The following is a 144179-nucleotide window of genomic DNA, read 5'->3' on the forward strand; positions in this document are numbered from 1 at the left end:
TGGAGGAAGCTATCTTAGAAATTTCAAGAGAGAAATTGCTAGAGAAACTGGTAACAAAGGTTTAACACATCTCACTGAGTTTTGCGACCGAAGTAGGTTGTGTTGGAAGGAAGGAGATAAACTGACCTCCAAGTTCAACCTCAATAGAAACCAAATTCAACTAGTCAAAGGATTGGTTGAGATTCTGAGATGTTTTCTAGCACCTATTTGTGAGGAATAATTTAAATGGAATGTATGGCACTGACCTACAAACACGAACTTTGCTCTACCAAAACCTAGAGAAACATACAACAAACTCATCTACAAAGCAAACTAGTTCTCCCTGCTCTAGATATTGGTGTGGCTTGAGTCAAAATAGGTGGTAGCTGTAGGATATATATGGGATCCTCTATTGTCTAGCATAATGAATATAAGGGGCATTTACAAGATAAAATCCAAAGGGATAAACAGTTGTTTGTGATGCAAAGCAGCTATTGAAGACACTCTTCATCTTTTCAAAGAGTTCCCAACCACAAATGGTCTTGTTAGTAAAGTTTTCAAATGGGTATAGAAGACACGGAATGTTATTTCAAGAAAACCTAGAAGGCAAGAAACATTCGAATCTAAGAAACCTTGCGATGGCTAAGATCAAATACATCATTCAGAAAAGCAAGGAATGGATCCTTCTTATAGGAAAAAACAAGGTCTTTGATAAGGGGAAGCAAAACATCCTTGTTCTCAAAAACTTTTACTATGGGATTCCAACTACAAGGAAAAATGTATCCCAAATGGCAATTGTCTAAATATATATTTAAAGCCTTAGACCTATACCTTGGGTATCTTTTGGCTTCTCAAGGCATGGATTATTCTTGAGGTTTTCTATACATTTTTTTGAGATAATATAACTCTTTCACTCGCAATTGTGAGTGTGGCCAAAAAAAAAAAAAAAAAAAAAAGTCAAGCATGTCCCAAAGATTGTATTCTCTCTTGCAAATATGGGTTAAAAAGGCATAGAGAGGAAACACAAGGAAATGTTGTTTTTGCGAATGTTTGCATGAATTCCCCATTATTTCATAGATGAAGGGCATTTTTAGGTGCATATTTAGAGCAAGCTTCATGAGAAAGAGTCAAAAAACTAAACTCATAAATGATATGATGTAGTCGCCTGCCAATTCATGTGCATGGAAACACAAAGAAGAGGCTAGCATTCAAGGAAGAGCCGTTTTACTTCCATCCTATGGGAGATACCCCTCCCAAGGGTCTATGCAAGAATTATACAATTCATAATTCTATATGATTTCAATGTACCTCACAATTTTGGAAGCGATAACATACGGGAGGATTTTTTTAGCATCGAACCTAGCATGGAGTTTAAGCCATGAGCCGAGGATTGCATCTAGCAGTACCTAGAAAATAGTGCTACCTGTCAATGTGTATGAATGAAAGCATACTCAAGAAAAATACCAAGTGGAGGGTGAACATATTTGTACACCACTTTGCAAGGAGAGAGAGAGAGAGAGAGAGAGAGAGAGAAAGAGAAGTGGAGGGTGAAACATAGACGACACAAGAGAATGACAAAAGAGATCCATAAATGGCTAAGTAGAAGCACCAAACCTTGTGTGGGAGTAAAAAGGTCCACCCATCCACATCCGTTCCTACTAGAAAAGACAGAATTTTGCTTCATTGGGAGCAAGCCAAAACACCTCCAACTTTCCTGAGCTAGAAATAATCTAGCTTAGCCTCCCTCCACGAACCCAAGATTTGAAAGGATTCCAAATACCAATTGGTGATAGGAATTCAACACCAACAATACCAGTTTAGGCACCACGCCTCTTTGGTGCCACACCAAGTGTTTAGGCAAATCCAAAACAAGATCCTAGAAATGTTAGTTGTGTAGATCATTCAACCTCCGGCACATTAACCGTGTAGATGAACCTATCAAAAAAGAAGAAGATCTAAGCTCCACAACCTCATCATCCAGCAAAGCCCGAAGTCATCAACCCTTTTTTCTAAGGCTAAGCAATGTAGATGGACTAATATTATATTGACACTACCATGAGAAACATAACACATAAGTTCAATCAAAGTAGCATCTTGCATATGCACAAACAATCCTTTCCAAGGCAATCAGGTTGTATAAGGTATCTACCCTTACATGTCTGACATAATCCATCAAAACCACTTCATAAATCAATTCAAAAACCATAAAACCAAAATCCAATCCTCATCACATGGGTGAGAGATCCACCCTACTTTGGGTGATGCACATCCATCATGTAAAACCACTTTAGTTACCTAACATGGCTGCAAAAAAATTGGCAGCACGGCCATCACAAATAAAAATCGAAGAGCCACACTGGCTACCACAACCAGAAATCACATATAAAACCATAAGATTTTCTCATCCCTTGACCGTGAATTATATTCCTCATACTAAAGTGACTCCCACACTTGGAGTTTTGACTATACAAACGCTGCGATCAACCAAACCAACAGGCATGGCCTTTAAGGATTAATTTTTATGCATTCAAAGAATTCTAAAAAACAACTAAACATGATCTCAAAACACCATGGTAGAAGTGTTTAACCATACATAAATGATGTGCCATGATCGCACCTCACCCCCCTTGCACATAGAGACAGTTTTGACCTAGAAGGATGGAAAGCAGTACACACATGTAGATGAGGCATCCACATGTATCCTTGAGGTTCCGTATATCATACAACACCACTACATCAGTCCAATCATGATGCAAAATATCCCCACCACTTTGACCAACCATATCCATAACTTCACATGTAGTGCAAAATAATTTTTTCCTGTTTTTGGATGCGTACACGACATGCAAAAGAGAGTGTTTAACCTCATATTTGTCACATCACTTCACCCATATGAGACTCATGCTAACAATTGTGACACAAAAACAAAGTTTTTTTATGTAAAACTACCCATACAATTTGGGTTGGCTAACCATACATACATACATAAGTTTATGGATGTAAAACACATGAAATAAACTCACAAAAACAAACCATGAAACATACATGAACCTCTCATCAAACCGCACAACTCTATATGGTACCCCTTTGTGGTAGCATTTCTACATGTATAGATACTCTAGTACAAAGAACGATTAATATTGTGAACTCATGAAGTGATCATGGTGATATAAATACATTTATCATCATGTCTTATCAAGGCTTTGATTTGGCTATGGATTTTTTTGTTTGACAAGTGGCTCTCCAAGGAGCCCAAGGTCTAAAATATTGAATAGTTCAATGGACAACAAGCTATATTTTGAATATGACTCCTCACACGAGCAGAATTTTTACATGACACATAGAAAAGAAAATGCTCTAAAACATACATGAACCTCTCATCAAACGCACAACTCTATATGGTACTCCTTTGTGGTAGCACCTCTACATATATAGAAATCTAGTACAAAGAACGATTAATAATGTGCACTGATAAAGTGATCATGGTGACATAAATACATTTATCATCATCTATCATCAAGACTTTGATTTGGCTATGGATTTTTTCATTCGACAAGTCTACATAGTGGATCTCCAAGGAGCCCGGGGTCTAAAATATTGAATAGTTCAATGGAAAACAAGCTGTATTTGTAATATCACTCCTCACACGAGCGGAATTCTTACATGACACACAAAAACGAAGATGCTCTAAATGATGTGAGATTCACCCAGATTCATAATGGTTTAGGAGATACATCTAAAACAATGTATCTATCGCCTATGAGACGTGAAATCAAAGAGTGCTTTTTATGCATTTACATGATAATAAACACATTGTATGCATATATCAGCACAATAAACACGATGAAACAAACATGGAGCATCCTTGGACACTTTTAAAAAACCCATACATACCTATGTATATAGAAAAGAAATCGATGAGAGTGTAGTTTTCCAGAAATGAAAGTAGAGAGAGAGAAAGAGATAATGGCTATGAAGTTTAATGCTTCTTGCCATGAGAACAAGAAGTGATAATCAGTGATCAAAAGGCTTCTTGATTTTTTTGCAAGGAGCAATGATGAGATCTAGGTAGAGGATTCCACCACGAGGTTGATGTAGAAAGCATACACCGTCGTGAAATGAGAAGAGAATATAGCAAGAGAGTAGAGAGAGATGGTTCTTATTCTTCTTCCTTCTACGAACGAGAGAGAGATTCTTATGGAAATGGTAATGGAGAGCTTGCACCACCTTCATATAATACATACATAGAGCTTCATTGTATTCTATACAATCATCAACACTCAAAACTAAGCACTAATGCTTCTTATATTGCTCAACCATAATCCAATTCTTGTCACATGGGTGAGCGCTCCACCCTACTCTAGGTGATGCACATCCATCTTGTAAAACCATTTTAGTACATAGCATGGTTGCAAAAAATTTAGCAGCACAACCATAACCAAAAATAATAATTCAAGAGCCACACCGGCTTCCACATTAAGGGATCCTCAATCCTTTACCATAAATCATATTCCTCATTGAACCGACCCCCACACTTGGAGTTTTGACTATCCACACTCTCCAGTCAATTGAGCCAACACACGTGGTCTTTAGAGGACGAATTTTTTTGCCTACAAATAAGTCTAACTAGTAACTAAACATAATTTCATAACACCATTTTGAAAGTTTGTAATATGGCATTGCATTTATCAAAAATTTATTTTCAAATCCTTATCGCATATCATCATTGAGTGCCATGAGACTTAAAACCTAGCATTCATTACAAGGAGAAACACAGCTTTATCCTCATACAACCCGATTGTCTAGACAATTACTTCTAAGAAACAAAGCGCAAACTAGTCTGACAATAGAAATAATAAAGAGAGGTTTGAGAGATCCTAAATGACAAATCATGGCTTGTGGAAGAGCATGTCCTAAGAGAAGTAGGCCTTAGATACGTCTTCTTGCTCTATCAAAATTTTCTCAACCACCTCAAACTCTTGGAGAAACTATGTTGGCACTATCAAACGTGATATGCCTCAAAGGTTTGAAAAAGCACCTCTAACGGCTCCCATTCCAAAATGTTCAAGACAAATATTACTAAAAAGAAAGAAAAATAATATTAGTGGAAAACAACCATCCATGAATATCCCTAAGTACATGAAGAATAAACTCACAATCCAAAGGGAAATGTCGCTAGTCATTAGCAAAACCTTTGTTGTGTAGCATTGTACGCATGTTGCAACCACATTTTTTGTTTCATTCATCCTTTGTTTTAGCTCTATGCATCATTTCTATATGTAGCTTTGCAAGCAAATGTCCCATCGAGGGACCTTGTGAGCACCTCTTGTATTGGGGTGCATTGTCACTCGTCGACTTTTTTGTACAAAATATTATTTGAATGGCCATCTTCTTCTTGGCCATTGCTGCTACTAAACTAGAAGATCTTTCAAACCCTAATCCTATAGTGTGCTATCATAGGCTGCATCTTAGGTGCAAATCCTTCTATGGCTAGGGAGAACAAGGTGGAAGAGAATGACATGGTCAGGGTATAGAGGATGTATGAGAGAGAGAGAATGGTTACTTATGAAGGAGTCCATAGTTTGGATTTTCCACATCACTTGATCAAGGCTAGATGGTCAAAAAAGATGTAGAATAGAAAATTGCAACGAAAAAGAAAAAGTGGTCATGGAAGGGAGGGATCTTGGGAGGGAAGAAATACAAAGAAATTTGATAGGAGGAGGACGAAGTTTCCTTCAACGTGGAGTAATGAGGATGGGAACCTTTTTTGGAAATTGACCTCCTAACGGTTGCAATGATAGGTCAGCATAAACAATAGGGAGCAAATGGAAGAAAAACACTTTGTTTTCTTTTTGTCATCTTTGAAAATGGAAAAGGCATGGGATTTTGTGTTTGAGCCCTACTTTTAAGACTTTGGAAAATCTAGCATCTTTAGAATTTTCACTTTTCTCATTGCTTGTTAACTTGGAAAGAATTAAAGGCTCTAACAAGATTTTTTAAACTCCTAATCGAGAGTTACGATTTTCATATTCTTTGTAAGCAAAAAATTTAATTTATGTAGGTGCATAAACAACATTCTTTTGCTCCAACATGGATAGTCATATATGCATAAGGTGAATGCACATGAATGAAGAAGATGCAAACAAAGTTCAAAAACCATTTTAGAAATTAAGCAGCACATGCATGACACAAAGCTTTGCGAGCAGCTAGCTTTAGTAACATATTTTTACTAAATTTGGATTGATTTATTAAAATTAGAGGTAGATGTTAGCCAAATAGAATCCATGTTCATGGATTGAAAAAGAGTTTTTACAAGGGGAGGGGCTTTTCTCAAAGATGGGGGCTAGAAGAAGAGGCTGCAGGGACATAAAGGAGATACGCACACTCATTCAAGTCTCAAAATGTATCAGGTATGGCCACAAAGACCCAAAAATTCTCTCTGAGGATTGATTGCTCTGTGTACAAGCATCTCTCTTCCTATGTACATAGAAGCTATTTCCATGTAGTCTCCTTGCTAGGAATAAGGGGAGAACCCACTTCTCTATCATATAGATGGTTCTTAATCAAGCATGATGATCAATTTCTCTCCATTTTTCTCTTTATAAGCTTTAGTTATTGTTGAATTTTTTATGATGGATTATTTTTGTGGTTTTGAAAATTTTATGGTAGAAAATGTGATCATTGTTTCTTCTTAGAGTTGCAATGTAGGGATTATTGCATTTGAACTACTTGTTTTTGTGGAAAGAAAGGGAGATTTTTGTGTGGATTAATCAAGCTTTGGTCTCCTCTTTTCTCCATCTTCTTGGTGTTTGTCTCCAATGGTATTGGGCAATATAGAAAAGGCCATTGCCTTTGATTATTAGGCTGTCAAAGTCGACAATGTAGAAGCTTAGAACCAAGGAGAGAATGCACGCGAGAGAGAGAGAGAGAGAGAGAGAGAGAGAGAGAGAGAGAGAGACTATTAAACCAACCAATTGGGCAATGAATTAGTGATTTACAATGGGGGCCTAGGGTCTCCTTATATACCAACTTTGGGGGCATTTAGTACCCTTCCTCAGAAAATTATCCAAGCCAAGACTTTGACAAATAAGCAAATAAATAAACCTAGGGTCTCCTTATATACCAGCTTTGGGGGCATTTAGTACCCTCCCTCAGCAAATTATCCAAGCCAAGACTTTGACAAATAAGCAAATAAATACCTAAAGCCAAAATAAATATTGGGATCACATATGGCTATTTACTTGAGATGCTATAACTTTAACACCCACTCTGCAGCTCATATTGGACATAAGTAATGAGACCAAGTCAATGAAGTAGCTACCATGGACACTTTAGCAATAGGTGTTTGTTGTGGATTTGCTATAATCACTGTGTTACCTGAGAATCTAGGATTAATGATTTACTAGGTAGCAATTAAATTGGTGAGAGAGATAAATCATACACAAGAGAGATAATAGAGAGAGATAGAGAGAGAGATAAATCATACACAAGAGAGATAATAGAGAGAGATAGAGAGAGAGAGCACAAGATAATAGAGAGAGAGATAGATCATACACAAGAGAGATAATAGAGAGAGATAGAGAGAGAGAGCACAAGATAATAGAGAGAGAGAGAGCACAAGATAATAGAGAGAGAGATAGAGAGAGAGAGAGAGAGCACAAGATATACGTGGTTCAACCAAGTGTCGGTTACATCCACGGAAAGCTAGCCACTCAATGGCTTTGGAATTCAAACTTAAAGTAGTTTACAAAGGGCTTAGAAACCCTTAATGATTGTCCTACTTGATTCTCTCTCTCTGCCTTGCACTTCTTGCTTTTGCTCGCTTCTTTTGCTTCTCTCGATTTTCATGTGAGAGGCATCCTTTTATAGATGCAAAAGAGCCTCTACAGGCTACCCTCTCACATGAGAGGAACCCATCCATGTGTCGACGTGCCCATGTGTAGCCGTCCATGTGTAGACGAGTCCACCCAAAAAAAAGACCACCGACCTTTGAACGCCGGCCACACTGGTCATTGAATTTTGGCCACCGGCCATGTGTCTACGTCTACCAGTCGTTTTTTCGTCACTTTTTGGCCGTCATCCAGCCATGATATCACAACAAAAGGGGATATTTTGACGAGTGATTCCCTGACGCACGATGGCTTCTCCTCATAAAAGAATGTGTGTTTCTAGTGTGAAAATTACAAGGGTAAATCGGGCTCCATACTTAACATAGAAGAATGCCATCTTGAGCACCAGTTGCGCCATGGTCCTACCATTGTTCTGATTACTACCCCCTTGAAGAAGATTTTTTGTCCTCAAAAACATCAATGAAACAACTCTTCATAAGAATATTAATGTTTTCCTCTCTAAACCAGCATCAGATCAATTGATTACTTTCCTTGCAACACCAATGAAACAACTCTTTGTAAGAATATTAACATTTTCTTCTCTACACTTGCATATCAAGTCAATTGGTCCACTTAATATTACCAAATTTGGTACTCATGTGGAACTATCTGCTCATAGCAAAATTGAATGGATATCAAATATTCTTTAAAGAGATTGTTCCTTTGGCCAAAAGAAACCTCTACTTAGATCTCATACTAGTAGTAGAGCCTACCTTGAACGAGACACAACACTAACTTAGAAAAACTTATTGTTGTTAATTTTTAGCAAAGCCTCTCTCAAGCGAGATGCTCTAACTAAGCAGCTCTCATTTCTCAACTAGTATTAGAGCCTATCTCAAGCGAGATTCTCTAAGTGAGCAAAACTTATTGCTCACGATTCTCATTTCATCATAGAGTCTATCTCAAGCAAGGTGCTCTAATTGAGCAAAATTCTTTCTCACTATTCTCGAGTACTTACTTCCAAAAATTGGAATGCTTCTTGCTCAAGTAATTCCTTCCAAAAATTGGAATGCTTCTTGCTCAAGTAATTCCTTCCAAAAATTGGAATGCTTCTTACTAATTCCAATGAGCATTTGGAATTTCTTATGACACATAACAAAAGTTTGGCTTTGTGTGCCCAAGTCCATGGTTATATTTACTCTCCACACGCGGAATTAATCCTAAAACTTTTGTTGTTCTTCACAAAAGAAGAAGAGTCTTCCATGGAATATATTTGCTTAACGAAATAGGATCCCTAAAACTCCTTAGCTCCACAATCTAATGGATGTTACAATGTGGCAATCATGACTACACCAAAATTGCACCTATATCCCTCTACTCAAACGGTTGCACATTGTTTCTAACTTCAGTAGTAGCCAAACATGATCCAAGATATGATCAAGGCTAACTTCAAATATCATACTCATTGTGTCTTGATAGAGTAAAGGTGGATCTTGGTTTTCACATCTCCCAAAGCATTACACTCATACTAGTGCACATTGCCTCTAGTTTGAATAGCCAAAGGTGACCTGAGATGTGACCAAGCTATCATTGAACGACACACTCTTAGTGTCTCAAAATAATAATGCTAACTAAAAACTCAAAACTAGCAACACAATTTGTACTTGCTTGTATCCATATATGAATCATGATATTCTGAAAAAGAAATATGGATGCTAAAAATTGAACTAGAAACACATCAATTGCATACTCTTTAGTGTACAGTGATCATAATATTCTTGAAAAGAAATATGAGTGCTAAAATTGAACTAAAAACACATCGAGTGCATACTTTTATTGTAAAACAATGAGGATATATTGTTCAGAAGAGGCACGTCTGATAAAAGGTTATCTAGTTGAACTCTACAAATAAATAGAATCTATATTTTATTTGTAGCTAATAGTCAAAATAGAACTGGGAGACTATCAAACTTGAGGAATATCTCATGACTATGGAGATTCTACTTGATGATTTGGGCTCTAAGCATCCTCCTACTTTGTTCCTTGGAGTAGAGGGCAATCTCGTTTGGTATGTGAATCCAACAAACAATGAAACGGAAAATTTTCTCTCTAAGCCGGTGCAAAGTCAAAACCTCCTAAGAGATTTAATATATGAGATCAGATATGGCTACTTCAACCCTTTGTGATCTACATCATATGCCAAAGCTTCTACAATTGCTTCTTCCAACGGATGCAAATGAGTTAGTGATCCTTGAATCAAGAAGACCACCAAAAAGAAACCCTTGAGCTTTGGTGGAACCCGATACATCCAAATTAAGAATCATATTTAGAGATATAGCTCATTAATATAGAAGAACTATGCATGTAGCAATTGTCCCATGCCTTCCAATTCTTCTCTGCTTCATCATTACTCTAATACCACTGAGAGATCCAAGTAACTAACTGCATGCTATTCTGTACTCGAGAGAGATCTACATCATTTACGTGTTCAAATCTATTGAATATGTAACCTTGAATAATACATTTTCTATTTTTTTATATAAAAATATTCAAAACGTTAATTTGTGGGTTCTCGTTACATCTCCTGATGGCTCCATAAAAAATAAATTCAAATTATAGGGTAAGGAAACCACAAAGTAAAGCCTAAACGAGTAATATTCACATCACAAATCTTTCTTGTATAGAAGTGCCAAGTCTTATAACTTTCCAAATGGATTGTAACTCTTCATTCCCAACACCACTTGACTTTCTTTTCATTAAAAAAACTACACAAACTCATCACAAAGAGAAAAAAGAACACTATCACCAAGAGAAAAAAGAGAGGAGAAAAATTATTGATACACTCGAGCTGCAAAAAAAGAGAAAATATTATCAACACGTAGAGTTCCATCAACAACATGGCCTATGATACAAGAATTTCAAATCACCTATGATGGAGTCCAACGGGTGTCCAACAACCCATGTCGATGCACATTTATTTTTGGCATGCAAGTGCATATAATTAAAAATCTTTTTGGCATATGAGTAAAAATACATAAAACCATTCAAATCTATACACACAATGGATGGTAGTGAGGTCTCAACAATGTGATCAAGCAAACACCTTAAAAACGGTAAAGCAAAGGGTAGGCATATTTGGGAATAAGTTGTACCACGTTCGACAAAAACAAAGGAAGTGAACCCTCAAGAGATGGTGATGCAGGCACACATTTAAAGGAAAAGAAAAGTCCGAAGACACTGAAACATTTCACTAGAGCATGCCAAAAATGCATAATCCACATATTGACATGGCATAAGTCCACAAGATGAAGACAACATACACTAGAGCATGCCAAAAATGCATAATCCACTTATTGACATGGCGAAGTCCATCCAGATGAAAACAACATCACTCTTCAATACAGAAATAATCCTCAACTAGACCTCTGCCAAGTTTGCAACATAGTTACCTTCACAATAATATTCAAACTTTATCAGAGAAATGCTCTAGTTATGATAGCTCCATGGTGGGCTAGATATAAGGAGTCGCAGAAACCTTCATGATACACAGAAAAACAAAGTCTCGATAGAGATGTTTGCTGATATTCCACAAGGAACAAAAAAATTTCTTGATTTTTCCAATCATTCGCGCTGCTCTGCTACAATCTAGCACCTTGAAGTACTTGCTTTTGTGGCTTCTCCATTTCTTCGCTTTTATTTTGCAGATGGTTGATTGACAGATGAAACTACAAAGAAAGCACAGACAAGCTTTCCTAGGAAATTTGGGGATCGCTACTCTTTTTGCCCTACCAGGAAAGCCCAAACTTCCTCTCTTTTTGACACAAGCTCCGGAAGCTCCACTCAAATGGTATGCCTTCATTATTATAATTAAAAACTGAGTTTCAGAACTCTCCTTAGAGCCATGTTCTTGTGAATGTCAATCCTCCCCCTCCCACCAAAAAAGGACAGAACACTTGAATATACAATCTTCCAAGTTGTGGTACTACACTATCTACATCACCCCATTCATCCCAACGAACGAAGAATCGCAACACAAGAAAAACATATTCGCATCAAATGTCTACACTGACAGCTTAAGTAAATGAGTTTCTGTAAATGCACAAGGCACCTGACTAGCCTACCTGACACAGTCGGCAAAAAAACTTTTACAAAAAAGCTGCAGATTCTCATCATTGTGAAGAGAATCAGCCAATGAAATTTTGAGCAAGCGGTCATTTGGAGATAAGTGCCATCTCTAGACCTAATTCGGTTGTTACAAGAGTGTATGTGCCGATTGTGAAAACGGCGAGCACCTTCCTTTAAATGGGCACGCAGGTATCAACATACAAAACCAGGTAGCCTGGGCTAAATTACAAAACAAATACAAAGAATGAGGTACAAAGAATCCACAGCTTGTTGTGGAGACTGATGATGTTGAGGGCTTGATTATGGGCCGGGCACAGTAGAGAATCTGCAATTGTGGCGGAAAGTCTTCATTTGACAAGACATCCTGATTGCATAGACGTCATCGGCATGCCACAGCCAAAGTGATGCGTGCATCAAAGCAACCAGGCAGAAGATCTTAGGCAGTCACTGCAGAGAAACTTGGCTTTTTTAATCACCTTACTCAGGAGCAGGTGCCGTACCAGACGACGCAGGCCTTAGCTGTTGCCCTCCTGTGCTGCTTGATGTACAGCTAAGTTGCTGCTGTTGCGCAAGCTGCCGCTGCTGTGAAGATGCTGCATGCTGGGACACACCCCCAGGCCTTGACGTTACAACTGGCCCACTTGGACCTTTTTGTGGCAATGTTCCTACATGTCCGGAAACATGCTGCGAACCGGCTCTACTAGTATCTTGTGTTCCAAGGCTGTTACCTGCAACAGGTATTTTGCCATTTGGCAACGGTAAATGCATGCCAACAGATATAGCAAGATGAGGAGCTTGTGCTGCAATGCCACTATTACTTCGACTCAAGTTATATAACCCAGCTGCCATTGGACTGAAAGTCTGTCCTGGCTTCCATTGAGGCACAGAGGAAAAACTCCCACTACCAGTATTGCTGGGTGAGGAAAGAGGAATGCCACTCGATGGTGAGGCCATGCTCAAAGGGCTGTTTGCGTTAGCTCCAAGCTGATAACCTGCTGGCAATTGAGACGGTACAGAGCTGGTTTGTAGTCCAATCTTAGCCGATTGCGAAGCCAGCTGCGTTCCTACTATATTCATACCCACCTGGGATTGTTGAGGCCTACGTTGCTGGCCCTGTGATTGCTGACCAGCACGCCGTTGTTGTGTTGAAGGTAATGACCCAGCAAGGCCAGGTGAAGCTTGCTGCTGTTGCACACCTGGTCCTGTAGGTGGAGAAGCAGGTTGGACTGAAGAGCTCATTGACATGGAAGTCGAATGCTGCTGAGATATGTGTTTATGCTGCGAGAAACCTTTTTGTGAGAAAGGTTGCTGTGCTCCAGCATCAGAAACATGCGACAAATTGGCCGAAATATTTTGGGCAGAAGATCCACCTGCTAAATGTTGAGGCACAGCCCCCGAAGAGTCACTAATGCGTTGACCTTGGGATATTGATTGCCCAGATATCTGTGCAGATACCTGGCTAGGCACTTGACCTTCGCCTCGTCCTAATGCCTTCATGTTCTTTCCCTGCTGTTGTTGTTGTTGCTGCTGCTGCTTTACTGCAGGACTTTGATGCTTGGATTGAAAGGGGTGCAATGGGGAAGCTGTTGATGATGTGGGCTGATGTGCTTGTGATAATGACTGTTGCTGCTGAGAAGTTTGACTACCACCACTAAGGGACGGTTGCCCCGATGGTGAAACTGCTGACTGTGGTAAACTTGAGGCCAGTGCAGCATGTTGCTGCTGCTGCTGCTGCTCCTGCAGAGCATGCGGTTGCATCATTAAGTGAGAGGGTTGATGTTGGGGGAAGAGAGGAGCATGGGGAGAAAGAGCATGGGAAGAAAGACCATGTTGCTGCTGAGAAGCAGGAAGAGGCTGTGAAGACTGGAATGGTGATTGTAATGTATTACTTGTTGGGCTTTGCTGCTGTTGAAGCATCCACTTCTGCTGCTGCTGATGTTGTAATTGCTGACGCTCCTTTGCCACACGCATCATGTTATATGCTTGCTGCTGACTTGAGCTAGGGCTTTGCTGTTGTGATTGTAAAGCATTCTGTTGAAATATTTGCTGCTGGACACCGAAGTTTTGAGTAGGTGATGAAACTACTGGATTTGCTAGACTATTACTTGCATTGTTTAAGGGTGTAGATGTAGAGTGTCCCTGAAAGTAGGTTGCAAAGAAGACATTTAGCAAAAGCAATAAGTAGATTCTCTGAAAACTAATCTGGCTATGTAAAATGATATACCATCGAAATGGCCTCTCTGGGCCGTCTCATCATATTTACAGGAGAGGATACAGCACCAGCACTGATCGCATTAGCTCCACCAGATAATCCCATTCCAGCAGATGGTATGTTACTCATGCCTGAAGAAATATTTGGAACACCAATTGGTCCCACCCCAGGCAGACCCGTTCTTGTCACAGGCATGCCCCTACTTAAACTGCACATCATCCCTGCACTATTTGCTGAAGATAGATTGGCTGAAGCTGTACCATCTGTGGTGCTTGGCAAGTTTACAAGCGGCAACCCCGATGTGACAGCAGATAAGCCTTGAGTTTGTAAACCGCGTCCTGCAACCATCCTGCTATACCGGAGGCGTTGTTCTTCCGCAGCAGTTGGCCTCATTGAAACCCCCATACGCTGTGCATCCCTGTTTTCACCATGAAGTCTTATAAATTAAACCACCGTTTATTTGAACAATGGGCATTATACGGCATGCTTTCATGCCTGCCACAGTCACGCATATGAATCACAAACCATGCCCCAGAAAATAAGAAAAACAAACCTTGTTGCAGCAGCATTTATGGCAGCTGATGGTGACATAGACGGACTCATTTGCAGGCTAGTGACTCCTTGCATCGCAGATACTGCAGAAGAAGTTGGTCGCATTGCCACCCCTGATGGCAAAATGCTTGGCATCCCTCCAGGTTGAAGTGGGTAAGAATGGGAAACCAATTCCCCGCTTGCTGAAGATAGCTCACACAACTCCAAAGGCCTTCAGAGACACCAGTGTGGTATTAGGATACTTGAAAAGCGTCAAAAACTTGTAGCATGCTGAAAAAACTTTGCAATATTTTAGTCGCCATTAACCATTTGACTAGCTCATTTGGAACTGTAAAAGTAGACGTGAAAAAAGAAAAAACATACGTCATTGCAGGATGCTTGATCACATGGGACTCATGTTCCTGTACAAGCTGCTTTGGTTCTTGAGTTTCACTCTACATGTGCAGTCAATCGCAATGATAATGGTAAGAAATAAAGAAGCTGGCATGTATTAATTAGGGTAAGGATGCTAACACTAGAAAAAGCTGTGCATATTGCCATGTGAATTCCTTTCAAACCTGCAATTTCCTACTGCGATGCTGTTGATGGAGCTGCAAAATGCAGTCTACATGGCTTTTCAAAGTCTCCTCCAAATGCTGAGGTAGATATCTAGTACCTCCCTGCTCATAGCAAAAGTTCAGAGTCAAGCAAGGGCTAGTAGTGGTTCACAGAAAAGGGGAACGATGCAATTACAGAAGAGACTATCAACCTTGTATGTCATAGAGAAGGAATGATGTGTGGATGAGCTTGGATCGTCGGGACTATCCCCACCCTCACCACCACCTCTGTCTGTGAGCATCCTGTACCTCTCTTTGCAATCTTTTGGCTTACGAAAAATCCCCTGAACCAAGGAAAATACTCAAAAATTATTAGAATGTCCAAACAACGATGTTGAAATCTCTCTTGCCAGATGCCATCTTACACATTAATCCTAGACCTAAATAACTCCAGACAAGAAAAGCAGTGAACCCACAAGAAAAACCTCACCAGCCTTCTGTGGAATCGTTTTTTTACATGAATGTTATTTGCCTCTCAATGCAGACTACTTGCAGTGAGAGTGGCATTCAAGAGAAGCAAATCAATGATTCAGGGAGGAAAGCACCCAAGCGACACCAACACAAGTTCATTATACAAGACTGATGTAGAGAATGCAAAAGATGAGAGCAAGAGGAGACGGTTGTTTATATAGAGCCAGAATCCCCTTTAGGATCGCACCCTGGACACTCAAAAAAAGGCACGGGATGGGGGGTGTTGTAGCAGGGAAAGTGTGTCATGCTCTCTACAGTGGGTCTCCTCAGTGCAGTATGCATGAAACCTCACTCCGACAGAAAGAAAACATCACACAGAAATGTAACAACTCAAAGCAAAACAATCTCAGAACTCAGTGGAACTCGACAAACTCATAGAACCATATAGACTCTGGCTGGCAGCCCACTCAGCTCCAAGCCCAAGACTCCAGGATACAATGGGGGTGTCAAAGCTCCAATGTGCAGGGAGGGTGCAGATGTGCAACGCTGGACTCAAGACTCAAGACTCAAGACGCTCGACCATACAAAGTGGATGATGATGATGTCTCCAACCACCGGAACCAACCACATGTGTCTCTCCTAAAGAGCCACCAACGGCTAGCAGATATCCCAATCCAGCTAAGCCTATCTCCAAACTGAGGTGGTGGTGATCTGGCCACAGTGTCCACTAGACCACCATCCGTATCACTTGCCACGTGTCACTGCCAGACGAGAGTCCGTGTCACTGCCAGACGAGAGTCCGTCCAGTGTGAACTCCACCAACTGTAACTAACTGCCAGTCCTATGCCCGTGACACTAATTGCTTGTCCTATGCCCATGACACTGTAGCCCTGCTAGAAGTTGCCCTCCAGCAGGAAGGAAAAATGTAGCCTAACCTGACTGAAAAAGCTGATGTGTAGAGAAGATATTCAAGTTCTGAGGGAAAGGTACAATGATGAAATGTAGGTAGATGTGAAGAACTACGGATACCCCGCCACATGAGATAAGTTGTACACAAAGCAAAAACTGAAGAAGGCCCAAGCATGAACAAAATCCCAAAAAGTCACAAAGCTAGTATAAATGCAGCCAAAAGGGCGAGGACTTGGCTACCACGAATGGTCTTCACAAAGAGAAATTCCCGAAATATGCAAAAAAGTAAATAGGGGGCTAGGATGGATGGAGGGGACAGTTGAGGAGGTGGGTAGGGGACTAGGGGGTGGCGAGGGCTAGGGAAGAGGGGAGGGGGTGGGTAGGGGACTAGGGGGTGGTGAGGGCTAGGGAAGAGAGGAGGGGGTGGGTAGGGGCAGGGCGGGTGGTGAGGGATAAGGGGAGAGGAGAGAGGAAAGGGGGTGGGTAGGGGTGAGGGAGGGTGGTGAGGAGGGAGGGTAGGGGCGAGAGAGGGAGGGTGGTGAGGGGTGAGGGGAGGGAGGGTAGGGGCGAGGAGAGGTGATGATGGGCGAGGAGAGAGGGAAGGTAGGGCGAGGGGGAAGAGTGAAGGGGGTGGTGAGGAGGTGGGTTCAAGCACATGGACATGGACATCTGGTGGCTCTTCTCATAGTTCACAAGGTACTTCACAAAGTGCGCACAAAACAAGCTGACTTGTTCATGCGCCTCTCGTCCCTCCTCTCTCCCCGGTGGGGCCCACAGCCTCATCTCCCGATCCCTCCTCCACTCCTCCTGAGACGCAGGGGACTGGACACGCGTCTGCCGCGAGGCGATATCTTGGTAGTGCTTTCGCTACGAGCCGTGTTGTCACAAACTGGTGATGTGGCTTTGCTGTACATACACACACACCCCGCCCCGGGAAAGCTGGCTGAAATGATGACATGGCACTGCCGTACGGAAATCACAAAAAACTGTACAGACAGCTGACGTGGCAGTTACGTACGAAAAAAAAGCATCTTTTGCGTGGGCTGTTTTCTACGAGAGAGAGAGAGAGAGAGAGAGAGAGAGAGAGAGAGAGAGTGCTTTTGGAGATTATTTGCTTTATTTCATAGCAAGGAGTTTGTGAGAGGATTGCTTTATTTTAGGCTTTGTATGGCAGCTTTTGTGGCTCTACTTTTGGCATCCCTTGTAAACCTTTATAAGTGTGGTTTGGGCTCTCACTTCTCAGAGCATCTGGACGCAGAGTCTGAGAGTGAGACCCACCCACTCATTTGTACTTTGTGCAACAGATTTAATACAAAAAGAATACCGAAAGGGACGCCAATCTTTGGGGCCAATACCTCTTGGCACCGAACTCCGCCGTGTGTCGAATCAAATTGTCAACTGTTTTGAAGTGAATTCCTGTCGTGTCGCAGTAGATTCTTGACTTGGAGTGTCCAAGTCTGTTACAGTAGTATAAGAGTGCGGCCGATTTCTCTTCTACCAGGAAAACCTATCCTTTTTACACGACACTTATGGATTCAAGCAAAGCACAGTCGAGTTCCTCTGCATCCGGAGATGCAGGAAGAGATCACGAAGAAGATTCACGTGAGGAGTACGGCCCACCTCAGCCTACTCAGGCGGAGCTTGAAGAGATGAAACATCGGGGATTGGTCGATGATGCGACAAAGTTGATGATGAATTTTGCGAAGGACCCTAAACTTGCAAAATTTTTCACCCAAACCTCCTTCGACAAGGTGCACTCACAGTGGCGGCAAACCACGGAGCCACCCCTCAAACTGGTGCTCAAACAACCTCCTACTCCGAGGATGTTTACAGAGCAAGAATTAGAAGAGGTGGTTGATGCACCGATAAGCCAGCTTTTTGATGCGCAAAACAAAGCTAAAAAGCACGACAAAAAGCAAAAGAAAGGCACTGACTTCCCGGGTTATTTGGGTCGTCAATCTACTTTTGCCTCGGCAAGAAAGCAGAAGAAGCGTGTGCGATTTGAAGGAGTACCCACTCCTTCTCCTTCTCCTTCTCCTTCTCCTTCTCCTTCTCCTCCTTCTTCTGCCTCAACAAAGAAGACAGAAAAGGGAAAAAGCGAAGCAAAAAGCAACGCTTCGGAAAGAGCAAGAAAAAGGCAAAGAAGTCTAAATCTCGCCCAGTTTCAGACAGTTTTACAGAGGACTCGTCTTCGAATAGTTCGAACTCCGACGACAGCAAATTTTATGCAAAGAAGAAGAATTTTTATAAAGCCAACCAGTATGACTTTCTGGAAGATAAAAGCAAGAAAGTCCGAGAGTTAAAAGAAGATGGAAAGTAAATTAAATTTGACATGTTTTCTGGATTTCGAGATGCTTCGAAGGCTTTGGCCTTCATACAGCAGTTTGACATAGCTTTCTCTGGAGGACATTACTCAAAGCACTCCAAGGTTCGGAGGGCTACCTCTTACTTCAAGGGAAATGCTCGAACTTGGTGGTCCACGCTTCTATTGAACAAGAAAGCGCCACTTAAATGGCTGAAATTTAAAAAGCTTTTTATTTCTTCTTGGTTGACTCGGGAGTACAAACGTGACATACGAACTGCTTGGAACCATCTTCGGATGACCAAGAAGGATACATTGGACGCATAGTGCGAGAGATTCTGGAGCTCCTTTTTACCAGCTTCTTTATTTAAGAAGATCTCGTTCAAAGAACGGTTTACCTTGGGACTTCCTATAGAGATCCGAGATCGTGCTTAGAGCAAAAGTCAGATTCCATTCAGGAACTGATGAGTCATGCGAAACGGGGTTTTGCCATTCATTCAGGCAGTTTGTTCTACCCCACAGATGAAATCATGACGCAAAGGACCGAACAAACTTCGAACAATGAAAGTAGAAAGAAGAAGAGCGACCCAAAAAAGAAAGAAAAGGATGCACGACCCAAGCTCACTCTTCGAGAGAGGGCTAACTACATCAAAGAGGAGAAGTGCTTTGGATGCGGGGAAACTCGGCACATCTCCGCGAAGTGCCCTAAAAAGGCACCGAAAGAACAAAAAGACAAAGATGAAGAAAGGCCTGAGAGTTCAAAAGCAACACAGGAACGTGCACGAAAAGGCAAAATGAAAGCAGGATTGGTTCCAGATTGCATGGGTACTGACCCAGGCACGATTGACGAGAGTACAGAACTTTGGCAAGCTTGGGGCAAAGTGAAAGACCAAGAAGCCCTAATTTTCTTTGATGGAGGAGCCAAGGCCAACTTCATTTCACGTGAATTGGCGGCGCGCCTCGAGATCACACACAATCGGATGGGACCACTAGCAGAGGCAGTTCTAGTGGCACCCGACAGGGACGCAGCCATTACACCTGTCATTAGCAAACTTTGGTTGCATTGTCAGGGGTATTTGGGGCACGAGGACTTCTATATAATGCCCTTGGAAGGTTGTGATGTCCTCTTGGAAATCCCCTGGTACCATAAGAACAACATCGGGGTCGACTATCGAGCGAGAAAAGCGACTTTGACTACAAAGAAGGGCCGAACGATTGTACTTGATGTGAAACTTAAGGGCGAGTCTCTCCCTATTGTATCGGCTTCGGCCGTTTAAAAATTAATGAGATCCAGTCTGTTTGTTTACTCAATCTTTTTGAAAGAGTTAAATGATGAGAATAGGACAAATATGTCTGAACTTGATAAAGAACGCCAAGATTTTCTCCACACTCATGCCGATTGCTTTTCAGAGGGCCTGCCAGGCAAGTTACCACCCACTCATCCTGAGGATCATACCATTGATCTGATACCTAGAAGCACACCACCGAACCGGCCACCTTTCCATGTGAGCCGAGCCCAGAACGAAGAAATTATGAACCAAGTGAAAGATCTCTTAGAAAAGGGTCTTGTCCAGCCTAGTACTTCACCGTACTGCTCTCCAATGTTGTTGGTTTTGAAGAAAGACGGATCTTGGAGAATGTGCATCGATTATCGAGCTCTCAACAAATTCACCATCAAGAACCGATTCCTAGGATCGATGATATTCTTGACCGACTACAGGGATCCTCGTGTTTCAGCAAAATCGATTTGAAGAGCCGATATCATCAAATCCGAATTGCGCCAAGAGATGTCTACAAGACAGCTTTTCGGACGACTTTTGGGTTATTTGAGTTTTGTTGATGCCTTTTGGCCTAACCAATGCTCCAGCGACATTTAACCGAATGATGGACAGGCTTTTTCGAGAGAGCAGATTATTTGTTGGCACTTTCTTTAACGACATCATTTTTTTCTCCAAAGACGAGGCAGAACATAGAGAACATCTGCTACAGGTCTTTCAGGCATTACGAGATCACAAGTTGGTGATTAATGCAAAGAAAAGTGAATTCTTCCTACCTGAGATACACTTTTTGGAACACATTGTCTCAACAGCAGGAGTGCAGATGGACCCAGCCGAGATAGAGACTATCCGTGATTGGCCCAATTTGAAGAATGTCCATGAAGTTAGAAGCTTCTTGGGCTTGTGTTCGTACTACAAGCGGTTCATTAGAAAGTATGCAGAGGTTGCTTCCTCTTTGCATATGTTGACGCAGAAAGGAGTCCCTTTCTCGTGGGGATCCATAGAGGTGATTGTCTTTCAGACACTGAAAGAGAAATCGACTACAGGACCAGTTTTGACTTTGTCGGACTTGCAGAAGTCATTTGAAGTATATTGTGATGCTTGTGGTCATAGTCTGGGTGCGGTCTTAATGCAAGAAGGCCATGTCATTGCGTATGAAAGCGATTGTTTTCAAGGCCGGAATTGACAGCACATATTTATGAGAAAGAGCTTTTGGCGGTTATCGTCCACCTTTTACGGGTCACCGCGGCATAGCTACCACCTTGAAAGGTGTGGAAAGATATTTCTTTTGGTCGGGACTCAAGAAGGACGTGGACGATATTGTACGCAGTTGCTTGGTATGCCAGAAGGTCAAGTTTGACACGCATAAAGCACAGGGTTTGTTACAGCCTTTACCTATACCCACCCGACCCTGGGAAAGTATTGCAATGGATTTCATTTTTGATCTCTCGAGAACACAGTGGTCACAATGGTATCTGGACTGTTATTGACAGATTTAGCAAGCAAGATCACTTCATTCTAGTGAAGAAAGCACTCAAGCCGGATCACTTAGCGAGATTGTTTGTGGCCCAGATCTTCAAATTGCATGGCATGCCTGAGATGATTGTCTCCGACAGAGTCCCCCAATTTACGAGTTTGTTTTGGAAGGCTATTGGGGAGAACATTGGCACACGATTGCGGTTCTCGTCATCTTTCCACCTGTAGACTGACGGATCACAAATTGCTAATTCAGTGGTACTAGATTTATTGAAGTCTTATATCTCGAATCAAAAGACTCAATGGGAAAAGTATTTACCTTTGGTGGAATTTGCCTACAATAACACGATACACTCTTCGACGGGGAAGGCGCCATTTGAGATTATTGAAGGTGCTACGAAGGTTCCACCCTTCCTAAGCACGAAAGATAAGATTTTTGAAGCCGATGAGTACACGCGTGACTTGGACACGGCTTTTGCCAAGGTCCGCGAGGCTTTGCAGAAATCTCAAGAAAGACCAAAAAAGGCAGCAAATCGCCATCGTCGCAATTTGACATTGAAGGAGAACGATTGGGTGCTCTTACGTTTTAAGAAGGCACGCCTGAGAAAAAGAAAGGAAAAGGAGAGGCTTTTTCCAAAGCTTAGTATGCGATACTACGGACCTTTCCAGATTTTCGAAAAGATAAATGATGTCTCCTTTAGACTGAAACTGCCCGATACTTGAGAATTCACAATGCTTTTCATGTGAGTCTCTTGAAGCCTTTTAAAGGCGATATGCCCGAAGATGGGGAGCTTGATGAGCAACCCGAAGTGGAAGAAAACGAGGAGATCCTTGTTCCCGAACAAATATTGGCACATAAAGACAGAAAGATAAAGGGTAAAGCGATAAGAAGGTTCTTGGTTAAATTCAAGAACTATCCCGCATTGGATGCGAAGTGGATGGAGGAGGAGGACCTAGCAGATACTCCTCAGATTGTGAAGCACCCGAACTCTTGGGCGGAATCAGGTGCAGCGGATATGCACGAGAAGGGAGTCACTCCGCTCCTTTGTCAACAGATTGCCTCGATTTTTGATACTGAAGTCACTGATGTTTCTTTTCACGGATACCGTGAGCTGACATTATTCTGTTGTATGACTTTATGGAGTGGAATTCCCGATACTATGATACTGATTTGTTCTTGACTTGTTTAAGTGCAGGAACTGATAGACAAAATGATTGCAGCATTTCGATCTGAAAGATCGCGATAGATGTGATTGCAATATGGATTAGTTAAAAGGGCATCTATGAGGTCCCGAGCGGATCTAGATGCGATTGCTAAATACGTTGCCAAATAAACATGGTCTGAGATCCGAATGAATTTTTGAATGTGATTTGTCATGTGATGTCAAGTGATGGTCCTGTGATGTGACTGTCGATTGGTACATGTGCTAGATGTGCGTTCCTAGTGCGTCGGTACTAGCAGTCAATGTCTGCTAAGACAGTTTATGGCCTCTGTCTGTTTTGCAGGCGTAATCGAGGGCAATTACAATGCTTTCAAGAGGGGGGTATGTCACAAACTGGTGACGTGGCTGCTCTATACATAAACACACCCCGGCCCGGAAAAGCTAGCTGAAATGCTTACGTGGAACTGCCGTCAAAGCCCGGAAATCACGGAGCATTTCACGACGGAAATCACGAAAATCTGTATGGACAACTGACGTGGCAGTTACATACCAAAAAAAAGCATCTTTTGCGTGGGCTGTATTCTACACAAGAGAGAGTGCTTTTGGAGATTATTTGCTTTATTTCCTAAGCGAGGAGTTTGTGAGAGGATTGCTTTATTTTAGGCTTTTTATGGCAGCTTTTGGGGCTCTACTTTTGGCATCCCTTGTAAACCTTTATAAGTGTGGTTTGGGCTCTCATTTCTCAGAGCATCTGGACGCAAAGTCTGCGAGTGAGACCCACCCACTCCCTTGTACTTTGTGCAACAGATTTAATACAAAAAGAAATACCGAAAGGGGCGCCAGTCTTTGGGGCCAATAACTCTTGGCACGGAACTCCACAGGGCCGGTGTCGAATCAAATTGTGAATTGTTTTGAAGTGAATTCTTGGCAGTGTCCAAGTCTGTTACACATGTGGCTCGAGAGGGACAGCCCCACCTGAGGCTGCCTTTTTTGGTGCAGACTTCTCCTTTTGCAGCAGTCCCTAGAGGTTTGACTAGCTTTGACATTTGCAGATGTTGGGACTTCTTCGACTACGGCTTCACACGGTTCCTAGGTGACTCTTCTCCTTACCTGGAGGAGGCTTGCTTTCGAGTCCACGTCCTCTTTCTTGCAGCTAGAGGCATTGAGGCTTTGGACACAGCCGTGGGTTTCTCCTTTCCGCAGTGCGGTAGGGATCCCACAGAGTGGACCCTGCACACGATTCTTTGACTCGCTCCAGATTCAAGCTACTGAGTTCTCACACCACACAGGGGGCTTACAGGTGACAGATCTGGTGCAGACACTTTGGCCTCTAGCCAAGTTCAACGTGACGCCTCCGGATGCAACGGGTTGCAGGCACATTGTGGTGCATTTGTTTGCTGACACTCAGAACCCTCCTCGTTATATATTTGTACATGAGGATTCTTGGACAGAGTATGTAGCCCTTCGGGTTGCACGCTCGGCTTGGACCTGGGCGGGACAGTTACTCCTTTCGTGCTTGTCTAGAGGTCGTTTGGATGCGGATTACTTCCCATCCAAAGCGGCCTCAAAGATAGCGAGGTTAGCTGCTATTGCAGCATCTGTTTTCTCTCAATGACTCCATGAGGATCATCTCATGGAATGTGCAAGGATTAGGAGAGCCCCAATTTCAGCGTCAAAGGGGTCGGTTGCGTCAAGAGCTTCAGAGATGCCTTGTGGGTGGTGAGATTGACATTCTTATGCTACAAGAGCATCATCTTTGTGAGAGCCACATTAGACGGTGTGGTAAAATTTTGCGAGGTCACTGTGAGACGTTTTGGTCAGCTCCATTTGGACCTGGAGGCATCCAGGGAGAGGTATGTAAGACTATTGCGGATTCTTTGCAACAGGATATTGTGAACAGAGGGATTATTGTGCCAAACAGGGCTCAATGGATTACTATTCAGGTTTAGGGTTGCCTCATGGGCTTCCTAAACATCTATGCGCCCAATGTGGCGAATGCATGTGCAGAGTTTCTCATATTGTAGAGTCTCTTCCGCAGGCAGAGCAATGGTGCATTGGGGGTGACTTCAACATGTTGGAGGACCCCTTTGACAGGATTGGAGATAGCCATACTAATGTGCATGGAGTTGAGTTGGCAGCTTGGGAGAGGTTATGTATGACTCTGCGGGTTTTCGATGTGTGGCAGCATTCTAGCTTTGTGAGTCCCCCAGACAGCCTGGCCTTCTCTCGTTCAGATCGCAGAGTGGGAGGAGTGAATCTATCTCGGATAGATCGCTTCTACACCAATGACCACTTTTGTGACTTGGGTGGGATAGTTTGCATTCTGGCTGGGACTTCTTTTTCTGACCATGCACCAATGATCCTCACAGTGACAAATAGACAGAGGAGGGGAAGCACGATGCTATGCATCCCTGAGAGGGTTTTGCTAGACTCTGCGCTCAGAGAGCGAGTGGTGGCTCTTTGGACACAAGGCTTAGACATGCAGAACTCTCCTACTGACAGAGTGGCCTCTGGACTTGCTCAGCTTAGTCGGCTATTTCTTCAGGAGTACACGGCCTGCCTGGCTGTAGCGAGAGAGGAGAAGCAGCATCTCCGACGGGGCGTTGCTTCCTTGTAGAGGATGCAGAAGCAGCATCCAAACAATCCTTGGTTGGAGGAACAGTTGCAGCAGACTCGCTAGGAGCTTGCTGGTGAAACCGGCCCGTGGGGCGGTAGGCTTTGGCTTTCACCCGAAATTCTTTACTTTAGACACACACACAGAGCACTTTGCAAAAGGAACCTGCGACGGGAATTAACACTTAAGTACACACACAGCTCGGAAGCTAGAATGCCCCCAACAGACGCCGACAACCTGAAGGCCTCAAAATTGGCGCCCCTTTCGGTATTTCTTTATACTTTGAGAGGGTAAGTTACAAAGTAGAGTCCTGGGAATCCTTCACCTATATCGAGCTAGATCTATATCGAGCTAGATACCAACTGTTTTGGCCAAATTTCGGTAACATAACAGCCCCAGAACTTGCACGAAACCTATTCCCTTGCTCCTTGCCCAAAAACAGTAAATTCAGCACGCTGTATTTACTGGTTTTTGCCCTGTTTTCAGTCCCAAACAGTCCCCTAACTGTCCTCTGCTAGTGAGCACTATTCCCAATGGTTCTAGCGTCCGTATGGCTGAAAAACAGTCAATTTACAGCGCATACACAGCACTGAAAACGCACCTGTACGGTGTGGTTATGACCGTCACCGGTGCCTGCTTTGGAGTAGCAATTAGCTACCCCTATTCCTGCTCAAGGAGGCTCTTGCCTCAGCACAAAAGCATGAACCCACACAGCTGTACATCAGTCAAATGAAGAGCCCTCTTGTGGGACATCACATAACTGCACGTAGGGGAGAGAGAGAGAGAGCAGTGTGTAGTGTGCAGGGCATCACTCCTAGCACCACACTGTACATGAGAGGTAAAGAAAGCACTCCATAGCTCTTAACCTGTGACAAGAGCTGAAAAATGAGTCTCCCAGCTACAAATTCAGCGCCACTTCTTGATGCAAGAGGAAAGTGCACAAAAATGTGCTACTTGGCGCGTTTACATGCATTTTCCCGTTTCAGGGTTGTCGCCTAAAAATCTCCCGACGAACAAGGAGGCTCTTGCCTCAGCACAAAAGAAAGCATGAACCCACACAATTGTACATCAGTCAAATGAAGAGCCCTCTTGTGGGGCATCACATAACTGCACGTAGGGGAGAGAGAGAGAGAGCAGTGTGTAGTGTGCAGGGCATCACTCCTAGCACCACACTGTACATGAGGGGGAAAGAAAGCACTCCATAGCTCTTAACCTGTGACAAGAGCTGAAAAATGAGTCTCCCAGCTACAAATTCAGCGCCACTTCTTGATGCAAGAGGAAAGTGCACAAAAATGTTCCACTTGGCGCGTTTACAGGCATTTTCCCATTTCGGGGTTGCCGCCTAAAAATCTCCCGACTGGTTGCCCAGTTGACTTCGCGGCAGAGTCGTAAAATGTTCCCCTTGTCATACCGGAGGTGATGACGCGAACACATTTAACAGCCCAAAATAGCAAATCCATAAGTTTTAGGAGATGCTTCCGTTGGGCTCCCCCTGGTTATCTGACTATCTATCCTCATTGGGACCGCATCCAAAAGTGCTATGTGACCCAACTGTCGGATACTTTCTGTTGGTAGTCCCACCTTGACTTTATGCCTTTATTGAGTTCACTTCTTAGTATCCACCAACTTGCTAAGTGCAACGGGGGGACTTCATGATCTTGCACTGAGCCTGTGCCGACCAACTTCCCGTCTACGGGTGAAACTACCGTTCACATTGGCCATACAATGTCCGACCATTTGCAACTTCAAAAAGAGGGTCTCAAAAATAAAACAAAAATCATTGAAAAGAAACCAACAACTAAAGTTAGCAGTTGCCACGTCCTCGTGACATAATTAACAGCTGCCACATCCTCGTGACAGCCAACATAGAGGAGAGACGCCATGAGTTTGCTTTCCATCGACAGGCATCTCAATGAACCCAGGTGGGTGACAGAGTGACAAGGGATTTCTTTGAGACAGTGGGACCCCAATATACGCATGCCAGGGTTAGCCAGTTGAGGAGGCCTGACGGGTCAGTTGCTTCAGAGCCAGAGGACATGCGTGCAGTTGCTACTAACTTTTACCGTGACCTGTTGTCTCAACAGAGCCTCAGTCAAAGCTTCAGGATGCATTCAGAGAGCAGGTTTAGGCATAGATGCCTTGTCGTGACTGAGGAGATGCGCTACAGGCTTGAGCTGCCTCTTCAGCTAGAAGAGCTCCACACGGCCCTCAGAGCACTTCCCTGTGGTAGCTGTCCACGTGAGAATGGTTTGACTCCCAGCTTTTTCTTAAAGAGTATTGGGACTTGCTTGGCTCATGTAGACGGCTGAGACAGTCTCACTAAGTGGGAACGTTCTCTTATGAGACGGGCAATGAATTAGTCAAGTAATTACTACGGTAATTACTATGCTAAACCCAACGTATATAAATAGGACCCATTACATTGTAATCGGGTTGGCATTTGGGTTAGCATAATCTTGAGCATAGTCGGATTAGCATTTTGGCGGCATTTGTACTCGAGTTGTCAATCATTGGCAGTTGTTGTCGCTTATACTCTATATGTAAATATACCTAGATGAATCCAGGATAAGCCCAGATTCACCCTTGAAAGAAAGTGCAAGCTATAGACCCATGGTAGTCACCCACAAGACAATATAACCATCAGCTCCATCATGCATAGTATTGACTAAATACCACGACATCCCCACTAACGTCATCAGTGCCCAATAGTGGGTGTAGAACTAGGTACTAACATATGCTCCCCAGCACAACACACACCACACGCACACACACAAGAGCATACATCAACACAAAGTTCAGCGTACTGAGTTTCTGTCATGACTCCGGAGATCAAGGGCAGACTCAGTCATAATGAAGCCTCGCACTAAAAGAAGCATAAAATCGAAAAAATTAGCACAAGTGAGGTAGTTGATAGGGCATACGCACCACAGAAGATAGAAAGAATTAGCACAATATCAATTGGTCGTAACTCGGACGAAAACTTCACAATGTGAAGTCTGCATGTCCGCTATACGACTAAAGAATATACCTAGATGAATCCAGGATAAGCCCAAATTTACTCTATATGTAAATCTCATCATACTCACTGTAATCTCTCATCTGTAATTCCAATCACGGCAGATATTCCAGTTACACTTACTCTGCATTCAGTACTCTGAATCTGAATCTGAATATTATTCTCAGTACATAGTCTTGTTCTCATTCCAGTAGATAAATTCCAGTTCAGTTTTTGATTCTCTATCAAGTTGACTGTCTAAACTAATACATCATCAGAAGCCGAAATCTTCTAACACTGGAATTAGCTATCTTCAAAGATCAGCTCCAATTCCATTTTGGCGATCACGGTGGCTCGAGTTGAAGCTCGTTGATTGAAAGACTCTTCTCCCAGTTGGAAGTTTTCAGCAATGGCACCCAAATCCAATCGTGGCCGGAAATCCACCATCCGTGTTGATCCTATTCCTGAGGAGTCGGGAAGAGAGTCTGACCCTAAGCAAGAGAAGGTGACTGACACTGAAGCTTGAGAGGAACATAGTCAGGCTGATGAGACGCAGGACTCACAGCAGTCTAGTCATTCTCGACGCAGACGGACAGAAAGGGAAGCACGAAAAGCCAAGAGTTCTCGGTCCCGACAGGGGGATGAGGGTACCAAGGGAAGCAGAGACAAAAACAGACATTGATTGGGATGCAGACACTGACAATTGCAAGAAGACTTCCAAGCACCGTTCGGAATCTAAGAAGAGAAGCGGCAGAATCAGTGGTAATCGAAATGATTACTCATCCTCTCTGAAAATTTATTTTCCAATATTCAAGGGAGGTAAGAAGGATGATCCAGGCGTTCACATACAGGCTTTTGAGAAGTATGCTGAACTAAAAAATATTGATGAAGATGATTGGGGGAAATACTTTCCGCAAACCTTGAAGGAGGCAACGAGGAAATGGTATTACCATTACCCCGCCTGTCAGCTCAGATCCTACAACAAATTGCTTAAAGCCTTCAAACTAGAGTATTCCGACAACAAAGGTGATGAAGATATCCTCTGTGAATTGGATAAGATCAAGCAGCGCAATCTATCAGTCCGAAGTTATGTGGAAAAAATCAAGGAGCTAACCAAGCAGTTACAGGAACCGCCATCCGAGAAGAGGTTGCATGCATGGTTTCTGAATGGTTTCAGAAGCAAAAAGCTTAGGGAGCAGGAGGTACCAGCTCCTACCAAGAAATTCAATGATCTGGTACAACGAGCAGTGAAGCTGGAACAACAGGCCAAGAAGGAAAAGAGTCACAAAAAGAGAAGGTCCAGTAGCAATAGCTCTGCTACGGAGAGTTCTGATTCCAGTGAGGGGTCCAACAACTCTAATGAACGGTCCAAGGAGAAGTCAAAGCAGGGATCTTGGACCAAGAAAATTGAAGAAATGGCTAGACAGATTGCCGAGATTACCCACACCAGACAGCCAGTTCGGAAGATGGAGACTTGGTGTTCGAAATGCAAATCCAAGGACCATATCTCCAACGAGTGCCCACAATGTACTTACTGTAAGGCTTTTGGTCATTTATGGAACAATTGTGGTACAGGATTCATCATTTTAAGAAGGGCAAAGACCTGTTAGTGGTAGCCTATACTGAACCAGTGAAAGTAGAACCCGCCAAAGTATCTCAAGAGAAGAGACCGGGTACCAGTGGTACTGGTCAAGGACGTGGCCGACTCCAAACGGGTATGGGCTGAGGCAAAGGGCGTGGCAACTTCCAGAGTCGGAGTATGAATTGCTATACTTGTGGGAAGTACGGCCATTTCACAGCCCAATGCCCAAACGCACCTGCAACTACTGCTACTAAGGCTAAGGCACTAGAGTTAGTCCCAGTACGGGTAGTCACAAGAAGCAAGGGCGTAGTAATTGAAGAAATTCCAGATACTTCAGAGACACCAGTCACTACTAACAGCAACAAGTGGGCTCAACAAAGAGAAATTTGGAAGGCCAAGGGTAAAGAGAAGGTGGTAGATGAATGGCAAGAGCAGAGAGAACTAGCGGCTAAAATCACGGAGGATTTAGCCAAGAAGCTGCCAGAAGCAGCCAGAAAGTTCTGAAGCCCGAGTCATTCAGAGGATACCAGCCCAATCAACTCAGAAAGATCAGTCAATACCGGGCATACCTGAGACCATGCTGGCTGCGGTACAAGGAATGGCTGATGAACTGAGAGTTGATGGAAGGATTGGAAGCACTACAAGAGAGGAATGGCAGTGTGAAGATACAACCGGTTCTTCGAGCTCTGACAACCAGTCTGACCAAGAGAAAGAAGAAATCCATGTTAAAATTTGTGATAGAATTTAGAAGTTGATTGTGAAACTGGAAGATATCAGAAAAACCTTGCCTAAAGTGGCAAACTTCATCAGGCAGCTCAGGAAAGCTGAAGCAGAGGCCAGAACAATGGACCTGACGGCAGTCCGAGATGATGAAGTTCCACTCATTCACGTGGACTACAAGGTTAGGAAGCAATGGGGACCTCTTTCAAGTGTTATCTTGGATAGAGGAGCATGAGTCAATATAATGGGAGTTCATCTCCAACAAAGAATGGGTATCACGAATCTAAAGCCAGCACCATTTAAAGTGCGAATGGCAGATCACAGAGTAGTACAAGCTACGGGCATGATTGAAAATATGCAGATAAGAGTAGACACGGAAAAATTTAAAACCAGCTTCTTAGTTCTGGATGTGCAAGGGGCATATGGGATGCTCCTAGGGCGCCCATGCTTGAGAACAGCACATGTTGTTCATGACTACGCAAATCAAACCTTAACCATAGAAAGGGCCAACGGTAGGATTCAAATCCAAACGAACAATACTAGGAGCTGGAGTTATGCCAGAAGTATAAGGCAAAGAAGATCGAACGGATGTTAGCAGCGCTGAACATATTTCCTTTAGCTGAGATTGACTTGAATGCAGTTTTATTGAATAAAGAGCAGGTCGACAAGCAAAAAAAGCAATTCCCAGATCAGTTTATTGAAATCAACACAGGGGAAAGATCAGTTCAGTTAACTGGGAGGTTGGTGAAATCAGTTGATACTGGTATGGTAGAGGAGCCAGTACTTTCTGAAAAACACAGAGTGGATCAGAATGCTGATTCAGAACTGAATGGGCCATCCTGGGATTATGCTGAGAAATCGACCAAACGAAAAGGAGGCGGGCCTAATTGGTTGCTTCCAGACGACCAAGAAGTGAAAGAATGGAACCTAGGATCGGAGGATAGTCCTAGGATGATCAAGGTCAACAAGCATCTCAACCCGGTAATAAAGGAAAAGGCACGCAGGATGTTCCAGAACTACAAAGACATATTTGCCTGGGAACACACAGACCTGAAGGGGGTGAATCTTGAAGTATGTCAACACCGGATACCTTTAAAGCTAGATGCTAGGCCAGTACGACTGCAAAGATACCAAATGAACCCCACCTATACTAAGAAGGTCAAAGAGGAGATTGATAATCTTCTCAAGGTTGGGTTCATCACAGAGGTGGCCAGTAGCGATTGGCTATTTCCCATGGTCGTAGTTTCCAAGAAAAACGGGAAATTGAGAGTTTGTGTCGACTATAGGAAACTCAATACCCAAACTATCAAAGATCCATTTCCATTGCCTTTTATTGACATGTTGCTTGATGAGATCGCAGGATATGAAATGTATAGCTTTATGGATGGTTACAGTGGCTATAACCAGTTACAAATCGCTCCTGAAGATAGAGCGAAGACCACTTTCATCACCGAGTGGAGAGCTTTCATGTATCTGGTGATGCCTTTCGGCCTATGCAATGCATCAGCTACCTTTCAGCGGTGTATGATGGAAATGTTTAATAAATTCCTTCATCGGTTCCTCGCTATCGTTATGGATGACTTTACTGTATATTCAGATGAGGAACAGCATCTACTATTCCTAGAAATGGTTTTCAAACGCTGTCAGGAGAAGCGGATTTGTTTGAATCCATTAATATCCGTTTTCCAAGTCTGGAAGGGACAGTTACTGGGACATGTAGTTTCCCGAAATGGAATAGAAATGGCCAACGATAAAATCAGTGTGTTCAGCAAGCTAAAGCACCCAGAAATGCCTCAGAGTTGAGCTCTTTCCTGGGATATGTTAACTTCTATAGAAGGTTTGTACATAAGTTTGCTTCTCAAGTAGTACCATTATATGAGCTTACAAAGAAGACCAGTAAGTTCAATTGGACTGTTGAATGTGAGGAGAGCTTCCAGAATCTGAAAAATACCATTATCAGTAAACCAGTTCTTAGGCAACCAAACTGGGATGTTATTTTCCATGTACATATAGACGCTTCGGGATTGGCAATGGGGGCGATATTGGCTCAGCCAGATGGAAGGACTGATTATCCTGTTTATTTTGCCAGTCGCAGATTCAGTCAGGCTGAACAAGGATATACAACTACTGAGCGAGAAGCCCTTGGAATGGTTTTCAGTGCTACAAAGTTCAGGCATTACTTATTAGGGAAGTTGTTCCATTTTTATGTGGGCCATCACGCTCTTCTGTTTTTTATTAATAAAGTCATTATTCAAGACAGGCTGATACAGTGGATGTTCTTAATGGAGTTTGAATTCAGAATTTTTCATAAGCCTGGCAAGAATCACTGTGGAGCTGATTTTCTGACAAGAAGTACAAAAGGTTATTCAGAATCACCCTTGAGGGATGAACCAGTGGACGCTGACTTATTTCAGCTGGAAGCAGGAGAATTAGTTGATCCTGAATGGTATGATGTTTATCAGTTTCTGTCTCAAGGTGCTTTCCCAGAGGATTGGAAGCAGAACCAGAAGAAAGCTTTGGTCATCAAAAGCTTGAAGTTTACCATCATCAGAGGGTCACTCTATCGATTGGGTGTTGATGGTACACTTCGGCGTTGTGTACCTATGGAAGGGAGAATGCAAGTTATTTCAGAAGCACATAATGGCGAATCGGGTGGACATTTTTCCAATGAAGTTACCTACAAGAAGATTCTGCAAGCTGGTCTGTGGTGGCAAACACTAATTGCTGATATTAGAAGTTTTTGTAAAACTTGTGACATATGCCAAAGAATGGGTTGACCAACGGCTGCAGATATGACTCCTTTAACGCCAGTACAACCACTGGGTGTGTTCATGAAATGGGGATTAGATTTTATGGGACCTTTTAAGAAGGTTACTCCAAGGAAGAACAAGTACATAGTAATGGCTACTTGTTATGTCACTAAGTGGGTTGAAGCTAAAGCTCTTCCTGACAACACAACCAAGTCAACTGCAAGGTTTCTATTTGAGAATATTGTTTGTCGATATGGATGTCCAGTAGAGATTGTGTCAGATCAAGGAACACATTTTATCAATGACACCATGGAAATTCTATTGGATATGCTTTCAGTCAAGCATCGGAAATCTACTCCTTATTATCCCAGATACAATGGACAGGCTGAAAGTAGTAACAAGACAATCAAGACTATTCTCACTAAGGTTGTGCAGAAGAAACCAGACCAGTGGGATTTGAAACTCCAGACTGCTCTATGGACGTATAGGACAGCTTACAAAGTCACTACTGGGTTGACACCATTCAGAATGGTGTATGGCATACAATCTGAAAAAGCGCCTAGATGAACTTGTGCAGTTAGATGAACTCAGGCAACGGGCTATGCTGGAACAAGAAATTCTTAAACAACAAATGAAGCATTGGCATGATCGCCGGATTAAGGTTCGGGAATTTCAGAAAGGAGATTTGGTGCTTCTCTATCAGTCTAGATTGGGGCCGAAGAAGCCAAACCTGAAGATTGTCTGGGCAGGACCATTTGAGGTAGACTGGGTCTTCTCCAATGGTACAGTAAGACTGAAAGATTTATCTGGATTATTGTTGCCAGGAGTATATAATGATGCAAAGATCAAGCTTTACTATTCAAAAGCAATAGAGAGTCTCGGCAAGAACAAGGTACTAGGGAATTGGGAACTGCAGATCCAGAGGTACCAGAATCAGATATTTTGGGGCTTTTTTATGTGCAACCAGTTCCAATTTCAGAACAAGTACCAGTGGAACCAAACCAGACTGATCTTAGAATCAGTACCAGTGTGATCAAACCAGACTGAAAAGAAGTCCAGTATCAGTGGGAACACACTTTTCAATTTTTAAGCGCCAAACGGTCAGATGGCACGCCAATAGTAATCATTTCAAAGATGGGTAGAAGTCTTGCCCAATGCATGTCTGCCACGACAGCAGCGACGCACACAAGTCTAGGAGCGGCGAGTGGTGGAGCTTTTATGGCGCGAACACGTATAACAGTCAGGAGAGTCTGCATTTTTCCTCACAAATCCCCTGCGCGACGATTTCCTCCCGTTATTCATTCGCCATCGCCAAGCTCTGAAGTATCTTCGCTACAGCCGCATACCTCGTCTTTTGAGGAGACAGTTGACTGTCGGCTAGCTTTGCCAGCGACACCTGGGTACGGCTTTGACGCATCAAGTAAGTCTTCTTCTCCTTCGCCTGTTTCGTCATCTTCACAGTGTATGGGTAAAAAGAAGCGCTCAGACAAGATGCAAGAATCTCTTGAGGAAACCCAAGCCATCGTCGCTGCTGCAAAGGCAAGCCTTCCCATCATTCCTTACAGCAAGATTCAGCGTTATGTATTCACTGACCAAGCTATGGCTTTGCTGCAATTATGGGATCTACGAATCGTTTTGCAAGCCACAAGAATAGCTTTCGACGCGGACATCATGAAGCAGGTTCTTGATACGGCATACTAATGATGATGATGATGCCCCACCTCCAAGATCTGGTACTCGTGGCATAGTGTCACCAGGAGGTGTATTTTTCCTGTTGCCTTTTGTAAATAAGTATTAGATATATTTATTTTATTTTTACTTGTTGGTCCCGGAACCCTTGAAAAGGTGCAAGTGGACATTGCATGGCCAGTGTGAAACGGCTGCAGCCAAATGGGTTTCTCACATCGGGAATCTAGGTCGGTCAGACAGGGACTACCCGGGCCAATTAGCACTGAATTCTGATGAGTATGGAAGCTCATGTGCGCCAAACTGGAATTTGGGCCACTCGTCAAGTCACTGCAACCTTATAAGTTGAAAGGGGCTAGTAAATTAACCCACATTGTAGATGTTGGTCAAATGGGAGTCTTCAACGATGGTCAGGAGACCGATAGGGACGCCATGGAAGCATCTCCTAAAATTTAGGGAACTGCTATTTTTGACCGGAAAATGTGTTCGCGTCATTAGCTCTGGAATGACAAGGGAAACATTTTATTGCTCTGCTGCCAAGTCAACTGACGCACCAGTTGAGATATTTTTAGCAGGGAAAGCCCAAACTCGGAAACTGGGCAACGTGTCAGCCTGTGAGCGATTCTGCCACTCTGGGAGGCAAAAACGAGCTGCATATCAACAAAGGGGGCGCCATTTTCAGCCTCAGGTGGATTATAGCAGGTACAGAAGCTATGGAATGCTTACCTTGCCCTCTATGCACAGTATGGTGACGGGAGTGATGCCCCGCACGCTACATACTGCTCTCTTTCTCCCCTACGTACAGTATGTTATGCCCCACTAGTGGGCTTCTCATTTGACCTATGTACAACTGTGGGGAAATATGCTTTCATGCAGAGGCAAGAGCCTCTTTGCACAAGAACCGGTGTAGCTAGCTACTGCACCAAAGCAGGTACACGAGAGGGTGATAACCTCTCGATTGCGCAGTAAATTCAGCATTGTACCCTTGCTGTTTTTACTCTATTTGGGGCTGTTTTGAGCCCAAAATGTTTCCAGAATCAAGGGGCACTTAGCCCAAGGTGCAGGGAACAGTGCAGGGACAGTCGTGTGCCCAAATCAGGTCAAAAACAGGGCTGAACCAGAAATTACAGCGACCTGCAATTTACTGTTTTGTGCTCCCGCACGAGGGAATATGTCCGTGGAACAGAGGGCCTACCTTAGAAACTGATTCGGATTGATTTCGGTACCATTATGCTGCCGAAATTTTGCCGAATCTGGAGCGTACTAGCTGGATGCAGGTGTTGTCTTCCAGGGGCTCTTTTTGTAATTCCCTCTCTCTAAATTAAAGAAATACCGAAAGGGGCGCCAGTCTTTGGGGCCTACGGGGTGTCGGTCTCGTGTGCGCAGTGAAATTCTAGTCGCTGGACGCAACTGTGTTCTCTTCCCTTCTCAGTGCTCTGTGTAAAGTTTACAGGTAATTGAAATAGTACCGCCCTCTACGTTGTACGGGCCGGTTATACATAGGGCCAACTAAAGGAGAGACCAGCCAGGCCAGAATGAAGGGCAGCAATCGGGTAATCAGTAATCAGAAGAACAACATCCCAGTCACACTGGGAATCAGCCAACAAATCAGTCCCATCTCAGTAGGGAGGTTAAAGGGAAAAGCAAAGTTAGAGATGAGGGACCAGTAGCTAATGAGCAGCATTCCTTACAGCTTATCACCCTAAACAGGCAATTGAGACATCAGCAGGCTTCCATAACCAGACAATATCTGGAGGATGATGATCTCCTGTCTTATCTGGAACGTTTTCAGAGACTGTACGTCGGGGCAAGGGAAATGGTGGAGCATTGGAAATCAGTGGCTTTTCATGATCAAGAAAATTGCCGTTTACCTGCACATCCCAGCACAGTCCAACTGCTGGAAAGGGTTCCCGAATGGATAATCACTGCTGAAGAGAGTGACCAACCCACATTTGCAAAGACAGTCTACTGCAGATTGTCACTCTCTTGCTCTTGAATTAGAACTTCTCCTAGGGAACAAACCAACCTACAAATGTATGAAGGATGTTAGGGAACACTTAAAAGGAGGTTTTGGTGCAGATGCAAATTGCCAGAGGAGATTTGGATCAAAGAGTAAGGACCATTCTTGAAGATCAAGCAGCCACTAGTAAAGGACCTCATATTAGAATGTCAGTCGGAGAACAAGCAACTGCTCTCCGCAAATTGTTTCAGCTAGTGAGAATCACCAGAAAGATGATGCAACAAGAGAACCAAGCTGTTCTCAATTTTTTAGAATTCGTGTCTGATTCTCCAGTTCTCTTGTATGTTTTCCCAGCAAGAGAGACAGAACTGCCAAGATATTTTCCAGCACTTTATCCTCAACATCCAGAACCAGTTGATCGCCTTACATACTTCAAGATTATTGATGAGCTCGAGGATTGGTATGAGCGATCGACTATGGAATGGAAAACTTGGCAAACACTATTCAATGATGCTCTCCAACTCAATGATATTCATGAGTTGAAAGAAGAGATGCAGAGGATTCGGATATGTATGGGTCAGTGGAAGATTCAGATCAGGGGTCTGACCAAGATCACTAATCAACTGCTGGAACTTATTGTTGAGTCCTCTAAATTGCCTGAAAAGGATATTGCAGCTAAGGCGGGCCTAGCACCACAGTATAGGGAAATGGCTGAGATTCTTTTGGAAGCTCGGGTCAAAACTAATCAGCCTCTTCCAGAAGGATGGATCCATACTGCTTCACATTGTCACAAGCTGGCTAGAACCAGGATCACCAAAGGCAGACGCACACTCTATGATCCTGACACCAAAACCTATCATTCCCTCAGGCCTTATGAAGTAGAGATGACCACAGAAAGGCGGGATCAGCTTGAGCAGGAGGCCATTTACCGACTTATTCAGAAGGAGAATGCTGGTACTGGGACTTCTCAGAGGCCATCGAGGCAAAAGGCAAACGGAAGATGGTTCAATGGAAGGATACTGGATAGTTTCATCTCAGAATTCAGTGGCGACTTTTCTTCCTCAACTGGAAGGTTGATATCAGTTGTGTAGATGATGAGAGCTCTACCTTGCCTTTTCAGCTGCCTCTCGCAATCTTTGTATGGCCACTCTATCATTGGTCAAGTCCAATCTCCAACATCAGAACCAGACGGTGGATTTTTCAGCTTCACATCAAAATCAGACAGGGGAATTTTTCAAAAATTTTGGAATCTTGCCAAAATTCAAGAAAGGAGGGAAGGATGTAGACGGCTGAGACAGTCTCACTAAGTGGGAACATTCTCTTATGAGACGGGCAATGAATTAGTCAAGTAATTACTACGGTAATTACTATGGTAAACCCAAGGTATATAAATAGGGCCCATTACATTGTAATCGGGTTGGCATTTCCATTAGCATAATCTTGAGCATAGTCGGATTAGCATTTTGGCCGCATTTGTACTCGAGTTGTCCATCATTGGAAGTTGTTGTCGGTTGTACTCTATATGTAAATCTCATCATACTCACTGTAATCTCTCATCTGTAATTCCAATCACGGCAGATATTCCAGTTACACTTACTCTGCATTCAGTACTCTGAATCTGAATCTGAATATTATTCTCAGTACATAGTCTGGTTCTCATTCCAGTAGATAAATTCCAATTCAGTTTCTAATTCTCTGTCCAGTTGACTGTCTAAACTAAAACATTATCAGTAGCCGAAATCTTCCAACACTGGAATTAGCTATCTTCAGAGATCAACTCCAAATCCAGCTCAAATCTCTGCAGCGCTTTTCAGTACATCCTACACACAGTAGAGATGCCTGACAGCATGAGTGAGGGTCTGATTTACCTCATTCCCAAGGAGGGCGGCTCCTTGGATAAGATTCGACAGTGGCGCCCATCACCATCCTCAACTCAGCCTACAAAATTCTTGCCAAGGCTCTGAGTTTGAGGATTCAGCCACCTCTAGAGAGTATTATACATGGGACACAGACAGGTTTTGCCAAGGAGCGTAGTATCCTTGACAACATCTTTACGTTTTGGGAGGCTTCTGCCCTCGCGCGCCTCCGTGGTGAGGATTTGGTGATACTTCTTCTCGATTTTGAGAAGGCCTATGATAGAGTTGACTGGGACTTTTTGGAGGGCACTCTATGCAGGATGGGCTTCTCAAATGCCTGGATCATAGGTGTGTCAGCTCTTTACAGACGGGCATACGGTCAGGTACTTTTGGCAGGTGGTAAGAGGAGATCGCTTCATGCTCACACGTTCGGTTAGACAGGGCTGGCCTCTTGCCCCCTTCCTCTTTCTATTCTATGCTGAGGCGACCAGCAGATTCTTGGTTTCACAACAGGTTGGTCTACTTGGCTTAGCGCTCCCTATTCGGGGCGACGAGCTACTAGATGTTGAGTTTGCAAACGACTCAGCTTTGTACTTGGAGGGCCAAGAGGCCAACCTTCACAGGTGTGAGCAGGCTCTTGAGACCTTTTGTTGTGCATCAAGCGCACTGATCAACTGGAGAAAGATAGTGGCCTGATTGGCTGCCAGGTGAGGGTTTAAGATGGATTCCCCCAAGGACTGCAATTCGATACTTGGGCTTTCAGGCTGGTTTGGACTTGTCTCCTGAGCAGCAGATTGCTCCCCTCCGAGGAAGCTATTACATTGGAGCTCCGCACGACTTTCTCTGGCAGGCAGAGTTGTAGTGGCCAACCAGGTGTTGTTGGCTACTATGTGGTACATCACATCTTGTTGGATCTTTTCGAGTTCCTCCATCAGCCGAGTAGAGAGGCTGATCAGGAATTTCCTTTGGTCAAGGCGCGACACTCAGATAGCCCGGGCCAAAGTGGCCAGGCAAGTCATCACTATTCCTTGTTCTCAGGGGGGTGGGGATCATAGACCCAGCACAGCAGAGCAGAGCCCTTCTTGGGAAGTTTGTTGTCAGAGATTGCTTCCAAGGGAGGAGCCCTGGAAGGAGTTTTTGCTTCAGCAGCTTAGTGCTAGAGTTGAGGCCACACCCCTGCAAAGGGATACAAATCTGTCACAAGACGAGCACCAAGTGCCAATAGAAAAGAACAGATTGAACAACTTTAAGCACTTCAAATAACAACTTAACTGAAAAAGATGCACCACGCGAGACTTTTGAGTTTTGAAGGCTTTTCACTGTAACTGCTTTTCAGGCCAAGGGCCTTCAAATATGAGGTATGGTAGTCAAACACAAGACGATATAACCATCAGCTCCATCATGCATAGTATTGACTAAATACCACAACATCCCCACTAACGTCGTCAATGCCCAATAGTGGGTGTAGAACTAGGCAATATAAAGAAATACCCAAAGGGGCGCCAAGGTTTGGGACCAATACTATCTGGGGTGGAATTCCGCCACTCCATATCGCATGTCGTCTCTCTCTTTCAGTTCAGTTGTTATTGAAGTGCTAAAAGTCTATTCACTCGGTTCTTTTCTACGAGCACGTGGTGCCCGTCTTGTGACAGTGGTATTAGAGCATCAGGCGTGTGCTTTTCTGAAAGCATACCGGTCCTACAAAAGAGCAGACAGAGCTATTGGAATTTTATTTGAGGTATCTTGGGCCTCCGACCCCGGTCCTATTAGCCACTCCCACCCTTACTTCATTGCGCAATGGGCACGCTCCCATCTTCATCGTTGTGTCTTACAGAGCATAAGCCATAAAGAACCTAAGACTTGGAATTCATGGATTCAGCAGAATATTTGAAGTTTCTGCTCAACGAACTTCACAACATTCTTTCGAGGCATCCTCAGCAAAATCTTCTGATGCTGCAAAGTTTTCAACAATTTTTGAACTACATGTTACATTGCCCCAGGTGGTACCTCCTCCTCCGGCACCAGAAAGTACGAGAGCTTCCAACCGGCAACCTTCTCAGCCGTTTGTTCCGATCGGGGGAGTCTTCAGGAATATGGTGCAGCCATCTAACCTTATCCAGTGCAACCGCCTTTGCCATCACCATTGCCCCCACCTCCACCATCGTCGCCACCACTAGGCTACAATGGTTGGAGCCCATATGGATACCCTTATTATCCATACCCGGGATATGCGCCTAACCAACCCAAAGATTTCAAAGATGGCAGCACGACAGTCAAATTTTTCACTTTTCCGGGGTGAAAGATCACAAGAAAGCATTGCAGTTCCTACAGCAATTTGACAATATCTATGCTTTAGGGAACTATACAGAAGAATCCAAGATTTCTCGAGCAGCAGGATTTCTTAAAGATAATGCTATGCAATGGTGGAGTTCAATCGCGACAACCGCATGCTCCAAGGACCTGGCAAGCTTTCAAGACAGTTTTTGCACATAGTTACATGACTTTGATGTTTTGAAGTCCGGGTTTTGGCAGAGTGGGGCAACTTGAAAATGCTTGCCACCAAAACCATGGACGACTATAACCAAAAGTTTCTCGACGTGTACCTTCCGGTGTCCTTGAAGTTCATTCCCTTGGAGGACCAGTGCGAGCGCTACACCATTGGACTACCATTACCATTGCAAGAATATTGTCTCTCCAAGCAAGTCTCTACCATGCAAGAGCTTATGGGCCATGCCGCGGTCGGCTACAAGCTCATGAAAGAAAAGTTGGAGTTTACCACAGAAGAACCTCCGGCCACTAACCAAAACTCCCGGCAACAACGAACAAATTCTCGGGAATCCCGTGAAAACCAACCTCAACGGCCTCGTCTGACACAACGTCAACGAGACGCCTTGTTACAAGAAGGCCGATGTTTCGAACGTTTCCAAACAGGGCATACGTTCAATACATGTCCTGAGCGAGCCTTGACGTCCTCAGTGCAACCTTCTACTCCCACGTCAGACAGATCCCCGTGGCCACCTCCCACCAAGAAGGCTAGACTTGCTATTGGACTAGTACCCGATATTTATGGCATACACCTCGAGAGTTTTAATGAATTATGCAGAGCTTATGGAAAAGTCAACGGCTTGAAAGCCCTTATTTTCTTTGACCCCGGAGCTATGGAGAACTTCATCCATCCAGAATTCTTGAAGCAGATGCACTTTGATTATGATGCAGAGGGTGGAGAAATTGAAGTTGAGCTAGCCACGGGGCAAACTCAGAAAGTGGTACCGCTCATTGGTGCACTTCCAGTGACTATACAAGATTATCATCGAAGCGCCGATTTCCACATTATGAAGTTGGGCAATTGCGACGTTCTCTTGGGCATGCCCTGGCACGACAAGAATGATGCAGCTCTCCCCGAACCATCACCGTGATGCAGAAGGGCAAGCCCGTTGTCCTCAAAGTTCGATTGTGCGAACAGAACCCTGAATGATCTCTCTAGTTGTTTTCTAGTTAGATACTTTTGAACATTGTTTGAGAAAGTATTGTTTGAAATTTGTTTGAAATGGATGCTATCTGTTTTAAACCTGTCTTGGTGCCGATTTGAAATGTTTGACTTTGGTTTTAATACTGGTTTCATTGATTGGTTATTTTACTCCCACGTGGAGAAGTGAGAAATATTGTTTTGATATTGTTTGAACCTCGGAACGATGCAAGCCGATGCCTGGGGAGCGTTTCGTCGTATGTTTGAAAACCTCTGCACGACGCAGGCCGATGCCTGGGGAGCGTTTTTCGTTGTATGTTTGAAAACCTCGGAACGACGCAGGCCAATGCCTGGGGAGCGTTCTGTTGTATGCTAGAAAACCTCCGAACGATGCAGGCCGATGCCTGGAGAGCGTTTGGTTGTATGCTTGAACCTCCAAGCGACGCAGACTGCGATCTGGGGAGCGTTTGGTTGTATAGTCTTCTGAGCTCATGGCCCGGACCTTTTTAGGTTATTTGCGGAGAGAGTGACGAGGTAGTCGTTGAGTAGCTTCATACCGCAAACCGTTTGTCTCGAGGGAGTGCTCAGCGGCGCTGTTTGTTGTGTCTTGTGACATGCATATGTAAGCATTTGTGTTGCATTGTGATGTGCCAACTACTGAATATTCCTAATTGGATAAGATTGCCTCGATATGTAATTTTAGTGCATCAAGACACCCGTGGAAGATCAGTACGGTCTGGGTGTGATGGCTAATTTTACTACGCCGGAATATCAAGAGTTTCGATCTGGGCGAAAGGAGAAGCTAACCCCTTGATCAAAAGAGCCGAAAGGAGAAGCTAACTCCTTGATCAAAAGAGCCGAAAGGAGAAGCTAACTCCTTAACAAAAAGAGTAAATTGATTGTCCCTCGGAATGCCCTCGGAAATTTTTGAGCTAACTTGAATTGTTTTGCAGATATGCTATAATCGCGGACGATTACTCTCTTTCAAGAAGGGGAGATGTCACAAACTGCTGACGTGTCAAAGCCTAAAGAATGGAGTCAACTTGCATATGTCGGCCGAGGGGCCTAAACCCTAAGAAGAACAAGTAACAGAAGAAGTCCTACCAACTTATGGGGACCCGTTCGATGGGGCCCCAAGTGACATAAAGGATTAAAATAAAGCAGAACCCGCACACACACACAAACTAATGACGTGGTAGATTTCTGAAAATTGCGTTGGCATGATGACGAGGTAGGCTATACGGACTTCCGCGTTTTGCGCTGGTTGATGACGTGACAGCTGTACGGATTTTCGTTAATTACGCTAGCAACTTTTTGGCATTGCTTTTGAATCAGAAGCTTTTGAGTTCTGAAGGCTTTTCACCGTAACTGCTTTTCAGGCCAAGGGCCTTTAAATATGAGGTGAGGGCTCATTCTTTGGCATGCTTCTTGGAGAAGGTGCAGAGTCTGGAGTACCGGCTTGTACTGTGTTGATGCAATATAAAGAAATACCGAAAGGGGCGCCAAGGTTTGGGGCCAATACTATCTGGGGTGGAATTCCGCTACTCCGTGTCGCATTTCGTCTCTCTCTTTCAGTTCAGTTGTTATTGAAGTGCTAAAAGTCTGTTCAATCTGTTCTTTTCTATTGGCACGTGGTGCCCGTGTTGTGACAACAGGTGCCACGTCATCATATTTTGATGTGCAAAGTCTTTTGAGTGTGTTCTTTGCTTTATTTTTAATGCCTTTATGTCACTTGGGCCCCATCGAACAGGGTCCCGTAAGTTGGTGGGAACTCTTCTTTATAAAATTGGCCATTCGTCAAGACCTTATAAGTTTGTAAAACTTCTTCTTCTTTTGTTGTTGCTTCTTCTTAGGGTTTTGGCCCCTTGGCCGAGATCTGAAGGTTGGCTCCATTCTTCAGTGGCTTGACACGTCAACAGTTTGTGGCATCCCCCCTTCTTGAAAGAAAGTAATCGTCTGCAATTACAACATATCTGTAAAACAACTCAAATTAGCTCAAAAATTTCCGAGGGACAATCATTTTGCTCTTTTTTTGTTAAGGAGTTTGCTTCTCCTATCGGCTCTTTTGTTAAGGAGTTGGCTTCTCCTTTCGTCCAGATCGGAACTTTTGATAGTCCGGCGTAGTAAAATTAGCCATCACACCTAGACCGCACTGATCTTCCATGGGTATCTTGATGCACTAAAATTACTTACCTAAGCAATCTCATCCAATTAGGAATATTCAGTGGTTGGCACATCACAATGCAACACAAATGCTCACATATGCATGTTACGAGACATAGATGCATAAAGCCGCTGATGAACACTCCTTCCGCAAATAACCATCCAAGTCCAGGCCATGAGCTGTCCAACAACTCCCTCATCACTCCTCCCGCAAATAACCTAAAAAGGTCCGAGCCATGAGATATAGAGGCCTTTTACGACCAAAAGCCCCCCAGACCGCAGCACGCGTCGTTTGGAGGTGCTGAGAGTAACCATTGCTCAGACTTCTTAATACTCCCCCCGTAAATAACCACAAGGGTCCGGGCCATGAGTAAAAACATCACTTTTCAATCATTCAATACTCCCCCTGTCACGTGACACATCCAACCCTATGTGTCCGTAACATCACTTTTCAATCATTCAATACTCCCCCTGTCACGTGACACATCCAACCCTATGTGTCCGTGGACAAGCTACAGCACGGCAAGGATTCAGTCAGTCCAATCAGTCTAGATTTAGAAGTGATCTGGCACTTTTGTGAGTCTGTTCGCAGACCGTGCATGCCCAGTCACTTTGTGTAGATGCATATCCTCTGATTGAACACATCATGGTCATAAGCATTCCCATCAGAATCCTTCAGGGGAATTTTCCAGTGCATTTAGCCTATTTTACCTATTTTTGACATTTTTCACTTATTATTTTTAAGTGACTTTTGTTGGAAAGTAGGTAGGGCAAATTGAGTAAGTTTGTATATAAGCAAACCTAGACTAGCACTAATTGGCAGAAGAGCCAACAGGAGCCAAGCTCAGCACGCAACTTCTCCACAAGAACTTGGTGGACTTTCCCCCTCCAAGCAAGACTCATCCCTCTAGCGTTTCTTCATCAAGCACCATCGCCATCCACTGCATCAGTCTGGCGTTTTTGCATCAAGATATCATCGCCACAGTACCTTCCCTTGTCTAGCGTTTTGCATCAGCATCCATCGACAGCAAAAGCTCAGCTAGTGTTTTTGGAAAGCCTTCAACCCTAGCGTTTTCTGAAGATCCCAATGTTTGCAGATTGCAGCCTTTGCAGTCTTCGGCCTGGCGATTCTCAGCAGTAGAAAGACCAGCAAGATTCAGTTCTGAGAAGTAGCAGATTCAGCCCGGAAAGACCAGTAGTTTCAGCCTTGAAGAACCTCAGTTCTCAGCCCTAAACCTGTAGAGTTTCAGCGACAAAGGCCCACAAAAACAGCCCCCAAAATCAGCGTTTTTGGACAGCAAATAAAAGATTGCAGATTTCAGCCCTTAGACCGGTCTCGTCGTCATCGCCGACATAGCCTGGACTTGCATCAGTCACAAGCATTCAGTTTATGCCAGTTTGTGCAATCATAAGTAGACCACTCTCGTCGACAAGAGTGGGGCCTTCGGAGGAGGGTTTAACAACGTCTTTGGTGTCGGATTTCTCTTCTCTCTCTATCTCTCAGTCTCATACACTTTCACACACAGTGTCCATTCACTTTGTTTGTGATCATAGCACTCTCTCATTAAGAACGGAAGGCTCTCCCTTCCATAAGAACAAAAGGAACCTTGAGCACAGTTCGGACCACTCATCTTAAGCAAAGCGCAAACATTCATTCCGCTGCACCTAACACCCCCCGCAAACAATCATAAGGGTCCGGGCCATGAGTATGAATAAGCATTCTCAAACATCATTTCCCACTACTCCACCCAGGAGTAAAATCACCAATCATTGAAACCAGTATTAAAACCATAGTCAAACAATTCAAATCGGCACCAAGACAGGTTCAAAACAGATACCATCCATTTCAAACAAATTCCAAATAGGATCACCAAACAAGTTCTCAAACAAACTCAAACTTAAAAAGAAATCTCAACATCATCCGAGCTCAAAAAGTCGATTGACTTTCCATCCTGAAACCTGCACCAAAAAAATTAGGATTAGGTTCTTTCCATAAGGTCGTAGCTGACCGCACCATGGTCCATAAGCTCTTAGATAGACAGTGTTCCTGTGGCGGTGATGGATCATGGTAGCCCCAAGACATAGCAGTCACACCGGACCTCCAAGGTTATCAACAAGAGACACCTGCTGAGAGATGTCTAGAAATTTCAAGTTATAATCTACTAGGGTCTCCATGGCAAGCATTTCAGGATACCCCACTCTGCCAAAAGTTGCACTCCGAAGGAAGATGTCAAAAACCATATAAGTTTTAGCAAAAATTTTCTTGAAAGCTTGCCAAGTCCTTGGAGTGTGCGGCTTGGTAGCTATAGACATCAACATCTGCATGGCACTACTTTTGAGAAAAACAATGACTCGAAACAAATCTTGGATCCTTCTCTTGCAAGTGATATTTTTGGCTTATGCCTTGTAAGACATGAGCGATAGAGATGGGAGCGCGCCCGATGCGCGATGAAGTAAGGGTGGAAGTGCCTAATAAGTCCAAGTCCGGACCCGAAGTTACTTCAAATAAAATTCTAGTAGTCTCTGGTTTGCTCTGTCTGCTCTTTTGTAGGACCGGTATGCTTTCAGAAAAGCACACGCCTGATGCTCTGATACCACTGTCACAAGACGGGCACCACGTGCCAATAGAAAAGAACAGACTGAAAAACTTTAAGCACTTCAAATCGACACGAGACGGGGAGTAGCAAAGTTCCATCCCAAGAGAGCATTGGTCCCAAATGCTGGCGCCCCTTTCGGTATTTCTTTATTATTGCTGAATCGCAAAGTACAACAGCCGAGGAGCACCTCCTCTGCAATCTGCGTGCTGAAGAGTGCCAAAGAGGACCCCAAGGCTCATATTTAAACGCCCAAAGCCTAAAAGCATTAAATATGAAAAGCTAACCCCAAAAAAACACTTTCCTAAAATTTCGGGATTTTCCTCAAAATCCACCGCAAATTGCGGAACGTCCGTACAGGTGCCACGTCATCATATTTTGTTGTGCAAAGTCTTCTGATGTATTTTGCTTTATTTTTAATGCCTTTATGACACTTGGGCCCCATCGGACAAGGTCCCATAAGTTGGTGGGAACTCTTCTTTAAACAATTGGCCACTTGTCAAGACTTTGTAAGTCTGTAAAGCATCTTCTTCTTCTTCTACTGCTTCTTTTTAGGGTTTTGGCCCCTTGGCCGGGATCTGAAGGTTGGCTCCGTTCTTCAGTGGCTAGACACGTAAGCAGTTTGTGACAAATCTCCTAGTATGGTCGTCTGCATCCTCTATGTAGAGTCCTCTAAAAGTCGGGAACTTTAGGTTCACTTTAGCCAGGCTTCTACTTGGCACAAAGGGCTGACCCTTTCTATGGTAGTACTTCAGAGGTCTCAAAGTGGGCTTTATCGATCTTTAGACTGCCAAGTATGTGTCATGCAGTAGCACAACCCACCCAAGCTCTGGGAGCCGAGATCCTCGAGCTTGCTAAATAGTCTAGAGCCACTACTAGACCAGGCTAGACTCGGCTAGACCACTCCTGCTAGATAGGGGTGAGAGAGACTAGACCAGTTATACCATGATGGACGAGGCGAAGATGAACTAGACCAAGCTGGATTAGAGAGAAGTTGGTCTAGACCAAGTTGGATCACACAAATAGACTAGACCGGGAAGGGAGCTGAACCAGCTAGCTCCTCAACCTATAGCTCAATGGAGTGGAGTGAGGTTTCAGTTGAGGTCCTACCGGGCTTGCCAAAAATGAGAGCACGTGTAGCAGGGAAAGTGTGTCGAACTCTCTACAGTGGGTGCTCCTCAGTGTAGTATGCATGAAACCTCACTCCGACAGAAAGAGAACATCACACAGAAATGTAACAGCAACTCAAAGCACAACAATCTCAGAACTCGGTGGAACTCGACAAACTCATAGAACCATACAGACTCTAGTTAGCAGCCCACTCAGCTCCAAGCCCAGGACTAAAGGGTACAATGGTGATGTCGAGGCTCCAATGTGCAGGGAGGGTGCAGATGTGCAACGATGGACTCAAGACTCGAGACTCAAGACGCTCGACCATACAAAGTGGATGATGATGATGTCTCCAACCACTGGAACCAACCACACGTGTCTCCTAAAGAGCCACCAACAGCTAGCAGATATCCCAATCCAGCTAATCCTATCTGCAAACTGAGGTGGTGGTGATCTAGCCACGGTGTCCACTAGACCACCATCTGTATCACTTGCCACGTGTCACCACCCAGGCGGGAGTCCGTCCAATGTGCACTCCTAACCAACTGTAACTAACTGCCAGTCCTATGCCCATGACACTAACTGCTCATCCTATGCCCGTGACACTGTAGCCCTGCTACTACAGGTGTCACACCCCAGATGACCATAACTGTTGCCCACCCATGAGTGTTCTGTCTCTCTCCCTTTTCAAGTTCAATTGTTGCAGTTTCTATTCGTGTGACTTGTCAAAGCCTGTTACAATGCGCAATAGCCCAATGGGGTACCTATGGGCATATCCTCATCCGATAAGGTAGCGAATGTCGATCTAGGGATCACATTGAGGTGAGTACCTCAGATTGGCCCGAGTTCTAGGTAGGGAAGAGGGCACAAGGTTCCTACCTGAGGGTACATGGTGGAGCTAGGGGCTCATTGGCTGATTGTAATGGAGTACCAGAGGACGTCTCCCCACGCCATAAGTCCTTGTAACCCGGAGTACACCCACAATATAACTCTGTGTACCGAGGTAACTCAATTGGGTTCGCCAATGAGGATTGTGGCTTGGTGATGTTTGATGGGTTTGCTTTGACAACCTATCTCTTGTACATAGAGAATTTTTTTAAATGTTGGCATTGCATAAAGGATCAAGGAACACGTGTTAAGGCACTAGAAAAATTAAGACACCGAAGGAAGTTGTTGTGTAGTGCATATGTGAAAAGAGGTAGAGTGGGCCCAAGTACGCAAGTACTTTCCTTGAAGTGAGTTAATCATAGCTACAAGGTAGATTCCTCACACAGCAGCACTAGCTTGTATTCCCTATTCCCTCTCGTCTCGCATAAACGAGATGATAAACGTCCACTCCAATGTGCGAGGATAGACTACACGTGGGCTATGGGATATGGGGAGATATCTTACACATTGTGTGAGAGGCGTATAAATGGTGGCATGGGTTGTACTGAAAAAGTGGGAGCCGCTCTTTATCTAGACTATTACGAGGACGTGGCGACTGCTAACCTTAGTTGTTGGTTTCTTTCCAATGATTTTTGTTTAATTTTTGAGACCCTCTTTTTGAAGTTGCAAATGGTCGGACATTGTATGGCCAATGTGAACGGTAGTTTCACCCGCAACCGGGAAGTTGGTCGACACTGGAATTCGTATGGTAAGAGGATGTATAGGCTCAGTTCAAGATCATGTAGGTCCCCCCGTCGTACTTAGCAAGTTGGTGGATACTAGGAAGTGAACTCAATAAAGGCATAAAGTCAAGGTGGGATCACCAACAAAAAGTATCCGACAGTTGGGCCACATTGCACTTTTGGATGCGGTCCCAATGAGGATAGATGGTCAGATGACCAGTGGGAGCCCAACGAAGGCATCTCCTAAAAATTAGGGAACTGCTATTTTGGGCCGTGAAATGTGTTCGCGTCATTACCTTCGGTATGACCACTCTGCTGCAAAGTCAACTGATGCACCAGTTGAGAGATTTTTAAGCAGGAAGCCCAATGCGGGGAAATTGCATGTATGAGTGCCAAGTGGTACTTTTTGGTCAATTTACCAAGTTTGGGAGAACAGAACTCGTAACTGACTTTTTGGAGCAGTTTTGGAGGCTGATAATTGTGATTTTCAGCCATTTCTCTCCATTTTTTAGCTTCCCATGACTTTACCTAGGACCAAGGAGCTCATTTTCAACATTGGAAGGCATCAGATGCATGTTTACAGGGCTGTTTTGCTGTGTTTTCAGCAATACATGGGTTTTGGCAGCCATGGAAATCTTCCCCTTTTTGCATCTATTTGTTCACAGATGCATTACAGGTCAAGGGCAGCAGAGGGGGCGCTCGATTTATGTTGGGGGGATGCTTCATTAAGAACCTGTCCACAGGTTAAGAGCTATGGAGTGCTTTCTTTCCCTCTCATGTACAGTGTGGTGCTAGGAGTGATGCCCTGCACGCTACACACTGCTCTCTCTCTCCCCTACGTGCAGTTATGTGATGCCCCACAAGAGGGCTCTTCATTTGATTGATGTACAGCTGTGTGGTTTCATGCTTTTGTGCTGAGGCAAGAGCCTCCTTGAGCAAGAACAGGGGTAGCTAGTTGCTACTCCAAAGCAGGCACCGGTGAGGGTCATAACCTCACCATACAGGTGCAAATTCAGCGCTGTGTATGCGCAGAAAATTGACTGTTTTTCAGCCATACGGACGCAAGAACACTTGGGAATCGTGCCCCACTGGTAGAGGACAGTTAGGGGACTCTTCGGGGCTGAAAACAGGGCAAAAACCAGTAAATACAGCATGCTGAATTTACTGTTTTTGGGCAGAAATCAGAGGGTTTATGCCAGTGGAAGTGAGTTCCAACAAGGGAATTGGTTTCGCGCAAGTTTTGGGGCTGTTATGCTGCAGAAATTTGGCCAAATCAAGTGGTATCTGGTTGGATATAGACAAAGGATTCCCAGGACTCTACTTTGTAAATTTACCCTCTCAAAGTATAGAGAAATACCAAAAGGGGCGCCAATTTTGGGGCCTACAGGTTGTCGGCATCTACTCCGGGCATTCTAGCTTCCGAGCCGTGTGTGTGCTAAAGTGTTTAATTCCCGTCGCATGTTACCTTTGCAAAGTGCTCTGTGTGTGTGTCTAAAGTAAAGAATTTCGGGTGAAAGTCAACGCCTACCACCCCACGGGCCGGTTTCACTAGACAATGTGTGCTTAAACAGTGTGTCATCTATTGTCACAACCTGGTGACATGGCAATGCCGAACTGGAAGGAATTGGCCAAAGGACCAAGAATTAAACCCAAAAGATGAGCCGCGGGGCCTAAGGGGTTAGGATTTGAAAATCCTAACCCCTACTGTCATGTGCACATCTAACCCTATGTGTACATGGACAAGCTACTTCTTGACAAGGGTTCAATCAGTTTAGCTTAGGAAGTGTTCTGGCACTTTTGTGAGTCTATTCGCAGACCGTGCATGCCCAGGCACTTAGAGAAGATGCATATTCTCTGGTTGCACACAGCATGACCATCAAATTTCAGTTAGAGCCCATCAGGAGCATTTTTACAATGCATAGACCTATTTTCCCTATTTTAGCTAGTTTTCACTTATTAATTTTTAAGTGACTTTGTTGGGAAACTAGGTAGGGCAATTTGACTCAGCAAGTATATAAGGAAACCTAGCGCTAGCACTTTCTGGCAAAAGAGGTAGTAGGGACCAGACATCCGGCAGTGCACCCTCTCAGCAAGACTCCCCAGCATGATCACCTAGCGTTTTCAGCCAAAGAACAAGCCTGCGTTTTCAGCTTTGCAGATCAGCCCAGAGTTTTGCATTTGCAGCAGCCTGGCGACAGTAGGACACAGCAGATCACTAGCGTTTTGCATCAGGCATAGATTCAGCCCTAGCGTTTTTGGATCAACTGGCAACCTAGCGTTTTGCAGATCCACTGCGACAGAACCAGCATAAGCAACAGCGTTTTCAGTTTTCAGCACTTAGATTCCGCACCGCAAGTCCCAAACCTCGCAGATCTCACCTTCCTGCAGCAGATCCTCGCCGCACGGTCAGATCCACCGAAGTTTGCAGATTCAGCCCAAAAAATGCAGATTTCAGCATCTGCGTTTTCAGCGCGTTTTCGTTGCATTGTCGTCATCACCGTCGTCACCGACATAGAGTCAGAATTCAGCAAATAAAGATTTGCAGATTTCAGCCATCAACGTTTTCAGATTTCAGCCCGTCTCGTCGTCCTCATCGTCGTCGGCAAGTCCATTGCATTGTAGAGATTGTGCAATCAATAGTAGACCGCTCTCGCCATAGAGAGTGGGGCCTTCGGAGGAGGGTTTGACAACATTCTAGTGTCGCATTCTTCTCTCTCTATCTCTCAGTCTCAACACCTTCATTCACAGTGTTTATCCACTTTGTTTGTGATCATTTGCACTCTCTCACTAAAGGAACGGAAGGCTCTCCCTTCCATAAGTAAAAGGAATCCTTGAGCACAGTCCGGAGCACTCATCTTGAGCAAAGTTCAACATTCACATTTGCTGCACCTTACACCTACCAACTTATGGAGCACCGCCCGGGGGACACAACCCGAAAACTCAAAAGCTTGAACTCTGCCCCTGATGTCCGTAAATTGCATTGACATGCTGACGTGTTACGCTATACGGATTTTCGCGTTTTGTGTTGGCAGATTTTTGTGTGGGTTTTGAGAGCATATTCTTTTGGGTGTGAGTGCTTTTGGATCAAATGCTTTTGCGCTTTGCTTTTGGGTATCCCTTGTAACTTTGTAAATGCCTAGAGAGCATCTCAACGCAAAGTCTCAGAGAGAGTTGGACCCTCGGGAGTTAAACCTTTGCGAAGCAATAATAAAGAAATACCGAAAAGGGCACCAATCTTTGGTGCCAGTGCGGCTGAGGACGGAACTCTGCCATCTCGTGTCGATTCTTCTCTTTTCTCTCTCTTCAATCAAGTTCAATTATTTGCAAAAATTCTCCTATGTTGCTATTGATTTCTCGCTTGGAGTGTCCAAGCCTAAAACATCTATGCCTACCATGATCTACGCTCACTTGACTCGATGCCGCAAGCTATGTATCAATCTTTTCCTACAATAGGTCCTTCAATCTCTAGATAAAACAAACTATATAAAAGAGAGCCTCTACTGTAAGGTGCAAGGGAATGAATGTTGAACTTTGCTCAAGATGAGTGCTCTAAAATGTGCTCAAGGTTCCTTTTCCTTACGGAAGGGAGAGCCTTCCGTTCCTTTAGTGAGAGAGTGCAATGGACACAAACAAAGTGGATAAACACTGTGAATGAAGGTACTGAGACAGAGATAGAGAGAAAAGAATACGACACCAGAATCTTTTCTCTCTCTTCAGTCAAGTTCAATTATTTGCAAAAATTCTCCTATGTTGCTATTGATTTCTCGCTTGGAGTGTCCAAGCCTAAAACATCTATGCCTACCATGATCTACGCTCACTTGACTCGATGCCGCAAGCTATGTATCAGTCTTTTCCTACAATAGGTCCTTCAATCTCTAGATAAAACAAACTATATAAAAGAGAGCCTCTATTGTAAGGTGCAAGGGAATGAATGTTGAACTTTGCTCAAGATGAGTGCTCTAAACTGTGCTCAAGGTTCCTTTTCCTTACGGAAGGGAGAGCCTTCCGTTCCTTTAGCGAGAGAGTGCAATGGACACAAACAAAGTGGATAAACACTGTGAATGAAGGTACTGAGACAGAGATAGAGAGAGAAGAATACGACACCATAATGTTGTCAAACCCTCCTCCGAAGGCCCTACTCTCTATGGTGAGAGCAGTTTACTTATGATTGCACAAATCTCTACAATGCTTTGGACTTGCCGACAATGTCGACGACGATGAGGACAACGACGAGACAAGCTGAAATCTGAAAACGCTAATGGTTGAAATTTGCAAATCTTTATCTGTTGAATTCTGACTCTATGTCAATGACGACGAAGCGACGACGACGCGCTGAAAACGCTGGTTTCACCTGCTAAAAACGCTGGATAGCAAGGCTGAAAACGCTGATTTGATCTGCTAGAAAAACGCTGATTTCACCTGCTGCAAAAACGCTGATTTGCTCTACTGCAAACACTAGACAGCAAGGCTGAATACGCTGTGGCTGCTGATGTAAAAACGCCAGTAGATCAGGCTTGAAAACGCTGGCAGATCTGAGGACTCGATGCGAGGATCTGTTGCGGGTTCGGGCGGTTCGTAGATGCTAATGGCTGATGGCTGAATTCTGAAAAACGCTGGCTGGTCTGGGAAGCACCAAAAACGCCAGGCTGTCTGTTGGAAGAGGTCTTGCTGAGAAGGTGCCTGTTGAACACTGGGTTCCTGCTGTCTCTTCTGCCAGAATGTGCTAACTCTAGTGAAAAATGTCAAAAATAGAAAAAATAGGTCTATGCACTGTAAAAATGGTCCTGATGCGTTTTGATGGAAATCTGATAATCATGTTGTGTGCAACCAGAGGATGTGCATCTATTCTAAGTGTCTGAACATGCACGGTCTGCGAACAGACTCACAAAAGTGCCAGATCACTTCCTACTCTAGACTGACTTGACTAAATTGAACCCTTGTAGTGATGTAGCTTGTCCACGGACACATATGGTTGGATGTGTCACGTGACATCTACTGACATGGGCTCTCGCAAATTTAGCTTCATTTCAAAGAAACATAATTCTAAATGAATAAAGGGAAATAACTGGATCCATAAGTGAGAGGGGTTTTTCATTTGAGACATTCAAGTACAAATATTTATAGTGCGTCATTCAGAGGAATAACAAGAGCGATGTGAACGGGAATATTTGTAAGCCACCAAGAACGGATACTTTTGATGTGTCACATCAAATGGGTGACAAAGAGCATTGAGAAGAAGTATTCAACAATCAAAACGGGCATCTCTAATTTACCCTAGAGCATGCCTTGGTGATTTAAACTAGAAGAGAATGTGATATTGTTATGCGTGCCCGTTTGTGAGAGTGGTATCAGAGTAAGGTCTCCTCTTTCTCTGCAAATGAGGACGACTTTGGGAAGATATGAAAAGAAGCCACGACAAGTCAAGAGAGAATCAAGCATAAGGAGCTTCGAGACTTGCAAGAAAAGCTTGAAAAGTTGGAAATTTTTTTCGCTCTGCAAGGATCGAGAGGACATGGGAATCTTGGAGAACGCAACAAGAGCAAGATGCTCAAGAATCTAGAGTTATCAAGGAGTGGAATGCTCGAGATCCTTAAGAATCTATAAGTAAGCCAAACTCTTCAATTTCAATTCACAGAAGCCTGAAAGAACTTTCCCTATCATCCACAGTTTCATCTTATTTCTCTTTCAAAACACGCTTGAGCACCAAGTCCAAAACCATAGCCAAGAAATCCCACCATTCCAAGAAAGATATGAAGAAGGTTGTCACGAGGACGTGGCAATTGTTAACTATGTCACGAGGACGTGGCAATTGCTCACCTTAGTTGTTGGTTTCTTTCCAATGATTTTTGTTTTATTTTTCAGACCCTCTTTTTGAAGTTGCAAATGGTCGGACATTGTATGGGTAATGTGAACGGTAGCTTCACCCACAGACGGGAAGTTGGTCGGCACTGGAATTCGTATCGTAAGAGAGGATGTCTAGGCTCAGTGCAAGGTCCTGTAGGTCCCCCGTCGCACTTAGCAAGTTGGTGGATACTAGGAAGTGAACTCAATAAAGGCATAAAGTCAAGGTGGGATCACCAACAGAAAGTATCCGACAGTTGGGCCACATTGCACTTTTGGATGCAATCCCAATGAGGATAGATGGTCAGATGACCAGTGGGAGCCCAATGGAAGCATCTTCTAAAAATTAGGGAACTGCTATTTTGGGCCGTTAAATGTGTTCGCGTCATTACCTTCGGAATGACAAGGGGAACATTTAGAACTCTGCCGCGAAGTCAACTGCGCATCCAGTCGGGAGATTTTTAGGCGGCAACCCCAAAACGGGAAAATGCATGTAAACGCGCCAAGTGGCACATTCCTATGCACATTCCTCTTGCATCAAGAAGTGGCGCTGATTTTTAAGCTTGGAGAGGCCTCATTTTGCAACTGTCTCACAGGTTAAGAGCTATAGAGTGCTTCCTTTTCACTCTATGTACAGTGTGGTGCTAGGAGTGATGCCCTACACACTATACACTGCTCTCTCTCCCCCCTACGTGCAGTTATGTGATGCCCCACAAGAGGGCTCTTCATTTGACTGATGTACAGCTGTGTGGTTTCATGCTTTTGTGCTGAGGCAAGAGCCTCCTTGAGCAAGAACAAGGGTAGCTAACTGCTACTCCAAAGCAGGCACAGGTGAGGGTCATAACCTCACCGTACAGGTGTGTTTTCAGCGCTGTGTATGCGCTGTATTTTGAATGTTTTTCAACCATACGGACGCCAAAACCATTGGAGCAGTGCCCCACTGACAGAGGACAATTCGGGGACTGTTTAGGGCTGAAAACAGAGCAAAAACCAGTAAATACAGTGAGCTGAATTTTCTGTTTTTGGACAGAAATCAGAGGGTTTATGCCAGTGGAAGTGAGTTCCAGCAGGGAAATAGGTTTCGCGCAAGTTTTGGGGTTGTTATGCTACCGAAATTTGGCCAAAACAAGTGGTATCTAGTTGGATACATGTAAAGAATTCCCAGGGAACTCAAGAAACGACTTCAACTAAATTCAAGACCAAGGCTGAGATACTTGAGGAAGGCATCAAACAAGAGTGGGATCGGTTTTCCCAAAAGGAGCATGAGTGAGTCACGCATTACGTGAACAGGAATTGGTTCACTCTTTCCAAGGTAGCTCAATCCATGAACCTTTCTAATAAAGAAAAGATAAAGAAGTTGACATGATTTTTTCCCGACCTTCATAGAATCATGAAGATGCATCCGCAAGGTACTTTGCAATGGATGGTGGAGTCAGTAATGCAAGCTGAAAGTTTACACTCCAATGTGAAGAATGTAATTCCTGCAGTGGGATGAGAACAGTAGAAAGAACGGTAATTTTGTGGTCTACCCTAGAAGCATGCATTGTTATCTTGAGGAAGTTTTGGAGTAAAGGAATTCGATCTAACTCCTAAGAAGACCCTCAAAACGAAGTGAGAGTAATTATTTGATCAAAGTTACATCTATGAGGAAAACATAAAGTGCGATTATGCTTATTTGCTTTTTCGCATGAGATATGAATGTATCTAACACAGACACCTCACTCTCAAGTGTTCATAAGAGTAGAACCAAGTTTGACAATTGTTTTGTTTGATAAGCTGGTTTAGTCGATCACCAAAATTCATAGATTGATTTGGTATCCGGTAATCCTCCATCACATTACCTGCTATTGTGGGCAAATTTGCAAAATATTACTAAGGAAACATTTGGAGACTTTCACAACAAAAGCTTTCACTAAGCTTGAGTACCTCCTGAGCCCAAAACCCGTAAGAGTTAACGGAAGTTATGGTAGTGCTTATAGCACGAAAATGAACTCTCTTTATGAGGGAAGTAGCAAGAGACACTCCAAGTCGAGAATCTACCGCGACACAACAAAAGATCAATTTAAACAGTTCACAGTTCACAATTGATTCGACACTGGCCCGGCGGAGTTCCGTGCCTAGAGATATTGGCCCCAAAGACTGGCGCCCCTTTCGGTATTTCTATTTGTATTAATCTGTGTTCAAAGTACAAGAGTGCAGGCAGGTGCTCACACTCAGACTCTGCGTCCAGATGCTCCGAGTTATGAGGCCCTGGCCGTATATTTAAAGATTCCAAGGGATGCTAAAAGCAGAGCCCCAAAAGCTGTCCCAAAAGCTTCAAGTTAAAAGCACATGCAAAATAAAGCAAAAGAGGCTTCTCTCTCTCTAAACCTCTTGCATAAAATAAAGCAAAAAGGTTCTCTCTCTCTCTCTCTCTCTCTCTCTCTCTCTCTCTCTCTCTCTCTCTCTCTCTCTCTCTCTCTCTCTCTCTCTCTCTCTCTCTCTCTCTCTCTCTCTCTCTCTCTCTCTCTCTCTCTCTCTCTCTCTCATTCCCAAGCTCCATGGGGTCTCCTAATTTGAAGATAGGTACGATTGTAGATAGGCTCCAGTGTCCGATAGGCCCTCACACATGGCACGGTTAAACATAACTGCCAGAAGCTCTGCTAGTAGGTCTTTGGCATGCATGAAATGCTCAGCTACTAGGCCCTCATGATCATATGTTCTCCCAGTCTTCATCCTATCAATGGCTTGCTTCACCATCTCGGCAGTGAAAAAGGCACATGTATGTGGGCATGGGTCGGGGGGGTTGGGGAAGGGCAGCTGTCCAGGTACTATGTACAGAGATGATGCGTACTGACCCCAGGTCTCTATGGAGGAAATAGCAGGGGGGGGGGGGGGGGGGGGGGGGGGGGGGCCACGCCTCCCGTGAGTCTTGACTCAAGAATAGTTGATATAGATTCTGCTCGAGTCTAGCCAAAAAAGCCCTCTTCTTCCGCCGCACCAGGCGTCAGAAGTCCATCTATGACTTTCTGTGAGTGACGCCCCCCAACAGCACTTCCCTCTGAAGTCTGGCTCTAGTCTGGCGGCACTCCTCATCGTACCAGCTGTTCTGAGGCATGCTCCCAGATCGGCGGCTCTGCAAAGGCTGGGTGTGTGGATATGCTTCAACTGCTGCCTCATGTAATGTCAGTGTCAGTATAGTAGTTAGCTCCTCCAGAGGTCGACCCGGGTCCTCAGTGCCTAAGCGTCTATAGATTCTGTCCATGTATACTGAGTCCGTCTCCCTTGTGAATGTGTAGCGAGTAGGGGCTGCTACTCGTGGCCTATGTGCTGCACTGAAATGGAAGGAGATGGTCATTGACACCAGAGCATGATCCACCGCCACCCCGACCGGTCTGGGCCCAACTGTGAGATCCTCGATACAAAAGATGAGATTCGGTTGTGCCATGACATAGTCCACATGGGAACTTCCTAGAGACAGATATGCTCGCATAGCACTTGAATCCTCTCGACAGTTAGCCATACAAGGAGATACAACATGCTGGTATGGGGAGATGACATCATGGTTTCAAGCACATGGGTTCAGCATAGACCGGCTGCCACCATTCCATTACTCATTGGATGCACCATCTCTCACCCTTACACAATCAGAGATCGCCAAGCTCATACGCCAAGACCTGACCCAGCTAGACACCAGAAGGACATGGATACAACCAGCACAGGAATTGGGCACGAAGATGGCTTTCTACAAAGACCACCTTCTCCAGCTTACGGAAGATGGTTTTGTGGCGAGACCCAGATACATGGATACCCACTTGTCTCATGGGATACGATGTGCTATTGGCCAGTTACGCACATCTTCTCACCAGTTGCGGATTGAGACTGGGAGATACAGCAGAGCACCAGCAGAGGACAGGACATGCCCCTTGTGTAACATGGAACCTGAGACAGAGCTACACTATACATATAGCTGCCCCGTCTACTACGAGATACGAGGCCGCTTCCATTGCTTGTTCAGAGGTTTTGGACCACTCTCAAGAGTCATGGGATACGAAGATCAGAGATGTCTGGGTTTGTTCTTGCTCAAGCTGCGCAGACACAGAGATAGCCTGATGAATGGCGAGGCTAGCCAGTCTCAACGACGGATCACAGACTTCTTCAGAGCAGACACGCGACAGCCGCAAGAGCCACTCCCACAGCAGAGCTCCCCCTCGTCTCACACCAGAGGTACACTAATTGACCAAGCGATTGAACTGGGGAAATCCAGGCGCCCGCGACTGCGAAGAACTACACAGCATCGACGGAGGCTACGATAGAAAATTCGGAGCACGCTGGCCAGGCATGCACGACGCCCGGTCAGACTACTGACCATGGAGGAAATTGATGAGATTCGCCAACGATCGATGCTAGATCTCTTGTGATTCAGCTATCCCAACAAGCCGCCCATTTTTGCTTAGTCCTTTGCTTAGTTCACATCGATCAACTTAGGACCCCATAGTATATATCTTTGTTTTGTATTGTTGTTAGGTTATTTTGTTACTCTGACTTTGTATCAGATCCACCACTTTGTAACTTTCGGGTCTCATAGGTCATTATGGCCTTTTGAAGACGTTAATATAACATTTCTATTTCTCTCTTCCGTAGGAAAAGCAGCCATAAAGCAATCCCAAAAAGCTCTTGCAAATTGCATAGCCATAAAAGAAGCCCAAAATCTGCCGAAAAGCTGGCCCTGCTTTTTTCGTACAGCTGCTGCCGCAAACGTCTATACACTGCCACGTGGCTGGTCCGCAAACTACGCCGCAGTTTCCGTAATGTTTTGTACGACAGTGCCACATCAGCATACCCTGCATTTTCCGGGGATCCATAGCCACGGGGGAGAGAGTGTGTGTACTGGGCAGCCACGTCACCAGTTTGTGACATACCCCCCTCTTGAAAGTATTGTAATCGCCCTCGATTACGCCTGCAAAACAGACAGACCATAAACTATCTTAGTAGACACTGACTGTTAGTACCTACGCACTAGGAACACACATCTAGCACATGTACCAATCGACAGTCACATCACACGACATCACAGGACACACTAGACATCACAGGATATCATATGACAAATCACATTCAACATTCATTCGGATCTTAGATTATGATTTATTGGCAATGCAATTAGCAATCGCATCTAGATCCACTCAAGACCTCATAGATGCCCGATTGACTAATCCCTATTGCAACCATGTCTATCGAGACCATTCAGACCAAAATGCTGCAGTCATTTTGTCTATGAGGTCCTCGGTGGATCTAGATGCGGTTGTTAATTGCATTGTCGATAAATCATGGTGTGAGATCCAAATGAATGTTGAATGTGATTTGTCATGTGATGTCCTGTGATGTCAAATGATGTCCTGTGATGTTGTGTGATGTGATTGTCGCTTGGTACATGTGCTAGATGTGTGTTCCTAGTGCGTAGGTACTAACAGTCAATGTCTGCTAAGACCGTTTATGGCCTCTTGTCTGTTTTGCAGGCGTAATCGAGGGCCATTACCATGCTTTCAAGAGGGGGTATGTCACAAACTAGTGACGTGGCTGCCAATACACACACACAGCCTTTCCTTGCAAGAAATGCGGGCAGAAAAGCTGATGTGGCAACCTCCGCGTTTTGTGGTGTGTTTCACGGAAATGTACGGAATCTCTGTTTTTTTGCGGCACTGATTACGACAGCAGGGCAAGATTTTGGGACTTGCTTTTTGGCTACGGAAGTTGCAAGAGAGAGAAAGCTTTTGCTTTATTTTTCATAAAGGCTTTTGATTTTGAAGCTTTTGGGCTCTGCTTTTAGCATCCCTTGTAAAACCTTTATAAGAGTCTTTGGGCTCTCACTTCTCAGAGCATCTGGACGCAGAGTCTGAGAGTGAGTCACGACCACTCCTGTGTACTTTGAGTTGCAGATTAATATAGAAAGAAATACCGAAAGGGACGCCAGTCTCTGGGGCCAATATCTCTAGGCACGGAACTCCGCCAAGCCAATGTCGAATCAATTGTGAACTGTGAATTGTTTGAAGTGGTTTATTGTGGTGTCATGGTAGATTCTCGACTTGGGAGTGTCCAAGTCTATTACACCATCTCTATGGATCCTCAATGCGGGTGGGTAGGCGGGGGCTCCTATAGTTGGTGCGATGCCACGGCTAAGTTGTAGATCATGAGTAGGTGCATAATTTTTCCATACGTCTACAATTCATCAAACTCAAACACGTAGGAAAATATAGAATAAGTACAAATCACACCCCCTTGAGAATTCCATAGCACAATGAAACACCATAGAAAGTTTTTAATCTAGCTCAATCCAAGATCAATCGTCAAGGTACAATCATTCATCATAATACATACTACATACGAAGGACCATCATCACTAAGTCTCATAGCAAATAGAGATACTAGAGAAATGTGACTGGCGTGTAGGCAAAGAACAAAATGAGGAAGCAAAAAAATGGAGCCTCCAAGCTATGAAGTCTAAAAACCCCAATCCTACTTCAATCAGACTCGGATGCGTCTAAACTATCATTCCCCCATTGGGCACATCCGGAAAAGAACTATGAGTAACTGTTACAACTCTAGCTCCAAAATGCCCTACATATAAAGCAAGAGGCAATCTCTAACTCCCCCTCTCCACACTAGACTCTGAACAAGCTAAAAGAGAACTGCCATGGTACCCACAAAACGATAGCGCAGTGTTGTCCAAGGCTGGGTTCACATCGCCCCGCGGAAGAGCTGCGAATTCTTTGCGAGCCAATCAAAATGGCCCTTGCTCGCTGCCTTGTTCACATAAGGCGGTGGAAGATGCTGACTGGGCTGCCACGTCGAGGAAGAATTACCCTTTATCTCTTACCCTTTATCTCTTCCACCCTGCCCTCTTTTTCTTCCGACACCCCCCCCCCCCCCCCCTTCGCCCGTGAGCACTTCCACCCTGATGCTTTTCTTCTCCAGCCAATGGAGCTGCGCCATGCAAGCAAAGGGACCCAGAGCTGCTACCGTCTTGTGTGAACGCTAGGCGGCGGCAGAGCTTAGCATAACTGCTTTCTGCCTGGAAGTAGTGGAAAGGTGCGGCACTTCCACCTCTCCAATCTGAACCCACCCCAAGAATATCACACTGTCAGAGTATGGAGACAGCTTGATAAAGCACAACTCCAAAGAAATGGCCGCGACCAAACATCCTTAAAGAAAGCATATCTAGGTGCCTTGTGCTTCAAGTACACCAATGAATTCCTACAAGAAATAAGACCTGAGCACCTGAGCCAAGGATCTAGACAAGATGCTAACGAAATATGCAAGCAATCTAATCGAGCAAGTCCACGCTAACACAAGTGTAGCACCACTATAAGTGGAAAACACCCTCTGTGTGCTTCTTCAGCTGGGAAGGCTTTGAGGCTCTAAAGTTTGATGATAATATCAAACCATTGCCCCCCATTGTGGGTCTCCCACTGATAAGCCTTTCAGGCTCCAAAGTTTGCTCATGATGTCAAATCAAATAGCACTAGCACATAGTCTCTGCAAAATTTTTGTTCCATGTACTTCCCTAGTCTTAAGATGTGCTAGTTGTTGATGACGTGGCGATGCTGATGTGGCAGCAGATGGCTAGCCCCAACACAGATGCTTTTTCTTGTCACAAATGCTTTTAGCATCAAAGCTCCAAATGTATGGTTTTTGGATGATATTGCTAATACTGTAATGCACTTGTTTTAAGCAAGTTGTTTCTAAGAAACTCGAGTCTTCAATTATTAAGGGGGTTGAGTGCCCCAATTTTGGACACACAGACAGTTGTGACTATACTCGAGGTACCGAGAGCCATTGTAACTCTGTTGAAGCATTAATAACAAAAGCAATAACACCTGAGGGACCCACACGTCTCATAGAGGAACTACCCTTCTCAAGGTAGGTGTTTGTCAGTCTTAAAGTTGTTTCCATTTTGGTGCTATCTCAAGTTTGTAAGTGTTTTACCGTCTTAATAAACCACAAAAAGAACGGCAGTGTGACCATATGGCATAAACAAGCAGAAAGTGATAGCAAGCAGTTAAATACCAACAGTAGCAAGAAGGAGGGACGGACACCTAGGTTCGGTTGGTGAGTTTGCATGCTAAGAACACTTTGAAAGATTCCTCATCCTTATGGCCCAATTTTCAAGAGAGATTTTATCTAAGAATCTCAAATTATGAGGATTCATATTCCAAAGGGACCAATCTGTTTAAAAAGGACACCTGTCCAAATTAATCAAATTACATCAGTATTGGCTTTCCCTCTCAGGAAGATTGAAAGTATTGCATCCCCAATACGTGCTCTACAAAAGTACTGGTCGTTGGCCCATGGCTCATGCTCAATGATGTTTAGCCCTTGATACATGGTTAATACTTTTAAGGCAAAAGCAGCACCCCCTTTCCTCTTTTTCCCCCAAAAAATAAAATATATGGGCCCATCAGAAAAGTAACATAACACTTAGAAGCAGGACATACCCTCAGTTGTGACGTGGCACTCAAAATGTCACTAACAAGTTCCCAATTCATGCCCAGTTCATGCACAAGTCCAAGAATTGCCTGCAAATATAGACACACATTGTTTAGAATGTTAGCTGTAGCAAGGTTGCTGTACAAACTTTCAGTTTATACAACTTATGCAAAAAGAAAAGAGTCTCCCAACCTGATCTTCCACTGGTGACCAAGGTATCCCAACTCCAGGTTGACTCAAGGAAGCCTAGCAGTAAAAACCAAAGAGTCGTCATCTTCTACCAACAAACAGTTAGGAAGCACTTTCCTAATGTTGCTGCTCTCTTACCTTCCCAACCTTCTGTTTTCTGTTCCGATCACGGCTAGCGATCTGCTTTATTAGTTTATTTGCACTGGTAACACTGGCTGCTCCATGATAAGCTCCTGTAGTAGCACCTGCATGAACCATCCAATCCAATGTATATTAAACATCCAAACACACACAACAAATTGTATCACAATTTCGCATTTTGCCGTGCACTTACCGAGTCCTTCCAGCCCTTGATCTCCTTTTTGCTTTGACTGCTCTTTCTGATAAAAGTGCAATCCAGCCATAATTAGTAAACAAAAGTTGCCTCATTCACAACAAACTTGGTAGAAAAACATGATGGCACTGACAATTACCTGCTCATTGTGACGATGGTTGTTGTGCTGCCAAAGCTGTTCAGAATCCCTCTGAAATCAATTTGATCTTTAGTAGAAAACCAAAACACATTGTGTCCTTAGGTTTCACTGTACCTCATATTAACCAAAGAAGACCCTTACAGAAACATACACACAAGGAGGTGACAAACACATCATTTCACCACAAGCAAGTACCGTGCTCAATTTTCGAGATATGCTAGCAAAATCGAGCTGGATGAAACGATTACGGCGTGTACCTCACATCCTGCTGATCCTGCATGTCCCGCAAGGTGCCTAGGTTTTTTCTTTTTTTTGCTCTTAAATGGACTATCTACACCATCCACAGCAATGCTGTTTCTTGCAAATGCTCCACTTGAATCTACATCCGTTGCTCGACCTGATACTGAAGACCCTTCCAGCAGACCTGTCATCTCATCCTGCTGTGAATTTGTGTCGCAACTGGAAATATCAGATCTCGTAAGATGGGCAACAGGAATAGACACCAAAGGTCCTGTTCCTCCAGCAGCTCTCTGTCTTGCAGCCACTGCAGATGTTCGCATCCGTTTTGTTGGGATACTTCCTCTATGAGGTTGATTTCCTCCAAGATACCCTGAGCTTCTTTTTCCAGTAACAAGGGGGGAAACTAACGGACCCACAGCATCTGCAGAATAGGAGACGATCATGAAGCCCGGAACACGGACATTCCTTTAGCATCATAAATCCACCATACGTACAAGTCCCAGGAGGATAGTCCAATGCTTCACCAGAAAGATGTGGTTCCAATTCTGCCATGGTTGCTTCATGCTCCTGTAATCTCTGTTCGTATTCCTGATGGATGTGACATCAAGCATGCCATTAACAAAGAGCATACCACGTACATCCAGAAGATTGTCTTCAAAACTTACCCCTTCCCAATGTGACACCACTGACTGGCGGTAGACCTCCATGGAATTCTGAGGGACTGAGTAGAAAAGGCTCTCCTACATCATAACATGATAAAGTAAGATACTAAAAATAATTGCAGAAAAACCTTTAAAGAGCTAGTGCAATTGTAACAGCCTTACCTCTGAGAACTGCTCGTCCCAAAAATCAAAAATACCAAACTCAGATACCCGATCTGGTGTGGGAGGTGCTTCCACGTGGGGCATCCAGTGCTTCTCACTTGAGTCTTTGAGGAAGCGCATTGCATATGACTGAACAGGACGGACCTGAGCACTGCTTGATGCAGCTGCAGGCTTCATTGTTTTCATCCCCAACTCTACTTTCAGAGCCTGATTAGAAAAGTCAAAGTCCATCACTTGTATGCAAACAAGAATTCATAAAACCAGTCAAACTTTAGCCTGCCAATGACTTGAACCACACCTCATCAAATAAAGTGCTATCAGACCCAGCGGCCTCTTTCGAAAGAAGAGCCTCTACCGACTGCCAGTACTTTCTTACTGCTTTTGCTAGACCTTGAGCAAGTTTACGTTGCCTACTGCGAGCTTCCATCTCCTCAAACTCCAGCTGTTGTTTCTCTTTTACCACCCATCTTGCTATCTGTGCAGCAGCAGCAATTTTCCAAAGCCGTTCCTACATGTCACCACCCATTTTAATTTTTAAAGCCACCTTGCTTAAACCAAGTAAGCAGAGAACTGATTATGCCAGATACCAAGACAATGCATGTTGACTGCAAAATCATCCTCAATAGAATCATTGACTAGCCTAGCACAAACAGCCATTGGCCTGACCAGGACAAACACCAATGCAGTTTACAGTGACTGCAAGATTGAATAATACCTGCATAAAATCATTGGCTAGCCACGCCATTTCCTGTAGAACAAAATCCCAATGTGAACATTTTCGTGGTGTTTCCTGGTGGAAATTCTTTTCCTTGGACCTATCGGCACTGTCTCCCACAGGATCCTGCTGTATGTTATGATGCAAAGTATCAAAAAATGTGAATTCAAAAAAAAAGCATGCCATTTACCTTATTCAGAGGTACTCTCCTACCTGGCAACCCTCAGCCTCTATCACGGCTAAAGTTTTGTCAGCGTTTTGAGAAGTAGGACCAGAGGGAGTTTTTATGCCGTCACCTACATTCAGGTCTGTTTTCTCCTCAGGCAATGATGAAGCTGGCAACTTGTCATCCAGCATAGCTCCAGCGCCAGCAGCATTCAAGCTGTTATCAGCCCTATGTTGTGGCTGCAGTGGGGCTAACTCTTGAGAACTTGAAACATTCATGGGTAAGATTCTGGAGTGGCTTGGTGCTTCATCCTCAACCTTCACTTTGATTTCTTTGGGTAGTTGAGTTTGACCATAAGAATCACTACTATTGATCTCCTTCTCCAAAGGAACGCCTTTTTCCAGTAGATTTTCACCTTTAGCGTGAATAGCCTTGTCTGAAATACGTGTATCAGATCTCAACTGAACTCCTGGGCAGACAGACTCAACAACTGTATTATCCTCAGTATTACCTGTCTTTATGGACTCAGATACTGGCAATGTTGTGATCACATCCACATGCTTGGCTGGTGAAGCCTGTTTATGAAGTAATGGCTCCTTCGTCCTTACTTTGGCTTCATCAGAGCTTGAAGAAATAACTTCTGATTGACCTGTCGCTACTTCAGTGTTTAAACTTCTCTCTATAACAACTATTTTATCCTCCTTCGTGACTGGAGACGAACAATTTTGAGATGACTCCATGACTGTGGTTATCTTGGCCTCTGCATCATGTTGAGCTGAAAGTAAGAGATCCTCTCCCCCGCTGGATGCAAGGAGTGAGGATGACATGTCCCTCCCAGCTTCAGTTCCTACGGAAGGGAACCGGTCCAAAAAATTTGGACCTTCATCCTGTTCTGTTGTACTTGCTTCCTTTGCATTTTCAAGCCCTAGAGTCCCAGAAGCGAGTGATTCAATGGCATCCTCATGAGTTGAAGAGGCCTGCAGTGTTGTAGCAGCCTCTCGTCTGTCAAGAGTTGTAGACACCCTTTCCTGCCCTTTGACAACAGCCACTTCTGCATCTTTGCCCCTTGTTTGTGGAGCAGCTTCATCAATTGTGACAGCCTGCACGGCTATATCCTTACTGACATCCTTAACTTCAGCGTCAGTAGCAACTGTGAAAGAGCTAATAGATCCACCTTCTGTTTCAATCTTTCCCACTTCACGTGGAGCAGACAACCCATTGCTGAAACGATTACTCCGTTGTCTGTTTCTTCTTGCATATTGACCCTTCACAGGCACCTTGTTGCTCTTGCAAGCATCCAATTCTTTCTTTGGTTGATCTTTCTTGTCATGCTCAACTGAAGAGCTGACAGTTGCAGGAAGAGCATCAGGAAGCGTCCTCTCAACACTGATTGACGTAGCACTGACGTCCTGATAACAAAACTTCCCACTTGAACCTCGTGCTCTCTTTGAATCTGAACCATCCTCTTGAATGTCTGAATTCTCCTGTCTTCTATCCTTGGTATCACCTCTCCCATCACTGAAAACCGATTCAGATCAAGTGTCAAGTGCTATGCATATCATGTCCAGAAGCCAAAATATGCTTCGATCCCCTGACACCAACAGAGGTATCCAACAATTCCAAAACATGCTCAAGCTAAACAATATTATGGACCTGGAAAAGATGTTCTTCACAACTGGATCTGTTGGAGTCAAAGACCATAGACCAGGCAAAGGTTCTCCAAATTTGAATTCCAAAGGATCACCTCCCTGCACGATGAAAAAAATCCACAGATGCTTTCAGTCACTAATAGAACAGTGAGCCAACCAACATCTTGACGGATATGAAAAGGGAGCTAGGCATACCTTCTCCAAAAACTCTAACTCTCTCCGCCGTTCGTTTCGACCAGTGAGCTCTTGCCTGTATGTAGCTCAAAACTTTCATATGATCTGACTATCCTAGGCAATGTCAGTATGATATCAAGAGTTTTAAAACAGACACAATACCTAAGCTCTGCTTGAGCCTCCTCTATGTCAACCCGGTGAGATGATGACTCGTTTTCTATTCCAGCCACGGCAGCAATTCCTGCGCCCATGGAATCTCACTATGCATCGACTGTAATGTCAGGCCCACGGCCTACACCAGTGCCTATTGTTGCTATGTCTACGGTGAATGCTGTAAACAAGTTGGTCAATCAATATCTCTCTCTCTCTCTCTCTCTCTCTCTCTCTCTCTCTCTCTCTCTCTCTCTCTCTCTCTGTGCTGTGTTATATTCTCTCTGTGGGCCCCTCCCTGGCCGTTGCCCACCCCCTCTCTCGCTCAGCCCCTCCCTGCCCATTGCCCCTCCCCTCTCTCGCTGAACCCTCCTTGCCTGATGCCCCTCCCCATCCTACCTCGCTGCCCACCTCCTTCTCTCAACGTGCTGTTTTCCAGCGTTAAGGGGCAGCCCGCATCATCATCACAGTAGAGGGCAGCGCGCAATATTCCACATGCCTGTGTTGGTTTCGGGCAGAAGGGAAGTCCAGTGTTAGAAAAAAACCGGGGTACAGTGTATTTTAACCTGGCTAAAATCATAAAATCCCGGTTAATTTTGAGAAACCGGCCAATTTTCACAAGTTTTACCGACAAAAGCTTCAAATTTTGACCTCAAAACCGATAGTATTCCAAGTTTGCCCTTATTTTCTTCAGTTAGGAAAAATGTATTTTTCTAGTCCTGAAGGGGACAATGCGTAGGGAAAACCAAACTGTTGTACGTGGATTTTCTCAAAGCGATTAGGTGAAGTACTATGGTACATTGACTTAATTTAACCATAAGCAAGGGCCTTGCTTGAGGCATAGGGTCCTCTCTCTCTCTCTCTCTCTCTCTCTCTCTCTCTCTCTCTCTCTCTCTCTCTCTCTCCATCCAGCGATCAGTTTTTGAGGGTCTTCGCTAGCGGCAGGCTATCATCACAGCATCAGAATTCAGTTGTTCAATATTCAGCAATGTATTCAGCCCTTCAACAAGACTTCATCGCAGTACGTCTCTAGCACCTCGTCATATTCAGCCATTCAGCATTCAACCCTCATTACATTCAGTATTCAACCTTCCATCGGATCCTCACATTCAGCCCATTCAACACACATCCTATAGTACTTCAGCAGTTCAGCACCTTCAGCCCGTCAGCACCACCATTATCAGTATTCAGTCGTATCGTCAATACACGCAATTCCACAGCACCATCGACTTGTTTGCGCGTTGAACTGTTGGAGTGTATAGCAGGTAGCGCATGTGGGGCAGAGCAAGCAGCATGTGCTGAGCGAAGCAAGCAACACACGCTGGATAGTGTGAGTGGTGTACGAGGCTTTGCAACAGACCTGGGACAGTTTGCGCAGCAGGTCGCGAACAAGATTGGTCTATTTGCAGCAAACCTGGGACATTTTGCACAACATGTCGCCATCACGTTTTAGCCAGTGTGGGTTGGAGCAGTAGAACCCCATCAGTACTCAGCAGTGTTACTAAACACGAGCTGAACTGAGGGCCTACGCAACAGGGACCGTTACGATGGAGGTTGTGAGCACTTCACCAGTTTGCAAGTCCCGTATGAAGGCGACCTTCATGCTTACAAACAAGCGGATAACACGAGTGGAAAGGGAGATGAAGGAATGGAAAGCAGAGATGGTGGAAGGAGAAGGCCAATCTTCTCCAAATGTTCCTCAACAAAGGCACGCAATGGAAGGAGGAGAAAGAGGACCTCCACGTAGAGATACAAGCACTCAAAGAAGAGGTATCAGCCCTCAAGCAAGAGCTTGCTGATAGAGCAAGCAATGGACTAGAGGAAGGTGAATTCCAGCCCTCGGTGATAGAGGAAATCAATGTCATGAAGGAACAAGTACGGATGATCAAAGAGGAAGAGAAACAGAATGGGGCAAAGACGTCTTCGTGGGTGGATGTAATCACGAAGACACAGAAGAAGGCAAATGAGGCCGAGAAATGGATAGAAGTCGCTAAGAAAGGGAAAGGGAAAGAAACCACATCTATCCCCACTCCTACAATCATCAACATGACTTTAGAAGAAGAGCAGCGAAGGAAGACTAGAGCTTTGCACTTACGAAAAACCGGTCTAAAAAACCGAGATGATGTGAAAGGGGAAGTCAAAGAACTTCTCCGCATGATGGGTAGTAAGGCTACACATACAAAGGCATGGAGGGTAGGGAAGAAGACGAAAGCAAATGGGGAGACTTCAAAAGAAAGAGCTCTAATCATGCACTTCCCATCAATGGAGGCAAAGAAGGACTTCTTGAAGAAGCGTCCTACACTAAAGAAAACAGGCATATTCCTTGGACATGACCTCACACTCAGACAACTTTCTCATATGAAAGAAGTTATGCCTGAGATAATGACAGCTCGAGACAAGGGGAAAGTCGCCTTCTTATACAGGGATGGACGAGTGGTTATTCTGGAGAAGCGCTCCGCATGATGGTGCCAAACCTGTAGGACCACACTCAGAGTGGCTACATGGAATTGTAATGGATCTTTGTGCCTTGATGTAGGGGCCTTTGAGGATAGTTTCACAGGGAGAGAAGTCATTTTCTACTCTGAGACGCATCAGGCCCCGGGTCAATCCATGCCCCATGTGAGCGGATACATATGGGAGATAACTTGCGACAGGAGACTCGATCAGAGCGCAGAGGACGAGGTTTAGGAGGAGTGGTAGTCTTATTCAAGGAGTGAGCTACAATCTCTGATACGTATAGCTCGGAGGGATGAGCATGCTAGGTACATGTGGGTGAGACTGAAGGAAGAGACAGGTAGATATCTCTACATTGCTATTTGCTATTTCCCTCCTAATACGTCAGTATATGCATCACCTAAAGGATAGTCCCCCTTCTCTATTTTAAATGATGATATACGGGTGTTTTCCATAGATGGCGACATTATTATCTTGGGGGATTTCAACCCTAGGGCTGCCCATCACCAGACAATATTCTATGATACCTTAGAGGAGTTGATGCGAGAGCTTGATACTATAGAAATGGGCTTGTCTAGATTATCACAGGATGAGGAGCACATTGAGTATGGCAGATACTTGATTGATACAGGGACTGCACATGGATTGGCCATTTTGAATGTCCTACAGAGATTCCCTGCAGAGCAGCTGGTGGTTTTACATGCTTTCCACATCGGCATGGCGCTAGTACAGTGGATTATGTATGGCTCCACCAGGACTCATTCCTTCCTTTCAGGATTTCGTGGTGGGAACTAGGCCAGTTGGGGTAGCAGTTGGTCATGGTATCTTGTCTTTCACTCTATCGTTCCAGTTCAACACAGCTCCATTGGGAGAGGCCTCCGCACATACTTGGTATATCTTCACGAGGGAGACGGATCACGTGTACACTGATGAGATATACATGCAACTAAGCTCTCGGGAGCTAGGACGATCACTAGATAAGCTCACCCAGATTCTGACAGAGACGCTACATGATACAGCATCAGAGGCATATCCCCACAGCCAGCCTACACGTAGACGATCTGGGAGCATGGCTCACAACAATTGGTATGATGAGAAGTGTAGAGAGACGAGGCTGTCAGATGCATGAGATATTTGAAACGTACACAATCAATGTGTATTTGATATGGCAAAAGTGACTTAAAGCTGCAGGGATATTGTGATGCAGACATGGCAGGTGACATGGATACCAGGAAATCTACCAGTGGATATATATTTGCCATTGCTGGTGGTGCAGTCTCTTGGTGTTCTAGGTTGCAAAAAATTGTGGCATTGAGTACTACTGAGGTTGAATATATTTTAGCCACAGAGGCTTCAAAGGAGGCCATTTGGTTGGGCAGACTTGCAAAAGAATTTGGCATGCCTGCTCATACACCCGTGTTGGGTTGTGATAGCCAGAGTGCTGTCTACTTAGCCAAAAATGCCATGTTTCATGCGCGTACCAAACACATAGATGTGCGGTACCACTTCATACGTCAGGTATTGGAGGATGGTCTAGTCACCTTGACTAAGATCCATACACAGGATAAACCCTACAGATGTTCTCACCAAGAGTCTTGCTAAGGCTCAACATCAGTATTACATACAGCTGGTGGGAGTTGGTTAATTTAAAGGCATCATTTATGCCTTTAAGTGGGAGGTTGTTGGGTTAAAGGCCCTAAATGACCTCTATTGTATATTTTTATGCTTTGTCCAGGTTCAATGTAGGTTCACATTGAACTTGGACACAATTTTTTAAGTCACTTATAATAAAAGTGGAAAAGCCCAAAAACTCCATCATTGAGTTTTCCCCAAATCGTACTCTCTCTCTCTCTCTCTCTCTCTCTCTCTCTCTCTCTCTGTGCTTTCGATTGCCAGTGCTAGCTCTCTGTGCACTCTTGCCTCTTGCTTCTTGCCCCAATCCTCCACTACATCACAACGCACACCTATCGGTACCCTCTGCTTCGCGCGTTCAGTCGATATCATTGCATATCACATTGATACATAGAAAGAAAGAGCTAATAGAAGGTGATAATGCCATAAGATTCCACAATCAATGGCAAAAGAAATCAAGGTCTGTATAAAAGTGTAAAAGATTATATAGTACTTGTCGAGTTTGCTGATTAATCCACTTATAGTTAGACGTGAGAGTTTTTTGTAGATTCTAGTTCTGCAATATATGTGCAGATTGTTTGCTTCTACAACTAATCTCGATGCCATGGAACCTGGCGTTTAGCAGCAAAAAAGAAAGGCACGGTCATCTCCTAATTGCAGGCAACCCCTATCCTGCAATTTTGGTGAGTATGAAAATTCAAAATATTTATGAGAATCGAACATTGCGTAGCATTCAATATAAAGACGTATTAAAACGTAGCTCCTAGTTAATCATTCTCAATAATTAATGCAATAGAGGTGAAATTGGATGTGTTTAATGTTGTACTGCCCAGTGTTGGAAAATGGTGAAATCCTATCGTAGAGGCTTGAATGAGGCCACCCTGATCTTTCTCGTGAAAGGTGCACACCATTTTTTGCAGGAAAAAATAGGCAACATATGTGGTAAAGTTGATCATAGTTCACTGAGCTGATTTCTAGGGTTATTTCTCGAGAAAACACAAAAATAGCGAAGGATGTACCTTTTAACGTAGGCAGAAGCAAGAGCGAAACCCTAATTTTGAAACTTGAGTAGAACCCTAGCAATGAAGGATGTGTGTGGCCTAGAAAGCCATCGCTGCTCTTCTGCAAAGCCCACCCCGACTCGTTCACAAACCATAGTATTGAGAATGGGGCTTTCCTTCTGTGCTTCGTAGTCTCCCTGCTCTTTTTTTTTTAAATTGGAGTGTTTAAAAACCACCCGTGCAAAACTAAATGCAGTTGTGCTTGAAGTTTTGAACTTTTGAAGGTTAGGCTAAGAATTTGCTTAAGTGACAGCTTTAATTTTGTGCTTTGTGAGATATAAGCACACATTGTGGATGGGATGTTGCGTGGGTGTATAAACACCCCACAATCAAAAGAGCATAAAGACCAAGAGCTAGAGTTTAGATCAAATATTAGCATGAAGAGTTGATCAAGGAGACCAAGACAAAAATGTAACAGAAGTGAGGTTGATCGACTCCTCATATTTGGCAATATAATAAAAGATTTTTTATTTTTTGTGCTATATTCCATGCTCTTGAGCCTTTTAATGTCAAATTATTCATTCTATAGCTTGATTATCCACAATATAGTCTTATATAGTCTTTCTATATATTTCAAATTGGGCTCCATGGCTATGGCATTTTCTCTTGCGGTGTTTGTTAAGCTGCCTTCTTTTGCTCTTTGCACGTTGTCAAAAAGTTCGCGGTACATCCGAGAAGGCGTAGGCCTCTTGGCTTAATCGATTACAAAAACCACTCAATCAAAAGAGAAAATCAAAGAAGTAAAAGTGCAGTTCAACTATGGAAGCTCCAATCACACACAGGGCCAAGAACAACTCAATGATATGTGTGTAATGATTTCATGTAGCCTCAATCTCAATTGCATGGACATAGTGCATGTTTGCCCTGAAGAAAACCCTAATTCTTCTCTCAATTCAACTATTGCAATTTCATGGAAGCTTAAGCACCTCCATAGACAAGCACACACGCCTATTTGATGAGAGGAAACCCTATTTGGTACACCCTCACATGCTCGAGAACAAGGTCAAAGCTAAGCAAGATTGCATTAGTGCACCATAGAAGAACCATGTGTATTCTTCTTCAAAGAGGGAAGATGTGTTGATATCTAAACTCAATAAGCACACCCCTAGCTTGGGTTGTCATGGCACCATGACATCCCTTGCATTTTATCCATTTTTGACTCTAAGTGGGTATTTTTATGCTATTTTATTGCCTTCTTTGGCCATTTTTAGCCCAAAAATTACCTATTTAGATCGTAAAATGTCAAAAGGAGTTGGGAAAAAACCCTGAATTGGAGAAAATTTCCTAGAGGTCGATTTTCATGTTGAACATCATTATTCCACTTTTCATAACCTCTAATCAAATCATTGATGTTTGCACATGCCAACTACTATTTTTGGATAGTGTGCACCTGCATTGAGGTTTTTATGCAAAACGGGTGTGCCACCACGATGCACTTGCCATATGTACATTATTAAAACAAAGTAGGCATGTTCTAAATTGAGAAAACACACAATAGTGCCACATCTAGGGCTTCGGGTCCCCAATAAGGTATGTACACGATTGCAATTGTGGCAACTATTTTGACACTCATGACACTATGTACATTGCAGCATTTGCTCCCACATATCGAAAAGCATAAAAGCGACGTGAACATTTTAATTTCACATTATGTATTTGCCATGGTATGACATCCACCCCCTCTGAACATTCACATCCTTTGATACCACAATACTCTTTGTTAAGCATCAAAACTCATGATCAAACATCATATCTTCACTACCATGCTTACTTTGTGCACGTTCAGATCCATCACCTTCATGACTTGCTTGTGCATCAAATGGATCAACATCCTTTTCCTACAATGGGAATCCATTTCTACTCTATCTAACTCAGGCAAAGTATAAGTTGCATTCCCATGCACATGCTTAACAACAAAAAGACCAAAGCATCTCTTTACAAGCTTCCTTATTGTTGTTAATATCAAGACTATTCTCATACACCAACACCCACTCACCTCCCTCGTTATCTTTTGGTCTAAGCCTATGGCTCTTATAAAACCTATCTTTATTGTTTAGCCTTGAATATTTTAATTGTGTTACTATAATATCAATGTCTTCATGCCTTCTTTCTAGTTTTTGTATGCATAAAGCAAGAAGGTCTACTCATGTCATTCATCTAAGACAAAGCATTCCATGTCCTCAATTGGCATTATAGGTTTCTGACCATATATTAACTCAATAGGCATATAACCAATGACTAAGCTATGAATTGTACGATCAACACATGAAGCATTAGGTCATAACCTCGACCACTCTCAAGTTTACCTTTGCAAACCTTAGCCAAAGCTTTAATGATTGGAGAATGCCCACGCTTAGACTTACCATTCTTTGTAGTATTGAGAGCAAGTTTGATACCCAACATAGAGAAGAACTCCCTAGCTTCCTCAACATGCAACTTACCCCTATCTGTTGTTATTTTCCCAACACAATCATAACGGCAAATTACATCTTCCAAAAGAAACTTGCATATTGCCTTTGTAGATTTTGTCCTTAATGCATGAACTTCCACTTGGTTTGACAAATCTTCTCTTGCAAGAACTATGTATCTCATATGCCATAATCCCAAAGGCATAATTACCAAATCTACCACCCATTTGTAATTCATGGCTAATGGGTTCGTAGGGTGCCACGATGCCTTACATTTGAATACATCTGATAGGTCACACAAGATTCCACTTGTTGAGGTACCTCTTTATACATGCCTTTCTACCAATACCATTCTTTTAGTTCGACAAATTGCCCATACACTCGGAGTACCAACCCATACACTCTCATGAAACTCCCATATAAGCTTCATTTGAGTGCCCTTATCGGCACTACACTATGAGGAAATCCACCCCTTTATTTTGGATGCTTCCACAAGTATCCACTCTTCAAAAAGTACACACATGCATTGTAACATTTAATGGTCGAAAAACTTATGTGTAGCGGAAATTAGCATGAACATAGTGGGCATTTCATTAGAATAGATTCCTAATGAGAATTACAAGAGTGCTTGGGTGGAGAGAGCAACAAAAAACATAACACCTAGTTAGATAGCATCAACAATACTTTCAAAAAAGAGAGAAATTAAGCTATTGACAACAGTTGAGGACCGGATTTGCATGGAGTCGGTCCCCCCTCCAAAAGGCTTTGTATTATGGTTTCTCCCATCAAGAGAGACATTGTACAATACAATTCTTTGTGTTCCTTCAAGACTAGCTAGTGCAATGAAGATGAAAGCTTCATGCACTAAGAAAAACACTTAGTAAACACAACTTTAATTATCCCCGTTCTCAGACCCAAGACCTCACACACCTTCGAAGATGGTGAGAGCTAGCAGGGTATGAGAGTCGATTGAGAGGAAGAAGGAGTATCTTACGAGAAAGATGTATATCTCCTCACAGAATCACTCATATTAGCATAGCTTTAGCTTAGTAATTAGCTTGGTAGAGGATATGAGCATGCATTGAAGCTTGGCTCTTGGTTGGATTTGCATCCACAAGCCAAGAGTGTGTCGATGTAGGCTTCTATCTCACAAGCTTGGAGTAGGTGATGAGCTCTCCATTAAAGCTTGGGAAGATATAGTCTTCTCTTTCTTCACACATGAGATTGTGTGATTGTGTGTGTGATAATGCCTTGCAAAAATCAGCCCCCTCTCTCTCTTGGGCGAGCCCTCTTGCTATTTGCTCTTGCAGGCTCCCCATTGGACCTCCCCAAGTTAAGCCAATGGCTATTAAGCAGCATAAGTGATAGCCTTCTGACATGTGTCCCCCTTTCCCCTTTTGTGAGAGCTTAATCAATTAAACTTAATTGATTTAAATGAATTAAATCCCCATTGGACCTTTCCCCATTCTGACCATATAGGAATTAAGTAGCCCATTGGGCTGCTCAATTCCTATTGGACCCCTTCACAGGCTGTCCAATAATCATCCAGGAGACTTAATTTTCATTGGTTCTTTTTATTAAGTGTTTTAAAATTAATTAGGCTAAATTTACTCTAGCATAATTCTCATTGGTCCACTTCAAGGGTCATCCAATAGGAATTGGGTACACCTTGTGGGCATCTGGCCTAGGGAGCTGACATGTGTCCCTCATTCCCTTTGTGTAAAGGGAGCTTGTGTGTGTGTGTGTGGCCTTCTCTCTCATCAACTACTTGCTAGGCTCGCCCCCTCCTATGTAGGGATATTCAAAGACTTTTTTGGTCACACACAAAGCATCCAATTTCCCTAGGGTTGACCTTTGGACATAACCTTTGAATTTTGGCACCTTAGCATTTTGGAAGTCTTAATGGTATGAACCTTAGGGTCTTTTTAGCCCATTGTTGCACATGGATCTTTTGCAGATGGCCCCCCTTTTGGATCCCTATTTTCCCTCCTTTGGATCCCTACTGTGGCCGGTCTGCTAGCTTGACCAATATTCTAGCTTTTTCTCCCCTGGCACTTCCCCACATTAAATGATCAGTTTAATATGAGAAAATCATTTAGGAGAATTAGATATTGATTATTATGACATGCATTTCTTATTATCCTCTAAAATTTTTGTTTTTACCACTCTTCTTGTCTTTGTAAAGTACTCAAGAACCACCCAATAAGCAACCATCCACCTTTCTACATCTCCTCTTTGAATGGAACAAGTGAAGTTTCCAAACACATTTGATCACACTTAGCATAAGCAATAGTGTAAAATTTTGTACCTACATCATCTCCCTCGATAACCATATTCTATTCATCTTCATATGTTGCCCTAGATAGCATATCTACATTGGATTTTCCTCTCATGCACAATATGCTTGAGCTTGATATTTAAAGACTTGATGTGGGCAATCCACTGAATCATAGAAATGTCAAGAGTTGAACAATTTGTAATCATTCCAAAAAGAGGGAAACAGTCAATTTCCATGATCATTGATGTCCTTATCAAGTACTCCTTATCACACTCAATTATGTAACAACTCCCCACAATTCCCTCTTTAATATTATTGGCAAGAAGTCAGAACCTTAGCCCCAAATCTAACCATGTATCTATTTCATTTCATATTTTCCATCCGAACCTTGTAGGAATTTCCATCCACTATCACAAGAATAGGTGTTTCACATGCATAATCTACCTTCCTGAAGGCTGGTGATGAAAGAAGTAGCTTCTTTAACTTTCTCGTGGCTTTTGTGTGCTCTTCTTTGCATTGAAATGATAGATTCCTTCTCAACAATTGTAGGGTATCCAAATAAGATAGAAGATTCATGCACCCACTTCAGCTATTGTTGTACATGTTTCTTTTATGTTTTTGATTGCATTTACCTTCGTTGGACAAGGACTTCTAACATAAGGACTGCACATGTTCCCTAGAATTATAACTTCAATCTCTCCAAATATAAACTTTTGCCATGGCAAGGTAAGATTGACTTATTTCAACCTTGATAAAAGTTTCTTACAACCTTCAATATGGTATGCAACAAATTTGCAGCACCCCCTCAAATCTGTAGCTTCATCTTTGTCTTTTTATTTGCATCCTTTGTTGGTATATCATTAAGAAATGGCATTGTGATTTGAGGTATAAAGTCCCAAAGAACGTGATTCATCCCATTTATCATATGTGCTACTAAATTAGTTGCTTTCTGAGGTACGGTACACATCCTTACCAATCTCAAAGAAATTTTCATGCTTGTCAAATTTCTACTTTCAATAGCTAGCTAAAATTTATCATATTCTAAGTAGAGATCTCCTATTGAGTAAATTTATCTTCTTGCAAATGTTTGTATAAATTCATCCACAATTTGTCATATACTTATCAAAGTCGACGATGCGGAAGCGTAGAGACCAAGGGGAGAAAGCACGAGAGAGAGAGAGAGAGAGAGAGAGAGAGAGAGAGAGAGAGAGAGAGAGAGAGAGACTCCTGAACCAACCAACCTTGGCAATGAATTGATGATAATACAATGGGGGCTGAGGCTTGCTTATATAGCAACCTCAATGCATTGCCCTACCCAGACTTTGACAAATATGTAAAATAAATGCCCAAAAGTCAAACTAAATAATGAGACCACATTGGGCAGTTTACTTGAGATGCCAAAACTCCAACACCCTCTCTGCAGCTCATAGTGGACGATAGTGAGACCAAGTCGATGAAGAAGCCACCATGGACACCCCAACAACAGCTCCTTGTTGGATACACATCGGATTTTCTACCCTCAACTTTGTACCTTAGAAGAATGACATCTTGAGTATCGGTTGCCTTTTAGAAAATTGAAATGTAGACCACACTACGTCTAAGAATCCCCATTTGTGAACTATGAACACATCACGTTCAAAAATACTTTCTAGAGATGCCAAAACTCCAACAATACCCATATTCTTGATAGTTAACCTTGATTAAGGGCTGCATGACTTGTATGAAATGCAAATCTCCATTCTTCTTAGGAACAATGGACCACCTTTTTTACTATGGTGCACAAGAAGGCTCCAAAATACCCATGCTAATATTCTCATTGAGTAGCATTATCAACTTTGACAAATGTGCTTTGGAACCATAATTGGATGCAAATTCCAAGGTACATGAGGTATAGTGAAGATCACCAAGGTGCAACAACTCTAGGATCATCACACCCTATCTCATGGGGTTGAAAAGCTAAATCCTTACCATGTCTTGGAAGCATTTCCTTAAACTAGCACTTCTCTTCTTGTGTTAAAACTACCCTCATCCAACCTTTAGTTCTTTTAGAGATTCCATTGTGAGCTTGTGTCCAATTATTTTTGGATCCCTAAAATTTGGTTGCAAAGAAGCTTGTTCTAGCTTCTCCCTAAAATTTGATGGTAAAGGTAAGGCCACCAATCTTACTTTTTTTGCCTTAGTTTTGTACTTGGTCTCTACCTACACTTTTGGTCCTTCGTTAACATTGAAACCCTCCTCATTTTCAAATGCCTCAATCACTCCACACATTTGGATTTGAGCACACTTTCGCAACTTGGCTTTCATCTTGTTTACCGGAGTCCGTTGTAGCCTCAAGCTAGAATCTACATAAGAAACCTAAAATACATTCAATAAATAAAACCCACTTTTCTTATTTCTTTTTGTACATTATATACATGGATTCACTTCCTTTCATATCCTCAAGCTTTATGAAACATACTAAACCATGCTCTGTTAACGCTTGAAAACCTATAGAAAAAACTTATTATCCATTCGGGTCAAGCAAGAACCTAATTCTATTCATATACCATTGCAATCTTGCTTTACAATAATACATGGCCAAAACCCATCATCATAATGTAGTCCCTAAGCTCTTTGTTTGTCATTAGTAAAGGATACTCTCAAAGGCTATCACAATTCTTCTCATGATTCACACACACAGATAAGGGCTGAAGAGTTTGCTGCCCATCTCTTCTTTTTATATGGCATAAGTAAAACCGTCATCCAAGACCTTTGTTTCCATACGAATAATGGTTGTGATGTATGGCTACCCAAGGATGATAAGTAGACATCTCCTGCACAAACAATTTTTGCTCATCTTTCACATTGCCGATGGTCACCTTCTCAATTTAAATGGCAAGCCCATATAGAACTCTTGATGAGTTTTTTTGTAGCTCTAATCATCCAACCGTGATATGTGTCTATTCACCACTTGATCTTCATGTATAGGCTCTTTGACATGAGACTAATTTTAGAACCATGATCAATCAATGCAACATATGGCTCCCCAAGATCACCTACCTTAACTAAAGGTTTAGTTGTAGCTCTTGCCCGATGACTTTTGCAATGGTAGCTTTCGTGATGAATAGATTCATCTTCATCATTATCCTCCATAAATTTGACATTTTTTAATCTTTTAAGAGATTGGTAGCATCCTACCATAGTGTCATCACATTCCTCTCTTGTATGTATGTCTCCCCTTTACCCTTTGATTGTGGAGAAATAGACTCAATGAGAGTCTACCTCTTCCTCTTCATGATATCTACAATCTTCTCATGGAACTCACTCTTGGCATCACCCAAAGTGAACTCAACCTTATTGTTCATCCCAAAACCTTCTCCAAGTTAGTAGAACCCTCAATGTCGGGTTCTAATATATAAACAAGGCCTTTAGCTTTTGATTTCTGTGCTCTTCTTGCTTTTGATTTTATGTGCTCTTTCTTCTTTCCAATTGATGCTTACTCCATAGGAACCTCAAGAGAAGGAGGCACTTGTGGTGAACCCTCGTGAAAGGGAGAGCTTCATGTATCCTTTTTTCCTCTAGTTCTTGTAACCCTCTTTGAATTTGAGGGCACTTCATCCCCACTTTCTCGCATGCACTTCTCTTCTACAATCGCTTCATTCTTGTGAAATTTGGCAAGATAAGAATGCACTAATAGTGAGTTCATAGGATCATCCCAACTTGTTGCATGGAGTATGCAATCACCAACTTGATGTTTGTAGCACCTCTTCAGTTACCTTTCCTTCCTTGGTTGATGCCGCTGAATATGGCCACAATCCATTAGCTCATCAAAACCATTCTCAACAAGCTTTGATCCTTTCTTTGGAATGGGCTCTATCTTTGCCCCTTAGGTAGCGGTGTCCATTGCAAAGATGGAATGAGTGGTTGCCATATCCTCCACTTACTTCTGCATACCTCATTTTCCAATTTTCTTTCCCAATGGCATATATATTTCCCTTGAATGAAACTTGCCATCCTTGAAGAAGACAATATTTCTCTTCAAAGCATCTTTGGAGCTATCACAATCTCTTCTACCATTATTTGTGCTATCAAACCATACACATCTATGCACGAAGCCTTCTTTACTTTGGGAGTTATGCTCGTAAGGTTGCCCTTTCTCTTCAAGCCGCCCATTTTTAATCTCATTTCTTGCATGCCCTTATTGCGGGAGCGAATCACACCACCTATAAAGTGCATGCAACACTACACAGATGACATGATAGGTGCACAGAGGCAATCTCTTTAGTTTGTCATGTTAAGATCATCCCACACATACAACACTCTAGAAGGCCAACTAAACCCCAATAAAAAATCTCACTGCTCTCAACTACACCACTCAACCCACATACACCCAAACATAAGGAAACTCACCAAATCAAACCATAATCGTATGAAACTTAAGGAACACCATCCCTTCATTAGGATACACTTGTCCCAAAACCTCTATACTCAAAACCCTCACTCTAGACTCATCTGCAGAAAACGCATATGAAGACAGAGCAACATTTTGAAAGTGCCCAAAATTGAAATCTATGAGTACCTACGCGTAGCTTATGTCACCACGATTCTAATGACTACTTGCATGAAAAAAACAGACATAGTTTGATAGGCTTACGACCATAAATAGCTCGTAGATGCATTAGCGTGTGTGCTCGGGCTCACGTGGAATGCTCGGTGTTGATGCGTAGCTCTCTCCAAGCCTATCGCAATGGTGCAATCGAATCTCCAATGCGATGAGTGAGCAGAAAGTAGCGCCAAGATGAATCTCTCTCTCTCTCTCTCTCTCTCTCACACACACACACACACACACACACACAGACGACGGAAGCTCAAAACTAGATTATGATAAAGTTCTTTTTACAAAATGACCTAGGTACCTTATATATTAAGGCTACCATAGGTTAAACCTAAAACAGAGTTCAATGGGTCAAATGGCTTTGTATTTACAATCTGGAAGTGCTATTGCACCCTGGCTTCCTCAACTAGACTAGCTACTCATTACAAATGATGTTTATAACCATAATCTGCATCATTTCATAACTCTCAGAGAATAAGGCTTTGTTGAGTTATGTCGTGTTGGTGACCCATGAGGTCAACACTCCCCCCCTCCGAATTCATGTCATCCCCGACATGGCATGATTGTCAATATCGGTGTGGTCTTTGTTGTCGTTTTGCTTTCTTGTGCACCACTGCTTGTACTTTTGTCAAACCACAACAAGAACTTTGATCCATGAGAATCATAATTGGTGACAAAATTTATGTCCTTCACATCCAAGCCCCAAGTTGTAACATCTATTTCTGTCATTATAGGGTCATTGCCAGATCAAATTCAAAAGGAACCCAATCTTGTTTAGCTTGGCTCTTATCATCATGGATAGATAAATCTCCATCCATACTTGCTCCAGTAAAGCTGTCAATTTTGAGTATTTCTCATTCTCAGAAACAACTTCTACAATCTGTAGAATTGAATGATTGGCTTTCAGATCTTGTGAACCAATGACAACTTTGTAAGGATTCTGTAGAAATTGTATGGCTAAACCTTCAGCTTCCTTAGACCAGGTTGCACTCCAAAAAAATTGTGCCTATGGAGGCCTTGTAATGTAGCCCTATTATGCATACATAGTCAATGCATGGAAAAAAATTATGTTGTGCAAGATGTGGGTATAAGCAATTTGCTGGCTAGGCTTCCTATTATGAGCGATGTGATGGTCTTTGAAGTTCAGTATCGTTTGCTTGATTGAAGGTTGTAGAGATTTTTTGAAGGCTTACTTGTCTGTTTGATGCTTCTTTGGAATCCATTTTAGCCTTGTTGTTGGTTGTTGTATTTGGAATTGATCCTCAATAGTGGGTTCTGGCTTGAAGTGAGCTCTCTTCTAACTGTATTGTAACCGTAGGAGGAATTGAAAGAATTCAAGCGACGATGTGGCAACAATAGTTTTATTGGTTTCTTTTGGGACCCACTTCTTCGTGATTACTAGTTGTTTTGTTGATGTTGCTCATTTGGGAACCCATACTTGTCCCTGCTTCATTTGTGTTTGAAGAGGCTTCTTTGGGATCCACCTTGTCTTTGTGTGAGTCAGCAGCGGTCTTTGCTTCATCCCTTGTATGCTTGGTTGGGGTCGGAATTCAGACTTTGGGAGTTGATACTGTAACCATTTCGGAACCCAAATAAATTCCTGACCTCTTTGTGCTTGAATCAACTTCTTTGGAACCCAAATTTGATTTGCAAAAGCTTGTAACTTTGTGATTTTCTTAGCCCTTCTTGCAGATTTTGAGTGTTTTCCTTGTGGTGTTGGATCTTGTGATTTTTCATCAGAGATCTTCATCTTCTTGATCCATACCTGATTTTGGCCAAGTTGGGTCTTTAGTATCCATATTTTTCAAACTTTTGACTCTAACTTGTTGTTCTTTGCTTTTGGCGTCCCCTTGGTTGTTACAGAAGCTGCTAGTGATGGTGATGGCATGAGTTTCTGGTTGGGGATGTCAAAAGAATCATCATTGTCAATACTATCCTCAACAAGGTTGAATTATGGCACTTTTCCTTTGTGGTTTGGCTAGTTATGGAAAGTTACTATTTGTTTGCTCTTATATTGTTGTTTTTGGGAGGACTTTTCTAGCCAATTTATTGGAGTGTTGTTAGCCATTGACATGGTTGTGTTCTTCTTTGCTGAGTCTTTTCTTCCTATATAGGAGCCACGTATGAGGAAGCTTGTTTTGGTTACGTCACCATCAAGGATTTTGGAATCCACTTCTGATGTACTTTATTCTTGTAGCGGTGACATTGGTTCTTGGGTCTTTGATCTGGACAATCATAAAACCGTGCATTAGTTAAAGTGTCGTTTATGTCACCTGCTGGGTTATCTAGATTTCTATTATTGGCATCTTCTTGAATCTCCAAGTGTTCTATGGAGTCGTAGAACTCGTCTTTGTCTTTGTCTTTTGATTGGTGATAGTCCTTTGTTTGCTTTTCATCTCAAGAACTTGTTGAGGCCTGATTCTCTTTGTTTTCCTGGATCACACTCACTGCAAGTAAGGAATGACAGCATAGCCATCTTTATCACAAAACTTTGTTGTTGGACCGTCTTGAATAGCACACGCATCTAGAGTAGCCAAGACGTGTTCCCATTCTAGTGGCTCTAATGCTTCTTTAGGAAATGGTTCTAGGATATAGTCCTTTTCTTCGATTGCCCTTTCTAGGATACATTCCTCTCGCTTTAAGCTTTTGCAATGCAAATCTTGAAACATCCATAGTTCCTTAGGCTTACCCAACCATTCTGGAAGTTATGATCCTGTTATAGTAGCGGAGTCAAACTTCTCCACAGTGGTTCGGTTCACGTCCTGGTAACGATGGTCCTTCAAGTTTATCTTTGTCGTGGTTCCCATATGTCTCAGGTAGATATGGTCATAACCCCAATCTTGGACCATTTTCAATTGCCTCATGAATGGTCTTCTAAGAATGATATCATAGTTGTTCTTCTTGCCAAAGTCAACAATAGCAAAAGTATGCTCATACTCAATGCCACAAGAAGTAACAACTACTTTTTCTAGCAATTTTATGGGCCTTTTTGTGTGTCCATTTGCAAGCTTCAGTTTCATCCTGGTAGCCCTCACTACTAGTTTTCCCCAAATTTTCAGATCTCTTTTGTTACGATGGCAACACCAGCTCCGCTATCAAGGATTGCCATGGTTTTTACACCTTGGAATTCCATAGGAAGTGTGGTGTTCCCATCTTCTCCCTCATAGTTCTCACCTACCTTGTTTAATGGTACTAGCCTAGTGTTTAGCCGAGGCATTTCAAGCCCTTCTTGTATATGAGTTGTTGGATCAATCACAACAAATTTCTCTAGGAATTTTCCCACAGTAGTCCACCCGTTTGGTCTTATTCTAAGCAACTCGGCTAACATTATCGTACAGGTGACTGGTGTCGACAAAATGTCTATCAACCCTTTTGAATTAATGACCTTGTTGGAAGATAGTCTCTTTGATGGGACTGCAATATCATCTGACTACAACAAGAATATGTGATCATAGCAAATTTTGGATACCAAAATCGCTCCAAATCGCTACCTTTTCACCTCTACCTTCTTGGATATGAAAAATCCACTTTAGATTCAAAGATATGTGTCCAAATGAGTTGAAATTTTGCGAACAATTTCAACACGTCATTTCCAAACCTCCTATGTGGTCCAAAATGCAATTGAACCTTCAAGTCTTGACATGAGACATCATACACGTATGATGTCTCTATGCTCAAAATTGGATGAAACTTGGTCTATAAGCTTGTCTTGTGGTGCTAAACACCCTGGCATGCTTTGATGTCAACTTTGGTCCCTAAAAATTCCTTTTAGACATCATATGCGCAGGATGTCTATCTGGTCAGAATGAAGTGAAATTCACTCCAGAGGTCTCTCACTACACTGGTAACCCACAACAACTCTCAGAATTCAAATCCAACACTTTCTGTGCAAGATATGACCAATTTAAGCAATCAATTTGCCTAGATCTATCTTATGGCCTTTACAGGTCCAAAAATGCTTCAAATTCAATGAAATTTGGCATATTTGATTTCTAAATGTTCTAGATCACAAGGGTGCACTCAGATGTATCTTTTGACCCAAAATCTGGCCTCTAAGACATCATACGTGTATGATGTCTAGGTGGTCAGAATGGACTGTTGTTTCTACCCTAGGTGCCCCTTGGTATGTAGATCCTGATTATGTGCTCATAACAAATTTTGGATGTCAAAATTGCAAAAAATCACCACTTTTTGACAAGGAAATCTCCCGAAAGAGTAAAACCCCCTCAATTCTCAATCTATATGCCCAAATGACATGAAATTTGGTGTATGTGCTCGACACAACTTGTAGAAGATGGCTATACTGTCAATAGTTTATTTTGGCTGTCAGAATTATCCTTTAGACATCATACGCATATGATGTTTGCTGATGAATTTTTCTCCAAAATTCATTCACGAGCATCCCCAAGTCTCCAGCACTGGTTTTCAAACACTTTTACCAATTTTCATGCAAAAATATGCTCAAAATCACAAGTTTCTCTTTTTTTTAAACGTTTTTGACACTCTGTCTTTCGTCTTTTGGGTGTCAAGAGTTGGTCAAAACTCTAGTCTCAGTGTGTACCAAGGGTAAAACCCCCCTTCTGAACACTCTGGTACATTCAGATTTTTCAAATTTGGTCTCAAGATGTCTCTTGAGACATCATACACGTATGATGTCCAAGTTTACAGAATTTCAATTTTTCTTCACAGAACCCTTGCAAATGCTCTCTTATATGCACAACACCAATCACTCCTAAAAAATGTCAACACAAATCTGTTTATTGCATTTTTACCCTCAAAATCAACTTTTCAGAGATCATGAATGCATATGAGCACTTCAACAAATAATTCAGTGATGAATAGCTCTAGATCAGAATCATCATGTCCTACCTAAAGCTACTCCTACACATCATATGGGGTTTTGCATTTATGAGTGGAAAAATGCTTCACTGCCACACGTGGACTAGAAAACACTTTTTTACCTCACAAATCACTCAACCACCAACAACTACTCTAATCTACAACTAATACTACAAATCCTAACAAAATCTACCTAGTCGTAGACCCTCGGCAAGACACATGCTTCCTTGCTATCCACTTGATCTTGGAATATCCTCTTCTGGACCCACTTAAGAAAAATGCTTTTGTTAGTCAAAACTAAAGCAAGCAACCATTACACGAGTGTTAGTAGGATTATCTACTCAAGTCCTCGTGTCCCCGACAACGACGCCAATGTTGCGGGAGCAAATCACACCACCTATAAAGTGCATGTGTAATGGAAATGGCCTATGAACTTTGAGAATAGCGGAATTAGGAAATTAGGTGAAGCACTTTTGAGAGATTACTTTGTGAGCATATCGGGTGAACTTAATTGATGGTAGCAACATAAACATGGTGCCTAGTTAACTTGGCATGAACATTACTTTTGCAAGAGAGAGAGAGTTTAGAGAACATGACAATAGTTGAGGACCGGATTCATATGGAGCCGGTCCCCCCTCCAATAGGCATTTGTATTATAGTTTCTCCCATCAAGAGAGACTTGGTACAATACAATCTTTGTTTCCTTGTAACCTAGGTGATGCGATGAAGATGGAAAGATTCATGCATCACAAGCATAACATAAACTTGAAGAAAGCATTAACTATCCCAAGCCTCAGTCCCAAGGCCTGAAACACCTTTGAAGGTGGAGAGAGCTAGCGGGGAATGAGGATAGGGAAGAGGAAGAAGAAACATTCCATAGGAGAAAGAAATAGTTCCTCACTTATCATTACTCTTCTTGCTAGCATATATAATAGCATAGTAATGAAGATGGAGAAGATGGCAAGCTTAAGCATTGAAGCATGATTCTTGGTTGGATTTGCATTCCATAGCCAAGAGTGTTGGTGTAGGCTTTCACTCTCACAAGCTTGGAGAAGGAGGCGGTGTTCCTCAACTTTCACCAAGTGAGAATAGCCTTGCAAATGAGTGCATGTGTGGAGTATATCCCCCTAGCACCCCCCTTTCTTGCTTTGGGCAAAAATTCTACTTGCTACAAGCTCATTGGACCCCTCTCCCCTTAGCCAATCACATCCAGCATGCAGTCAGGCATATGGGTAGTCTTTTGACAAGCACACCATGTGGTTAAGCTTAGTGAGAGTCTGACATGTGTCCCATGTGCTCTTTTAGAATTCCCCTAACTTTGAGATTTTTATGCATAGGAAGTTTCTCAAGCAACTTCCTCATTAAGTGAGTAGGTTCTCTTTTTGACTCAAGCATCTTACCCCCCATGCATAGGAAGCTTCTCAAGCAACTTCCTCATTAAATGTGACAAGTACCTCAAGTACCTTAGTCATCAAGCATGACAAGCACCTTAGGTGGGGTTCCCACCTCAAGCACAGCCTTAGCTTGCTTAAGTTTAGGTTGGGTTCCCACATCAAGCACAGCCCTAACTTTCTTAAGTTTAGGTCGAGTTCCTATCTCAAGCACAACCCTAGCTTGCTTAAGGTTCCCACCTCAAGCTCAGCCTTAGCTTGCTTAAGTTTAGGCTGGGTTCCCACCTCAAGCTCAGCCCTAGCTTGCTTAAGGTCAAAGGACTTTTAACACTAACCATCGGAGGTCTTTAATGAAGCTAACCCTAAGGTCTTTTAAGCTTCTTTAGTTGCACATTGCTCTTTAATAGACTACCTCCTTTTGGACCCCTATTGAGATGTAACCATCTCTCCTCTTGGTCCCCTGATGAGGTAAGTCTAGAAGCACTCATTGCACATTGCTCTTTGACAGACCATCTCCTTTTGGACCCCTATTGAGATGCAACCATCTCTCCTTTTGGTCCCGTGTTGAGACAGGTCTAGAAGCACATGTCTCTATTATAACTCTTGTTCTCATTTATTCTCCCACATTAAATGATCAGTTTAATATGAGAAAATCATTTGGTAAAGTTAGATATTATATTTTATGACAGCATGCAACACTACCTAGATCAACATAATGTCAACTGAGGACATAGATGACATGATAGGAGCACAGAGGCAATCTCTTAGCTTGCTAGGGTGAGATCATCCCACACATACAACACTCTAGAAGACCAACTAAACCACAATCAGGAATCTCACTACTCTAAACTACACCACTCAGCCCACATACACACAATGTCAGGACAAGGGTCCTACGGGGCAAGGCCCAACCTAGGGGGTCAAGGACCTAGGCCAAGGGTTTGGACTGGACCAATGTGGATTGGGTATCCGCTTAGGGTAAGAGCTAGGACTAGGCCTATATAAAGGGCGATAGGGAGGAGGATCCTACGTCTTAGTCTCCTAGGTCTTACATTGGTATCAGAGCTCAGGGGGAAGGGGGAGGAGGAAGAAGGAGGCAGGGCGAGCACTTCTTGCCATGGATCTTCTCTCTCTCTCTCTCTCTCTCTCTCTCTGGTCAAGTCATCATCTATCTCTCAGGACGTGCTTGCATGCTTTTGCATGCTGAGGAGCAAGGCGGAGGCATGGCCGTGGGCACGGCCCCCTATAGAGGCGAAAGGAGATGGCTGCGGGAACGATGGCTTGCAAAGATGAGAGAGGATCGGGGCCAGCCGTGTGCAGGACCGCTTATATACATGGCGGTGGTGAGACTGACTTGCACGAAACTCAGCACAACCGGGCTTGATGGATGTGCAACGGGGAGAGCACTATTTCTCGTCTCTGCTGCGAATGGATTCGACCACTGCAGACGACGGTATCTTCTTGCTCTTGCTCTCGCTCACTGCGCTGCCGCCATGGCTGCTTCTCACGTTTTTTTAAAAGGTGGGCGCCCTAATTTTGGGCACCCCCCAATAAAGGGCTTTGGCCCACGGTTCCAGTCAAAAAAGTTTTAGCAGCTTCGACACTTTTGACACGGTTGTAAGCCTCGAGCTGTTCAAGGAACACAGCCTTGCACATGAGCACGGTTGCCAGTCTTTTCACGCATAGATTGGAGTTGGAACTCAATAAGCAATCACTAATGGCATGCATGCATGGCATGGCTGCAAGGTGCATGTGTTGACGGCCGAAGTGAAAGTTCCAAGGTGTTCAAGGTAGAAGCATGGCAAATTTGGATGCTTTACTTGACACCAGAAAGTGGAACTCTCTGTGCGGCAAGGCTCTCGACGCCAGGAAGTAGGACATCTCTTGACAAACAATAGATATATTGGTACGATGGCAAGGCTAGGCAGAGAAACTTTGGAAAAGTTGGGGCAAGTACCAAGATCCAGGATTATGCTCGTGGCAAAAAGATTTCAAGAGCAAAAGAAATGACAACAAGGAGTGATGAAGACAGTCAAGAGGTTTGGCATGCTCGACTAAGAGCAGAAGCCTTCCAATAATGTGTTGCCTTCATAGATTTTCAACATGATTCCAGGTAAATTTGTCTACATTTTGGCATTACTTTTTAAATTAGTTATGCAATCATTTTTTTTTTTTAATGGTTCGTTGACAAGTAACAAGCACGGCTTGATTGTCTCTTACAAGCACGACTTGTATTGCCTCTTCAAGTGCTAAGTGGTAGCATCACCTCAATGATGAGCTTGCAAAATTGACTCAAGCATGGCTTGGGTACCTGCCACACTGATCTACTACATGGATCATCAGCAGTTCATTTTTTGTGCCAATGGACTTTCAAGGAGATCGGCACAACATGTGGCTCGATTTGATGAAGGGTACATAGGGCTCGGCGTGGCCAACTTCTTGTCACCACTTTCAGAAACCGGCAAAGACGCTAGCCACACAGCACTAGCCAATTTCCATCGACAAGGTCAAATGAAGTTTGCCATGATATCTGTATGTCGACAGCAGCATTTGTTGGCTAACTAATCCTTCCTTATGTGAAGCAAGGCGTCCATTTCTGCATTTTTCATTGAGCCTTCCCACTTTGGGCATATGCTATGAGCATAGACACTTGGGAAGGATTTGACAATATGCTTGCAAGTTGTCTCATTATGTACAAGACAGACGTATATGATACAATGGGGTGTATGTGTATATACAATAACTCTCTTGCAACAATCTCTCGCAAACCAGATATGGCTAAGAGCTGGTTCGGAATAAGTTTTTTTCCTTCCAAATCTCTGGACCACTGGTTACTGCAACGACCAGGTTAGCCAATTTTAAGTTTTTGTTGTTTTTCCCTAATTACACTTTACCTGACAATTACTGTCATTGTGCAAAGCAAAGTGCTTTGGCAATTTTATATGAAGCAAGACTTCTCCCTTGTGCCAAGGTACTACCCAATGACTTGGCATCACGGCTAGTGGCACAAAAGTTTGGGGAACTACCAAAATGGGAATATCAGCTCACAGAATCCCTACCAGCACTTATGGTTCTCACGGTTGAGGCCATCACTCTACGCAAGGGCTTACAATTTTACATGCAAAGGCATGCTAATGAGGTGGATTCAATACTACTGCTTCATGCATTACGCTTCCGCTATCACACTCGCAACTCTGTCAAGGACAGACTAAGTAATGGACTAAGTAATCCATTACTTAGTCTGTCAAGGACAGACTAAGTAATGGATTGTTTACTATGATTGTTGGTTATTATCAACCCACAACAACACTAAGAGGAACCTAAATCTAGAAGTTATTTTATGGGCAAAGTGCCAAGGCTAAGTTGTCCTCTACAATCACGACCCCTGCAGGATAGGGGGGTCGGAATGAGTTTCTGTTTTTCTGTTACCTCTCTCGATGAGAGTGTCATACCGGCAAACTGTGGAATTCTTATATGATAAGCTGCAATTTAGGCATAAGATGCGTAAGAGCACATAGCTTGGGTACACACTCTAAAACCTTAAGGAAAGTTCCTCAGCCCAACATGCTCTTGCTCTCTCTCTCTCTCTCTCTCTCTCTCTCTTTAAGGGAATAATGAAAATCTTCTACGAAGATTTTGATACATGTTTTGTTTCGGAGTCCACATGAGCCAAGGTGCTCTAACTCTCAGCTAGAAATTGGCCAAGATGCCATTCCTATTAGTTTTCATCGGTTTATCGACTGAACACTAATTGCCGTAAGAGCTAGGAGCTACACACAGGTTGGCTAAGAGCAATTGTCAGATTTTGGGTAGGACCCAAATATTGGCATTCCTTGGGTGATTGTGTTAGGAAATAAGACGTAGCTAAATAGATAATTGAGTAGATTACTTAATGGAGAAAGACAGATTTATATACACGAGATTATAGAGTAGAGAGAGAGAGAGAGAGAGTACACACGATATACGCGGTTCACCCAATGTGGGCTACGTCCACGGGAAAGCAGCCACTCAATGGCTTTAGTACTTCAAAACAAGAAGTAGTTTACAAAGGGATTATACCCTTAATGGAGCTCCCGCCTTGCTTCACTCTCACAAGGGCCGCCCTCTCTTATGAGAGACAGCCATGTGTAGCTGCCCTTGTGCGAATAAGTCCAAATCGGACCCTCCAATCCGCCCATGTGTGGCCGCCCTTGAGAAGACAAGTCCGCTTTTGAATTTGGCCACCGGCCATTGACTTCCGACCACCGGCCATCGGCCATTGACTACCGGCCACCAGCCAACCGACCGGTTGTTTTCCGACCACTTTCCGGCCGCCGTCCGGCCATAATATTCCGGCGAAAAAAAGTCTTAGGGGGCCTCCACCCCCGAGGCCTTTAAAGTTGCCCCTGATTCTTGTCCGTGAAAATTTTGGTTTCCGGTGAGTGATTTTCCTTCACGCACGATGGCTTCTCCTCATAATGGGGGCCTTACAAATGTGCGCTTTTACCACAGAAAATTACAAGGGTAAATCAAGCTCCATACTTAACAGATTGTTCTTATGAGGATCGAACATATATGCCCAGTGGTGGAGTACACATCGACGTTAACTTGATGGACGAGCAAGAGTCTTGTCATTTTGGATGATTAGGGTGTCATTTTTGCACTATATGTTTCTAGTGCGATGCTCAAGTTGACTTACACTTGGCTGATGAGTTAGGTCAGCAAGTTACTTTCACAGAAAGTGAAAAGCGGTACTCTTCAGGTACATCTTTGTAGTGATAACTCGTTTAGCATGCTCATGTGCATTCTAATTGGAGTCTATACACTAGATGGTTGCAAATGGACAACAATGTGAAAAATCAAGATGTTACTCTTGGTTTCATTGAACCTCTTGCAGAACCGTGTTTCGGGCAACCAAACAGCTAGATCCATGAGGGATGCCACTTGGAAAAATATTAGTGTTCTTAAGAATAAGTTCTCCACTTTTGTTTTCGAGGACGAAAACTCTTCTTAAGGGGGGAGTAATGTCATGACAAGGGTCCTACGGGGCAAGGCCCAACCTAGGGGGTCAGGGACCTAGGCCAAGGGCCTGGACTGGACTACTGTGGACTGGGGATCTGCTTAGGGCAAGAGCTAGGAGCTAGGCCTATATAAAGGGCGGTAGGGAGGAGGATCCTATGTCTTAGTCCCCTAGGTCTTACACACAAACAGAAGGAAACTCACCAAATCATACCAGAATCGTATGAAACTTAAGGAACACCATCCCCTCACTAGGATACACCTATCCCAAAGCCTCTACACTCAAAACCCTCACTCTAGACTCATCTATGAAAAACGCATATGAAGACAAAGCAACATTTTGAAATTTCCCAAAACTGAAATCTATGAGTACCTATGCGTAGCTTATGTCTCTACGATTCTAGTGACTACTCGCAGGAGAAAACAAACATCGTTTGATACACATTACAACCACAAATAGCTCGTAGATGCGTTAGCTTGCATGCTGTGTCTCGCATGGAATGCTTGGTGTTGATGCGTAGCTCTCTTTGAGCCTATTGCGATGGTGCAGTTGAATATCCAATGCGATGAGTGAGCAAGAAGTAGCACCAGGATGAAGCTCACTCACTCTCTCTCTGTTTCTCTCTCACACACAATCAAGGGCATCTCAAAACTAGATCATGATAAAGTTCTTTTTACAAAATGACCTAGGTACCTTATATGCTAAGGCTACCATAGGTTAAACCTAAAACTGAGTTCAATGGGTCAAATGTCTTTGTATTTACAATGTGTAAGTGCTATTGCACCCCGGCTTTTGCAACTAGAATAGATACTCTTTACAAATGATGCTTATAACCCTAATCCGCGTCATTTCATAACTCTCAGAAAATAAGGATTTGTTGAGTTATGTTGTACTGTTGACCCATGGGTCAACATCCCTCACAAAAGTAGGCTTTGTTGGAATTCCAAGCATGCTAAAGGTAGGAGTAACACCATTCATCACCATCTTGTCTCTGCATTGTTGCCTCTTAGCAGGCAATGAGACTACATCCTCAACCTCTTTCCGCTCGGCCTTTAGACCCCGTTCTATATTCTTGTATCCTAATAGTGGCTCTAACTTTTCTTGGAGTTCAAGACCTACATCTTGAAGAGATAACTCGGTCTTTTCACGATCCAAAGTATATTGCTCTATTCCTAACAATTGAGTGTAACGTTGCTTAAAATTGCTCAACAGTTCACTGATAGAAAGCTCTTCTTTCGACTTTGCAATCCACTCTAATAAAGTTACTTTTGTAACCCTTTCAGAGTCTTCCATGAATTATTCCTCCTTTAAGCCTATTTTGAATTGCTTCCAATCTCTTCCATGCTCCTTCTTGATTCCCCTTACATGGTCGCTAATCTTAGGGGCCCACAACAAGCTTGAAACTTCCAATCATTGTTGTCTCTATTACTTGTTGTAATTCTATCTCCTTCACATAACCATGAAGATAATTTGTGGCATATTTTCCTTAAGTTTGATCCCTTTAATTCACAAAAGATTGAAGGGCTTGGTTGCTAACACGTCCCTTCTTTCTGTAGCTTGTTATTGTTGCATAAACATTGAAATTGCTTGAAACACGTGCATTGTACCTTGATCAAAGTGCATCCCTTATTGTTCTTGTTACTTCATGGCTTATGGGCTTTAAATTACGACCTTTGAAAAATATTTTGAACAGTGAACTAGCTTGTTTCACATCAAATTCACCAAAAAGTATGTCAAAAAGTTCACGATACAGCTATAAAGGCACCGAGCCTTTGATTGTGAGAGTTTGTGGCTTATCCAATGACAAAACCTAATTATTCAAATGAGAAAATCAAAGAAGAAAAGTTTAAGTTCAACAATGGAAGCTTCACTCATACAAGGACAACTCAAAACTCATGTGCGAGTGATGATTTCATGTAGCCTCAATCCCAATTGCACAAATATAGTGCATGTTTGCCCTATTAAAAATTGAGAGAGAACCCTATTTCTTTTCTCAATTATTCACCCCCGAGAGATTTCATGGAAGCTTAAGAACTCCATAGACAAGCACAATCACCTCTTTCATGAGAGGAAACCCTAATTGGTATCCCCACATGCTCAAAAACAAGGTCGAAGCAATGCGGGACTACATTGGTGCACCATAGAACCCTGTGCATTCTTCTTCAAAGAGGAAAGAAATGCTAATAACTTAACTCATTAAGCAGCTTCGGTTGTCACAACAATGTGTAATGGAAATGGCCTATGAACTTTAAGAATAGCGGAATTAGGAAATTAGGTGAAGCACTTTTGAGAGATTACTTTGTGAGCATAGCTTGTGAACGTAATTGATGGTAGCAAGATAAACATGGTACCTATTTAACTTGGCATGAACATTACTTTTACAAGAGAGAGAGTTTAGAGAACATGACAATAGTTGAGGACCGGATTCATATGGAGCCGGTCCCCCTCCAATAGGCATTTGTATTATAGTTTCTCCCATCAAGAGAGACTTGGTACAACACAATCTTTGTGTTCATCAGCAGGCGAAGATCTTCCCCTGTAATTGAAGTAGTAAGGGACTTTTGGATCTTCCCTCTTTAACCTCGAAAGGTGCTTTCCCCATAGAAGTGTGTATAATGTCATTGTACGCATACTCTATAAGAGGTAGGTACTTCTATCATTGAGAACATTGATCTACTTCTATGACATAGGCTTTTAGTAGATTCAAGGATCATTAGATTAGTTATTTCACTTTGGTCATCCGTTTGTGGATGATAGGCCGAAAGAGAAATTTAATCTACTTCTTAGATTCCAAAAGAGACCCTTTTAGAAATTATTGGTCATTCGAGGATCTTTGTCTGACACTTGTTGGAAATCCATGATTCTTGAAAATTTGAGATTTAAAGAGGGTTGCCATTTAATGTGTCTTAATAGTCTTTTTGACAAGCATAGAGTGTGTTTTCTTGTTAAGCTTGTCAACTGAAACAATCCAAGTTGCTTCCCTCGATCAATTTTCAACTTTTGGTATACCACGCATTTTGAAACATACTCTTGTATGTTTACTTTTCATGGTAGACCAACAAAAATTCATTTCTACTCCTCGAAGAGTAGACTATGGATTCCCTCTTTGCCGCGCATAAGGAGAAGATATGTTATTCATACATGACTTTCTTATTGTATGGGTGAGTCACACATAGCCTATTGCCGTTTGGAAGATAACCATACTTCAAGGTGAATGGTTCTTTTTTCTTCCCTATTGCAAAGGTTGTAATTACGTACTTAAAGTTTCAGTCAGTAGCATACTCATCTATCATAGAAGATAGATCATTGTGAGTTGCTATAGACACCACGTTTACCCTTGGTCGTTGTGAAAGTGCATGGACCACTTGATCGTGCTTGTTAGAAATGTGAGAAAAATGAAATGTACATTGAAAAAGAAAATTTTCCCACCTCATTTGTTTGTTGGAGAGCTTGGTTTGCATCATGAAGTTCTTGAGGCTTTGTGATCCATTTGTAGGATGAATGGAGTCCCCAAGAGATAGTGTTTCCTCGTGTTTAGGGCATATAGAATAGCTAATATTTTTTTGTATTTGCCCAATACTCACTTATTGAAGTTGAGTCTTTGACTCTCATATGCTATGGGATGCCCTTCTTGAAGAAAAATAGCTCCAAGGCAATCACCACAAGCATCAGATTGGACCTCAAATGGCTTTGAGAGATCTAGTAGTGTGAACACATGTTGAGAGATAAACTTCTCAAAAGCTTCTTGCACTTTTGCAGTCCATGAATACTTAACGTTCTTTTTTTGTTAAGTCATTCAATGGGCACACATACCTACAAAGCTTAGTACCTCTTGTAGATTCCTTGGATTAGGCCATCTTTTTATTACCTCTAACTTTGTTGCATCCATACGGGTGCCATCTTTAGAGATAATGCAACCTAAGTATTGAATCTCTTGTAGAAACAAATAACTTTTCTTTTGAGTAATGAAAAGCTTATTCTCTCTCACAACTTGAAAGGTTATTCTCTCTCACAACTTGAAAGGTTACCTGGAGGTGTTGCTTGTACTCTTCAAGAGAATTTGGATGGCCTGAAGATTTTTGTCCATCATGTGTTTGAATGCGTGTGGAGCATTTGTCAGGCCAAAACTTGTAAATTATGAAATAGATTTTCTACCCGTGGCACAGGAAATCTATTTTTGATAGTGATCTTATTTAGTGCTCTATAGTCGACACACATGTGATATGTGTTGCGTTTCTTTTGCACTAAAAGCAATGGTGACCGAAATGGAGAGGAGCTAGACCTCATCACCCCCCCCCCCCCCCCCCCCCCCCCCCCCCCCCCCCTTTTTTTTAACGAATTCATGCACTTGCCTCATGATCTCCTCTTGTTGAGCTTGTGAAATTCGATAAGGAGGCTTGTTAGGCAGTGAGCTTCTTGATAGGAGCTCAATTGCATGGTCATCATCCCTCATTTTAGAGATAGCTCACTAGGGATGCCATCAATGAAAACATCTTAGAATCCTTTTAGAAAATTAGACAACTCTAATTCCTCTTGATTCCCTTTATTGCAGGGATATGGTGTTCCCCAACTCATTAGCAGATTCTATGTACATGCTCTTTTCCCTGTAGTGAAGTAGATTCTCCTTTCAAAGAACTTCATGTTGGAATCCATGTGCTTAAACCATGGTGCCCCAACGATAACATTCTCATGTTTGAGAGGGGAGATGAAGAAATCCTCTTTGTCCAAATAGCTTTGGACATGAAGCCTTAATTTTCCAATGAAAGAAGTAACTGAGACGTCTTGCCCCTTGATAGCTCCATTGTCTTTCAATGCATCTCCCATCTTGTGGGCTTGTATGCCTAGCTTAGCGGTCAACTCCGTGGATAGAAAGTTGTGAGTTGAACTAGGGTCAAACAAAATAAAGGCATCATGCTCTTGCATCTTTCCCCAAGCATAGGAAAGGAGAAATCCTTGGCAATGAGAATCCTCTTTTGGAGCTTCAAACATAGAGACTCTAGGAGTCTCATTGCGGGCAATTCTCTTGGGGCAAGGACGATAACCATGGCCTTGCTCCCCACACTTAAAACATTTGTGGTCCTTACTAAAAGATTCTAGCTCTTTAGGAGAGAGTTTATATTTATCTTTGTCAACTCCCTTCTCCTTGGACCAATTGTTGTTGTTATTGGAATAGCCTTGTAAGAATTTTGGGCATTAGTTTTCCCCTTGGCATCATTTTTGTCTTTATTTTCCATGGGCTTGACATTCCGTCTAGCCCCTTGTTGGGAATTGATGCGCGAAGCAACCATGGTGTGGTGGATCACTTTGGTGATAGAACTAGGCCGTTGAGAGTTGACATACTCGGCCATCTCTTTGGGTAATCTCGCACAAAATTGTTTCTTTTGCACGGCAAAGTATATCTTTTGAAAGATAGTAGTCTTGAGATGTAAATCCCAAACTTGTCCACATATTTGGGGATAGACTCATGAGAGAGAAGCTTTAAACTTCACCATTTGGTAAGCATTTTGTCCTTTGCATCACTTGCAAGGAATTGCTTCATGATGGAAACTCGTAGAGTTTTCCATGTCTTTGGGGCTTTGCCGTTGCCACAAAGGCTAGCCCACCATTGATGAGTCGATTTTTGGAAGTGCATAGCTACATGGTGTAGCTTGGAGGACTCCGTGAAGCCCTCCTCTCCAAAGGCCGCATCAAATTTTTGGATGAAGGACAATACTTTGTCGGTAGCATTGAAGGTGCCATCAAAGGTGAGAAAAGAGATACTCTTTCCTCCCTCTTTGAACTTCTTTAACTTTTGTGACCTTCGCCATGCAGGGTAAGATTTGTCCTCCCCTCTTGTATTCTCTAGGAGAATAGCCATAGCTTTCATCAGTAGAGGAGGAAGGTGAAGAAGAAGGAGAAGAGGGTGACCTCTTTCTTGGCCTTTTCTTCCTTTGTTTCCTCTCTTCCCTTTTAGAGTGACGAGGAGAAGGACTATGGGTTAACCATTTCCTCTTGGGAGAAGTTGGCGATTGTCTAGACCACCATCTTCATGGAGCCACATCTTTTGAGGAACCTAGGGAGTCATTACTTTCTTGTTCTTTGGATTCCTCCTCTTGTATGAGAGAGAGTCTTTTTTTGGGGGTCTCACCAAGAGGCCTCTTAAGCTCTCTCTCCTCTTTGAGAGGAAAGAAAATCCCATAAGCACGAAGTTGTTGAGTAACTTCGTCTTGCAAAGAGGGGTTGCCCATAGCTTGTTACAACCTAGTAACAAGATAATTAACAAGCATGGGGGCATCATCATTAGCACCTTCATGTGCAAAATCAAAGTTATGAATGTTCATTATACTCTCTTGGTTATTGTCAATCATCTTATGTGTTTACTTAGTGTATGCTTTGGTAATTCAAAACCTTAGTTGCTACTCCTCTTAGTCTTTGAAAATAGGCACTTAAGTATCTACACCCACGGCTCAAATTGGTTAATTATAGAGAGTAGTGGAGTGAATCTAACATAGCGAACTTGCCGAGGGATAGCTCCTTTTGGACTTCTTATGGCTCAATAATGGTAAAGCCGTCGGCAAATCTAAAAAGACTCCATTATTAAGACCAAAGATTCAGAGGTGTGCACCATATCCCACATAGTGGGCTCAACAAAACCAATAAAAGATCCCACTCCCACTTAACCTAATATAATTAACAAAAGCAACCATTAATAGGCTATCAGTACCTCTCTTCTTAAGCAAGAAAAGAGAAACCTAATGCTCTGATACCAATGTAATGGAAATGGCCTATGAACTTTGAGAATAGAGGAATTAGGAAATTAGGTGAAGCACTTTTGAGAGATTACTTTGTGAGCATAGCGGGTGAACTTAATTGATGGTAGCAACATAAACATGGTACCTAGTTAACTTGGCATGAACATTACTTTTGAGAGAGAGAGAGTTTAGAGAACATGACAATAGTTGAGGACCGGATTCATATGGAGCCGGTCCCCCCTCCAATAGGCATTTGTATTATAGTTTCTCCCATCAAGAGAGACTTGGTACAATACAATCTTTGTGTTCCTTGTAACCTAGGTGATGCAATGAAGATGGAAAGCTTCATGCATCACAAGCATAGCATAAACTTGAAGAAAGCATTAACTATCCCAAGCCTCAGTCCCAAGGCCTGAAACACCTTCGAAGGTGGAGAGAGCTAGCGGGGAACGAGGATAGGGAAGAGGAAGAAGAAACATTCCATAGGAGAAAGAAATAGTTCCTCACTTATCATTACTTTTCTTGCTAGCATATATAATAGCATAGTAATGAAGATGGAGAAGATGGAAAGCTTAAGCATTGAAGCATGATTCTTGGTTGGATTTGCATTCCATAGCCAAGAGTGTTGGTGTAGGCTTTCACTCTCACAAGCTTGGAGAAGGAGGCGGTGTTCCTCAACTTTCACCAAGTGAGAATAGCCTTGCAAATGAGTGCGTGTGTGGAGTATATCCCCCTAGCACTCCCCTTTCTTGCTTTGGGCAAAAATTCTACTTGCTACAAGCTCATTGGACCCCTCTCCCCTTAGCCAATCACATACAGCATGCAGTCAGGCATATCGGTAGTCTTTTGACAAGTGTCCTCCTTACCCCTTAGAGAGAGAGAGCTTGAAAATATCTAGATATTTGTTAGATGGAAGTAGAATCTCATTGGACCCCTCTTTAGCCCACCCTCTTTAGCCCAACCAATAGCATTCAAGTACACCATGTGGTTAAGCTTAGTGAGAGTCTGACATGTGTCCCATGTGCTCTTTTAGAATTCTCCTAACTTTGAGATTTTTATGCATAGGAAGTTTCTCAAGCAACTTCCTCATTAAGTGAGTAGGTTCTCTTTTTGACTCAAGCATCTTACTCCCCATGCATAGGAAGCTTCTCAAGCAACTTCCTCATTAATGTGACAAGTACCTCAAGTACCTTGGTCATCAAGCATGACAAGCACCTTAGTTGGGGTTCCCACCTCAAGCACAGCCTTAGCTTGCTTAAGTTTAGGTCGGGTTCCCACATCAAGCACAGCCCTAGCTTGCTTAAGTTTAGGGAGAATTTCCCACCTCAAGCACAACCCTAGCTTGCTTAAGGTTCCCACCTGAAGCACTTCCCTAGCTTGCTTAAGGTTCTCACCTCAAGCACAACCCTAGCTTGCTTAAGTTTAGGTCGGGTTCCCACCTCAAGCTCAGCCTTAGCTTGCTTAAGGTCAAAGGACTTTTAACACTAACCATTGGAGGTCTTTAATGAAGCTAACCCTAAGGTCTTTTAAGCTTCATTAGTTGCACATTGCTCTTTGATAGACTACCTTCTTTTGGACCCCTATTGAGATGTAACCATCTCTCCTCTTGGTCCCCTGCTGAGGTAAGTATAGAAGCACTTATTGCACACTGCTCTTTGATAGACCATCTCCTTTTGGACCCCTATTGAGATGCAACCATCTCTGTTTTTGGTCCCGTGTTGAGACAGGTCTAGAAGCACATGTCTGTATTCTAACTCTTGTTCCCGTTTATTCTCCCATGTTAAATGATCAGTTTAATATGAGAAAATCATTTGGTAAAGTTAGATATTATATTTTATGACAACAATGTGACATCGCTTGAAATGTTTTTCCATTTTTGACCCAAAATGGGTAATTTTAGGCCATTTTATTGCCTTAGCCCAAAAATGACCTATTTTGTTCGTAAAATGCCCAAACAAGTTAATAAAAATCCCTTAAAAAGTGAAAAATCCCTTGAGCTCAATCTTATTGTTGAACGTTATTATTCCACTTGTCATGACCTCTAATCACATCAATGACATTTGCACATTCTAGCTGTGATATTTGGACAATGATCATCCTCATTGAACTTTCTAGGCGAAATGAGCATGCCACCATGATACAATTGAAATATGTACATTATTGAAACAAAGTAGGAATTTCCTAAATTAAGAAAACACGCAACAATGACACATTGAGGGTCTCAAGTCCGTTAAAATGTATGTACACGTTTGCAACCACGACAACCGTTCTCTTTATAGCTTGGTGGATGGCATCCCCTCATATATGGCTTAGTTGAAGACACAACTAAAAATAGGATTATAACTATCAAGCCTCCAATTCCCTCATTTCCTATTGTGCATACAAAAATGTATGGCTATTGTGTTGTGGCTTTGCTGTTTCTTCTTTTGTAAGTTGTGAGTGCCATCTTACCTAATACCGACATTGAGTATCAATGACTTCTCGGCCAAAAACACTAATGCTCTCTAATTAATATCCTTCAATTTTTAGGATAGAATTTGGCAAGCATCATTGAGTCCACTAATATTTTAAATAAGCTTGTTTTGGAACTTACAACTTGGGAAAGGCTTGCACATTTTGTCTTAGCAAGTGCCAATGTTGCTAAAGCCAAACAGATTTTTGGGATAGCAAATAGGTGCAAGCATGTGCTTACATTCCATTTAGTATCAAATTTAATGTATTATTCAACATATTAGCAAACTTGTATAAGTCAAGAATGAGGCTCGCATTGTTGTGGTGATTGTCGTATGTGTATTAATTGTGATTATTACATGGTTCACAAGTGACAATGGATCTTCAATGTTTGATTGTTTGTGAGATTTGATATCTCACACTAGATGCACAAAAATAAGTTTATGTTGTTATAAATGCATCTCTCTCTATCTTTTTAACTCCCTATTTTTGTATCATTTCTAAAACTATTGAATAGGCTCACATGGGTTCTGTGAGGAACCCACGTGAGAGGTAGTAGCATCAACACCCAATCTTGTATTACTCTTCTTATCTCTCCTCTACCTCTCATCTTCGTAGTCGCATGCATGCACAACTATCTGCTCTAAGTGGTGTGCATGTCACGTGTTCTCTTGCTCTCTCCCTCTCTCTTTGTTCATGTGCCTCAATACAAACAACACATTGCACATGGATTTTCATGATATGCAACCCTGATCGCTCATTTGTGTGGAATCTTGGCTATGGTAGTGGTATTAAAGCCATATCCACGTTCTTGCCCTAACACGGATCATGGCAACGTACATGGAACTCAGCTGTCCCATTCATGCTCCTATCTAATTTTTTTTTCTATAAATTTTAAGAGAGGATTCTTATTATTGAGGATCTTCATGCATGTATATTGACTTGAGTGTAGTAAAATTTTTTATCAACAAAATCTCTTGTTGAAGAATAAAATATAGATGGCAATAGGTGCCCGTACTAAAGTTGTCTACATGGGTGCTTAGATTTGGCATGCAGAAGAGAAAAAAGAACTATTAGGTTCTCTCCTTTAGTTAAATCTAAAGAAGAAGAAGAAGAGACACAACTATATGATGCCTTTGGGGCAGTGAAGTGCTTATGGTCTTGCCCATAAAAAATAGAGAATAGAGCACATAAAATTAAATGTCTTGTCATAACGGAGATGACGTATTCTTAGCCCTATATCCATGACACTTTTAGCACATCAACTTCTTGAATGTGTGTGGTGCACACAAGCATTGGTGTGTGCATGTGTGGAGATAGAGGCAAAGAGAAAGGAAACAAAAACTAGGTGCAATCTCCCCATGAAGAATTGAGCATCTTCCTCTTGCATGAATTTAAGTTATGGATGAAAATTTGTTTTGAGCATGAGTTTTTGAGCATGAAAACTCATGCTCAAAACCAATGCATTTTACTTTGGGTAAAAATTGGAATTTTCCAAAGACTATTTGCAACAGAAGAATAAATGTTCAAATAATAATCGGTTCCTGCCATCTATATGCAATCTAGACTTGAACCCTTCTCTTGTCTTGCATCTATCCAACTCATTGATTTGTTATCACTCACACACCAATAACTACTGCTGCTTATGAAATTCTTGTTTGGAGTGCTTGTCAATACCACACTTCTCTCACCTTTGCAAATTGGAGATCATCCTGCATCTACAAGCACCATTTCATGCTCTCATCTTCACCTCATGATATTGTTGTCAGTGAAATTGAATATTGCAAGCTTTTGCCACTCAAAGGAGAAAATGGATAGCACTTGAAACTCGTGAATTTCTCTTGATGTTCTATTAATATTTTCTAAAAGCAAGAACTTGTTGGTATCTATATATGCATGTTTATTGGATTTTATTCTCTTCACACACACACACACACACACACACACACACACACACACACACACACACACACACACAAAATTGAAATTTCTAGTTTTGCTATTGAAAAACACTCTCTATGGTTTGCACTCTCCTTGCAACACATGTAGGAAGTGTTGTTTGCTCCAAGCCTGCCACACAAACACATGCATCATTATTGGTTGATCAATTGGGTCTCTCTCTTTCTCTCTCTCTCTCTCTCTCTCTCTCTCTCTCTCTCTCTCTCTCTCTCTCTCTCTCTCTCATCATGACTTCAATGACCAAGGAACTATTGACATGGTCTTCTCCATCCAACCACCTCCTTTTACCATTGACCTTATATTTAGGAGACCTCTATACTTAGCATGCTAGCCAACCTTGCCTAGGTCTGTGTCCCACCCCAAGGGAATACTACCTTTTCGCTAACATCACTCCGCCCCTTGAAGGAGGTTTTTGATTCTTGAAAACATTAATGACAAAATCTTTCAAAGAGCACCAATGTTTTCCTAGCCTACTGGTCCACTTGAAGAAATACCAAATCTATTACTCATGTGTGGAACTATATACTCATAGAACATACTTAACATTGTAAAATTGAATGATTGTAATCAAAATGATAACAATAACTTGTAAAGAAGCTATCCCTTTGGCCAATTGAACGCCTCACATGATTTTAGAATGATAGAAGAACCTACTCCAAATAAGATGCCCTAATTGAGCAAAACTTATTGTTCCTACCCTTAAAGCAATACCTTACAAAAATTGGAATGCTTTTTTTATGAATTGGTTCAAATAGATCAAGCAAATGATTAGCAATGGACTTAGTTGTGACACATTAAAAGTTGAGCACCATGTATCTAGGTCCACGGGTGCATTTACTCTCTACATGTGGAGAAGATGCCAAAATTGATGTTGTTGATCTCATGAAAGGAAGAAATGATATTTGTGGAGTGAGCAAACTTAATTGAATCCCTCAACTTCTAGCTTCGCAATAACATGGATGGTTTGAATGCTTTAACATGTGTAACATTTAATGCACTAGTAACTTGTGTGTATAAAAAATTGATAACATAGTGAGCATTTCATTAAGAGTAAGTTCCTAATGAGCATATAGAGAGTACTTAATTTAAGAAAGCAACATAGCAATTTACACCTAGCTAATTTGGCATTGACAATACTTGAAAAGAGAAAGAAATAGAACAATTGACAACAGTTGCCTTTCCCCTTTTGTGAGATCTTTAGGTAATTAAAATAATTTATGAAACTCTCATTGGACCTTTTAGTCTTCTGGCCAATAGGAATCAGGCAAGCCATTGGGCTGCTTGATGCTCATTGGACCCCTTGGTAGATTGTCCAATAGTCTTCAGGGGAGCTTAATTTCTATTGGTTCTTTTATCTAGAATTTTAAAATTAATTAGACTAATTTTAGTCTAGCCTAATTCTCATTGGTCCACCTCTATGGTCATCCAATTAGGATTTGAGGGAAGATTGGGGGCAACTGGCCTAGGAGTCTGCCATGTGTCCAGTATTCCCTCTGGGGGAAGCTTTGAAGTGTGTGTGTGTGTGTTTCTCTCTCCTCCCCTAATCTTAGGGCACGCCCCCTCCTTGATAGGGATGTGGGAAGACTTTTGAGTCTTCCCTCCACCATCCAATTTTCCCAGCTTTGACCATTTGGATTTTTTAATTAAAGTTTTGGAACCTTAGTCTATGGAAGTCTAATGGAGCTGAACCTTAGGCCTTTTAAGCTCCAATGATGCACATTGCTCTTTTGCGGATTGCCCCCATTTAGATCCCTATTTTCTCTCCTTTGGATCCCTGCGAAGACCGATCTGGCAGCCTTACCAATATGATAGCTTTTACTTCCCTGGTACTTCCCCATATTAAATGATCAGTTTAACATGAGAAAATCATTTGGGAGAATTATATCTTAGTTTTTATGAAAACATGTTTGTACAATATCTAAACCAACATACCTTTTGCCTAAAAAATATGCATGTAAATGGTTGTCCTATCCTTGTGAATAACCACAGGTGGTCCTAGATATGATCAAGGTGAACATCAAAACTGCACACTTGTAGTGTCATAATGTAGTGATAATGGATATTGGTTGGCATATTATCTAAGGCATTACACTGATACATCACACATACAACTTTATTGAGATACTAGTAAACTCAAAAATAGAACTGTTGATGTTAACAAACTCAACTTGAGAAACACACATTGTACTTGTGCTTAGCGATATAGACATGATAAAGATAAGGGTATAGTACCTTTTTACTAATTTAGCATAGTACTTTTGGTGTCCCGTAGGATTCTTGCCCGTCGTGTGCCTTAATCGAGCCTTTGGAAACTTAAGCAAGACCCAATCATTTTGTTTAAAGGCCAGGGCTCTTCTGTGCTTATCATCAGCAGTCTTTTGCCTTTATTGAGAGATGGATATAGCATCCTTAATCTTTTGAAAAGATTCTTGTAGGTCTCGGCTATATTCATCTACATGCAAAAATATTCCCATGTACCTTGAGTAGCAGGGGACTTTTTGATCTTCCCTCTATCACCTCAAAGGGTGCTCTTCCCATGGAAGTATGTATAGTGTTATTGTAAGCATACTCCACTAAAGGTAAGTACTTCTCCCATTGGACTTTTGATCTACTTTTGTGACATAAGCTTTTAGTAGATCAAGAATTTTTAGGTTAGGTATTTCACTTTGGCCATCTGTTTGCAGGTGATAGGCCAAAGAGAAATTTAGCCTTGTACCTAAATTCTCAAAGAGACCCTTCCAGAAATTACTGGTCATTCTAGGATCTCTATCCGACACTATGGACATTGGCAAGCCGTGGTACTTGAAGATTTGTGATATAAAGAGGGTTGCCATTTGATGGGCCTTGATAGTCTTTTTAATGTGCTTGTTTGCTAAACCTGTCTACTATCATCCATATTCTTGTATTCCCATGGATAGACTTGGGCAATCCAAAGATAAAATCCATGGATATGCTCTCCCACAGTGAATTAGGGATTGGAAAAGGTTGAAATAATTGAGGTTGCTTCCCTCTATCAAACTTTGTCTTTTGGCATACCACACATTTTGAAACATACTCTTTTATGTTTGCTTTCATGGCAGGCCAACAGAAGTATGTTTCAATCCCTTTTAGGGTAGACTGAATCCCTCTATGCCCCACATAAGGAGGAGCATGAGATTCATACATTACTTTCTCACGTAGTGAGTTAGTAACGCATAGTCTATTGCCATAGACAAGATAACCATCTTGTAGGGTAAATGGTTCTTCCTTCTTCCCTAGTGCAAGGGCTGAAATCACATCTCTGAAACCGAAATTGATAACGTACTCATCTATCATAGAATATAGATCATTGTGAGTTGCTATGGATACCTCATTCACTCTTGATTGTCTTGAGAGTGCATCGGTACATGCTTTTTAGCAATGTGAGCAATATGAAAATGAAATTGCGAAAGGAAATTTGCCCACCTCATTTGTTTGTTGGGGAGCTTGGTTTGCGTTTTGAAGTACTTAAGACTTTGGCGATCCATTCATAGAATCAAAGGAGTCCCCAATGAATAGTGTTTTCATGAGTCTAGAGCATGTAGAGATGCTAAGAGGTCCTTCTCATATATCCCTAGAGCTTGCTCAATAGGGTTGAGCCTTCAACTTTCGTAGGCTATAGTGTGCCCTTCTTCTCCAAGGCAATCACCACAGGCGTCGCATTGGACCTCAAATGGCTTTGAGAGATCTGGCAGTGTAAGCATAAGTTGAGAGATAAGCTTCTCTTTAAGGTTTTCAAAAGCATTGTTCTCCGTGGTGGACCATGTATACCTAACGTTTTTCTTTGTTAGGTCATGTAACAGTCCCGTGATTTGTGAGAACTTTCTATGAAGCATCTATAGTATGCACACATACCTATAAAGCTTCTTACTTCATGCAGATTCCTTGGACTAGGCCATCCTTTTATTACCTTTAGCTTTGATGGCTCCATCTGGATGCCATCTTGAGAGATAATGTGACCTAAATATTGAATCTCTTCTAAGAAAAAATCACTTTTCTATCAATTAATATAAAGCTTATTCTCCCATAAAACTTGAAATATCATCTAGAGGTGTTGCTTGTGTTAGTCTAGTGAATTAGAGTAGATGATTATATCATCAAAGAACACTCCAGTAAAGGTTTGGTGAGACTTGAATAGCTTCTCCATCAGACAATTAAATGTGGCTTGTGCATTGCTCAAGCCAAAAGGCATGACAATGTACTCGTAAAGACCAAACGTAGTGTGAAATGCGGTCTTTACAATGTCTTGATCAACTATCCTTCTTTGATGGTAGCCACTTTTTAGGTCAATCCTACTGAAGTAGGTCGACCCCTGTAGCTTATCAAATAGGTCTTGTACTCGTGGAATGGGAAACCTATTCTTGATAGTGATCCTATTTAGTTCTCTATAGTCGACACACATACCATATGTGCCATAATCTCCTCTTGTTGAGCGTGAGAAACTTGATAAGGAGGTTTACTAGGCGGTGAGCTTCCTGGAAGAAGTTCAATTGCATGGTCGTCATCCCCTCATTTGGGAGGTAGTTCACAAGGGATGTCGTCAATAAAAACATCTTGGAACCCCTTGGGGAAATTGGATAACTCTTATTCCTTTTGATTGTTTATATTTTCTTTTGCTAAAGTATTAGGTTTATTTTGAGAATCTTTAACAAAAATCATGTACACAAAAATAGAGCTCTTTATTGACTTATTGAAAGCTTGCTTATGTACAATGGGTATGGTACTACCCAAATCCTTAGCATCTATGTACATATCCTTTTTCGTGAACCTAAAGTAGATTTGTCTTTTAGGGAATTTAACATTGGCAGCCGTGCGATCAAACCATGGTGCCCCTAGGATTACATCCTCATGCTTGAGAAGAGAGATGAAGAAATCGTCCCTGTCCTCATAGCTTTGGACATGCAGCCTCAATTTGCCAATTAAGGAAGTGACTGAGGCTTCTTGCCCCTTGAAAGCACCATCAACAAGTAGGACATCTCCCATCTCATAGGCTTGGATGCCTAGCTTTGTGGCCAACTCTATGGATATGAAGTTGTGAGTAGAATCAGGGTCAAAGAGAATGAAAGCATCATGTTCTCTTACCTTTCCGCAAGCATGACATAGAGGAGATCCTTTTGAAGGGAATAGGGGAGCACCACAGACGGAGAGTGAGATAGAGAAGGAGACACACGACACACAGATATGGGTGGGGAGACTCAAAGGAGTGAGCAGCCCCCTATACACTTATGCTATGTATAAGGTATACAAGTCAGTGGGCGCCCAGACTCTGGGCGGCCGGGCAAGGCACAGGCGCCTATACCCCAACAACCTCCCACTTAAAGGCGACTGTGCCTTTAAGCAAGGGAACCTAGTCTAAAGACTACAAAAGGTGAGAGAAAACTGCTCTCAACCGATGCCCACTGGCTGGCTGTGATCGTGTGCATCCGGCTGTCCTGCTCCCGTGTAAGTCCATACACCACCAGACGTACCGCACACATACTGCAAGTATGTATGCAATACCTGCATATCTCCCTCGTGCACTATGCCATCATCAGTCAACAAACGACTGACAACCCCAACTACATATGCTCCCACTGTAGCTGCGATATCCGGTCTCAAGATCAGCATCTCATACATGAGACCACCGAATGCCGATGCAATGCTAGCAGGCCCTGCTAGCTCTACGGAGCATGCATCAACATATATATCCTTGGAAATAGGCATCTCTGACTAACAAGGCGTGTCAACCACATGCATCTCTTGACTGTCCACAAAAGACGCATCAACCTGTTGTGCAACCTCAGAGCAAACCAGCTGCTCTAGGTGTCTGCTGGAAGACATATCCTGCACAACTATATCCCCATGCTCACTGTCGAGCATAGAAAGGAATGACTGCATAATCGCTGACATCTCAGCCTCCTCTGCAATCATCCACTGCAAACATGACCACTCAATCTGCTGTGACTCACTAGAGCTCTCATGCTCTAACTCCGTATGCATAGACTCTTGCACAACGTCCTCCTGTCGTGACTCACTAGAGCAAGACCGCTCTACCTGTCTATCCTGCATAGAAGTATCTCGCACAATTGACTCTCTGCTTTGCTCAGTCACTAGCAAAGCATGCATGTCTGACTCTGCCACCTCTCTGTGTGACTGCTCAAGTTGTGCCCCAATTGTGTGCACAACGAGCTCACTACTCTGCACTCCATGCAAAGTATCCTGCAACCCAGAAGCAAAAGAGACTCGCCTGCTCTCTCGCTGTCTACCTGGCTGCATGATCACAAAGACAACACCGTCTCTCGCGTGATCCACATGCAATGGGTAACCTGTACCACTCCTGGCACCTCTCGCAATCACTAGCGAACCCAAATGCATCACAAAATCTCGCTCTCATAGCGAAATTTGACATCCACTATCCCGTAACTGTCTGACTGAGATCAAATCCCGTCTCAGATCTGGCACATAACGCACATGACGCAGGGTAAATCTCATACCACTGGGCAAGGACAAACATACGTCTCCTGTACCCTCAATGTCATACACAACACCATCAGCCATGTGCACATAACCAAGTCTCCCACTAGAAAAGGTGCTAAACCACTCACGATGCGACGTGACATGGAAAGTAGCATCTGAATCTAGTAACCAATGTGAAGACAATGTGCAATCCGATATGCAATCCGTAGACATAAGATCGTCTGAAGACAAGCTAGATGTAAATGTGACATCGCCATCACAAGCATACTCAGTAACCACCGTACTGATCTCACTAGCATCTGTCATGCCCAAATCTGCATCACGCATATGTCGCCTCCGTTGTCTCAAACGCCTGAAACATCGACGCCTAATGTGCCCTCTATGTCCACAATGCCAACATGTCAAGTCTCTATGCCGTCGAGACTTGCGTGTGGGACCAATCTCTCCCATGGACATAGAAGTGGGACTAGACTCCCCTGTAGACATGGATGTCGCGTACATAGCATGTAAACTCTGCCATAAAGCATGAGTTGTAGTCTCCCTCGAGACCTGCCAGTCAACAGACTCAACCAGATGCAAACGAATCGTAGACATTGCTAACTCATCAAGATCCTGCCAATCATCATCACTCATAGACTTGGGCTTCGCCGATAAACCACGCAAGGGTTTATCCTGCCCCAAATCTGTCAATGCAACAAGCATATGTTCCTTCCAAGCAACAAAATCTGTACCATCAAACTGTGTCAGACCATAACGCTGGAAGTCAAATGAAAAATCAGCCATAATGCTCGCCAAAGAGCAACCAACAATGAGTAGCAAATGTCAACCAAATCAGCCATAAACTAGCTTGAATTGCATCAACAAAAGTCTGCAAATATGGCTGTAAATCAGCCCCAAAACAGCCCCAAAATTCAGCTCTTAAACAGCTGCATAAACAAGTCACAAATGTGTCCCAAATCAGCCTACAACTGAGCCATACATGGACACCTGCAAAGAGGAAACAATGACTGAAAATTCAGCACCCAAATAAGCCCTCAAACCTGCCTGTAAACTTGTAAACCTGTAGCTGAAACCTGCTGAAAAACCTCAAGCCATTAGTGCTCGAATCCGGCTACCTAGCTCGTAGCCACACAAGCATACATCACAATACTCACTCCTGTGAGTGTGCCAAGATAACTGTACGCTTGTCAAACCCGTGAGCTAATCACCAAGCCCACACTGTGCGGTATCGATGCATACACACGCACAAATATCCCACCTGCAGAGAACACCGCACACAAATGCTGAGTGCAACCCGCAATCTCTACCTAGATCGCATGAATGATGCACATAAAACTCCTGGGAAAATTTCGCCAGAGTTTCGTCAGTAAAACGGCCACAAAACCAGTAACCAAACTGACTGCACGCTCAAAACCATGAGCAATCAAAGCGCGTCAAATCACACTCCAAATGCATGCACCAATCTCCATACTTTGCATACATCATTGCAAACACCTGCAAATCTAGTACGCAAATATCTGCTCTACCTGTGACTGCCAAAAAACATGCTCGAGGCATACATTGCCGAGCTCAAAATGCAATCACATTAGTCTCCCTGAGTATCAAACCACATAAGGCATACATCGTATCCTCCCACCTGTGAGGAAACTTGCAGCAAATATCACTCTCACATCTGAGAGCAAACCATGTGTGGAATCCTCGACACACAATAAACAACTGCTGCTGCTGCAGAAAATTCAGCGTTCAGAATTTTAAAATTCTGATATGACGAGCGCGTCCGGAGCGTGCCAAAACCCCAAGGTAGACTCCTGGATCACATGTATCCGAGTCCGAGTGTGCAAAATATGCCAAAAACAATGTTTTCGGCCCAAAAACGCAGCAGAAACTTGCTGCTGCTGTAGAAATTTCAGAGGTCAAAATCAGCTCAAATGGACATCACCATTGCGTCCGGAGCGTACCAAAACCCCAGGTTACACCTTAACCTTGCATAAATCGCATTCCGTATGCAAAAGTTATGCAAAAAACACTGCTTTTGGGGCCCGAAAAATGACATGCGGAAATGAAAATCTGCATTCTTCCTGCAAGTATGGCTGCAAATAACCATACACACTTGCAATACACTCTTCCCTCAAGCTTGGGAATTCCCCTCAAGCTTCCATGAGCACAGATCTGGTGTTTGCTCACCGATCTCAAGCTTCCACCGAAAGCGAGCTCACCATAGCCGAAAGCTCATTTCTCTGTAGCACTCCATCTGTCGTGAAGCCAAAGCTCTGATACCAATTGAAGGGAATAGGGGAGCACCACAGATGGAGAGTGAGATAGAGAAGGAGACACACGACACACAAATATGGGTGGGGAGACTCAAAGGAGTGAGCAGCCCCCTATACACTTATGCTATGTATAAGGTATACAAGTCAGTGGGCGCCCAGACTCTGGGCGGCCGGGCAAGGCACAGGCGCCTATACCCCAACATCTTTGTGATGAGCATTCTCTTCTTGAATTTCAACCAAGGTAGCTCTAGGAGACTCATTTTGTGTATTCTTGTGGGGACAAACACGATAGGCATGCCCTTGCTCCTCGCACTTGAAACAACGATTATTCTTTTGATAATGCTCTAGCTCTTTAGGAGAGAGTTTATTTTTGCCTTTATAAACTCCCTTCTCCTTAGCTTTGTTGTTGTTTGCATTGCCTTTGGGAGACTTTTGGACATTGTCCTTCCCCTTAGGCTCGTTACGGTCCTTGTTTTCCATGGGTTTAAGATTTCTCTTAGCCCCTTGTTGGAAGTTGATTCTTGAAGCCACCATGGTATGATGTACGATCGCAGATATGGTGCATGGCCTTTGGGCGTTAGCATACTCCGCCATATCCTTCATTAAACCCGCACAAAATAGTTGGTTTTGCTCTCCAAAATCGATCTTTTGGAATACAGTGGCTTTGATTTGTAAATCCCAAAACTTGTCTACATATTTGTGGATAGATTCGTAGGGAGAGAGCTTCAAGCTTCACCATTTGGTGAGTGCTTTGTCTTTGGCATCAGTAGCGAAAAAGTTCTTCATGATGGAAGCTCTTAAAGCTTTCCATGTTCGTGGAGCTTCACCGTTTGCTCGTAAGTTAGACCACCATTGCCTGGTGGACTTTTGAAAATGCATAGCTACATGATGTAGCTTAGAGGACTACGTGAAGCCCTCATCTCCAAACGCCGCATCAAATTGTTAGATAAAGGCCAAGACTTTGTCCGTAGCACCAAAGGTGCCATCGTAGGTAAGGAAAGAGATGTTCTTTCCTCCCTCTTTGAACTTTTTGAGCTTGGATGACCTTTTCCAGGCGGCATAGGATTTCCTATGGCCTTTTTTTTTGAGTGGTTCAAGAGCTTCACCATCACTTTCTTTAGAAGAGGAAGAGTATGAGGAGGATAGAGAAGAGGGTGACCTCTTTCTATCCTTTTCCTCCCCTTGTTCCTCTTTGTATGCACCATCAATTTCTTTAGAAAAGGAAGGGGATGAAGAAGATAGAGAAGAGGGTGACCTCTTTCTCGCCTTTTTCTTCTCTTCCCTCTTTGAATTATGAGGTCTTCTCCATTTAGGGGGTGTTGGAGAGCCACTGTCTTTGGGAGCCATCTCCGTCGAGGTGGTAGGAGACTCACTTCTTTCTTGTTCTTTTGGTGGGGGATCTACTATTGAAACTTGGGTTCTCCTTTGGGAGGGAGATGCCTCATCGAGTAGTAAGTTTTTGAGCCCTTCGTATGAATCCTCCACTTCTTCCCTTATCGGAGAGATTCCTCTTTTAGAAGTCTCACTAGGAGCCTTCCTAGGTACTCTCTCTTCTTGGTGGGGAGTTTGGAGAATACCATGGGTGCACAATTGTTGTAGCACTTCACCTTGGAGGGATGGATTGCCCAAGGCTTGTTGAAGCCTAGAAACAAGATAGTTTACAAGCATAGGGGCATCATTAGTTTCTCTTTCATTAGCAAAATCAAAGCTATCAACATTCATTTCAATCTCTTTTCCCTTGTCATCCATACTTGCAAATTTTAGGTGTAAATTTTTACTTGTACTTTGGCAGTTCAAGCCCTAGTTGCTACTCCTCTTTAGCTTCAAAGATAAGCACTCAAGAATCTATACGTGTGGCTCAAATATTATTAATTGCAAGGAATGGAAGAGAGGGTTCAATAGAGCCAAGAAAACACCGGTTCCTGTCAAGCTTCTAACAACTAAGCCATAGGCAAGCCTCGTAGGACTCCATTATTAAGACCATAGCTCTCGACGGTATCCCCGTCAAGTGCATAAATCAGACGTGCTTCAAGGATGAAAAATCCCTATTCTACTTACTCTTTTGCAATTAATAACACCAACCATTTGTAGCAAGCATGAGGACCTCTCTTCTTGAGCAAGAAAAGAGAAACCAATAGCTCTGATGCCAATGTAACATTTAATGCACTAGTAACTTGTGTGTAGGGGAAATTGATAACATAGTGAGCATTTCATTAAGAGTAAGTTCCTAATGAGCATAGAGAGAGTACTCAATTTGAGAAAGCAACATAGCACTTTACACCTAGCTAATTTGGCATTGACAATACTTGAAAAGAGAAAGAAATAGAACATATAACAACAATTGAGAACTGGATTTACATGGAGCCAGCCCCCCCTCCATAAAGGCTTCGTATTATAACTTCTCCCATCAAAGGAGACTTTTGTACAATACAATTCTTGTGTTCCTTGACAAAACTCGTTGGTGCAATGGAGACGGAAGCTTCATGCACCAAATTATGCTTGAAAAACACACCTAGTGTCCGTAGCCTCAGTCCCAAGACCTCACACACCTTCAAAAATGGTGAGAGCTAGCAGGGAACGAGGATAGATTGAGAGGAAGAAGATGTATCTTACGGGAAAGAAGTATTCTCTTGACATAATCATTCTAATAGCATAGCTTAGCTTAGTAATTAGCATGGTAGAGGAGATGAGCATGCCACTGAAGCTTGGCTCTTGGTTGGATTTGCATTCCATAGCCAAGAGTTGTTGGTGTAGGCCTCTACTTCTCAATGCTTAGAGAAGGAGATGGAGTTCTTCTTGCACACATGAGTTGTGTGTGTGTGTGTGTGTGTAGCAATGTGTTAGACCAAAATGCAGCCCTCTCTCTCTCTTCTTGGTCGACCCCTCTTGCAAATTACTCATGCTGGCCTCTCATTGGCTCTTGCAAAGCTTAGCCAATCACAAATTAGAAGCATGATTGATAGCCTTGTGACATGTGTCCCCCTTTCCCCTTTTGTGAGAGCTTTAGGTAATTAAAATAATTTATTAAACTCTCATTGGACCTTTTAGTCTTTTGGCCAATAGGAATCAGGCAAGCCATTGGGCTGCTTGATGCTCATTGGAGCCCTTGGTAGACTGTCCAATAGTCTTCAGGGGAGCTTAATTTCTATTGGTTCTTTATCAAGCATTTTAAAATTAATTAGACTAATTTTACTCTAGCCTAATTCTCATTGGTCTACCTCTATGGTCATCCAGTAGGATTTAAGAGAAGATTTGGGGCAATTGGCCTAGGAGTCTGCCATGTGTCCAATATTCCCTCTGTGGGAAGCTTTGGTGTGTGTGTGTGTGTGTGTGTGTGTGTGTGTGTGTTTCTCTCTCCTCCCCTACTCTTAGGGTCGTCCCTTCCTTGATAGGGATGTGGGAGGAATTTTGAGTCTTCCCTCCACCATCCAATTTTCCCAGCTTTGACCATTTGGACTTTTCAATTAAAGTTTTGGAACCTTAGCCTATGGAAGTCTTAATGGAGCTGAACCTTAGGCCTTTTAAGCTCTAGTGATGCACATTGCTCTTTTGCAGACTGCCCCCCTTTGGATTCCTAGTTTCTCTCCTTTGGATCCCTACAGAGACCGGTCTGGTAGCCTTAGCAATATGATAGCTTTTACTCCCCTGGTACTTCCCCATATTAAATCATTAGTTTAACATGAGAAAATCATTTGGGAGAATTAGCTATTAGTTTTTATGACAATATGTTTGTACAATATCTAAACCAACATACCTTTTGCCTTAAAAATATGCATATAAATGGTTGCCCGATCCTTGTGAATAACCAAAGGTGGTCCTAGATATGATCAAGGTGAACATCAAAATTGCACACTTGTAGTGTCCTAATGTAGTAGATTATCTAAGGCTTTACACTGATACATCACAACATACAACTTTGAGACACTAGTAAACTAAAAAATAGAACCATTGATGTTAACAAACTCAACTTGAGAAGCACACATTGTACTTGTGCTTAGCGATATAGACATGACAAAGATAAGGGTAAAATTTTTAATGAAAAATAATTTCTAACCTTCTAAAGTATTTTCCATCTTAATTTGGCCATTCAAGTCCGAGGAAAATAAAAGAGAACAAGTGAAGTTGATTCAAGTGCTTATGGACCAACCCGGTCAAAGGCTTGGGACCAAAAGGATAGAAGTCCATAAAAGAGCAATGATAATTTTTGTTTAGTAACCTCAATCATAGCTACATATCAAATAAGGGTGAATATATCCTGAGAAGCTTTGATCAAAGGTATAGGACAAAGGAGATGCATCACCTAGAGCAATTATAGGAGTCTAAAATAAAAGTAGTAGTGCTAAGTTCAAGTAATTAAATAACTATTTAGACTCCAAGTATGAAGTCTCGGAAGCCTTAGGGTAAAATTCTAACTTGCTACAAATAGTCTAAACTTAGTAGGTTTTGAAAATAGTTTGATGGCACCTCCAAAGAACTGTGCTAAGGTTTTGCACAAGAGGTGAAGTTTTAAAGCCCAAGGGGGAGTTTTATTTTTCACCAAAGTCCATCCTAATTTAGCAAATCTTGAATTAGCAGGCAAGCTAAAGCCCATGTCAACTTCAAAAAGCCTCCAAGGTTTGTGCAAAGTTCTTGCACACGAGCTAATTAAATTAAAGGGTAAGTTTTTGGTTTTTAATAATTGAAAGGGAAAAGCTAAAGTCTAAGGTTAGATTAGTCCTTCCTTTCTTGCTAGACCACATGTTCAAAGTAGCTTCCAAATGCTTAATGGTGGGTAATTAGGGAAAGTGAGTATGTGTTCTAGTCTTAATTAATTGAAAAGATAAGGAGGGTTTGGGGGGGGGGAGAGAGAGGAAGGCAATTTTTTCAAGTATAGAATGATGTACAAGTGTCCAAGCATGCACCAAGTTGCCCCTTAGGTCCTTTCATTTGATTGGTGCATGCACTAGGCATGTGGGCTTTTGGCAAGTAGGGGAAAGGATAAAAGAGACTAGCTTGTGGGAATTTGGGTTCTTTGCTCTCTCTTTCAAGTGCCCAAGTTGGCAAAGCAATCTCTCTCTCTCTCTCTCTCTCTCTCTCTCTCTCTCTCTCTCTCATGGGAGCTTAGGAGGTGACCATCATGCTCAAGAACTTGGCATTGGATGCAAATTTAAGCAACTGAAAGCTTTATCTTCTTCTTCTTCACCAACTTCTACTTCTCTATTATGATAAGCTATGCTGAGAGCTTGATCATGCAGTAAGCATATACGATGTACGATTTCTCTTGCTTGAGAAATACTTCTTCACCCTCATCTACCTCTTACCCATAGTTCTTTCTCCTTGTTGGCGTGTTTAGGGCTTGGGAAGGAAGGTTACACCATGGAATCTTGAAGCACACAATCTTCTTGGTTCAAGGAAAGTTCCACAAGAGCACAAGTTGTGTTGTAATCAAAGATCTCTTCAAGGGAGAATTATAATACAAAGACCTTTTGGAGGGGATTGGCTCCAAGCAAATCCGGTCCTCATCAAGTTTTCAATCTGAATTGTGTTGTTGTCTTTGAATTATGTGCATGGTTTTAATGTTCAAATGTGTAGATGTGAAATGAAATCATCCCGACACAACCTCTAGTCTCCTCTAAAGAACAATCTTAAGGAAACTCTCTCATTTCATAAGTTTAAATTCCGCTAAATCTAAAGTAAGTATTAGAGTCTCTAAAAAATTGAAAAATTTATAGTTGCCCATAACATATTCAAAGTCGCATACAACAAAATATGCAACATACCTATCTACTCTACTTTTGTCTAGTATAACTACATTACTCCATAAACTTAGTAGTATGACTTTTACTAGCCCATGAAAGTGATATCCATCATCAGGGCCTCTAAATCTGTGAAGAAAATTTTGACGAGCCATTTACAAATTCTTGAAAAAAATCATGGTGATAAATTTGCTATGTGAAAAAATAATCGAAACGAATAATCCAAAGATATGTAACAAAAGAGAACCTTTGTGCACCTGCATCCCAGTAGGGGAAAACAAAACACTCAAAGAATCCATGGCATCTTTGCCATATGCAAGATATTAATGATAAGCCCTTGGTTACAATCTTGTGAGGAATAATCACCTTAACCATACTATAAATCTATAAACCAAATTTTGGATCAACAATTCACGACCGATGCTTGTCCATAAGTCCCCATGCTCTCGATTGTGTTTCCAAATGCTTATGAAATGAGCTCATAACTGTGGATTTTACAACATCCTTGAAAACCCTATATAAAACAATTGGAAAACCCTTCTTGATAGATAGGTTAATGAACTTGGAATTGGAAAACATCTTAGATAGATTATTTCCTTTTTTCTCATATAGGAAAACTCGAGACGGATGTGCCTTGCTCAACCGACTAAGTTGCACAAGCCTTGCTTAGAGAAATCTTCAGAAATCTTCCCGTGCTTCAGAAAAAACTCTTATTGCCTTGAAAATGTGAGAAAAATCTTACCTTCATTTAGTGAGCTTGATAAAAACCTTAACTTGATAGCCTTATAATGGTATGTACCCTTGGCTTGGGCTAATGTCTTTGGCACATTACTTGAAACCCTTCAATACCTTGTGTATCCCCTATCTGGGAGGGGCACTTTTTTGTGGTCCCTAGCGCATAATTGGGTGCCCAAATATCCAAAAAAGTTAGCCAAGAGCCTAAAGAGGGCAACCGGTTTTGAAACCAAGCTTTTGTTCTTGTGGCTGGTTACTTGGCTGCATGTGGAGAGGAAGAAATGAACATGTAAACGTGTAGAGAGCCCAAGGTCATGAGGTGCTGAAGCGAATAATTCTAAGTAGACTAGGGTGCACCTATTTGGCTGTACTCTCATTGCATAAGGCACACCTTGCCAACACCCTCCCTTCTCACAAGCTCTTGCTCCCACCACTCCCTTAGTGCAAAAAGTGTGGCACTAGTGTTAAAAATAATGCTTGTGGCCCTTTCCATGTACAATTGGAATGACTAAGAGAATATTATCATGCTCTTCTCCACCCAACCAACTCCTCGTATAGGGTCATTGACCCTATCTTTAGGAGATCCCTATACTTAGCACGCTGGGCGGCCTTGCTTAGTGCGATGTCCAACCCTCAAGGGCGTACTACCCTTGTCCTGACATAGAATCACTCCATCAAATCAACATATGACTCATGGAGGCTCTCCAATTGCATGACTCTCTCTCTCTCTCTCTCTCTCTCTCTCTCTCTCTCTCTCTCTCTCTCTCTCAATGAGCATTTGGAATAAAGGAGAAAAAATCACTCACTTGGTCTAACTATGGTCAAAGGAACTCATTTAGGTTGCTTCCATGCGCCTTTGTTCTTTACGCATACATGTGTGTGCATGCTTTAAAAGCAACACATGGACCCTCATTCTCTCTCTTTTTTTTTTTTTGGTAACTATGACCCTTGTAATGAGAATTGCCTTATGAACTTCGAGAGAAGCGGAATTAGGAAATTGGATGAAGCACTTTTGTGAGATTACTTTGTGAGCATAGTGGGTGAACTTGATTGATGGTAGCAACATAAACATGGTACTTAGTTAACTTGGCATGAACAATACTTTTGCAAGAGAGAGAGTTTAGAGAACATGACAATAGTTGAGGACCGTATTCATATGGAGCCGGTCCCCCCTCCAATAGGCATTTGTATTATAGTTTCTCCCATCAAGCAATCTTTGTGTTCCTTGTGATCTAGGTGATGCAATGAAGATGGAAAGCTTCATGCATCACAAGCATAACATAAACTTTGTAGAAAGCATTAACTATCCCAAGCCTCAGTCCCAAGGCCTCAAACACCTTTGAAGGTGGAGAGAGCTAGCGGGGAATGAGGATAGGTAAGAGGAAGAAGAAACACTCCATAGGAGAAAGAAATAGTTCCTCACTTATCATCACTCTTCTTGCTAGCATACATAATAGCATAGTAATGAAGATGGAGAAGATGGCAAGATTAAGCATTGAAGCATGGCTCTTGGTTGGATTTTCAATCCATAGCCAAGAGTGTTGGTGTAGGCTCTCACTTCTCACAAGCTTGTAGAAGGAGGTGGAGTTCCTCAACTTTCACCAAGTGAGAACGAATCCATAGTGTGTGTGTGGTGTATATCCCCCCAGCACCCCCCCTTGCTTGCTTGGGGTGAGTTGTAGCTTTTACACATGTTTCAAGCCCATTGGACCCTCCCCCCCCTAGCCAATCACATGCAACATGCATTCAAGTACATGGGTAGTCTTTGGACAAATGTCCTCCTTACCCCTTAGAGAGAGAGCTTGAAAATTTGTTGGATGGAAGTAGAAGCTCATTGGACCCCTCTTTAGCCCAACCAATAGCATTCAAGCACACCATGTGGCTAAGCATAGGGAGAGTCTGACATGTGTCCCATGTGCCCCCTGAGAAAAGGGGTGCCATCTCATTGACTGGCTTAAGAATTTTAAGAACCATAGTATCTTTTTGCTAGTTTAGCACCATACTCTTGGTGGTCCGTAGGACTCTTGCCCATAGTATGCCTCAGGAAAGCCTTAAGAAACTTTAGCAAAACCCAATTATTTTCCTTAAAGTCTAAGGTTCTTCTGTGCTTATTAGTAGCAACCCTATTTGCCTTTCTTGTGAGATGGATATAACCCCTTTAATCTTTGTAAATGATTCTTGTAGGTCTCGGCTATATTCATCAGCAGAGCAACGAAGATCTTCCCATGTACTTTAAGTAGTAAGGGACTTTTGGATATTCCTTCTTTAGCCTCAAAAGGTACTTTTCCCATAGAAGTATGTACAATATCATTGCAAGCATACTCTATAAGAGGTAGGTACTTCTATCACTGAGAACATTGATCTACTTCCATGACATAGGCTTTTAGTAGATCAAGAATCATTAGATTAGTTATTTCACTTTGGTCATCCCTTTGTGGATGATAGGCCGAAATAAAAATTTAATCTACTTCTCAGATTCCAAAAGAGACCCTTTTAGAAATTATTGGTCATTCTAGGATCTTTGTCCGACACTTGTTGGAAATCCATGATTCTTGAAAATTTGAGATCTGAAGAGGGTTGCCATTTGATGTGCCTTAATAGTCTTTTTGACAAGCATAGAGTGTGTTTTCTTGTTAAGCCTGTCAACTGAAACAATCCAAGTTGCTTCCCTCGATCAATTTTCAACTTTTGGTATACCACGCATTTTGAAACATACTCTTGTATGTTTACTTTTCATGGTAGACCAACAAAAATTCATTTCTACTCCTCGAAGAGTAGACTATAGATTCCCTCTTTGCCACGCATAAGGAGAAGTATGTTATTCATACATGACTTTCTTATTGTATGGGTGAGTAACACATAGCCTATTTCCGTTTGGAAGATAACCATACTTCAAGGTGAATGGTTCTTTTTTCTTCCCTATTGCAAAGGCTGTAATTACGTACTTAAAGTTTTAGTCAGTAGTATACTCATCTATCATAAAAGATAGATCATTGTGAGTTGCTATAGACACCACGTTTACCCTTGGTCGTTGTGAAAGTGCATGGACCACTTGATTGTGCTTGCTAGCAATGTGAGAAAAATGAAATGTAAATTGAAAAAGAAAATTTGCCCACCTCATTTGTTTGTTGGAGAGCTTGGTTTGCGTCATGAAGTTCTTGAGGCTTTGTGATCCATTTGTAGGATGAATGGAGTCCCCAAGAGATAGTGTTTCCACGTGTTTCGGGCATATAGAAAAGCTAGTAGCTCCTTCTTGTATTTGCCGATTACTCACTTATTGAAGTTGAGTCTTTGACTCTCATATGCTATGGCATGCCCTTCTTGAAGCAAAATAGCTCCAAGGCATCGCATTGGACATCAAATGGATTTGAGAGATCTAGTAGTGTGAGCACACGTTGAGAGATAAGATTCTCCTTAAGCTTCTTCAAAAGCTTCTTGCACTTTTGCAGTCCATGAATACTTAATGTTCTTTTTTGTTAAGTCATGTAATGGGCTTGCTATGAGCGAGTTTTTATTTTATTTTAATGAAGCATCTATAGTAAGCACACATACTTAGGAAGCTTCGTACCTCCTGTCGATTCCTTGGATTAGGCCATCCTTTAATTATCTCTAACTTTGTTGGATCCATATGGGTGCCATCTTTAGAGATAATGTGACCTAAATATTGAATCTCTTATAGAAAAAAATCACTTTTCTTTTGATTAATGAAAAGCTTATTCTCTCTCACAACTTGAAAGATTACCTGGAGTTGTCGCTTGTACTCCTCAAGAGAATATGAATGGCCTAAAGATTTTTGTCCATCATGAGTTTGAATGCATCTGGAGCATTTGTCAAGCCAAAACTTGTAAATTATCAAATAGATCTTCTACCGCGGCACGAGAAATCTATTTTTGATAGTAATCTTATTTAGTGCTCTATAGTCGACACACATGTGATATGTGTCATCTTTATTTTGCACTAAAAGCAATGGTGAACAATGATGGAGAGGAGCTAGACCTCACCATTCCTTTTTCCACCAATTCATGCACTTGCCTCATGAACTCCTATTGTTGAGCTTGTGAAACTCGATAAGGAGGCTTGTTAGGTGGTGAGCTTCTTGGTAGGAGCTCAATTGCATGGTCATCATCCCTCATTTTAGAGGTAGCTCACTAGGTATGTCATCAATGAAAACATATTGGAATCCATTTAGAAAATTAGACAACTCTAATTCCTCTTGATTTGCTTTATTGCAGGGATATGGTGTTCCCCAACTCATTAGCATCTATATATATTCTCTCTTCCCTGTAGGTGAAGTAGATTCTCCTTTTAGGGAGCTTCATGTTGGAAGCCATGCGGTTAAACCATGGTGACCCAACGACAGCATTCTCATGTTTGAGAGGGAAGATGAAGAAATCCTTTTTATCCACATAGCTTTGGACATGAAGCCTTAGTTTTCCAAATAAGAAAGTAACTGAGACGTCTTGTCCTTTGATAGCTCCATTGGCTTTCAATGCATCTCCCATGTCGTGGGCTTGTATGCCTAGCTTAGTGGTCAACTCCATGGATATGAAGTTGTGAGTTGTACCAGGGTCAAACAAAATAAAGGAATCATGCTCTTCCATCTTCCCCAAAGCATAGGAAAGGAGAAATCCTTGGCAATGAGAATCCTCTTTTGGAGCTTCAAACATAGAGGCTCTAGGAGTTTCATTGTGGGCAATTATCTTGGGGCAAGGACGATAACCATGACCTTGCTCCCCACACTTAAAACATTTGTGGTCCTTACGAAAACTTTCTAGCTCTTTAGGAGAGAGTTTATATTTACCTTTGTAAACTCCCTTCTCCTTGGACCAATTGTTGTTGTTGTTGGAATAGCCTTGGTAAGAATTTTGGGCATTGGTTTTCCTCTTGGCATCACTTTTGTCTTTATTTTCCATGGGCTTGACATTCTGTCTAGCCCCTTGTTGGAAATTGATGCGCGAAGCAACCACGGTATGGTGGATTACTTTGGTGATAGAATAAGGCTGTTGAGAGTTGACATACTCGGCCATATCTTTGGGTAATCCCACACAAAATTGTTGCTTTTTTTTGGAAAAGTCTATCTTTTGAAAGATAGTAGCCTTGAGATGTAAATCCCAAAACTTGTCCACATATTTGTCGATAGACTCATGAGAGAGAAGCCTCAAACTCTGCCATTTGGTGAGCACTTTGCCCTTTGCATCGATTGCAAGGAATTGCTTCATGATGGAAACTCGTAGAGTTTTCCATGTCTTTGGGGCTTTGCCGTTGCCATGAAGGCTAGCCCACCATTGGCGAGCCAATGTTTGGAAGTGCATAGCTACATGGTGTAGCTTGGAGGACTCCACGAAACCCTCGTCTCCAAAGGCCGCATCAAATTGTTGGATGAAGGCCAATACTTTGTCAATAGCACCAAAGGTGCCATCATAGGTGAGAAAAGAGATACTCTTTCCTCCTTCTTTGAACTTCTTGAGCTTTTGTGACCTTAGCCATGTAGGATAAGACTTGCGATGTCCTCCCCTCTTGTATTCTCTAGAAGAATAACTATTGCTTTCATCGGAAGAGGAGGAAGGTGAAGAAGAAGGAGAAGAGGGTGACCTCTTTCTTGTCCTTTTCTTCATTTGTTTCCTCTCTTCCCTTTTTGAAGTGATGAGGAGAAGAACTATGGGTTAACCGTTTCCTCTTGAGAGTTGGCAATCATTTAGACCGCCGTCTTTGTGGAGCCACATCATCAGAGGAACTTACGGAGTCATTACTCTCTCGTTTTTTGGATTCCTCCTCTTGTATGGGAGAGAGTCTTCTTTTGGGGGTCTCATCAAGAGGCCTCCTAAGCTCTCTCTCCTCTTGGAGAGGAAAGGAAATCCCATAAGCACGAAGTTGTTGAGTAACTTCGGCTTGCAAAGCAAGGTTGCCCATAGCTTGTTACAACCTAGTAACAAGATAATTAACAAACATAGGGGCATCATCATTAGCACCTTTATGTGCAAAATTAAAGTTATCAATGTTCATTCTACTCTCTTGGTTGTTGTCAGCCATGTTAATTAGGCTTATGTATTTACTTAGTGAATGCTTTGAAAATTCAAAACCTTAGTTGCTACTCCTCTTAGCCTTTGAAAATAGGCACTTAAGTATCTACACCCACGACTCGAATTGGTTAATTATAGAGAGTAGTGGAGTGAGTCTAACATAGCAAAATTTCCAAGGGATAGCCCCTTTCAGACTTCTTATGGCTCAATTATGGTAAAGCCATAAGCAAGTCTAAAAAGACTCCATTATTAAGACTAAAGCTCCCGAGGTGTGCACCATATCCCACATAGTGGGCTCAACAAAACCGATAATAGACCCCCGTCCCACTTACCCTAGTATAATTAACAAAATAAACCATTAATAGGCTACTTAAGGACCTCTATTCTTAAGCAAGAAAAGAGAAACCAAATGCTCTGATACCAATGTAATGAGAATGGCCTATGAACTTTGAGTAGCAAAATTAGAAAATTAGATGAAGCACTTTTTGAGATTACTTTGTGCGCATAGCGGGTGAACTTAATTGATGGTAGCAACATAAACATGGTACTTAGTGTTAACTTGGCATGAATAATACTTTTGCAAGAGAGAGAGTTTAGAGAACATGACAATAGTTGAGGGTCGGATTCATACGGAGCCGGTCCCCCCTCCAATAGGCATTTGTATTATAGTTTCGCCCATCAAGAGAGACTTGGTACAATAAAATCTTTGTGTTCCTTGTGATCTAGGTGATGAAATGAAGAAGGAAAGCCTCATGCATCACAAGCATAACATAAACTTTGTAGAAAGCATTAACTATTCCAAGCCTCAGTCCCAAGGCCTCAAATACCTTTGACGGTGGAGAGAGCTAGCGGGGAATGAGGATAGGGAAGAGGAAGAAGAAACATTTCATAGGAGAAAGAAATAGTTCTTCACTTATCATCACTCTTCTTGCTAGCATACATAATAGCATAGTAATGAAGATGGAGAAGATGACAAGCTTAAGCATTGAAGCATGGCTCTTGGTTGGATTTGCATTCCATAGCCAAGAGTGTTGGTGTAGGCTCTCACTTCTCACAAGCTTGGAGAAGGAGGAGGAGTTCCTCAACTTTCACCAAGTGAGAATGAATCCACAGTGTGTGTGTGTTGTATATCCCCCCAGCACCCCCCCTTGCTTGCTTGGGGTGAGTTGTAGCTTTTACACACGTTTCAAGCCCATTGGACTCTCTCCCCCTTATCCAATCACATGAAACATGCATTCAAGTACATGGGTAGTCTTTGGACAAGTGTCCTCCTTACCCCTTAGAGAGAGAGAGCTTGAAAATTTGTTGGATGGAACTAGAAGCTCATTGGACCCCTCTTTAGCCCAACCAATAGCGTTCAAGCACACCATGTGGGTAAGCATAGGGAGAGTCTGACATGTATCCCATGTGCCCCCTGAGAAAAGGGGTGCCCTTTGGGTGAGTGGGAGGTTAAGTCAAAGATTCCCCTAACTTTGGGACTTCCCCCCTCCTTTGTAGGGTCTCTTTTTGACTAAAGCATCTTACCCCCCATGCATGGGAAGCTTCTCAAGAACCTTCCTCATTAAGGTTGTAGAGTCTTATTTTGACTCAAGCACCTTACCCCCCATGCATGGGAAGCTTCTCAAGCACCTTCCTCATTAAGTTTGTAGGGTCTCTTTTTGACTCAAGCACCTTACCCCCCATGCATGGGAAGCTTCTCAAGTACCTTCCTCATTAATTATGACAAGCACCTCAAGTACCTTAGTCATCAAGCACGACAAGCACCTCAAGCACCTTAGTCATCAAGCACGACAAGCACCGCAAGCACCTTAGTCATCAAGCACGACAAGCACCTTAGTCATCAAGCACCTCAAGCTTAGGTCGGGTTCCCACCTCAAGCTCAGCCCTAGCTTGCCTAAGGTCAAAGGACTTTTAACACTAACTATTGGAGGTCTTTAATGAAGCTAACCCTAAGGTCTTTTAAGCTCCATTAGATGCACATTACTCTTCAATAGACTACCTTCTTTAATGAAGCTCAGCCCTAGCTTGCCTAAGGTCAAAGGACTTTTAACACTAACTATTGGAGGTCTTTAATGAAGCTAACCCTAAGGTCTTTTAAGCTCCATTAGATGCACATTGCTCTTCAATAGACTACCTTCTTTAATGAAGCTCAGCCCTAGCTTGCCTAAGGTCAAAGGACTTTTAACACTAACTATTGGAGGTCTTTAATGAAGCTAACCCTAAGGTCTTTTAAGCTCCATTAGATGCACATTGCTCTTCAATAGACTACCTTCTTTTGGACCCATATTGAGATGTAACCATCTCTCCTCTTGGTCCCCTGTTGAGATAAGTCTAGAAGCATTTATTACACATTGCTCTTTGATAGACCATCTCCTTTTGGACCCATAATTGAGATTCAACCATCTCTCCTGTTGGTCACTTGCTGAGATAGGTCTAGAAGCACATGTCTCAATTCTAACTCTTGTTCTCGTTTATTCTCCCACATTAAATGATCAGTTTAATATGAGAAAATCATTTGGGTAAGCTACATATTAGATTTTATGACAACCCTTGTGGGATAGCTTCATATAGGAGAGCAAATTGTAGCTACTGTAGAGTCAAGACGACTTGGAATGAGAGAAGTATACATACGATGATTGTAATGATATTTAATTATGATGCATTAACATATATTTGGTGTGTGACTGACACATTGCAGGTACAATTGATTTACGGGCTATTCAATTGATAGATAGTTTATGGAGTGAGAAATGGTTATTATTATGCCCAAGTAGATGGTTGTAGCCATTTTGGGCATAGAGTGCTATTTATAAACGAATGCATGCAATAAGGAAATGTTCACTCTTGCACAGGGGAAGATTTTACCCACTCCTCTATGTCTCTCCTCTTCTCTCTTCTCCCCTCTTCTCTCTCGTAGAATGCATATCACTCCACTCTAGGAAGTGTGTATGCATGCAAAAGACTTGTAGAAACTTCTCAAGCCTTGATGCAGCCTGGGGGTCCAACATTTCCTGAGTTTGTAATGCATAAGTTGGGAAAAGGAAACAAGGAGGCACGAGAGGAAACAAAAACAAGTGAAAAGTATATGATTCAAGGACTCTGTGATTGTTGTAAAAGGAATCATCTACCCATACATTGCGCCAAGAATCCATACAACAAAATCAAACTTGCAATAGTGGACAAGGAAGAACCTTGGATACAAGGGTTTTGCGAACACAACAGATGATGCCAAATCTAATGTGATGCCTCCAATTCCTGAGGTAGACGAGCAATGGCCACAATCCTTATGGCAAATGATCAAAAACCACAAAGATAGTAGTGCTACTTTACAATCAACACCTATCCCTGAGATCAACATGGAGCATGAATTTTTCAAAGGAGATATACAATCTCTATATGGGGATGCTAGGTTTGTAGCATGTAAAGAGAGCAAACCACTTTCTCTAAAGACTTTGCCATCTTTCATAGGAGAACTCAAAACAAAATCTAAGGTTAGAGTGGTATCTTCTCAGTGGAAAGCCACACCAACAATGATGGTGGATACCAAAAGCTTGCATGAAGTGATGTCATTCCCTATAATATGCACCATCACTCTTGTAGAGTTGTTGAAAATTAGATCGCGTCTATGGGGCCAAATGGACAAACACTTGAAAAGATGGGAATGAAAATAGCTTCACATGACCAGCTTGTAGATGAAAACATGGATGAAACTTCGTCTAAGAAACCACGGGCAACCAAATCCGGTACCAGTGAATAAGGTGGGTGACTATTGTGAAGGAGGGGAAGGCAATACCACCTTACCACTCGAGTACAAGGGAATAAAAATGATAGTTGTACTTGACAGTGGGGATGGAATAGCCATTGCTACAAAGAGAATCTAGGAGAAATGGGAAAGACCAGCTCTCAAGAAATCGTGCATGAAGTTGAAACTAGCAGACGGATATGTAGAGAGACCCTTAGGGATGCTAGAACAAGTTATTGTATCCTCTTGTGGAATAAAGTATAAACACATGTTTGTTGTAGTTGACTTTGAAAAATGCAACAACCTTTGAAGTTATTTTGGGACAGCCCTTCATGTGTGAACTCAAAATGGTTCAAGATTGGGGCTACAACCATCTCTATTTGCGACATAATGGTGTCACAACCAAGGTTAAGACCAAGGATCATAGTTATAGGGATGTAAACCAAACTCCAATAGAAGACTTTTCTGTCCCTATAAACGACAAAGCACAGTTGCCTGCTTGGCTAGTGAAGGATGCTCACACTTGGATGTGCGGGGCATCAGAACGCGGGAGTCTTAGAAAGGAAAAGTGCATCCTAGAGCGTTTAGTAGAAGACAACTACTACATGAAGGAACCATTTCCAGAGAAGTTGTTTGAACCTTTTAGATGGAAGAAAATACTGGCGACTCTTGACGTCTACGTAAATGAAGTGACCAATACTACATGTTGTGAAAAAGATGGTTACAATGTAAGACCCTTTTTAATGGTAACCGCTGTCCATAAAACTCAAATTTTTTTTGAAACAACTGAGATTGAACAAACAAGCGATTGCAAGTGAATAGTGGATGAAGCTTTTGTACGAGACCTTCCACACGATGATGAGGACGAATACCATGATTCGAGGAGCGACAATTTAGGGAACGATGCTGAAGACAAAATTTTATGTGGCTATGACATAACTCCCTTATTTACGATAACGATGTTGAAGGAAGCTAATGAGGTTTGTGAGTATGAAAGAAAAAAAGGGTGCGACAGATTGCTACATCATGGAGCATGATGCCAAAGTGCAAACAAAGGAAGCAGAGCAACGGCGAGAATATGTCATCATTGACATACCTAAAGAATCAACAAAAGTAGTTTCAAAAAAGGCGACTCCAAAAAATGCAAAACCCAAAGCAGGTGAAAAAGCAAAGTTTCCAAGAAAAAGGTGACTCCAAAAAATGCAAAACCCAAAGCAGGTGAAGGAGCAAAGTTTCCAAGTTCAAAGTCAAATGTTCAACAAGTGCAAGATCAAGAGAAGAACAAGGATGAGGAAGAAGATCAATTGTCTCCCACAAAGATCAAATTGAGCATATGTGGAGAAACATGACTTAAAATCACATGTGTAGCTGTGATAGATCCAAAAGAGACAAAGAATATAATGTCTTATGGCACATGGATAATGATGGAAAAGCCACCAATCATGAGCTAGAGGAGATAGTATGCACAAGTTCAAAAATGCCGATTCCTAGCTTTGGTGTGGCAGAAGCCGTACTTAAGTTGAGTAGTGGGGAGTACAAAGATACTTTCTACATAATCGACTCCCATCACATTAAGGAGAGTCTAGTCCTATGACAGAAAGCTGGGAGGAAATCTTCTTTTGACAACAACCAAAAGCTTCGACAATGACAACAATAAGAGTCCATGAAGCTTCTCAAATCCACGCAAAGAAGAAATTGCCACCAATCATGAAAAAAGGTAAAGCTAAGGTAAATACTAAAGAAGATCATCCTTTCAAGACAACTTTACCTACGACGAGCCTCCATCCAACTTCCACCATAGCCTCTACATCAAGAGCCACACCATCAACAATGCAATGGAAACCGAAGCAAAAAGTTTATCAACCAAAGTTTCCATCAGTGAAAGCCTCCAAAAGATGTTGAAGAGAATAAACCAAGTGTTAGTATCCAAACAATACATCACCTTCTGCGACCCAATTTGGAAACATGAAGCACACGTTCAACCTCAACAAAACAAGGTAATAGGGTAGGTAGTATCAAATAAGGCTACTTCTAGGGAAACACCAATGCTTGGGCCAAAAAACTCAAAGTAACAGCCTGGATCTACTCACCTCAAGAGAGAAGTTCTACAAAGAGCAAGCCAAGATATCAACGGAATCCCACCACCTCAAGCAAGAGAAAGAACAACCACAAGAGACACAAGAAAATACCTGCAAAGAAACAAGCCATGCAACAAGTATGGGTACCAAAATCAGAATTCAACCAAGCTACCCAAGAAAGACAGGTAAATGAGCGGATGATTACAGTTAAGCTACTCAAAGCACAAGGCTTTTATGAAGGCAACACACAAATATGGTTACTAAAAGTAGTAGATCACCTTGTAACAATGACGATCAATCATATAGCACCAAGGTTCCACCCAAAGGCAAGCAATGACAACAAACAACTGATAGAAGCCACTTGCAACCTAGCTTATGTAACAAAGCAGCTTCTAGTATAAGCAATGTACATAGTTTTTTCCCTATAAAAGTCTTTATTTTCATCCAGTTAGTGAATTTTGTTATGTACTCTATGGATATTTCAGTTTTGACTTCAAAAAGATATACTTAAGTAGAGCTGATCATCCAATTTTGTGTTGAAAGCAAGTTGTGTAATCCCCAATATGTCCTTGATGTTTGCAAGTCCATGAAATTTAAGTGAAACAATTACAAATGATTGACAATGTTTGCCAGGTGAGCAATGTGGGTGCCACTACAGGTGTCACTTACAATGCTCCCAAGCTGCTACACATGAGCCCCGTATATCGCTGCCAACATGCTTTGAAGTTGTGAAGTTAGAGAAGTAGTTTTGAGATAACAAGGTACACATACTTAACACAAAATTCTAGATTATGAGAGAACTGTGGTTTATATAGCCATGTACAAAGGGATACTTTATGATTAATGATCAAATACTATGATGACCTAATCAATGATTTACACTATGCATGGGGGTACTTCCCATAGATTGTGGCTCAAACTAGTACATAAATCTAAAGTTGAGGTTGTATCTTAACACCCTCCCTCAAGCTCACATTGTAACATGGCTGAGTATGCCCTAGGGTCCCCCTAACCTTGCTAATTATGGATCATACAATAGGCATGTACTCCAATGACTGTTGCATAGGTGTCATATGGTGTAGGTAGAAGAGGCTATTGAGAGTTTTAAGATGAGACTAACTTGAGCAACATTGGTCATGTGAGGCTATGGGGTTGATTTGTATTTTAGGAAACTCAATGCAAGCAATGAGGGAGGTCTTATTACATGGTAGCATCAATTTCTAACCCTTGTGCAATGAATACATGATTTTATACAAGCCAGCTAAAGCCACAATGGGAGAAAACCTTGGAATTATCAATGCAAATGAATGCAACACACCTAAACTAATTTTTTTAAAGGCTTTTAATGAAAATGTCTAATCAAGGGTTGCCCCCCTATCTTTCACTTCTCCTTCAGCTTCCTCTTCCTCAATCTTCATAAAAAGATGTGCTTTCTTCATTTTCTACTTGGCATAGCAATCTTTCTCTATGTATCTTGTCTTGTGACAAAAGCCACACACTGGTAGGATTTTTTGCTTATTCCCTTATTCTTTTTGTTGAAGAATGCTTCTTCTTCTACATTCACATCTTTGACTTTTGAATTGTTGCTCATCTTCTTTTCTTCCTCCAATAAGGATGCCTATACATCAACCAATTCAGAAATAGGCATGTTGGTTAAGGTTGCAACTATGTGATCATAGCTAAAGAAAAGTCACTTAAGTAGTACAACAATACTTTCAAGGAGATGATTGCAAGTTGAGTCATAAGCCTATGCATATGGTTGAGATGAGAAGTTGATGAAATTTTTGAGTCCATAGCAATCTTGAAGAATTCAATGAGCAACCCAAATTTGGAGGTCATAGCTTGGGCACCAAACAAGGTGTCGAGTTGATCCTAAGTTTCCTTAGCAATTTCACATCCATCCACATGATGGATAGTTGTCATCTATCATCATTTTGATGACCACTTGCACTCGTTTATCCTTCTCTTCCCAGGCAACTGCCATAGCTCGATCTCGTATCTTCTGTTCTTTGCCATTTGTGATAGCACACATTACCTTCTTCATCAGTATCACCTTAATGTGTGTTTACCATGTGTAGAAGCAATGACCTTTAAATCTTGCTGCTAGAGCTCCAAGATCTTTCAATGAAGTCATGTTGCCTTGATAATTACATGAACTTCCACTTACTTTAGAGTATAATACTCTTAGCTGAGATAGACTTTAAATTTTTAGAGTCTTTGTAATATGGTCATTGTACTTCATTACACAAATCTACAAAGCATTATTGGCTACTATATGTAGCACTAGAGAGAGAGGATGGCATGTGAGTAGCACTTGGGATCAAAGTAGCTTGGGAGTGTACACTTGTATGCATGAGAGCATGCGCACACACACATGGATTTTCTATGGGCATTGATGCCTTGGGTGGCTACACAGTAGTGGAAGAGAGGGAGAGAGAAGATTTGTGCATGAGGAAAGTGAAGAGGAGATGGGGCTAGAAATTGCACATGAGTGTGGATAGGGTTGATGCAACCCTTGAAGGGCTTCAAGCTATCACGACCTTGGCCTTTCTCTATGCAAATAGGAGGTATGTCTTGTTTTTTTAATATTTTATAAGAAGTAGTAGCCTTAATTGGCTCTCTCTAAGGTGACCTCATTGCTTAGGCTATCCATAATCTCCCAAGTAGAGTAAGATGATCTAAAGAGTACTAGACCAATCTAATTAGCTTGAGGCATACTTCAGGAAATTAATGGATATGATACAACATTATTAAAGTGGGCTTATTATTAATCCATAGCAAAAAATCCTCTAATCACCTAGGCTCTGATATTATGCTAAGATAACAGGATCATTTAGACAAGTAGCTCTTGAGATAACAAGGTACACACACTTGACACAAGGTTCTAGCTTTTAGATTATGAGACAAATGTGGCTTATATAGCCATGTACAAAGGGATATTTCATAAACAATGGTCAAATATTGTGATGACCTAATCAGTGATCTATGCTATGCATGGGGGTAATTGTCATAGATTGTGGCTTAAACTAGTGCAGGAATTTAATGTTGAGGTTGTATCTCAACAGAGGTAAAGTCCACTACTCTATCTTTAATGAGTGGTTAATTAATGTTGACCGCTGGGTCAAAAACACAACATAACTCAAGTTTTGTACCAAAGTATTATCTTTTGCGAGTTATGAAATGCTACGGATTATGGCTATAAACGTCATTTGTAATGAGTAGTTATTCTAGTTTCATAAGCTGGGGTGCAATGGTACTTCCAGATTGTAAATACAAAGCCATTAGCCCCTTTCAACCCCATTTTTGGTTAAACCTAAGGTAGCCTTAGTATATAAGGTACCTAGGTCATTTTGTAAAAGGAGACTTTAATCATAATCAAAATTTTAGTGCTGCCGTCTGCTGTGTGTGAGAGAGAAAGAGAGTGAGTGTGAGCTTTATCCTCTACCTATGCCAGGCTCGCTCAACACATTGGAGATCCGACTGCACCATTGTTGTAGGCTTGAGGAGAGCCACGCGACAACGCCAAGCATTCCACACGAGACAAAGCGCACATGCCAACGCATCTACGAGCTATTTGTGGCCGTAAGTGTATCAACCGATGTCTGTTTTCTGCGTGCCAGTAGTCTATAGAATCATGGCAACATAAGCTACGTATAGGTACTCATAAATTTCAGTTTCGGGCACTTTCAAAATTCTGCTCTGTCATCCTACGCGTTTTCCGCAGATGGGTTTAGAGTGAGGGTTTTGAGTGTAGAAGCTTAGGGACAGGTGTATCCTAGTGAGGGGATGGTGTTCCTTAAGTTTCATATGAATCTGGCATGATTAGGTGAGTTACCTTCCGTATGTGTGTATGTGGCTAGGTGGTGTAGTTGAGAGCAGTGAGGTTCTTGATTGTGGTATAGTTGGCCTTCCAGACTGTTGTATGTGTAGGATGGTCTCAGCCTGACAAGCTAAAGAGATTTCCTCCGTGTGCCTGTCGTGTCATCTGTGTCCTCGATTGACATTATGTTGATCTAGGTAGTGTTTGCATGCACTTCATGGGTGTGTGAGTCGCTCCCGCAACATTGGCGCCGTTGCCGGGGACACAAGGACCTAAGTAGGTTTCCTACTAACACTTGTGTGATGGTTGCTTGATTTAGTTTCGGCTAAAGAAAGCGTTTTTCTTAAGTGGATCCGGAAGAGGATATTTCGCGATCAAGTGGATAGCCAAGAAGCGTGTGTCTTGCTGAGGGTCTGCGACTAGATACGTTTAGTTAGGATCTGTGGATTAGAGTAGTTGTTGGTGGTTGAGTGATTTGTGAGGTGATAAAAGCGTTTACTAGTCCGTGTGTGGCAGTGAAGCGTTTTTCTACTCATAGATGCAAAACCCCATATGATTTGTAGGAGTAGCTTTAGGTAAGTGATCCGATTCTGATCTAGAGCTATTCAGCACCGAATTATTTGCTAAAGTGCTTGATTGCATTTGAAATCACGGAAAAGTGTGATTTTGAGGGTAAAAATGCATTAAACAAGCTTTTGTGGATATTTTTGTATGACTGACTGATGCTGTGCATATAAAAGAGCATTTGCAAGGGTTCTGTGAAGAAAACCTGCAATTCTGTAAACATAGACATCCTACACGTAGGATGTCTCAAGGGGGTTCTGGAGACCAAATTTGGAAATTCTGACTGCACCAGTGTGTTCAGAAGGGGGGGTTTACCCTATGTATACATTGAACCTAGAGTTTTGACCAACTCTTGACACCCAAAAGACCAAAGACGGAGTGTCAAAAACGCGAAAACAAGAAACTTAAGATTCTGAGCACAATTTTGTATAAAAACTGGTAGGAATTCTTGAAAAGTAGTGCTCAAGACTTGGGGATGCTTGTGGATGAATTCTGCCAAAAGTTTCATCAGTAGACATCCTACGTGTAGGATTTCTAGAGAGTGATTCTAGAAGCAAAAATCAAGTTTTGACATCATACCCATATTCTGCATGTTGTGTTGGACACACACACCAAAGCTCATGTCATTTGGACATATAGACTGAGAGTTAAGGGGATGTTACTCTTTCAGAGAAATATTTTCCCAAAAGTGGTGATTCTGAGCAATTTTGACATCCAAAATTTGATGTGATCACATATTCTTGTTATATGCATCAAGAAGCACCTTGGGTAGAAACAGAAGTCCATTCTAAGAAAAAAGACATCCTACACGTAGGATGTCTACAGGGTGATTTGGTGGAAATTTTGAAATTCTCAGTTTAGCAGTGTGTTCAGAAGGTAGGTTTTACCCTATTTTCACCTGGAAAGTGGAAATTTGACCATATCTTGACAGGATAAGGCCAGATTGACTGAAATTGCCAGACATCCTACCCAATTTGTGCCAAAGCATTATTTTGAGACCAAAACCATAATATGGTTGCATGAACATGTCTTGAATGATATATTGAGTGACTGAAAGGGGGTTCACCTCATTTGGGTGAGAAAATTGGGTTCAAAGCGGGCTTTAGCACTTTTGACTGAAAAGGCAAGAACAGCTAAAATTTGGGACTTTTGAAATCCAAACCAAAATCTAAGCATACCACTGGGTTACTGACATCAAGGGAAAGCTGTGGGACAAGTCTTGGGTCAAACAGGCCAAAAAGACATTCTACGCGTAGGATGTCTTCTGTGTGATTTTGGACTCTAAACAAAATTCTGAGCATACCATAGTGATCAGCACCTTAAGGAGAGTCTGTGGTTCAAATTTCGGTTCATTCTGAGCAACAGACATCCTACGCGTAGGATGTCTACTGCATGATTTTGAGACCAAAATTCTCCTGTGGACATAGCATGCTGTCATATAGCCTTAGATAAGCCTCCTATGCAAATTTGGTCCAATTTGGAGTTGATTTGACTTGGGAATTCATCAGAACAGACATCAGGCTTTTGGAACAGATTCTTGATCATTTGACCAACCTATAGGTGTCAAAATCAAAAAGTAAAAATAGCTGTGAGTTTCGCACATCAAACGGAAGCTACAGTGCAAGTTTGAGCTGAAACAGAGCAAAAAGACATCCTACGCGTAGGATGTCTCCAGGGTCATAAAGTGGTCAAAATTCTACTTTGGCCATATAGGGAGGTACTAAGTGTCTCAAGGATTCCAGAAATTTTTTCAAAAGTGACTTTGGACCTTGTTTGGCCTATTTACCAAGCAAAGACAAGAATTGTCAGACATCCTACTCTTGGAGTGCACTAGAAGCTCTTGCAGCCTAAATCTTGACCTATTGGCATCCAAATTCAATTTTGAGTATACCATTGGGTTGCTGAGCACTAGGAGAATCTTGGGATCAACTTTGGACAAAATCTGAGTAGTTAGACATCCTACGCGTAGGATGTCTCCAGCTTGATTTAGGACTCCAAACCAACCTGTGAGCACACCACTGTGATCAACACATCAAGGAGAAGCTGGGGTGAAAATTTCAAGTCATTCTGAGCAAAAAGACATCCTACGCGTAGGATGTCTCAAGGCCATTTTTAGGTCCAATGAAATTCTGAGCATACCATTCTGGACTTAAGGGGAGTCTCTGGACAAAATTTTGTTAAATTCTGAGCATATAGACATCCTACGCGTAGGATGTCTCTAGGCCGGTTTTAGGGTCCAATTGTAATTTTGACCATACAGAAGTGTTCACAGTGTCACAGAGATCCCAAATCTTCTTTTAAAATTGAATTTGGACTCATTTTGACCATTCTAAACTGCATTTCACTGTTTTGGCCATAACTTTCACAAACGGTATCGGATCGGAAAAGTTTTTATATCAAAACGTAGCCTGAGAGCGGCTCTACAGATCTTAGAGCAAAACTTTGAAAAAAACGTTGTTTGAGGCCTCAAAATACATCCGCAAGTTAGGGGTGTCTAAAAGCGACAATTTGCGAGAATTGTGACGAAACGGTTGCAGTTTTGGACATAGTTTCGGCTTTTCCCTAACCAAAGCACTTGAACACAGTGGACTAAGTCTACTTGAACCAAGGAAAAGCTCTTAAGCCTAGAAATCATGTCTACCCTAGATTGAAACGCAGCTTACACAAGCTTGGAGATCCCAACGATAGAGGAATATCCTCCCACAATGGATCTTCCAAACTTGCAATTGATAAAGATCCATCTTGTCGAGAGAGTTTGGATGATTGGTCATGAGAGTGAAGGAATATATAGATACATTGACGACAATGAGGTCAATCTTTATAGGTGCTCAGATCCATACCTAGAAGAGATAATGTATTACAAGCTCTTATATGTCTACACATACGGAGTCGACTGTCAATGGAGATCTATAGTTGTCGGACAAGTATGGATGAGAATACAGAGTTTTAGAAAGCACAAATCCACGGACTGTACTAGAAAGAGGTGGATATTTGGTTAATGAAGGACCACAAATGCCTCCACTAAACACGAGAATTCCTATAGGAATTCCAAGAAGAGAGCCACCAGGATTCCCTTCAAGAGCGATAACGAGAGAAGGATTGGGAGAGTCTTTGGTTAGACTTGTAGACAATCGACGAGTTAGACCATCCCAAGTCCAGAAATGGGTAAACAGAAAATACTTCGGAGATAAAGATCCGAGAGATCACGTAACAACTTTTAGAAGAGTGATTAGAGCAGAGGAAGTTTCAAATTTTGCGACACAGTTTGCGAGATTTGGATTGACTCTAGAAGATGATGAAGCTACATGGTTCAACTCGGTGGAAAAATGGGATTTTGAGACCCTAGATGAGCTATTTGAGGAGTTTATTGAAGAATTCTCGCCAAAAGGCATTGCTCACAACACGGTCTCGCAAATCCATAGATTCAAACAGAAAGAGGATGAATCAGTACGCAAAGCATCATTACGGCTCAAGAGATATGTTAAGCTCTGTCCAAGAGCGGAATTACCTACGCAAGCACGACTGATGCTGATCTTTATCCAGGGAATGAGACATGCAGGCCTTCAGAAGGATCTGAATATGATAAGGAGGATGACGCTAAACGAGTTGATCAAAGAAGCTCTTTATCTAGTGGATAACTGTGAGGCATACAAAGAAAAGGACTTAAAGAGTCAAGGAGATGACACATCCTCTCAGCACACTGTTTCACAGATAAGTGAGTCCATTGCCAAGCCAACGGCACCTATTGATCAAGAAGAGCTTATCGATGACTTGGTCAAGAGGTTGATTCCTCTTGTAAGGTCTGATTCGGGAGAGCCGAAGTGGTGTGAAATTGAGAGAAAATGGACGAACCATACAGGGGAAGAGTGCTATTATAGCATGGAAAATGCTAGGGAGAGGTATGTACAACGTGTTCCAGAAGCACCTACTCCACGTAGATACATTATGGGCAATGCGCCATAGCTTGTCTTAGGACAACAACCTCCGCTGCCAGGTGTAGCTGCCCTTGTGCGAATAAGTCCAAATCGGACCCTCCAATCCGCCCATGTGTGGCCGCCCTTGAGAAGACAAGTCCGCTTTTGAATTCGGCCACCGGCCACCAGCCATTGACTTCCGACCACCGGCCATCGGCCATTGACTTCCGACCACCGGCCATCGGCCATTGACTACTGGCCACTGGCCAACCGACCGGTTGTTTTCCGACCACTTTCCGGTCGCCGTCCGGCCATAATATTCCGGAGAAAAAGAATATTCCGGCGAAAAAAAAAGTCTCAAGGGGCCTCCACTCCTGAGGCCTTTAAAGTTGCCCCTGATTCTTGTCCGTGAAAATTTTTGTTTCCGGTGAGTGATTTTCCTTCACGCACGATGGCTTCTCCTCATAATGGGGGCCTTACAAATGTGCGCTTTTACCAAAGAAAATTACAAGGGTAAATCAGGCTCCATACTTAACAGGTGCTAGAATGCAGGTAGACATGAGATACATGCCAATGATGGAAGCATCAAATAAACCAACGCCAGTACCAGCTACAATGTGGTATAGCAACCAAAGTGAGTACTACCCTTCGGAGCAACAAAATGTGAGAGAAACACATGGAGTGGTGAGGCCGGTACAACCTCCACCTCCTGGGTTTCAGTCGAAAGAAAGAAGGTATGAAATGGACAAAAGGACATTGCGATTCATTGCAAATAGCGGCTTATCTAGGTCAAAGCTTGCTTATAGCCAAGAGGAAATGCTAAAAGAATCTCCTCAACCAGAGACAGATTGTCACAAAAGTCGTGACAACCACTTGGTCAAACAATGTCCTCATACGGAGATCACTAAAGTAAATGCCTATTGTCTTGAGTGTGGCATCACTCACTTGATCCTCGATTGCCCAAAAAAACCAAACCAAATCAGGAAAATCACGACAAATGTAGTAGGGATTGTTCAGCTCCCTAGTAGCTCAGAAAATGAAAATGTTGTACCAGTTCAAGTAGTTACGAGAGCACAAGCTCAAAAGAAAGCTGATGAGAATCCAGAGACAAAGAACACGGAAAGTGACATGAGTCCAAAGACAGATGATGGACCAAAGACAGACGCACCTAGTCAGAAAACCAAGAGCAAACGAAATAGTTGGAAAGCTAGAAAGACTAGGATGAAAACACGCAGGGAACGAGAGCAAAAATCCCTAGCTGAGAAGCTTACCAAAGCTGAGGAGAAGATAAAACAACATGAGGAAAAGGAGGCACCTTCTCTTACACAGATGGTTAAACCTCTAGAAGAACCATCCACGGATGAGAAACCGAGAAGTACTAGTTTAGGAGGATCTGTGTTGGCAGAGAAGGTTAATGAGACATTAGATACCCTCTTGAAAGCCTATGATGTGAGGCTCAAAAACAACCAAACCCAAGAACACAGGTGGATGACATATCCCTATGTGGAACTAGAAAAGCAAAGGTTTGAAATGTGCCAGAAAATAATTCAAACAGCCCAAGCTTTACTAGAACCACCAGTTGCAAAACCTGAGGATGTGATCCGTGTCATGCCTACACAAGTAATCCCACCAAACTAGGAACTAAAAGAGTCAGATTCTAGTCATGAGCACAGACCAAACCTCAAAGACCCAGCATTAGAACGAAGGATAGTACTGAATACCACGGATAACTCTTCCGAGGGATTTCACCAAGCTATACCTGAGGATTGTAAAGAGATAGACGGTCTTGAAGAATTGTGGAAACAAGTCAGAGAGGCCAATGAAGCTGATGACCTAAGAAGACGAGTAGACAAGACTGGTGATGAACGAGGAGTGTTTATACCACCAATAGAGGAATTTGAGACTGGATCTCAAATGAATCTAGACATGCGATCGTATTGGGGCGACAAAGGATCTGTACAATCTATGGATAGTCAACCCCATTTGCTAAGAACACTATCGTCCTACATGGGAGAGTACGAGACCAAGTCAGATGTGGTTGTAGTCCCATCACAGAGACTGTATCCCAACAAGGCCATCGATTCAAAGGGGCTAGTAGATATTCTATCTACCCCAATCACCTGTACAATAATGTTAGCCGAGTTGCTCAGAATAAGACCAAACATGTGGGCTAATGTGGGTAAATGTCTAGAGAAATTTGGTGTAAAAACCCAATGACTCAAATTGAGGAAGTCATCAAAGAGCTTGAAATGCCTCAACTAAATACTAGGCCAGTGCCATTAAACAAGGTAGGCGAGTATTACGGGGGAGAAGATGGAAACACCACCCTTCCTGTGGAATTCAATAATGTAAAAACCATGGCAATCCTTGACAGTGGAGCCGGTGTGGCCATTGCAACCAAAGAGGTTTGGAAAAATTGGGGAAAACCTGCCTTGATATCCACACGAATGACCCTGCAGCTTGCAGACGGACACAAGGAAAAGCCCCTAGGACTGCTAGAAAAAGTACTTGTTACTTCCTATGGCATTGAATATGAACACACTTTTGCTGTTGTTGACTTTGGCAAGAAGAACAACTATGACATCATTCTGGGAAGACCATTCATGCGACAATTGAAAATGGTCCAAGATTGGGGTTATGACCATATATACCTGAGACATATGGAAACCATAACAAAGATAAACTTGAGGGACCATAGCTATAGGGATGTGACGAGAACACCGGTTGAGGAGTTTGATTCCGCCACAGTAGCAGGATCAGAACTTCCAGCTTCGTTAGGTAAGCCTAAAGAACTATGGATGTGTGGAGCTTCACAATGTGGTAGCTTGAAACTTGAGGAATGTATCCTAGAGCGGGTTATAGAGGATATGGACTATATCCCAGAACCATTTCCTGAAGAAGAGTTAGAGCCTTTTGGATGGGAACACATCTTGGCTACTCTGGACGTGTGCGCCGTGGAGGATGCTCCCACAACAAAGCTTTGTGATGAAAATGGCTATGATGTCGTTCCTTATTTTGCAGTGAGTGTAATCCAGGAAAACGAAGAGAACCAGACATCAACAAGCTCTCAAAATAAGGAGCAAACAAAGAAATGTGGAGAATCAAAAAAAGAAGAAGACGACGAGTTCTATGACTCTGTAGAACACTTCGAGCTTCAAGAAGATCAACGACCCGGGAATCAATGTCATCGCTACACGAATAAAGTG

General features: G+C 42.5%; 1 protein-coding gene across 5 annotated transcripts; it reads right to left on the reverse strand.

Annotated features, from left to right (window-relative positions):
- Nucleotides 1-11854: 11854 nt before the first annotated feature.
- LOC147438992 (chromatin modification-related protein EAF1 B-like) lies at nt 11855-69359 on the reverse strand. 5 transcript variants are annotated; one of them, XM_086484930.1, is made up of 23 exons: nt 69224-69355; nt 68837-69005; nt 68696-68750; nt 68505-68599; nt 67363-68369; nt 66899-67287; nt 66686-66814; nt 66269-66478; nt 65971-66177; nt 65812-65886; nt 65641-65734; nt 65164-65567; nt 64907-64957; nt 64768-64813; nt 64572-64678; nt 64437-64490; nt 64253-64333; nt 15446-15577; nt 15255-15356; nt 15061-15131; nt 14699-14908; nt 14158-14563; nt 11855-14072 (listed from the first exon to the last, which is right to left on the reverse strand). In XM_086484930.1, exons 2-23 carry the CDS (start codon nt 68923-68925, stop codon nt 12411-12413), a joined length of 5676 nt encoding a protein of 1891 aa, XP_086341056.1. In that variant the 5' UTR covers nt 68926-69005; nt 69224-69355; the 3' UTR covers nt 11855-12410. The 5 variants fall into 5 exon arrangements, with proteins under 5 accessions (XP_086341056.1, XP_086341053.1, XP_086341054.1 ...); XM_086484927.1 differs by having other exon boundaries at nt 66899-68369; nt 69236-69359; XM_086484928.1 differs by having other exon boundaries at nt 66899-68369; nt 69324-69357.
- Between the last annotated feature and the right edge of the window lie 74820 nt (nt 69360-144179).

Source organism: Adiantum capillus-veneris, chromosome 16, assembly GCF_014529385.1.
Source record: "Adiantum capillus-veneris isolate H3 chromosome 16, ASM1452938v2, whole genome shotgun sequence".
Taxonomy (NCBI): Eukaryota; Viridiplantae; Streptophyta; class Polypodiopsida; order Polypodiales; family Pteridaceae; genus Adiantum; species Adiantum capillus-veneris.

Excerpts from the sequence above, each read along its gene's own strand:
- LOC147438992 (XM_086484927.1), bottom strand. The coding sequence starts at position 68,925 with ATGGGCGCAGGAATTGCTGCCGTGGCTGGAATAGAAAACGAGTCATCA. Across the intron at positions 68,751-68,836 it reads GAGGCTCAAGCAGAGCTTAG|GCAAGAGCTCACTGGTCGAA; the intron begins GTATTGTGTCTG and ends AGCTACATACAG. Across the intron at positions 66,815-66,898 it reads TAGAGGCTGAGGGTTGCCAG|CAGGATCCTGTGGGAGACAG; the intron begins GTAGGAGAGTAC and ends CATAACATACAG.